This window comes from Phoxinus phoxinus, assembly GCF_949152265.1.
Source record: "Phoxinus phoxinus genome assembly, chromosome: 20".
Lineage (NCBI taxonomy): Eukaryota > Metazoa > Chordata > Actinopteri > Cypriniformes > Leuciscidae > Phoxinus > Phoxinus phoxinus.
Genome location: NC_136895.1, coordinates 11129181 through 11273359, shown reverse-complemented (window position 1 = coordinate 11273359; position 144179 = coordinate 11129181). Strand labels below are relative to the sequence as shown.

Sequence of the window (144179 nt, the reverse complement as noted above, 5' to 3'; positions counted from 1 at the left end):
AATGAGTCAGGCTTACTTCCGTCTGGCGCTGGTGCCAACTCACAGTGGTAGGTACTGCACGGGTGGGTATCGCAGGTAAGTAATTGAGTCAGGCTTACTTCCTTCTGGTGCTGGTGCCAACTCACAGTGGTAGGTACTGAACAGGTGGGTATCACAAGTGAGTGGGGGGTCAGACTTACTTCCTTCTGGCGCTGGTGCCAACTCGCTGAACAGGTGAGTATCACAGGTGAGTATCGCAGGTGAGTAGGTGGATCCGGGCTCACAGGAGTTGTAAAGGGCGGGCACTTCGCACCATACAGGTGGGTTTCAGGGCTACAGCAGACTCAAGTCGCAAGCGGAGCGGGGCTTTGGCTGGCCCAGACAGAATCAATACTTCAAATAGAGGTGAATAGCTCTCACATGGGTGGCAGGAGACAGAGTCAATAGCTGAACAGGGCTTTCACTGGGACAGACAGCATTCAAACTTCAAGCAGAGGTAAACAGTTCTCACGTGTGTTGCAGGGGACAAAGTCACAAGCTGAGCAGGGTTCTCACTGGGACAGACAGCATACAAACTTCAAGCAGAGGTAACCAGTTCTCACGTGTAGTGTGCACATGGGGGCTTTTCCTTCTGACATCCAACAGGTGACTGCAATCGATCTCGCTAGACTCTTATGATGGACGGTAGACCAGCATAACACATGGGGAGTGCACGGCGATAAAAGGTAAATCTTCCACACACACACGACAGTCCAATTCCAAACATGCAACGTGATGGGAAACGTCAATTTCAGCACTACAAATCCACTCTTCAAGTGCAAAGTAAGGCCAACACTCACCCAGAGGTCTCGATCTGAAGAGCCGATGATAGTCAGAGTTGGGACAGATGCGGTGAATAATTTCCTCACCACTACAAGCGGCTTCACTTCGCTGGTTTCAATGGCCGAGGGGGAGGCTAGAGATCGACAAGGAATCAGTCTATTTCACTCAGTGCGATGTATACAACGTGATCCAAGCACTTCAAACCAGTATCCAATTTAGTGTAGAAAACATGCGTTTAAGAGATTCAATTTGTCAATCACTCATCTCACTCTTTCCCAGTCCAGACGACGAATTCCACTCTTCACAACTGCCCTCGGATCCCACAAGCAACACTCCTCTTCTTTCACGATGGTCCTTCAGCTGCAACACTCCACAAACATTTCCCAACGGGAGAGAACCACACCAGATCGCCGGGGGAAGACAAAGAAACAACCACACAACGCGGAGAGAGAACACTCCAGATCAACGGAGAAGAAACAACAACACCAACCTTCTCTTCCCCTTGTGTTTTATCCTCTCAAAATGCTGGCGTGGCCTCAATCAGACACTCAAAGTGAAGTCCCCACACCTGTTGCCAATCTGCCGTTTAGTTGTCATGACAACAGACACACACACCGGCCCGGGGACAGTGTTACACTAAAAGTGTCCCGGCGGGAACACTTCTCTGATGGGATTAGTTCCGGGGATTATTTGTCACCCCGTGACACAATCTTTTCTGTTTTCATCTGAGGAAAAAAACAAGTTTTATATGACTATATATTACAATCATTAGACATTGATTACTTACATTAGCATTAATGGTGTCCAGGGTCAAACCACAATCTAGAGTGTTTGGAGTATCAAATAAGTGAGTAAATATATTACAGAGGGCCGAAGCTTTGGGGATTCCACCTGAAAAACATAAATGTTAAATGAAGAGATATTTAAAGTAGAGAGTATATTGTAAATACAGAAAGATAGACTGAAATACCATTTGATGTATGTGATGGACATCGCTCAACTGAGGAAGCAAACTGGCCTAAGACCGTTTTTGGAAAGGTGAATTGACTAGTTTGTGTGGGGCTTTGTGGGCAGAAATGTACTGTAAAAAAAAAAGACAAGACTGTCAGTAATCTTGAGAACTTAAGCAAGAGTATTCAGTCTACATCATGCAATAGGGGAGCGCGGGGCACAACCTAACGCGGGGCTAAATGTAACACAGACCTTTTCATTGTTACTCAGGGTCACGCGGGTTGTGTTTACGCTCTTTTTCTCTCGCTGCCAGAAGACAGTCTCCCGTGGATTTGTGAAAAGTTTTGGTAATATTTTGTGAAGATACGGGACAAAGAGTGTTTTGACACCATCTAAGTATTTTTTTTCATCATACATATTTTTCTGAGTTGTGTGTGTACGTCACCAAATCTAACTTTATATTGCCTTAATCACTGTCTTGTTGGCTAAAACATGGCACCATTTTGAAACATGTCAGCAACTCCTAGCAACTCCTAGCTAGGTTTAAAATATTTTTTACACAGCGGGGTTAGTTGTAGCACAGTGTTACAACTAAGCCGCCAAGTGTTCACAATATTGTAGGCTATGGGATTTGTTTACTATATTGATCACTTGTTTATTTATTAAAAATATTGCCTGTTTTCATGTAATAAACACTTTAAAATGTGATTTTAAGCTTGTTTTTATTATTATTACTGTTACTATTAATAATAATAATAAGCCCTTTTCAGCCCTTTTACTATATCTCTATCCATGATATTGATCCATAATAGAAGGATGATTGGATGAGGGATGGATGTATGGATATCTATCTATACAGATATACAAACAATATCAAACTATACAGATAAAATAGTACTGAATTATGTGTGTTACACATAGGTGTTACAACTAACCCCTCTGTCTGTTATAACTAACCCCGCATATGGGGTAAGTTGTAACATTTGCACTTCTGTCACTTTCAGTGCAACTGTACGAAAATGGAAGGTCCTAGAAAAAAACTTTAAGTGTTCATTTGTAGCAGAGATGTGTATGTTTCTTGTGTAAAAGAAAAATTAATCTAACCTAATTATTTTTTTAAATAATTGAGCCAAAACCAAAATGCGTTAGGTTGTGCCCCGCTCTCCCCTATTTTCAACTGGTTTTACAGATGTTGCAGGTAGTTCCAGTCCAATCGTCTGGGCAGAGGCAGATCCCGTTTTGTAAGGTATATGTGTTCCCTGTCTGAGGGAAACAAAACTAGCTTAAACCAGCCTAAAGGAATTTTAGTGCTGGTTTTATCTTGTTTAATCTGGTCTCCACTGGCCAAGGATTAGCTGGTCTCCAAGCCTGACAAATTAGTGTTTAGCTGGTCAGTCTAGCTGATATCCCACTCTGACCAGCTGAAAAGAGTCCAAAACCCCTCTAAAACCATAAAAACTTAACCAACCTGAAAGACATTAGACAGCTTAAACCAGGTAAGACCATATTTCTACTTTGAGCTGGTTTAAATTTTGTAGTAGGGTGTTCATGATTGCTGTCACCACAAGTACTTCGAAAAACTGCATAAACCAGGCCTAAGGTATCTCAGTTTGTGGAAACTGATTAGACTAGAAATGGATAATTTGGGACCATTTTCAGCTAGTCAGGTAGACTGACTAGCTTAACACCAGCTTGTCCATTCTGGGAGACCATCTAGATCAATTTAAACCACAAAAAAATGTAAACCACCATTTAAAACCAGCTTTGCAGAAACGCACACTCGCGTTTGCGTTAGACCAACTTAACCTGGCTGGTTAAAATGGTCGGTTTTGATTATTTACAGGGGTTTGGGATACAATTCAGATGGTCAGGGTGGGAGATAATATTAGACTGACCAATTAAACATCTGGTTGCCAGGCTGGGAAACCAGCTAAACCATCTTAGTCATTGCTGGCCCAAGTCCTAAACAAGGTTCTTTTCGTAAACGAAAACTGAAACTAAGACTAAAACTATTGGTCAAATAACATATTCGTAAAATTAAATAAAATAGAAATTTCAACAAAAATGAAATGAATTCCACTGCGCTACTTTATTTTTCAATGTATGACCGTTGCGTTGACACTGTATTGATCGTTTCACGCATGACACAACGTTCTAAAATCGGCACACTCAAGTTAAAATAAGTTCAACTTTTAAAAGACGTGTCTCGAGGCCTTGCGCTTTTTCCCCAATTCCACTGCCCGCGTCTTTTTTCCGTTTCTCAAAGCAAAACCGCTTTCTATGTGAACCAGCCCTAAGAAGCAGAAATGGCCAAATAAGTATTTCCATCATGACTAGACTTTATGCAAATACAGCTGTACCTTAATTCCACGTAAGATAACCATCTCATGTGAAACTAGCCTAAACAAGATACCTAGGCCTACCACACATATTAGGCAGGATACCACATTGAGCAGAAAACGGAAACAACAAATAGCATGTCTGGCCAAGAAATAGATATTTGAATATGAGTATACCTATGAGTATTTGATTTTAAACGATGCAATAGACAAAAAGCATACTGAAAATAAATACAAGAATAATGTTTGAAAGGATTAATCATATAAATAACCTTAAAGAATAATCATACGCATATATATTTTTTTCTTATACACCCCGGGGTGTTCAACAAGATTTCATTTTTAATATGATTGAGTATGAATGAATATTTTTGACTTTTTAGTTGCATTTGTTTGGTTCTTTGTTCATCCTCAAACAATTATTTTATTTGTATTATTAAGAGGTTTTCACAAGAGTTAACTGTAAACATTAAACTTCGCTGTTATGAAATGTCTTTAACTCTGCTAAACTATAATGACTAAAACTGAAACTAAATATATAAAAAATAAATAGAAATGTGTTCAAAAACTAAAACTAATTAAAACAAAACTGAAATATTAAATATTAATATTAAAATAAAAACTATAATAACCTTAGTACTCTTCCCCATCCCTAATATATATGAGTGTGTATAAGTATCAAAAGTATCAAATATCACACATACAATCGAGTCGTTCTCTGCCAAAGGCACATTTCAATAACAACTCAATTCCCAGTCAAACAACTCAAATATACTGCTGAAAAGACCTGCTAGACTAGTACTAACCAGCCTTTCAAGCAGAGACAAAATGGCTGTGCAAAACATCACGAAAAAAAAAACATATTTAACAATGCAGTGACTTAGCCTTTGTGACAATCCACTGTTGTGCAGCAACGGTGAATGTATCAAGTGAAGGTACGTGAAGGTTTCTGTGAGGACCAGGCGTCCTTATGACTGTCTCCTTATAATATCGTTGTGAAAAGGAAAAAAAAAAACATTTGAACAACTTCCCACACTTTCTCGCTACAGTGCGCCTACAAAGAGCCTTTGTTCTCCCACAAGACAATTGAAATTTCCAAAAGGATTCCCACGGATTCTAAATGCAGCTCTTGCGCTTGCCTTGGCATGAGAAAGTGCCAAAAGCATAGTGGCTCGCGGGCCTACACGCGTCCATTTAGTGAAGCAGCCACTCCAAAGCTTATCGACAACGCCTAACGTTTTAAGAAATGGAACATTAAGACGGTGTTGTGCATTAATGCTAACACAAAATGTGTGCGTTTCGCACAACAAAGCTGTAGGAAAAGAAAGAAAACCATGCACAGGAACAGAGAGGAAAAGAAAAATAGCTTTTTTTTCTATTAAGAGAGGTTAAATAAAGATACAACATTACGGTGTTGTTAGGTATGGTGAAGAGGGAAAAGAAAACACGTGAAAAGAAGAAATAAAAAGCAACCCGGCAAACTGGCTCACACCAAGTGACATCACATAGTACAAAGGCTTCTGGAGAAAATCCCGCAAAATTAGGTTAGGCAGGCCAACTAGAAATCCAACCACCAAGTAAGAGTCTGGCTTTTGAAGCCCACCCACATTAGAGAAGTGTACATGATGACCAAAATGCATCTGTATTTAGCAAGGAGAAACCCTTTTCCCACATTTTGTGTCCTCCTACGTGTGAGGGAGGTGGCGTGCAACACCGTGTCCTAACTAGGCACCAAATGCTTTAGCTCACTGCGCCCGGTTAGGACACTGTGCTTGAGATGAACAGTGTATTGAATTTATACATCAGCACAGACTTGTGAGTGCATGTGTCATTCCTGCATTGTGCCACTCACCGATGACCGTGGCGGAGAGCTTTTTCTTGGCAGAACCCAGACTGTTCTTCACCTCGCACATGAAAGTGGTGTTCACCGTTTCATCCACCTTTCTCACCAGCAGGCGTTTCTGATCAACCCATACCGAGGAAGGCAACTGACCCGAGGCACTGAGGAAGCAGCAACACACAAAACTGCATTTCTAGCTTTTGATAGCATGTTGGCTTATTTCAAAAACATAAAACTTATTTACTGAAAATACACCGTATATCTCAAAAAATCTGTTAAAACGCGTTTGAGACATTAACTTGTGACACATTTTTAAAATGTGTCTGTGTGCTGAAACAGCACATTTTTTTATGACACTTTAATGCACACTATTATATAATAAGGCCTACTACATTTGAAAATGTGCCAAAAAAAATCTGTAATTGTTGCATATTTCTCAACTAACTTGAAACTCTCCAATCAAACGGCTACATCTAAGTATCTCCCAATAAGTCTTGCAAATAAATGTTGTTTCTCGATCTGTATCGATTCAAGTTTTGGTGAGAAAATGAAGTTGAAGCAGTGAAGCATTAATAGGCTGTTGTTGTTTTTATACCGCAGGCAAAGATGCTTCCTCAATTCAGAGCCAATTAGCCTGTGGCTGTTGTTTGCAGCAAATCTGCCATATTTGACTTTGTTTCAGTCATATTGGAGATGGCAACAGCACATAACTAGAAATATGAAATATGGATTCTCTTCAGACTAAACAAATACTAATGTATTATACTCTCGTGCTGTTGTTGTTTTTCTTCTGTGGAAGAAGATATTTATCAGAATGTCCAAGCAGTTATTTTGTACACTACAGTTCAAAAGTTTGAAGTGGGTAAAAAAAAAAGGATTTAAAAGGTTTAAAAATGTATATATTAATACTTTTTTTCATCAAGAATGCATTAAATTGATCAAAAGTGACAATAAAGACATTTATAATGTTACAAAAGATTTCTATTTCAAAGTAATGATGCTGAAAATTACAAAAAAATACAATTTAATATATATCAAAATAGAGAACAGTTACTTATAATTATAATAATAATGCTTATAATTATAATAAACATTATTTCTGTTTTTATTGTATTTTTGATCAACTTGGTCTTGGTAAGCATAAGTCAAATGTAAATCTCCTTTTGTGTTCGACCAAAGAAAATCTTATGGGCTTGGAATGACATGCATAAATGATGACGACATTTTAAACGATTGCTTAAAGTTATAAAAGTACTCACGCTGTCCAGGTGACATTCGTGGGTTCTGGGTTGGCGTCAGCCTCGCAGATCAAAACGGCGTCAGTTCGACCCATATACCAGTTATTGTCATATCCCTCTATTGTCACAGTGGGTGGGTCTAGAAAGAATAATAATAATAATAATTCATTACATTTATATAGCGCCTTTCTGGACACTCAAAGCGCTTTACATAGAAGGGGGAATCTCCTCAACCACCACCAATGTGCAGCATCCACTTGGAAGAATGTGAGAAAGAGAGAAAGACATTCATCTGAAAATCCTGCATTGAAAAAGCAGTTCAAAAGGCTGGTTATCTGCCGTTCAGGGGTGGGAAGGGAAGATACAGGCTTCCTGAAGTTGGCACTGCCCGAGTCTTAAAGGGCTTTGACATGCTGGGGAAATGCAGAATGAAAGTGCAAGAGGTTAGGATGTTCCAACAGGGGCATTTATAAAAAGAAATGACGAAGTTGCAAATCTGTGACATCCTCAAACATTTCCGCTCAGCTATGCAAACACAGACACCTCAAACACTCTGTAAATAGCTTTCATGAAAAAAAAAAAAAAAAATGCGAACAATGTGTTGAGGCAGAAATATGAGGCAGAGGCGAAGATGCTTAAATGCATTTCTTGATGAAAAGTAGGCTGGGTGAGGGAGAAAAGGTGTTATGAGCGAATGATACGGGACGGATTATGAGTGCATGCGCGTGTCACTGAGAACGCACTTCTTTAAAGGATTAGTTCGGCCAGAAATGAAAATTCTGTCCTCGTTTACTAACTTTCGTGTCGTACCGAAACCATTCGACGAAGAGAAGTTTTGAATAATCTGTTGGTTGGCTTTTCTTTTCAGTTTCAATGAATGGGAACCGAAGCTTTCAAGCTTTAAAAAGGACACAAAGAAAACTTTTATGAAAGTCTTCTGAAGTCATACGACAGCTATGCGTGAGGAACAGACCACAATTTAAGTCTTGTATTTATTGATAATCCTTCCCCCTCCAGTTAGTCATTAACTGCTGTGACAGGAGTCAGTGAACTCAAGAACCGAATCAGTCTGATTCACAAATGAATCACTCAGACCAGGGCTGCATTCCCCAAAAGCCTCGCAAGCCTAAGGAGATTGTAGAAAATGGTGTTACAATATGTGACCCTGGATCACATGTCACACGGGTATATTTGTGGCAATAGCCAACAATACATTATATGGGTCAAAATTATAGATTTTTCTTTTATACCAAAAATCATTAGGATTTTAAGTAAAGATCATGTTCAATGAAGATATTTTGTAAATTTCCTACCGTAAATATATAAAAACAATTTTTTGGTGAGTGAATGCAGCACAATCTCAAACATAAATGGACAACTTTAAAGGCGATCTTCTCAATGTTTCGATTTTTTTGCACCCTCAGTTTACAGATTTTCAAATAGTTGTATCATATATTGCCCTATCATAACAAACCATAAAACCATACAAACTCAATTTAAAAAAAATAACCCATGTGACTGGTTTTGTGGTCCAGGGTCACATATATTGTATGGGTAAGCCTTGATTTGTAAACTGGGTCAGATTGTTTTTTAGAAAAGATCAGATTCATAAACTGAATGGTTCATTGTTACATATATTATGAAATTCTCTCAACTTAACCGCATCATTCATTTTAAAGAAATTGAGAAGACTGGTAGGAAATTCATCATAAAGTCACTTTGTGTTCCACAGAAGAAAGAAAGTCATATGGATATATATATATATATATATATATATATATATATATATATATATATAGTGAGCAAATAGAGAATTTTTATTTGGGTTGAACTACTTCTTGCAGTGTGTGAGTATGTATGAATCTTACACTCCACCACCAGCTTCAAGTGGAAGGTTTTCGGTTCGTTCTGCGTCCTGTGATTCACCAAGCAGGTGATCTCCTTTCCGTTTTCAGCAGGTGTCGGGATCATCCAATACTCGCTCCTCACGGTCACTGTGCCGTCCGTCTCGGGCACTGAATTGTGGTTATAGCTGCCGGCAATACCTGTATTCCAGGAGATTGTTGCCTCTGGTTTCCCTTGGGCTGCCTCACATCTTGCCACGGCAACCCCAGAAGAGCCGGCTTGCACTGGGATGGCAGTGGCTGAGTTTTTGGGTTTAGCTGATGGAGAGAAAAAAAGATTTTAAAAAAGAGGTTACAACATGAATTTGGTTTTCAATAGCCTTTTTTATTAATCAAGTGGCGCTTGAGCTAAACCAAACAAAAAATAAACAAACAGCAAAGCAACACAGTACTACTCAGACATGTCATTGACTCTTATTAATGGGATACTGTACAGTCAGCCGGTCATTTTCAAAAATAAATGTCAACAAGGCAGTGGCGTAGGTTTGATTTCGAAATTGGTGGGGACGGGGACATATATTTTAAGGTTTGATCGAAATTATTGCTAGGGATATATCAATGTCACTAGATATTGGTAGGGACACGTCCCTAGCGTCCCTACTAAATTCTACGCCCCTGCAACAAGGTGTTTCAAACATTCAGACCTTATTACACGGCTACTTACCAAATGAAAAAAACGGAAATATTGATTGATTACATGAGAAGAAAGAGCGCAGAGTGATACTAAAGACATGAAATTAGCACAGTTACGAAGGAAACTGGATGCCTGGGACAATCTAGGACGGTCAATTATAGAGGTCATTATACAAAAATATTTTAATCACAGAACTGAGTGGAATCAAGCAGAACTGTGTAATAATAGGGGTTTTTCATTCTGACATCAATGTACCTGATGGCCAAGGAGGAGCTCAAATATTACAGATAAATGGTGGCAACCAAATGTAAAACTGTTTGTTTGATTATTATTATCATTGTTTGATTATTTATTTATTCATCATCTAATGAAATCAAAGGACACGCTTGCTGAAATCAAATTATGCTAAAATTGAATTGTCTTAATTTACTAAAATTATTATCAAATATAATGAATCGAAATGATAAACTAAATTGCTGAAATAAAATAATTATGTGGCAATTTGCATGTTTTTAAAAAGTTTTAACTAAAAAGGATATGTATGCAAATATTGATTTTTATTATAAATTGTAACGTGTCTTGTGTATATAATATTAGCAACAAGACCATTTTTAGATTATTTATTTAACATTTAATGAAAGTATTTACTGCAATACAGCAACCTGTTTTACACAGTTTTTTCTTAATCCACTAAAATTTATATAAAATTTAATGAAACCAATTGGGACAAAAAAATAGCTGAAGTTAAATTAAATAATCACTCTGTGAAATTATACATGATTTTAAAAATGTCATCATTTTAAATACTGATCTTTATTATTTGTATCATTGCATATAAGATCATCTTACACACATACTGTATATAAATATATACACGCTGTACATGTATACTCACACACACACACACACGATGATGTAAGATGCTTATTTCAAATTAGCCAAGCACATTTTACAAGATGATGAACGCTGAGTTAGATGTGAGTTTATTTGTGACCAAAAGGTCACAAATAGTGACTGGAGAGTTTTATTAATTTTCATGGATCAGTTCTTATGAACCATACCAAATCATTGGTTGAAAACACTAATTCAATTCTACTATGTTTGTGTCATCATCATTTAGCATGGAACTTAATTTAAAAAAAAATGGTTCACTTGTTCTATTGAATCCGTCTTGTTTGCAGGAAAACTATAAATAAACACAAGTGAGTTACTGTCATGAATTTGCATGGAAGCAAAGGCGGTAGTTGGATAAATGCAAGCAGTAGACTTTAATCACTCAGAACAGGATAAACTCAGAACAAGGAACAGGAACACTCACATGGAACGTACATACAATCACTGACCAGGAACAAGAGAGAACACAGGGTTTAAATACACAGTGGGGAACAGCCCCACTGAGCACAGACACGTCCAAACGACGTCATTACAACGTCTTTGTCGAACGTTCAGAAGACGTCCACTGAGTAGCCAGAATGAAAGTTTTTGCAACGTCTTTTTTAGACGTCTCTTTGACGTTCAATGTTGACGTCCAAGTGACATAAAAAGTGAACGTTCAAAAGACGTCCAATGAAGAGTCAGCTTGAACGTCTTTTCTAGACGTCTTTTGAACGTTAACTATGGACGTCCAAGTGACATAAAAAGTGAACGTTCAGAAGACGTCCACTGATGAGCCAGAATGAAAGTTTTTGCAACGTCTTTTTTAGACGTCTTTTTGACGTTCACTGTTTACGTCCAAGTGACATAAAACGTAAACGTTCAAAAGACGTCCACTGAAGAGCCAGAACGAACGTCTTTTTTAGACGTCTTTTCAACGTTAACTATGGACGTCCAAATGACATAAAAAGTAAACGTTCAGAAGACGTCCACTGAGGAGCCAGAATGAACGTTTTTGCAACGTCTTTTTAACGTTCACTATTGACGTACACATTGAACTTTTTAAATTATCATTATTGACGTCCAACATCTTGACAGGGTTCTAAATAAAAAAGTCATTTCAATGTCACCTACAAATGTCTTGAGGGCATTCACACAATTGACACATTTCTTGATTTCAGATGTCACAAATCAACTGTATTATTTTAATTGTTAATGAGGCCTGTCTTATCCTCTACTCCTATTATCTTTATTAAACCATGTTTTGGTCATCAGACCTTCATCAGTTTACAAGGTTGGATGACCACATGGTATACAATAAAACTCACTCGAGTCATAGTGAAAGCAGTGTGCACTACTGCTTTAAAATTGTAAATAAATGACCTATCCCCGCCCCTGATATGCAAATACATTTTAGTATCCTTATTGGAAATAAATGACATCTGATCTATTAAAAAGGACAAAAATATAAATAAATAGTTTGAAATGCCAATATTTTATTTTTTTACATCTTTAATGATTAAAAAAAAAAATCTGAACAGGCTGATTACTAAAACAAATTTGAAACAATGAACAAAGCAAGTGAACAAAAATATATAGAATTTTCCCTTAACTACACAAAATTTCACCACCCCTGTATGCCCTCCCCCTCCCATTCTTCTCAGCGCTGAACAGGCTGATAAATAAATACAATTAATTTAATTATTTAAACGGCAAGTGAACAAAACAATTATAATAATATCCCCTAAATTATAGAATATTTAAACCCGTGTGCCCTCCCCCTCCCTGGCGCATGCTTTAGGTGGTCTGCGGCATGGAGCTTGATTGTAGCCTCAGTCGCATTTGCATCCCATTTCAAGACAGCCACTGCAAGAGTTGAACAAAAACAAAAAAATATATACATTTTTATATATATATAGAAAACCAGTGTTACATTGCAATGACTTCACATACAATATTTTTTATGTGAAAACAACCAGCTGAGAAGTTCCTTATTCCTCCTGTCAAATATCAACTAAGTGGCAATACTGCACAGACCCATGGTGACTGGTGTGGTATATGGCAGCATACACCTGACTGAAGATTGGTTCTGTAAACTCGCTTCGCTGTATGTTAGGAAGGTGTAAGACTGCAATATTTTTGCTAACACTGACACTAGAATATGTTGAGGTAGTGAAAACAAGTGAGTTAGTGTTAAACTTAAATGACGTGGGAAACTGATGTGTACCTTTAATTGCTTCAAATGTTTTGGTTGATTCTAGAGGCAGTTTTTGCTTCTTCCCCTTCCCCTTCATGTTAAAACTCGACATTAGCCGGTTGGTGAAGAGCCTGAGGAAACAAATTCACTATTTAGAAATGACACGTGTGTGGTAATCTACAGGAACTGTAGCATGGGTGAGTGCCAAGAGTAGACTAAAGAAATGTGGTTCTGTTTAATCGATTCCAGAAAACAACAGAGTTGACCATTTTATAGCTCCAATGACATACTTTCCTGTCCTTGCACTTGTGAAATCCCCTCCTCTTTATACCTTACACATCAAGTTTCTTTGAGGACTCATGATTGCATTTCAGATAATTAATAAGCATTTAATCTCCTCCATTGTCTCCAGCTGCACTATATGGGCGGATGACAGAGGCAACTTACATTTGTTTAACTTTTTTTTATGAAATATGAAAATGGCAGTCAATGCAGTTTTCTGGAGCTTTTTCTATTTTTCCACAGCTTTCTTGTTTCGGACAGTGGTCTAGTGAATAAAGTGTATAGTATAAGTTGGTTAAGATGCGTCACATCCTCCGTCGACCAGCAAACTGTGACAATAAATGTAACGCGTTTTGTGTTCTGCGTGTAACATGTTCCTATATGTAGGGATCTTGTTAAAAATACCTGTCTAAAATTTTATGTATTCCATCTCTCAGATCTCTCCCTCCAATTCTGCTGAGTTGAAGCACCTTTAAAGGAACACTCCGACTTTGTGGGACATTAGCCTATTCAACTTATCCCCCAGAGTTAGATAAGTCCATACATACCTTTTTCATCTCCGTGCGTGCTATAAGTCTGTTTGACGCACCCACCGCTAGCCTAGCTTGGCACAAAGACTGGATGTAAATGGTTGCAGCTAGCATACTAATCCAAATAAGTGACAAAATAACTCTTTCCTATTTACATGTTGTGATTTGAAAAACAAAGTCACATGAGACACAGACATATTTTAACCGTATAAATACTGGGAACTATATTCTCTGAAGGCGAAGCACTGCTACTTGGGCGGAGTGATAACCACAGCACCTGAGACGCGCCGCGGTGAGGAGCAGAGTTCGTTCAGAGCGCGTCTCAGGTGCGCTGCGGTTATCACTCCGCCCAAGTAGCAGTGCTTCGCCTTCAGAGAATATAGTTCCCAGTATTTATACGGTTAAAATATGTCTGTGTCTCATATGACTTTGTTTTTTGTACACTCTGTGACTATACAAATCACAACATGTAAATAGGAAAGAGTTATTTTGTCACTTATTTGGATTAGTATGCTAGCTGCAACCATTTACATCCAGTCTTTGTGCTAAGCTAGGCTAGCGGTGGGTGCGTCAAACAGACTTATAGCACGCACGGAGATGAAAAAGGTATGTATGGACTTATCTAACTCTGGGGGATAAGGTGAATAAGCTAAAGTCCCAAAAAGTCGGAGTGTTCCTTTAAAGAGAGGGTGTAACATTCCTGACATGTTAGAAAAATAATAACCTATAACAAGTTCTGACTTATATACCACAGAATAATATTTATAAATTAAATGGTGCATAAAATTATATCACTTCTAGATTGTGCATACCAGGGAGTCAAAGGCATCTTTATCTTTGAGGCGTTCCTCCTCTCTTTTAAACTCGTCCATCGTTTCTAGCTGCTCGATGTGGGCAGACGACAGGGGAGGCTCGCTTCTCCCCAGCCTTCTCACCTCGAGGTGGATGTCAACTAGCTTTGTCAAAACTTTTTTTTGAAATTCTGAAAACAAAAAGTACCACATATGTAAAAGTCTACATGTCGGTTTAAACTGCTGACAAGAAGCCAATTAGAAAATTATGCTAGTGTTATCCTTAAACAGATGTTCAAAGTTAGACCTGCTAATGCTGTATGTCCTGTTCAATTCATTTTTATAGTTTTTGATACCAGCTCTAACACTTCAGTACTTTCTTGCCATGAACATTGGAAATCGTAGGTCACTACAAGGCCCTGTACTGGCTTCATGTGCAGAGGATTGCTCTGAGAAAGACCTCCCAGAGGATCTTTGGATGGGCGTGTCATAATCTGAAAGACGAAATGTGTCTATTACATTATTGTTCGTAATATGAACATTGCTCTTGTAGCAAGTTGTGTGCCTCTGCTGTACTCAGCAGTCAGTGCAAAAAGACCAATATACTTTTAGCCATGATGATACTTGATAGAGAATAAATTAAGGTCAACCATGAAGCTAAGAATCTTAAAACCAGTTGTTAAAAATATGCACTATGACATGGCTGCTACTTTAGAACATTTACACTCTTGCCACGGTGAATTGCATTCGGAGGAATACCTTCTTTAGACAAATCGCTGTGCCTGGACTGCTTGTGTCCCATCTGGTGGCTCTGCCTGGACCCGTGGCTCTGATAATTGAATTTTAAACAATATTACTAACAGTCAATACATTTTAATGTGGTTTATAGTGAAAACGGTAATTGTCCCATCCCTATTCCGGAGTGTTAACAACTTAGGGTTAACTAATAATTGTTGCAAACTGGTACTACCAACAACATTAGTGTATTCCTGGAACTGGGCCTTAATGTATTTGAGATTCATAATAGTGGTTTCAATACTGACCAAAATAATTGTTATTGATTTTTTACATAATCGAGCAGCCCTAGTTTGTGCTCAAACCAAACTAGTTCCTAGTACAATTGATTTAGTTTGAGGAACAACATACGATAAAGGTTTTCTGCTTCAACATAAACTTACCTCTTTTTCTGTCTTTATTGCTTCAACCTAAAAAAGAGATAAAGAAGAATATTTCAAATTCTACAACTATTTTATATACAGAAATATACAGATCAGGGGCCGTATTAAAAAAAATATCTTATGACTAAAAATGTGCCAATTTAGGATAAACTCTTAAAATTAATGGGCATATCAGTCCAACATTTAAGACTTTTTCTAAGAGTATTTCAGCACATCTTAGCTAAGAGGACACAGTTAATTCTCATACTGTATTTTCAGAAACTTTGGGAATATTTATTCTCTCCCCAAATTCGTCACTAATAAAACACAATAAAAAAATAATTTAATGGGCAAGATTTTGTTTATAATATAAATGTTTTGCCATTTTATTAAAGTTTTCACATATAAGTCAAAAAAATTAAAATTTTAACAATAGTTCAAGCGTAATCTTTCTTTGTAAAAATATACGTTTTATCATCATACATATTTCAAAGGATTTGAATTGGAACAAACACTAACATCAGTTGATAATTCAACATAAAGTTACCTACTTTATTTTTGACAAAATACTATATATTTAGTCTAGTTTACAGTAAAAAATGTATGATCTATCCAAAACTATTTGTCTATTTTTGACAAATATGTTTAACGTTAGACAATTTTCGTTTACTAGTTTTGGATAGATTATAATTTTTTTTTTAGAGCATATAACGTTACATTTTAATTTGCAGTTATACGTTGCTTACAAATACATATAAAATCACGACATTTAAATATTTAAACACTAATTTTGCTGTTTTTCAGACATTATTTCATATAGCGATTAGAACAATTTAGCACATACATAAGAATAACTTACTATTCACAGCTGGATCCAATTCTCCTCGAAGTGAAAATAATCCACTTCTGAGGTCGATTTTTCCAAGATTAACATTCTTATATCGTCACAAGACGACATAAAGTACATAAATCTGATTAAATTTGATATGTTTTATCGAGCTGATGTGGACATTGACAGGTTTTCATGGATTGCCTCAGAACATTTGCTTGAAAAGCGCGTGCTCTTCACGTGTTCACATATTAACGTTAGGCCTACAATTAACGTTAGCAGATGAGAGAACGACAGACATCTCTCTTTTTATACAGATTACATAAACAGAAAATATTTATATTAGTTTTGAATTCGATCATTTAAAAATAGACACTTATATTATAAAGATATATGCCTCTGTTTGCTGAGTTTTGTTTAAGATTAGACACGTGCTCCAGAAAAAAAGTTAACGGAGGGTCAGAATTAAGTTTAAGCACAAAGTTTTGTTTCGATAAATTTGTAATTTTTTCTCACATTTCTTAAGTCTGTAACTTATGCAACGCCGGCGCGTTTGTCGACCCCGCGCAAAATGCCTACGTTTTAAGAAGTATTTCAAGGTATTAAGAGGCGTGACTTAATTCACTTCATCTGATGTCAACTGAATAACATATCAAATTAATGTTTTTTTTTGTACCTACCTGATTTTGTTCAATAAAAGCAGAGTCTCTGGATATCACCGTGTCTGCAGCCTCGCTTGATACCTTTCAGGTGACGTTGCGGTGTTGGCGTATATCGTGGCGATTCTTCTTCTTTGGTTTTTTCCTCTAACGGTTGTCGCAAAATGGTCGCAAACTATGGTCGCAAACTGTTTTAGTCAGTGCGCCACGCGGCGCCACGATGCCACCGTGCCACCCCCAGTTTATGAATGATCATGCTTATGCTATTGTTATTATTATGAAGAAAATAATAATTTTCATAATAATATTTTCTTAATATATTTATATATATACAGTTTTAAATATTTTACAGGTCAAAAGTTTTAGATCGATACATTTTTTTATGTTTTTAAAATAAGTCTTTTCTGCTCACCAAGACTGCATTTATTTTATAAAAAAAAAACAATAAATAAAAAAAGCATCAGTCACTTCAATGTCACATGATTCAGAAATCATTATAATATGCTGATGAATGCTCAAAAAACATTCATTATTATTTTAAATGTTGAAAACAGTTGTGTACAATTTTTTTTCCAAATTCTTTGATGAATAGAAAGTTCAAAAGAACAGCATTTATTTAAAATATTTTCTAACATTATAAATGTCTTTACTGTAACGTTTGATCAGTTTAACATCCTTGATGAATAAAGTATTGATTTATTTTATTTATTTCTCCCAAAAATAAAATTAAAATTCTTACTGACCCCAAACTTTTGAAGGGTAGTGTTTAATGTTACAAAAGCTTTCAATTTCAGATAAATGCTGTTCTTTTGAACTTTCTATCATGAAAAAAAAATAACTGTTTTCAACATTGATCATAAATGTTTCTTGAGCATCAAATCATCATATTATACTGATTTCTGAAGTATCATGTGACACTGAAGACTGCAAGTGCTAGCGCTTAATGCAAGTGTTGCAATATGCAAGTCTCTCATGCATGTCCTAAATTTTTCTCTTGACTACTGCTATGGTAAACGGTAAATGGACTGCATTTATATAGCGCTTTCACAGACCCAATGGCCTCCAAAGCGCTTTACATGTTGCCTCACATTCACCCATTCATTCATACACCGACGGCGGTGTCAGCCATACAAGGCGCCATCCAGCTCGTCGGGAGCAGCTGGGGTTAGGTGTCTTGCTCATGGACACCTCGACACTTGGTCAGGTGGAACCGGGGATTGAACCACCAACCTTCCGGTTTGTAGCATGAACCTGAGCCACTGCCGCCCGCTATCATATTTATTGCACAACACTGCTGATCAGGTGCAGAGTTTGCAGTGTGTCCTAACCAAAATCGTGATGGTTTCCTCTTTCTGCATACCCTACCCCTTCCTCTATTCCCTCTATTCTCATAACTTCTTTCTTATTATCGATTATAGCTTCCTACTTCCTGTAACTTTCTGTATAATTTTGTTGTATTTTGTGCTAGGGTTAACAACCCTAACCCTAAATTTTCCTCTTGATTCATAACAATGCTCTGTTGATCAGGTACCTGCAACTATTACATAAACCAGTATTCATGTTTCCTCTATTATATTGTTCCTGACACATTCTCATAACTTCTTTCATTATTATAGATTTAGCTTCTGATTTACCTACTTTGCGGTATATTTAAATATTTTTAAGTAGGATGGTTACCATAACCCTAACCCTATCTCACACATATTTGCTATATTTGTTCATCCGTAAAGGATTCTGTGTCCTCCAGGACATAACTGCAGTATATGTGCTAAATCAACATTGAATTAGGAGTTTTTACAAAAACAAAAATACACATATGATCCCACTCCAACATTTTCAATATAAATCTGTAATATTTTAGGCCCTTTGTGGGCTCAACCATATGTGCAAGGTTGTAATTCTACTGAATTGTTTTTAATGCTGGAAATGTGCATGCACTGAATGTGCAAGTTTGAGCACACATTCTTCCAAAATAAATATATTTCAGAAATTTCACAGTTTCCATTTCTTAATCCATATAAATTAAAGAAATTGTAAATAATTGATTCATTCCACAGACGTCCACAAGAGTACCTAGTCAGACGTTCAGATTTTGAACCTGTTTTGCACGTCCACAGACGTCCAAAAGAGTCCCTAGTCAGATGTTCAGATATTGAACCAGTTTTGCACGTCCACAGACGTCGAAAAGAGTCCCTAGTTAGACGTTCAGATATTGAACCAGTTTCGCACGTCCACAGACGTCCAAAAGAGTCCCTAGTCAGACGTTCAGATATTGAACCAGTTTTGCACGTCCACAGACGTCCATAGGGGGTCCTAGTTAGACGTTCAGATATTGAACCAGTTTCGCACGTCCACAGACGTCCAAAAGAGTCCCTAGTTAGACGTTCAGATATTGAACCAGTTTCGCACGTCCACAGACGTCCAAAAGAGTCCCTAGTTAGACGTTCAGATATTGAACCAGTTTCGCACGTCCACATACGTCCAAAAGAGTCCCTAGTTAGACGTTCAGATATTGAACCAGTTTTGCACGTCCACAGACGTCGAAAAGAGTCCCTAGTTAGACGTTCAGATATTGAACCAGTTTCGCACGTCCACAGACGTCCACAAGAGTCCCTAGTCAGATGTTCAGATTTTGAACCTGTTTTGCACGTCCACAGACGTCCAAAAGAGTCCCTAGTCAGACGTTCAGATATTGAACCAGTTTCGCACGTCCACAGACGTCCAAAAGAGTCCCTAGTCAGACGTTCAGATATTGAACCAGTTTCGCACGTCCACAGACGTCGAAAAGAGTCCCTAGTCAGACGTTCAGATATTGAACCAGTTTCGCACGTCCACAGACGTCCAAAAGAGTCCCTAGTCAGACGTTCAGATATTGAACTAGTTTTGCACGTCCACAGACGTCGAAAAGAGTCCCTAGTTAGACGTTCAGATATTGAACCAGTTTTGCACGTCCACAGACGTCCAAAAGTGTCCCTAGTCAGACGTTCAGATATTGAACCAGTTTCGCACGTCCACAGACGTCCAAAAGAGTCCCTAGTCAGATGTTCAGATATTGAACCAGTTTTGCACGTCCACAGACGTCCATAGGGGGGGTCCTAGTTAGACGTTCAGATATTGAACCAGTTTCGCACGTCCACAGACGTCCATAGGGGGTCCTAGTTAGACGTTCAGATATTGAACCAGTTTCGCACGTCCACAGACGTCCAAAAGAGTCCCTAGTCAGATGTTCAGATATTGAACCAGTTTTGCACGTCCACAGACGTCCATAGGGGGGTCCTAAATAGACGTTCAGATATTGAACCAGTTTCGCACGTCCACAGACGTCCAAAAGAGTCCCTAGTCAGATGTTCAGATATTGAACCAGTTTTGCACGTCCACAGACGTCCATAGGGGGTCCTAGTTAGACGTTCAGATATTGAACCAGTTTCGCACGTCCACAGACGTCCAAAAGAGTCCCTAGTCAGATGTTCAGATATTGAACCAGTTTTGCACGTCCACAGACGTCCATAGGGGGTCCTAGTCAGACGTTCAGATATTGAACCAGTTTCGCACGTCCACAGACGTCCAAAAGTGTCCCTAGTCAGACGTTCAGATATTGAACCAGTTTCGCACGTCCACAGACGTCCAAAAGTGTCCCTAGTCAGACGTTCAGATATTGAACCAGTTTTGCACGTCCACAGACGTCCAAAAGTGTCCCTAGTCAGACGTTCAGATATTGAACCAGTTTCGCACGTCCACAGACGTCCAAAAGAGTCCCTAGTCAGACGTTCAGATATTGAACCAGTTTTGCACGTCCACAGACGTCCATAGGGGGTCCTAGTTAGACGTTCAGATATTGAACCAGTTTCGCACGTCCACAGACGTCCAAAAGAGTCCCTAGTTAGACGTTCAGATATTGAACCAGTTTCGCACGTCCACAGACGTCCAAAAGAGTCCCTAGTTAGACGTTCAGATATTGAACCAGTTTCGCACGTCCACATACGTCCAAAAGAGTCCCTAGTTAGACGTTCAGATATTGAACCAGTTTTGCACGTCCACAGACGTCGAAAAGAGTCCCTAGTTAGACGTTCAGATATTGAACCAGTTTCGCACGTCCACAGACGTCCACAAGAGTCCCTAGTCAGATGTTCAGATTTTGAACCTGTTTTGCACGTCCACAGACGTCCAAAAGAGTCCCTAGTCAGACGTTCAGATATTGAACCAGTTTCGCACGTCCACAGACGTCCAAAAGAGTCCCTAGTCAGACGTTCAGATATTGAACCAGTTTCGCACGTCCACAGACGTCGAAAAGAGTCCCTAGTCAGACGTTCAGATATTGAACCAGTTTCGCACGTCCACAGACGTCCAAAAGAGTCCCTAGTCAGACGTTCAGATATTGAACTAGTTTTGCACGTCCACAGACGTCGAAAAGAGTCCCTAGTTAGACGTTCAGATATTGAACCAGTTTTGCACGTCCACAGACGTCCAAAAGTGTCCCTAGTCAGACGTTCAGATATTGAACCAGTTTCGCACGTCCACAGACGTCCAAAAGAGTCCCTAGTCAGATGTTCAGATATTGAACCAGTTTTGCACGTCCACAGACGTCCATAGGGGGGGTCCTAGTTAGACGTTCAGATATTGAACCAGTTTCGCACGTCCACAGACGTCCATAGGGGGTCCTAGTTAGACGTTCAGATATTGAACCAGTTTCGCACGTCCACAGACGTCCAAAAGAGTCCCTAGTCAGATGTTCAGATATTGAACCAGTTTTGCACGTCCACAGACGTCCATAGGGGGGTCCTAAATAGACGTTCAGATATTGAACCAGTTTCGCACGTCCACAGACGTCCAAAAGAGTCCCTAGTCAGATGTTCAGATATTGAACCAGTTTTGCACGTCCACAGACGTCCATAGGGGGTCCTAGTTAGACGTTCAGATATTGAACCAGTTTCGCACGTCCACAGACGTCCAAAAGAGTCCCTAGTCAGATGTTCAGATATTGAACCAGTTTTGCACGTCCACAGACGTCCATAGGGGGTCCTAGTCAGACGTTCAGATATTGAACCAGTTTCGCACGTCCACAGACGTCCAAAAGTGTCCCTAGTCAGACGTTCAGATATTGAACCAGTTTCGCACGTCCACAGACGTCCAAAAGTGTCCCTAGTCAGACGTTCAGATATTGAACCAGTTTTGCACGTCCACAGACGTCCAAAAGTGTCCCTAGTCAGACGTTCAGATATTGAACCAGTTTCGCACGTCCACAGACGTCCAAAAGAGTCCCTAGTCAGACGTTCAGATATTGAACCAGTTTCGCACGTCCACAGACGTCCAAAAGAGTCCCTAGTCAGACGTTCAGATATTGAACCAGTTTCGCACGTCCACAGACGTCCAAAAGAGTCCCTAGTCAGACGTTCAGATATTGAACCAGTTTCGCACGTCCACAGACGTCCATAGGGGGTCCTAAATAGACGTTCAGATATTGAACCAGTTTCGCACGTCCACAGATGTCCATAGGGGGTCCTAAATAGACGTTCAGATATTGAACCAGTTTCGCACGTCCACAGACGTCTATAGGGGGTCCTAGTCAGACGTTCAAATTTTGAACCTGTTTTGCACGTCCACAGGACGTACAAAAGTGGTTCTGAACTGACGGACGTTATACGGAGATGATCTGAACGTCAAACAGACGTCGCGTGTTTGCTGGGAGGGTACGAGACACAGCTGGGGCAAATTACATAAATGAGAGGGACCATTCAAACTAACAAGGCAACACACCTGAAACAAAGGAACTAATAATAAAGCAGGCTAGGGATAATTGAATACAACAAGCACACACAGAATCAAGGAAACAGAATGAAATAAAACAAAATCCAAACACACAGAAACATGTCAAAAACAGAACCTGGTCATCACAGTTACTTACCCAGCATGATAAGAGTGGTCGTTCCCTGCTCGTTTCCACTGGGGTAAATCGCGTACTCGCAGATGTACCTGCCAGCATCAGCCATACTCAGTTTGTCGATCCTAATGGATGGGTTCTCCAGGGAGCCTTGTGTGAACTTAACTCGACCTACAAAATCTTTATTAGGGAAACTGGCTCCATATACGGGGTGGAATACAGCAATGTTGTGCCTGTCACCCTCGACACGCTCAAACATCCACGAAACCTACGAACCAGAAAGAAATAGGGAATTAATCCTTGCATGGCATTGCTTTAACATACAGCATGCAGCCAGCCATCTGCTTGTTGTTTAAACTCAAGATTGACCATATGGATGGCGATAGCATGGGACAATTACTGGGCCTGTGCTGAACGATCACTATATCTTACATTTGTTCAACACGTACAGGTGTTTCACTGGTTGCCAATCATTAATATTCATGTATGCACTGAGTAACGTTGTTGTGAATTCTGCATATTTAAATATGCACCAATGTATTATTATCAAGCAGGCAGACATAGATTTTATCGAAAACTGTGATGATGACTTCTGATAACCTTGAAAGCATAAGTTTAGAATGATGCTATCATTTTTTTCTGTATAAAATGTAAAATCTTACAGCTAATTCTGGAAAATTAAAAGCCTAGTAAATTATTTGTGCCATTTTCTCAAGAAAACCTGCATCAAAATATACATATAAACACACACACAAATATTATATATATATAGTTATTATCAGCTACCAGTAATAATCAGCTAGTTATCAAACTTTTGAATGAACTTCTCTTATGCTCACCAAAGCTGTCTTTATTAGATTAAAAATACAGTGAAGCAATAATGTTAATGATTTAAACTTTTCTATTTGAATATAATTTATTCCTGCGATCAAAGCTGAATTTTCAGCATCATTACTCCAGTCTTCAGTGTCACATGATCCTTCAAAAATCATTCAAATATGCTGATTTGCTGTTCAAGAAACATTTCTTATGATTATCAGTGTTGTATCGGTCCCCATGAGAAAAATGTATACAAATAATACAAAATGATTTTTTAAAAATGCAAAAATGGAGAAAGTTTTCAGTGAGGGTTGTGTTTAGGCGTAGAAATGTATGGTTAGGGGACAGCAGCCTGTTCTCACGCAAATGCGTCTCTATAGCACGTAGTGTGTTTATCGTGCAATTTATACGCGAAAATGAGTTTTTACGTGGATATGATACGCAGTTTTGCGCGTGCATATGATACGCACTTAATTGCGTGATATACACACGCACCCCACACCACTAATCCTACCCAAGCGTATAATACACACGCACCCTACCCCACCCTAAACCCAACCATGTGCTATCCATGCGTATACTATGCATGTAAAAACTCATTTTCGCGTATATATTACACGATAAACACACTGCGTGCTATATAGACGCATTTGGTGAGATCGGGTTGGGGACAGAATATACAGTTTGTACAGTATAAAAGTGTGTGTGTGTGTGTGTGCGTGTGCGTGCGCGTGTGCGTGTGCGTGTGCGTGTGCGTGCGCGTGAGAGCGAGAGCCTCACCTGTGTGAGTTTGGTGCTGCCGGTGAACTCACAGCGCAGATTGACAGACCCATTTGGATTCGAAGTGACTTCATTTTCTACTCGAACATGCTGACTCCAGACCGCTGCAAAACAGGAAAGAGCGAAACATTACAACTTTCCAGTATCATAGCCTATATTAAAATGAAATGAAACCCAGACATCAGGCTAATACGAAACACACCAAAGTGACTGTTATATTCGTGGGCCTGAGCTTCCTCCGGGAAAAAGTGCAGTCTTAGACTGATTAGAGCTCAGTGGCTTCACATCTATCTACTGAATGCGCAGACTGTCTCAGCATGAGACTTATCCTGCTTTGATTGCCCATAATTAAAGAAAAAGAAAAACTTGAGCTATCTCATCATCACAGCATCAATCTACACGATCGCGAATATGGATCAGAGCTCGGTTGAACAAATGCATCTGGAGGAGAAAAATTATAAGTGTCAAGTGAAACGGTTTACTTCTATAATGCAATGCATTCCAGAGTGAAAAATAAATATTCAATCAAGAAAAAGTAGGGTTGCGCTTGATTTTATACATAAATAACATGATTGGATTCCATGGATGTTAACAGTTCTTCATGGAACCATTGAAGTCAATAAAGAACCTTGAAGTCAATAAAGACCCCATCAGCATTTTTTTTTTAAGTTGTCAGTCAGAACATAATCAAAAGAAAAAAACAGAGCCTCTGCTTTAAAAAAAAACATTTTATTCTAGCTTCATGCATTCTTTTTTTATCAACACTTGAATGTGGGTATGTTTCATAAAAAAAAAGCATTGTTGTCAAAGACTACGCCTGGATCAGTTTTAGATTATCAACACAGATGAAGTAGCTCACTTCCACAACAGTCCTATAGCCCGTCATGTGTCGACATTTCATTCGGTAATGTAAGGCAATTATGATTTATATGCCGTTTAATGTTTGATGATCGCGTTAGCTTACATGTGTGCAAGCAATGCTTCTATTGCTTGTTTCTGCTTTTCGCCTGTGTTTTGATCTGGAGGTTCTGTACTCTTTCAGAAGATGTGTATAGCGCCCATTGTATCACAAATAACGTAATATTTCGTCAATGGTGGAAAAGCGTTGTGTCAAAATAACGTAATATTCCGTCAATGGTGGAAAAGTGCTGTGTCATAAATAACGTAATATTCCGTCAATGGTGGAAAAGCGCTGTGTCATAAATAACGTAATATTCCGTCAATGGTGGAAAAACGCTGTGTCATAAATAACGTAATATTCCGTCAATGGTGGAAAAGCGCTGTGTCATAAATAACGTAATATTCCGTCAATGGTGGAAAAGTGCTGTGTCATAAATAACGTAATATTCCGTCAATGGTGGAAAAGCGCTGTGTCATAAATAACGTAATATTCCGTCAATGGTGGAAAAGCGCTGTGTCATAAATAAAGTAATATTCCGTCAATGGTGGAAAAGCGCTGTCATAAATTACAGAAAATTCCGTCAATGGTGGAAACTTGTGTCATGAATTACGTAATATTCTGTAAATTATGGAAAAGCATTTGTCATAAATTACAGAAAAATCTGCCAATGGCGGAGAAGCAGTATGTCTAAATGACAGAAAATTCTCAATGGCAGGGTAAGAGTTAATAAAGTAAAGGTCGTTTGATCCAGGTTCACTTTAAAGTTTTTACTTTATATATACACCCAATCTTTCAAAAAAATTTGGGGTGAGGGGGGGAAACAATTTAGACCTTAATTATACGTTCAAAAGGCCTCATATTAATATGAACAGAATTTTAATTGTTTTTTGCTTGTGCGCAATATAATTAGTCTTAACTTTCTCAGCATCACAGACTAACACATCTCTCAGCAAATAACAGATGGATTCTGCAAACTGAAAATTACATTACACACTTGACTTGTAAGTAATTAAGTGCGCAAATAATTAAAAATCATCATTAAAATTACGTTTATGCTGCTTTTAAAACAATTTTGCCCTTCAACATAACAGTCAAGTGATCAAAACTTTATAGTGGGAGGCTGAAGCCTATAAAAGAACATTATTGCACATTTATTAGTGCAATAAAAACAAACCTGTGATTCTATAACCCGATATGAGTTGTTCTGCAGTCTGCATCACACTGATGGTAAACCGACACTGCATTGCAGTTCCAGCCATAGCACTTTTAAAGTGCTTTCCTTCTGCATTTGAACATTTTGACCCGGTGGCCGTGATCCCAGACGGTGATCTTTGTGTCGGCACAGCATTCACTTATGGAAGATTGCAAAGTTCAACTTTTTCAAAACTCACTCGCTTTCTTTTTGCTTTCACGTTTTCTCACCCGGCCGTATACAAAGGCAGGTTAAAATAAACAACCCGTGTTTTGACTCCGGTAGTCCGCCGACTCCAGCGAGCTCCAGCGGAGACAGAAGCGAGAGACCTCCAGCTCAGAGCTCTAGGAGTCAAAGGCCAGCGAACAGCATGAGAGCTGCTCCATACTGATGGAATAAGGAATGGCTCAGTGCTCACAAACACACACACACACACATTCACATTTGACAATCTACAGAAACATCAGCACACTTTAAAAGACAGACCTCAAATTGCATGAAGGATTAAATAAATCTATACAGGGTTGCGGCCACATAAAATGATACACAAACAGAGCTTGATTCTGTTATGGAAACGCATACTTTCAAATGCAAAAGCAAAAGCTTTCTCCTCTTATGCTATAACCCCTTCGCCACATTGAAAGATCCAACTCGGTTTATGTTCCACAAAGGCATTAAATCGATATGACCTCAGGTTCGCAAACCTCCTATAAATCAGATCTGTTACCTAACACCGACTGAAAGGTATACGACACACTTACAGAAGATGCCAGATACTTGTACTGAACTGTAATGCGTCTGGATTAAACACCCTTAGGCTCGATGACTTGATTTCATCCATGATTGTGTCAAAACACAATTTATAATTGTAAATACGCCACAAGGGCATCCATTAGCAAAAACTGTCTTCGTCTATGGTCAGTTTTTCCTTTCAAGTCAAGTACTGCCATCGCAAATCTTGATGAACAGCTTTAAGTCAGTTACATTGCCATGTGTATCTAGCTGATTTACCTGATAGCATCGAATAAATGTGGTTTAATGGCATTCCATATACACACACACCATTAAGCAATCTAATGATGTTTATATCTGTCACAATAATGCAAGAACGCTTATTAGACCAGGTACAAACTTTACACAAAAGACAACCATGCAGAAAAAGAGCCATAAAGCAGTGTTTGTTAATGTGCACTACAGCACCCCTTGTGGAAAGGCTGAGAATGCAATGCAGTGTCACATTTGAAGAACGCACAATATCGAGCTAGTAGTTGCACGCATATACTTGTGTAGATTATGTTTCAGGCCATGGTACATACGACAATGCACTGCACATTTATATTGCTACAAATCATTTCTATTTCAAATAAATGTAAACTTTGTTCGTCAAAGAAAAATGTTCTTGTTTCTTGAGCAGAAAATCAGCATATTAGAATGATTTCTGGAGGATCATGTGACACTAAAGACTGGAATAATGAAAAAGATAATAGTTTCTATACTGGCATGGGTGGTCTATGAAGAACCTTTAGCATCCATGGAACCTTTCAATTGAACAAACAGTTCTTTAATGGTTCTTTTAAGAGCTGATGACTGAAAGATTCTTTAGGGAGGCAAACAAAAAAACTTTTGGAACCTTTATTTTAAGGATGTGTATTCTTTAATTGTAATAATATTTCAAAATATTACTATTTTTACTATATTTTTTAGCATAAGAGACTTTCTTTCAAAAACATTTAAAAAAATCATAGTGACCCCAAACTTCTGAACAGCTTTGGTAGTGTATGTAAATGTTTATAGTTGTTCAACACAATCTTGACAGTTTCTATATACAGACATTATAAAGATTTATATGGAATTTTTTGCAAAAATATTAGAACGTCATAGAAGCCAATTTCCCTTTTTCCTTTTTTATGTACTACTAATTTTATATATACATTAATTTTCATCTAAACTTTCCATACTCATTACAAGAACTGCTGCTGTATCGCTATTTGTATTTGACAAATAATCTTTGACCAATCTTGTTCTGTGTATTTACATTTAAGTTCCAATTAACATGCCATTCATACAAGGATATGCGAAGGCATGCACATATCACAGTGTGCTCAGAGCACGTCCGTATCCAGGGCTCTCATGTCAAGAAGTGTGTGTTTTCATTATACGAGGAGCTGCGCGTGACTCAATGTAGCAGAATTCCCCCTGAAAGTACACAATGGCCTGTCAGACCAGCTCTGTGGTATAAGAAACAGAAACACAAAGCATTTATTCACTCACCTCGCTCCCTTTACCTCTCTCTCGCTCTCGCACAGCTCCGCTCCTCTTTTGTTTCCTTCTATCTTTGGCTCATAACTCTATTTCCCTCTCTCCCTCTTCCTCCGTACACATCAACAAATGAGTCATCAGGGTGGAATGTAGTTGTACGATGTTTTAGTCATTCGTTTTTCATAGGGTCAATGAAAGAACGCCATGGGTTCAAAAAGAAGCGAAAAAAACGAGAACAATAAAGTAAAGAACCAAATATCTGTCTCATTTGCATGAGGTCGACCGATTCATCGGTTTTGCCGATTAAAGGACAAGTTCGGTATTTTACACTTAAAGCCCTGTTTACAGATCGTATCTGATGAAATAGAACGGTTAAGATTAAACTTTGGACAGATGCTGCTGTCGCGAGAATTTTAGGTTTATATCGCTTTCCCCCCTCACCCCCACAATGGTTGTCTATGGCCAGAGGAAGATTCCTTCCTAAAACACATTAAACTTTCGTTTACAAAGACGTGAAACTCACCGAGTGGTCAGGGGTGTTCACTGATACGGTCCCAAAAAAAATCGCTGAAAAAGATGCATTCCAACAGGTTTTATCGTAGTTTTTGTCCAACTCCATGACTTGTATTAAATGTGCTGAGTGAGGTGCGGTATTACTCCGCCGCTTGAGTGTCTATTATTCAAGCTCTCAACGGAAGAATCACGGGTGTGACACGTTTGGCAAAATAGGTCCTAAATAAACCTAAAATTCTCGCGACAGCAGCATGTGTCCAAATTTTAATCTTAACCGTTCTATTTCATCAGATACGATCTGTAAACAGGGCTTTAAGTGTAAAATACCGAACTTGTCCTTTAATCGGCACCGATAGTTGACTGGTGGAACTATCGTTATCGGCAAAAATATATACCGATAGTTTTTCCTGGTTCATTGCGTCCATTGCTGGAGCGGCTGAGAAGCGCACGCTGTCATTCATTACACAGAGCTGAGAAGGGTCTGCTGGCATGATGCAGTACAAGAGCGGCCTCTAGAGGTGTAATAAAAACTATCGCCTCGTGTTGTTTATTTCGACACGTGATTCTGCGTGCTGCACTGAGAGCACATGCTGCGTGGAGAGCGCTGACATCAGATGCGCGTTTAAAGCACCGACAGCTCAAATGTATGTATACAGTACATTTTGTCATATCATTATAAAGTGATTAATTTGTTGACTAAATGCTGCATTAGTAGAGAAAGAACAGCACAACAGTATGTTTGTTTGCCTTCGAGGCTGAGAGGACGCTAGTAACATTAGTAGTAGGGCAGAGTGGGGGTGGTTGCAACACTTTTTACATTTCCTTCAGTTTCTCAGCATCTGTTTGTATTAGAAAGACAAAAATATATATATATTAAACCCATAAATGTCACCTACCTGCCCATACTGTTGCAACATGTGTACATATGATAATATGAAAGTAATTTGTACTTAAATGGACCCTGAAAAATGTTGCAACTATCCCCATATATGGGGACAATTGCAAAAGTACCGAGGGGCAGTTGCAACAGTCATTTAGATGTAATAAAACTCATACTTCGGCATCATTTTTCAAATACTTTTTTAGTTTGTTGTTCATTGAGTTCATTGAGTTAACTTATTAAAGTAAAAAAACAAGTACACAACCATGTAACATCTTTGTCAAAATCCCACAAACTGATTTATGTAGGGGCAACTGTAGTAACAATTTCATAACACCAGCACAGAAGCTGTATTTCATAGCATCAAGTAGCCTATTCACAATTCCCCATCTGACTCACAGTTGTGGCAAATGTAAATGGAACCACCATCAGTGCAGGCTTCATGAGCCCATGCCTTGCACTGGAAACATTGAAGCCACACCTCTCCCGGTCTGGAGTAGCTCTCCAAACAGACAATGCAAAAATCTTCTTCTTTCTCAGAGTCACTGTCCTTCTCTGTATGCTTATGCTTTTTCTTCTCAGTTTTGGTTTGTTGGCTTGTTTCCAGTGTGTTTTTTGTCAGTTTTCTCTTAACTTTTGTTGGCTTTCTCTTAACTTTAGCTTTCTCCCTCTCCAAAGCCTCCTTTTCGGGGGTGTCTGTCAAGATGGCCGATTTGCATTTTTTTTCTACCATTTGCTTTCGTTATCTTCCGTGGTCCTGCTCTGGGGTGAGGTCTAACAGTCTCAGGTGAGAACTCAGCATGCACTGGAGGAACTGCACAAGAAGCAGAACTCCCAGCATGCACTGGAGGAACTGCACAAGAAGCAGAACTCCCAGTGTGCACTGGAGGAACTGCACAAGAAGCAGAACTCCCAGTGTGCACTGGAGGAACTGCACAAGAAGCAGAACTCCCAGCGTCCACTGGAGGAACTGCACAAGAAGAAGAACTCCCATCGTGCACTGAAGGAACTGCACAAGAAGCAGAACTCCCAGCGTGCACTTGAGAACCTGAAGGAGCAGATGTCCCAGCTTGCTCTGGAAGAACTGGTGGTGGCGGCCGGTCTGTCACCAAAGATGGTGCAAAGTCACTGTCTTTGAATTTATCCCGATTATAAGGCCAAATTCCAGTGCTGCTAAAGCCATTCTGCACATTGCCTGGTGTTCCAGCCAATGGGAGGGCCAACCTAACAATTCCAGGAATGTCGTAGATGGACATCGTCAGGCCTGGGTGACTTCTCATCCAGGTATCGCAAAATGTGTTGACATGACGTTTTAGGGGGCCATAAACGGTACGATCCAGTGGCTGTAATTTGTGGGAGCAATGGGGTGGAAACGATAGCATGACAATGCCATTTTCTCTGCAGAAATCTATTCCTCTTACAGAAAGATGGGAGGAATGATTATCAAGGATCAAGAGGACTTTGGCATCCAATGAGGCCCTCGTGTGGTGGTGGAAATGTTGAAGGAACTGAAGGAAATGGTCCTCCATCATCCACCCTGATTTATTGGCGGCTCCAATGCATCCAGGTGGGCCATCGCGGATGAAATGGTCCTTGAAGTTAACCCGCGGGAATATGAACATGGGTGGAATCATGTTCCCTAATGCATTGCCTGCACATGCAACTGTTACCAGTGTTCCTCTCTCTCCGGAGGTTACTGCCCCCACCTGTCTGACGCCGCGCCCGGCAACAACATTTTCTGGTTCTTGGACAGTTGTGACCCCGGTCTCATCCATATTCCAGATGTCCTTCCCTTCAAATTTGTTTTTTTCAAGCACATTGGCAAGATTGTCGTAAAACAAGGATACATTGTGACGGTTGAAGCTTGTGTTCCGTGTGAGACTGGTAGCTTGAGGGCACCGTATAGACAGACTGGGCTGTCTTTTCATGAACCCCATAAACCAATCCCGGCCAGCCAGGGAGCACTCATTCCAGGTTTCAGGGTAGGGGCACTTGTAGTAGACAGCCAGTTGAAAGGCCAATCGACGAATCTGCGGCATGGATGGTAAATGAAAATGGAGGTAGAATGGTAATTTCTCTTATCTTATTATTTCGCAGTCTCAATATTCTTATTTAATTCTCCCTACCAGCCCTCCCTTTAAGCCTACACTCTGCTTCAATACCTTCCTCATGCCTACCTCTTTAGTGCTGAGACCATAGAAAAGATCAGCTGCTCTTTTTAGGTATTCTGCCAGGCTACCTTCCTGTTGGACTGAGAAGACCCTCCTCGGGGTCCAGTAACCTGTCCTCATCTCCTCTCCTGGACCTAGCCTCTCTCTCTTTTTAATAAAGCGGTAGAGGGTTGTGTGGCAAATTGAATACTGTTTTGCCACAGACCTCACTGTCCTGCCGTCATTGCTCACTAAACCAGCTGCTAAGGACAGAATAGGTAGAGGGACACCCCTATCTGTTGTCCTTTTCCTGTCTCGTGGCATACTGAAAAAACAGAACAGAAAATGTTGGATACACTGCAGTCTAGTTTGAGTTTTAAAAAAGCAATACAAAGAGGAGACACCTGGCTATTAAAATATGTTATTTATCAAACCACTGAATTGCCTTTTATATAAATTTTATCTAATTGTCATTATTATTGTCATGAGGGACAGTTGCAACACCATGTGGGGACAGTTGCAACAATGCGTTGCAACTGTCCCACCCCTGGCAGCCATCTTAAAACTAGTGATGCTAGCCTAACACATTAGCTTGAACACATTGTACCTAATTCTGTTAAGAGCTAAGAAACTGCACATTCAAACTATAAAACTATAAAGATCAATACTTAAACAGTTTAGACAGTATGACAAAAAATCTAGTTGTAAAAAAAGTTACTTTTTTACCTTGAATTTCAGTTCTCCTATAAGGAAGTTTAACATGTGGCTGTTAACTTCTAGAAAGAAGGAGGGGCATACTGAGCATGTGCAGTAAGAGTGTCATGACTCCAGCTCATTCCTGATTGGAGAAATCAGCAATGTTGCAACTGCCACACGTTGCAACTGTCCCCACTCTCCCCTACCTCAAGCGGTTAAACACTGACAAACATAAACGTAAGTCCGACCCGAATGTTGAATGTCAGAATTGTTACCTCTATTTGCATTAGTTCATATCCAGCTGGTCACTTTTATGCATTAAATATGCAGAGAAGTTGCATATTTAAAGCTAGAGACGTAAGCAAACTGATATGTTCATACAGCCGACAGAAACATAAACGAATCAGGAAAGCATATTCGATTTCGGTTATTATTTTTTTTCATCTTCACTTTAATACAAATTTTGTTACTTTTTTATTAATTAAGTTGGCTTGAAAAGAACAGTTAAATAGTTACATTTTGAATGTAACTGGTTTTATTTGTTATTTAGAGTATTACTTTTTGTTTCAGTTTGAATGAATGTCTTTTATTGACTTAAATATTTATTCACATTTATATATTTATTTCATTTAGCATGTTTTCATTGTTCAATACAGTTTTTTTTTTTTTATATATATAATAAAGTTCAGCACTGTTTTACTTGGAGTGTTATGTTTGTTTTTATCCAGTATCAATTTTAAAAACTATCGGTTCATTAATCGGTTATCGGCAAGTATGGCCCAACCTAGCTATCGTTATCGGTAAAATCCACTATCGGTCGACCTCTATACCCAGCATGCTGCACCCCCTCCCTTTGTGTTCAAGTGTTTCTGTTCATATTCCTGTGCTGATCTACTATTTGCACTGGTTTTAATTCCTCTGAAACAGTCGGGGTGTCTGCACACTGCTGATACGCTTTACTTAAGGATGACAAATGAACCAAAGTAGGGCTGCAACAGGCTCTTCAATAAAACACAAACACATTTAAGGGGCAGAAGCAATTTACCAAAAGCACACAAGCTTGCTTTATGAACTCAATGCAAAGCTCATCGTTGCTTATGTTAAATAACGTGTGAAACTCACCTCAGAGTCATTAATATATTCATATATACGCACCGCAGGGATGACTGTGCCCTCGGGCGTTACCTATTTGCACACTAACTAGCATAAATGTTTAATTTTAGGTATATATTTAGGTGTAACTTTAAAGGATTAGTTCCCCCAGTAATTAAAATTCTGTCTTTCTGTCACTATTTACTCGCCCTCAAGCCGTTCCGTGCAACTTTCTTTCCTCAGCGGAGGATTTGATCAATTTAAATCGTAACTGCACCATAAAAAAGCAACCAATATGTCATTGAAACTTCAAAAAGCTCAAATAATCATTAAACTGTCCATACGACTCATGCATTGTATTTCAAGTTTTCTGAAGCCATGCAATAGCTTTAAAATAGTAGGACTGTTCATGAATTCACAAAAGAGGTAGCAATGTCCAATTTGACCAGAGCTGGCGCCAGTGAGGCACTGAAGAAACGAAAGGGGTCGGTAATGTAACGAAAAATTTCCCCAGCTAGAAAAGCATATGTGGCCCATTCACGTGTTTTCCATACCGTAAACAAACCTGTCACCAAAGCTACTGAGCAAATACAGATGGCAGACCATTGATTAATATCCTACATAAAAAGGAAAATTGCTTAGGCCAACATTTTCAAAAAAATCGACTCATCAATATTAATGCAGCGGGACGTTTGTGTGTCAAATGTGCCAATAAAACAGACTGGCCTTAAAGGAATAGCTCACCCAAATTTTTTTATTTCTGTCATCATTGACATTTACTCACCCTCAAGTTCCAAACCTGTATGAATTTCTATCTTCTACTGATCATAAAAGAAGATATTTTGAAGAATATGGGTAACCAAACAGTTGACGGGCCCCATTGACTTCCATATTATTCCATATTAAAACTAAAATAACGACATTATTGAAATGTGAATTTTCTTCCGTGTGGGCCTCTGACGTGAGTTCAGGAAAGCGCCACGACGCATGTGCGAGAACTGAGAAGAAGATGCTCACGATCATTTGATGGGAAAGGTCATTTTGCGGCATTGGTAAGGCACTTTTACGTTTTCTCGTTGGTTTCTCACGATTCGGACATCCAGGAAATGCACACTTTAGAACCATTTTAAACACTACATCGAGACCTCTCTGCGTTATCTTCTCATTTCTCGCGCATGCATCGTGGCGCTCTCGTGAACTCACGTCAGAAACGGAAGAAAATTAAAAGTTGAATAAAGTAATTATTTTTGTGTTTTTTGCGCACAAAAGTATTCTCGTCGCTTGATAAACTTAACACCGTGTCCTAACTACACGCGATAAAAGGTATGTTTTCCATGTTAATCAGAGTTTTTGTCCTAACCAGCCGCGACGGTTAGGTTTCCATTTTAGAAATTGTGTAGTGAATGTGACATACATAATTCACCTTTGTCATTAAGTGTAGTTCTGTACACTGTGTTTCTGCATAAATGTTCAGGGATCGCGGTCCCTTTAAAGGTTCGGTATGCGTGATGACGTATGACGCTGGTCAGCGCCATTGCTCAGTTGTTTTGTTTACTTTCTAAATAAACGACACACTTACTTGTGTGCTCAAAGTGAGAAGTTGTCTCTTGCAAATTACTGCAATTTCCACAATGATTTCTTTTTTTCTGCGACGTCGAGCTGGAGCAACAAACACAAAGTGTGGCAATGATAATCTCAGGTGTTTATATGTGCTCAGGGAACTACACTAACCTTTTCCACTGGTGGCACTTGCGCTACTAACTTTTTCAGTTACTGGCGCAAAACATGATTTGGTCGCACAAATTATTTCTAGTAAGCCGCTCTGGATAATAATGAACAATAATGGAACTGTATTGCATACAGATGTGCTTTTTATTTTACTTTCCATCTTTTAAACCACATGCCGCCTTGTTTTCTTTAACATTGGTTGGGATAGATTTACTGCAATAGAAAATACAGTACACAATAATGTGCAAAATGAATTTCTTTTAGATTTCAACATGCTATGGTTGGCACAGATGGGCAGACTCCTGAACTCTTAAAATAAAATAAAATAAATATAATCCATAAAATAATATAATAAAAGATTTTCAGTATTGACTATTCGGTATTAGAGATACAAAAAAAAAAAACAATGCATGTCCACTTCACAATTAAGTGAAATATAATAAGCCACAAATAAGGCTATATTATAAGCTACATTGAACTTAATTATCAATTCAGATTCCTCACTTGCTCTGTTTGCTTGACGCCGAAATGCAGTGCGGAGTGCTGCTGCGTCACGGGATATGTACCTGTCTATACAATCATGACCAGAGACGGATTAATATTACGTCTGCTGTTTAAAACAAATAAAGAACCAATAGAGAATAGTTATGCGCGAACAGCGGGAAACGTGTGACATAAACGCGGTCATCAACCCGATTACTTTATAAGTCGCGGGGCTGAAGCCAACTTTGTGTTGAATGCTCAGAGCACGTTATAAAACGTGTTCTTAAAATACACATTTCTGTTTTAATAAATGCTCATAGTAAATCATAGCATATTGCCTAAAACATAAGGTAGGTACAAAAATAATCAGTGATACATTTGCGACCCATTAAAAATTAGGGTCGCAATGGCATTTCAAAAGGTCGCATATGCGACCATTTTGGTCGCAGTGTTGTTCCCTGGTGCTTTATTTAATGTTAAAAGTGTGTAATGTGACTTTGAATATCATTTAGTGCTCCCAGCTTTGTAGCTGTAAAAGCAACAATGGATAATTCACCTCAGATCTTGAAATGAAACAAATGGAAACCAAAGCGTTCAAACTGTGAACAAACAAGTGCATTATTTGACAAAGATTGTTTTAGTAACTCAGTAGTCTATGTATTTGAATAATGTTTAAATGGTGCAATATTTGTGAATTTGATTATGTAGCCTACTTATCCATTTTCTTGCGATTGCCGTCAAGATTACTCTCTGGTGCCGTGCACTTGCCGCGAGAGCCCGCCCACAGGCTGTTCTGATTGGTTGTGGGTTTTGATTGCATCTCGCAGTCGTGTCGCATCTAGTGTGGACAGACAAATTATTTGTCGCTGGAATCTTATCGCATCGCGTCTGGTTAGGACACGGTGTAAGGTTGAGTCACTGTAGTCACTTGGACTATTTTAATGATGTCTAACTTTTCTGGGCCGGCAGAAGCAATTACCCAGCAGCCTATAAAGGAGTGAGCCAGCTCTCAGATTTCATCAAAAATATCTTAAATTGTGTTTCGAAGATGAACGAAAGTCTTATAGGGTTGGAACAATATTTTCATTTTTGGGTGAACTAACCCTTTAATGCTAGAAAGCTTATGTTACATGTGATTTTTTTTTTTTCTAAACAGTCTTTTCCATTTCATCATTAAAATCCATTTTCACATTCATCTTGACTGAGGGGGCAGGATAGTCAGGGTGTTGCTCCGGCCCCGTTTTTGACTCTGATTTTACAATAAATTGATTGATTCTGTTCAGAAAATCGCTGTGAATGCTATGAATCAGACGAATCACTAATTCAATCCAGTCACAGAGTTTAAAAGCTCACTGCATGGGAAGATTTGTCAGTGACTAATCAAATACATTTCTAATATCCGTCCCTCTCACAAAGTCATCACATGACTTTTGAACACTTGGGACATCAACCTTATTTTTCAACATGGAAGTAAGTAATTTCCTGTGAATGTGCGAGACTTCCGATTCATATTGCCACTATAGGTAAACAACTAAAAATTAAGTAAATGGTAAAGCTATAGTATTTACACTAAAAACCAGTGTGTTTATGATTAGTATAAAGAATTAAAATAATATGAAAACAACCAGTTTGCCAAACACAAACATTAAACAGCATAATGGACAATTTTGTACAGCTAAAATAACTGGAAGCAGCTGACACTGGAGGCCTACACATTCATGTAAAAAATAATGTGGATAATGTATGAGTAGCATTGGCTACTACTGTATATACTCAATGCTTTTATGGTGCTTTTGCATCCTTATCCATTAGAGTCTTCAAAACGTATCCTTCCCCAGAAGAAAGTCAAGTATTCCTTTGCTATTCCTTGCCATTTGAAAACACAAATGTAATGGAGGTTTGAGCCAACTAAACAATAATTGGATTGTCTTTTTCAGTATGCCGTATTTTTTACACCATATTTTGAGCAATACTTGCTTGAAAAAAAAAATGTCATTGACAACAGAATTAATTTAACTGACAAGGCCATAATACACATTCAAGAACTTGTCAGTTCAGCCTGTTTTCAAATACTTCTTTCATTATCAAAAAAAAAAAATTCTACTTGCACTAAGCCTCAATTTCTTTTCTCTCCCAGACGTCCTTGTCTTTCTAAAGTCACATGATGCACAAACTAACCACATTTAAGGGGGAAAAGGCATTTACCAAACCACATATGCTTGCTGTAGATACTTCGGAAAACCTCCAAAATGTTATTTGTTAAATAACATGATATTCATTATTATTAATAAGTTATGAATACATATACCTAAATGTTGTGATTTGTAACTTTCATATCAATAAAAATGTATCAAATTGCATGAACAATAATCATAAGAACAACAAAAATGAACAGATGTTATTTTATAAATAACAATACTCATTATTATTATGAATTATTATTATTATTAATATATACAGAAATTCTCACGTGTAACTTTCATATCAATAAAAAATTTAAATGCATAATGCACAAAATTGTTACATATATATATATGAGAGAGAGAGAGAGAGAGAGAGAGAGAGAGAGAGAGAGAGAGAGAGAGAGAGAGAGAGAGTCTCGACAACAACAAAATTATGCTAAATAACAAATTGCAAAATACAACAGGCTTATAATGCGCACTTCTTATACTGTGTTTATTCTTAGAGTGATTTTCTACAGGAAAACTAACGCTTCATCTTTTGTGTGATGTACAATAAACTTAATTGAACTCATCAGTATATTTTGGTCATCATTCAGACAGGGTCTACAGCAGGCTTGTATTAATAGTGGAGCAGATGGCATAGGCCTATACGTTATAAACGTAATTAAAATAAACATACCTGTTCTATCTCTATTCAGCATATATTCTCTAGCTCTGTGGGCATTATTGTCCGACTCGAAAACCTTTACTGTGAGTTTCTGTTTTGATATTATCATCTTTCTGTGAGATGAGATTGTCCTGGCTCTGAGTGCGAGCTGGTTAGGCTCCGCCCCCTGTGCTTGGAACCGCATCTCAATAACTTTTAAAGGAGACACTAAAACAGTGCGTTTTTCTCAGGCCCCAAAAAATGACAATTTAAACATGTTGTAAAACATTATCTGTGGGGTATTTTGAGCTAAAACTTCACATACACACTTATCATCAGAGACTTATTTTACACCTTGTGAAAAGGGGCATAATAGGTGCCCTTTAAAGATTTGAAAATAACACCAAATATTAGCAGAACTGTGTCTCAAACAAAACTTTAGTTAAAACATCAAAATTAAGTAAAAAAAAAAAAAACATTTTATATTACTTGAATACATTGGTCTATAGCAATAAAAGTAATTTATATGGGTCAGATCAGAAATAACTCAAGGTAACAACTGTGAATATTCACTTTTGGCACCGTAAATAAACACATCACACCCCCTTAATGTGATTTAGCGATATGTATTTGCATTAGTCTAAGTAGTAGGCTACTTCCCATTTCTATAAGTATTTATAGAAAATTAGGATGTGACATGCAGTGCACAAAACTATTATGCAAAACACCAATATGGAAATGAACCCAGAAAACAAATACACAATCTGGAATGCAAGTTGTGCAAAAAGGGTATAACAAAAGATGAGAAGTAATGTCTTGCTGCACATTCAGATAAAGCATCAAAATTAAATAATAATCCAATATTGTTTAAAATATACCCATTATTAATTAATTATAATGAAAATAGTGAATTCATTATTGTTTGTAATGGTATTCATTGTTAATAATAATAATAATAATAACATATGGTCAATAAAATATATGTATTAATTAACTATTATAATATTATATATATAAATTGAAATAGAAATAGAAAATAAAGTATGATAAATAAACGATTAACATAATTAACGTGTATTACAATTCTAACAACTTCAAAAGTGAACCTTACCTGCGGTAAAGATGAGGAGCAGAAAGTGGTCCATTACACACAACAAATATAAAACTAACTACTCATATGAACTCTTGCTACTGTCTGGTTTATAAAGCAGAGTCAGGGCGGGATCATTGCTGGAGAGGGAAAGTCATGGAAATAACCATCCATTTTCAATTAAACTTGCATCACAGACAGAGCTAAACGAGGCAGGAAAACAGCGCTAAACAATAACAGTATATTACATATTATTCTGTGTTATTCACACAGGCACATCACATATATCTTACCAATCTTTTTCAGGATATCTCCAAAACACGCATGCAAAGTTATGGAGGGATATTGTGTATTGAGACTGAAAGCTCAATAAGACTGAAAGCCCTTTGTCAATATGTTTGATGCTGAAACTCATGAATGATGTAGAGGAATTTAAAACAAATTAAACCGTTTTTATTTTCTAAAAGTATGAATGAATTTTAAGGTACTGATTAGCTTCCCTAACCTTACCTGTATCCCACCTCAAAATCAGCAAAAGTGTTTTGTGTAAAACATTAACACAATAAGGAAATTGTACATGTACATCACGTGTAGACATGTAATAAAATTGGGACCATATTTATACTAAAAATATATATGAACAGCCACATTTCCAATCAAACTAACATTACTGACCGGCACAAATTTGACTTTAAGAAGTAGGAAGACTTCCTATGAAAAGCTTCCTTTGTCCTTATCGCTAGATGTATAATATTTACTTTACCGAAACATTATGTTATGCATGAACATGCGACAAATATTACTATATACTGTAGTTATGTTTCGTTTCACCATAGCTGAGCCTTGAGCCTTGAATCAAATCATATATTAAAGGAAGGTCGTCAACAGCATTTATTAAGTTACATTAACCTTGCACTTGTTTTAAAGGTACAATATGTAAGAATTTTGTATCAAAATATCCAAAAAAAACACTTGCACAGTGTCATATATTTTTTTAAATTGTGTATTTACATTATCCTAAATGTTTCCAAGAATTTGTAAATTCAGAGAAATTCACAATTTTAAATAGTGCCCGTAACTCATTTACGGGTCAGTTACGTACCTCTTCAGGTTGGGATTTGCACAGCAGATGGTTTGAGAGAAGTAAACAAGCAGAGATGAGTGAGATGAAGCAAAATGTTTTACAAAGTCCTCCATATTAATGGAATATGCTCTCCTTGACTCAACACTGAGTATGCCCAGGTGACTTAATCTATCATCTGCCATTGTTGTCCTGAGGTGGGTTTTTATTTATTTAAGGGCAGAGAAACTTGTTTCGCAGGATGCAGTGCTAACTGCAATCACAACCGAAATTTTACTAAGCCTAAAAAGTTCATGGAAAACCTCTTTGTAAGGTTCCAAAAACCACACAAACTCAAGTAGAGAAGCTGGTCTCTCTCCACTTTTCTCCCTTCTTAAAAGAAGGCGTCTCGTTTGATGAAGCTCATGCTTAAGGTCTTCTAAATCTGACTCGAATGTTTTCCCCAAAGGGTTCCTCTTTTAAGAATGATGGGCTTTTGGGGTCAAGAGACTGCACTCCTTCCATTATCTCACAGTTCTTTTCGGAAAAACGCCTATCTATTTCTGCTGTAAGACATTGTTGTGGAAATTATCAATATTAAAACCTGGATGAAGGAGACAAAGTCGATTCTCAAAAGATTAAACAAAGTATTTTATTTCATGCATTTATTTCAACAATGTCTTGCACAACAATGTCATGCATGAAATAAGACGTTCCCACACAGACAGCGTCTGACATGAGAAGGCCCATGGCATTTTCACACTGACAGCGTCTGACATGAGAAGGCCCATGGCATTTTCACACACAGCGTCTGACATGAGAAGGCCCAAGGCATTCTCACACAGACAGCGTCTGACATGCCACGCCTGCTAAAAAAATCCCCGCTCTTCAACTGCTCTTTTTCACACATCTTGCCTATCTTTAGTTCGATCAAAGCTGCGCACATATTTTTCACACTTGGAGTACAAAAAGTATTTTGCTACTTAGTTTTTTCTATAACCCAGAACATATTGTTCCTGCAAGCTCGTTCTAACTTATGCATCTCTAAAAAGCTTAGTTTTATATCTTTAATAATGTGCTTTTGATTATATTCCTTTAAATGCTTACGAGTAAAAATTAATCTTCATTGTTAATAAAAGTTGTACACATATAAAAGTAAAAGAACACCTCTAAATGTAAAATTTCCATTACAAACCACCCCATGTTCATTCAAAGAACATACACACAATGGCCCTCATTTATCAATCTTGCGTCGAAACGGGCGTATATGTTGGCGTAAGATTATGCTTACACTCCTCTCACCACCTGATTTATGAAGCTGTGTGTACCTTTGAAATTCAGGTGTACGCAATACCTGCCTCTTGATAAATGCCGCGGCTGAAAACGATCGTCATTAGATTAACACTCCCCTATATATTCACGTCTCCGCCTCCCCCACTCCCTCATTTTACGCCATGGACACACGGAAGACGGCAAAGAGGAGAAACTTCTCCGGTGGAAATCCAGTTTAAATCGCTGGTTGGTTGAGCAAATTACCTATCACAATGCATTATTTTACCGCACGTGTTTTGAAACTATTAGCGTTGAATTTCGCATGACGTCACATGTAATGGGGTGTACAATAGTGATGAAGATGTGAATAATTGCATGACAATGTGTAATATTCTTATTAGCTATTAGTATTATGATTTTGATTATTAATGACGCTTATTGTTATTTAGAAAAAGAATGTCTTTGTTATTATTATTATTTGTATTATTATTATTTAAAAGAAGAAGAATGTCATTTTAATTATTTTGTCAGTCTGAATTATTTTTTGGTCATTGAAAGCCTTTCATTACTGAACCCAGTCCGTGCGCACCTGCCGGGCTTAACTCAGAAATTATAAACTTAAGTGTTTATTTTTGTATGTTGTTTTTTACAGTGGGTCATAATATATCATATCTTTAGTTTGTCAGTGCATTTTGTGGTGTTAGGAATTGTTTTTCTGCGCATTTCAGCACTAACTCAAAACGTGCGTACATGTACACCACCGCCTGAGCTGGCGTAGGATTTGAGCGTGCCGTACGCCAACGTCCATATTGATAAATCGCAAAGTCACCGTGGTTTTGGGCGTACGCCAGGTGTACGCTGGAAATTTGGTGTACGCACTTTTCATAAATGAGGGCCAATGTAAGGTAAATTTTTCCATGTGTGGTGAAGTGAGTGACTCGTTGCCACGTCATCCTCATTATGTATCTGGCCAATGGGGTACTGCCCTTAGCGTATATAGACTCTGTGTTTATGCCTCCTGGGATGCGTCATTGTCGAAAGCCCGCCCCCTTGTCTTCAGTCCAAGAGACCGTGGAGGTATGTGTGTCAGCTGTGCTGCTGGTTGTTTTGATTTTAGCATTAAGTGACGTTATATTGTTTCTTTATTTGTATCGTTTAGTGTGACACTTGGCCATTGAGGCTGTGCGCATTTTCGTGGTGACACACAGATTGTGGTAAGTTTAAATGTGGTACCGTCGTAACTTTTCAGGAAGTTTTGTTTGTTTGAATGATCTGCAATACGTTTTAGTGTGGCGTGACTTCGGGGCTCCCATCGGCGTGGCATCATCTAATAGCCGCGTCGGAGTACCAGCTGTTGTGTATTGACTCACTAACGGACCTATCATATGACTTCTGTGTGCCTGTGATTACCTGTGCCTGTGTGTGTGTGCGCGACGATATTAAATCAGGGTGAGTACGTTTTTTTTATCGCTTCTTTTTAATCTGCAATTGTTTTTAATTAGATGGTTAATAAATATTTGTGTTTAGGAAATCTCTTTGCTCGCTTTAAAGCAAGGTGGAGCAGCTACATTAAAGGGGTCATGACATGAGAAACCAAATTTGCCTTGATCTTTTGGTATATAAGAGGTCTTTGTACCATTAAAACGTCCTGCAAGTTTCATAGCTTAAGACGTCCTCCCCATTATAAACGAATCATTTATTTAATCAAGCTCTAAATACAGCTCGTTCTGGATCCATGGTAAGAAGTGACGTCACGGTACGAAGTGACGTACCAGCGTTTGCATATGACCGCCTCCAGCCCAAGACAGCTACGCTCATTTCGTATCATTGTCGCGCCCGCGCGCCGCGCGCCTCACAAGTGTTCAGTCGACGGAGAGCGAGTGGGTCTGTCTGTGTACAGGGAGATTACGACGCCGCAGATGTGCTGTTCCTGGCTGTGGACAAACTACATCTTTGAATACGCTGCGAAAGATCCAGTCGTCAGGGAAAAATGGATGCACTTTATTTTTTGCGGACGTCCCAGTCACGGCAGTGTTAGTTTAAGCGTTTGTTCTATACATTTTAAGGATGACTGTTTTGAGCTTTGCCAGAAAACTGTTGCTCAAAGATAAGTCCGTGCCGTCTATTCTGGGCTCAACAACGACGACGCAAACTGTAAGTAATGTATTTAAAACTTTAAACTAATTTTTAAATACGCTGAAAGATCCAGTCGTCAGGGAAAAATGGATGCACTTTATTTTTTGCGGACGTCCCAGTCACGGCAGTGTTCTATACATTTAAGGATGACTGTTTTGAGGAAAAAATCCCAATATGATGCTTGGCTTTGCCAGAAAACGGTTGCTCAAAGATAAGTCCGTGCCGACTATTCTGGGCTCGATAACGACGACGCAAACTTACTTTTTACCAAGGCTAATATAAACACATTTGTATAAGAGAATCTTGAAAATATGTCGCCTTTCTAGTAGGCCTACATGTGATAGAAAATTAAAAATGTTGCCTTTATCAATGCTGCATCTTCAAATATGGCCTGTGCATGCATTTTTGTCCGTGGTACACCCTATCATTTCATTGGAATTAGTTAAATAATGTTAAACTGTTAGCAAATGAAGCTATAGGATAATTATGCAACAATAATCCGTTTTCAAGTGTCTCGGGTTAATTTTTTTTTATTAATTCAAAATAGTTTCACTTTCCATGTGGACACGGGCTGATCCAGTCTTCGTTGTTGTGGTGATGGTTCATTTTCCTCTGATTCTGGCTCAAACATAATAAGGTTTTATCATTGCAAGAGCCATCGCTTCGCATGCATCAGCCGCTACTAAACAGTTACGCCGAATCCGCAAACGTTCTGGCTGGGGGCGTTAATAATTGATGCATAGGCACTGACGTTAGCCAATCATAACAGTGGGCGTTAACACTGAACTCTTAAAGGGGAAACACCCCCAAAACAGACTGTTTGAATCAGAGGATGAGAAACAGGGTAGGAAAAGGTCATAAATCACTACATTTTAAAAGTTTTTTGTAAAAAAAACTATAGTAATACTATAATTGCACCTAAGGGAACATAATAATAAAATAAAAAAAACCATGTCATGACCCCTTTAACAACTTGCTGTCTGCAGCCCTTGCTCTTTGAGCCACGTCTGCTGCTTTGGGGGAAACCCAACTTATTGCTGTGATCCAACTTATTTATTGCTGTGATCCAACTTAGTGCTGTGACCCGTCTGCTGCTCAGGCGATCTGTTTTAGGCTCGAGCGGGCCTGAATGTTTTTTGTTGTTGTTTCATGATTTTGTTTCTGTTTTTTTTTTTGTTTTTTTATGGATTTGGCTGGTTTTGTCACCAGTTCTTTAGCTGCATGATCGTCACTGTTATTTATTGCCTGGATTTATTGAAGCCAAATGGTTCCATCATCTGTGTAGTTTCTTTGACTGATTGTGTAACTTTGGTGACGTGACCGTGTTGTCTTACATGTATATTTCTTTTGTATATGTTGATGTTGTTGTTGTTGTTGTTTTTTCTTGGTTCAAGTGGATTGTTGATTTTTATTTCTTTGTATTGCGCAGGAGCTGGGTTTTCCTGGAAGCAGGCTGGTGGTGGTAGCTGCACGGCCTTCACCTTAATTAGGGGTTATTAGTGTTGTGTTATTTCTGATCACAATTTGTAGTGGAGTGTGACTTTTCAAATCGTGTTTTCCTTGCCGTGAATCTAAATCAAACATCCGATTGGCATAATGGTACTTCTTAACCATTCCGTCCACCCCTGCAGGCCCAAGAACCAATTATCTAGTAAAGATTACATTTCATCTGAAGTGGCTACGGCCATTTTCATGTGTTCTATTATGTCTGATACATTTTGATAGACGTCAGTCAAATTAAAACAACAAGAGGTCCCTAACATTTTGCATATTTTCGAATAAACCTCCGTTCCTACATCTAAAAGTCCTGGATAATAGCACCCCATCCATTTATTTGGAAGGGTGTGGAAAGTGGTTTGACCACAGACACATACTGTTCAAGCTGTTGTCTCTCGGAGGTCATCGTCGTCACCTGGACATGTGATATTTGTACCATTAGATGTTATACATTTGTTATTCATGATTATCGTGGTTTTACAGTGTGCTGTACCAGCCATTATTGCCCCTTGTTGGGTCCCTAATTTACATAGACATACGTCGCCTAATTGCGGTTTCACTGCCCATACATTGTCAAAGTCTCTAGTACTGTGTTCTGATGGGTTCTGACATTTGACTTTCTTTGGAGATATTGATTTGATTTCTACAGAATTTTTCACATTCAGTAATTTCCACATTGCACATGGAATTAACCCTATTAATTCTCCTAAATTTGCCGATCTTAATGGATGGACCCTCCAGGTCCTGCTGCTGAAATAGGATCACATATTATGCTTATCTTACTCCCTTTACCTTTTGTCATTTTCACCTCTATGCTATCATCTCGTGCTAGCTTACAGCCACACCAATTAAGAGGATAAGATTTAGTGACCTATTGCAACCTTACACATTACAACCTTGTCAGGCGAAAACATTTTCTTATGTGAATGATATCAGTCCCGTTCCTCTATGTATTTTTGGTCTCAGGGCAGGTCTAGTTGACATGATCAGACAGGTTATTCCAATGCCCACGCTGTTAAAGTTCCACAAAGTCCTTGATACAGTTCTGACCACTCCTAAAATTGCAGGATCGTCTCTTACTATTGATTCGTCTGCTCTCCAGTGACGGTGGTTTTCAAATTGGTAACCTACGGGATGACAGGCCTCTGGTTAGTCTGATCTCTGTTTGGCACTTGTTAGCTGTGAATGGGATTCTTCTTCCGTTGCAGCTACAGCAGGAGCTGGCACTTTTCGACAGTGCGTCCCATGGATCCACGGAAGCCCTCTCCTCGACTTTCACCGCATTGTGAGTTGTCAGCAAAACCTGGAATGGCCCCTGCCACCTTTTCGCCTTCCAATGACTGTCTCAGATCCTTTATCAACACGAAATCTCCTGTCCGGATGCTGTGCAGGGCCGTCTCAGCTGGCTCTGGAACTGCTGCCTGGACCTGTTTTGAGATATCACAGAACACCTTATCCAGTTCAACACAATATTGCAACATGTCATTTCTCACCCCGACTTGTGTCAGGCAATGTTCGAGGATTTCGTGCCTCCCAGCCCCTCTTTCTCATTCTCATGTTAGCTCCTCCCGATTGCGGATGTACCCAGGAATGCTTAAACTGCTGAAATTGCACTATTTACAAAATGTGAACCATTGTCACTTAATAATTTTTCAGGATTTCCCCATGGTGGGACAATTTCTTGTAGGAGCAGGTTTGCCACTCCTTTTGTATCTGCCTTTGCTGTTCGCATGGCTTCTACCTATTTTGAAAACATGTCTACTGCCACTATGCAGTATTTCTTTTTGTCAGATTGTGATAATTCAATATAATCAAACATTACAGGTGAGAATGGTTTTGGCGGCCTGGGGTGCCCGCCTGTCTCATTGCCTGACCCCTGCCCACATTGTTAGTCCCACAAATCAAACATCTGCTGCAAAAATCTGCTGCCACTGTGGAATAAACTTTGGTAAACCAGTTATTTTGCATAATAGTAAACATCTCCATTTTCGATGCGTGATCCAATCCATGCGTCAGTTTAGCATATACCTGAAAGAAATGAGAAGGTAAACATGGTTTATTATTGGGGCCCCACCACTGGTTATTTTCATATTTTCAGCCTGCCTTCCTCCATTTCTCTTTATCATAGGCAGAAGCATGTTGTTGCATCGCTTCTATGTCACCTAGTTCCTCATTCAGCCGTATTGCAATGGTTAGCTGAACAGGAAGTCGAGCTGCAGCCTTTGCAGCTACATCTGCTGATCTGTTTCCTTTAGAAACGTCATCACTACCCGAAGTATGAGCCTGGCACTTACAAACTGCCACTTCCTTTTTAGTGGATACTGCATTTTCTTTTGCCTATAGTCAGATTTAGGCTTTATTTGAATCGGCTCACAATCTGCAATCAGACCTGCATCATATTTATCTTTAGCCCATAAACATTTTGGAAACTCTCTCCAACCCGTCTGGTATGACAGGGAGTTGTGTTAAACTCAGTCTGTTTAGTTTCACTTCCTCATCCAACACTGTGACTGCTCTCAAACTTCTCAGTGTTTCATGACATGGCTGTTTGGTGCCTTCACTTTGGCAGATCAGTCTTTTTTGATCTGTTATGACCCAGTCGGTCAGTTCATGGCACCTGGCCATGAAGGGACCCGCTTCACGCCATTCAGTCTTCACTCGTTTGGCCAGCGACGTATGAGGCTGTGCATTTTCCATGTCATAAAACACTGTCTGTTTGTCAGTCAATTTCACATTCAAAACACACCATTGGTCAGTCCAATACACATAGTCAGTCGTCACAATTTCTATGTCAACATTAAATCATCGCTGCGCATAGTCATCATCAGGATCAGTGCTGACATTCGAAGTGCAATGTAAATCTGAATCTCTCATAAATTCAGAAGATGGCAACACTCTGTCTTGAGCCTTTGTGGTCAGACATGTGTCAGAAATTTGCCATTCATATACAAACAGAGGAATTTCCTCTGTGCTTTTAATTTCATGCGTCTTTTTCATGTCAGCAGTCAAGCCCCGATCATCACAGTGAACAAAAAAACACCCAACTTACAAAGTAAATCCCTTCGCATTAAATTCACTGGACATGACTTAGTAATTTAAAAACAATGCTCAATTTTTTTTTTTTTTTTTTTTTTTATTCAATTGAACACTCAAGTGTTTTCGAATATTGTTCTATGACCACATGACCAGTTGCACTTCTGGAAGAAGTCATCTTCCCAGATAGTGGAACTGGTTTTTCAAACTCAGTGGCTTTAATTACAAAATTGGAAGCTCCCGTGTCAAGCAGAAATAGTAAAGATACGTCATTAACAGTCATTTCTATCAAGGGTAAAGAAATATGAGCCTTATAGAAAACACTAGCAAGCAAGTATTCATTGCATAGAGCAGAATCAGAAAATAAAGGTAAATTATACTCATCTGCTGGAGAGACAGGAACCCCGTCGCTCACCCCCAGTTCCTCCTTTCAATCCGCTTGATTCCCGCCTTCGCCGTGTGGGCAATCATTATACCAATGTCCTTTAAGTCCACATTTGAAACATTTGTCTGGACCAAAGGGTCCTTCTTGGCGGTGTTTAAATTGTTGAAAGTTGCGTCCTCTCCCACGACCCCGTCCTCTGCCTCTTCCTCTCGCATTGTCGTTCTGGTGCTGTTGGTGATACCGGGAGTTGTTGTTGTTCATGTGCACACCTTGCATTGTCACTAGGGCTAACGCAAAGTCTTTATCTTGTTTGGCTGCTTTGGTTTTTCGCTGCGCTTTCATGACGTCTTCATGATGTTTTGCATGTCGTCGAATTTCTGCTGTGGAGGCCAGTTGCCATCCAACACAGCTCTTTTGAATTGCTTTTGAAATGTCACTGTCCAATCCATCTAAAAACAAAGTCTTTAGGTAGTCATCATACGGGTCTGACCCCAAAGCTCCTCCTGCCGGGTCTGCTGCTGGTGGTCTTTTGTCAATACCACCATAACGATCAAAGCACTCCTTCAGCTGTACGAAAAATGCTTCCGTATTTTCATCTTTTTCTTGGGTGCACTGACAAATTTTCTGTACATCTAGAGTTCGTGGAAACGCCTCAGAAAGTGCTGAAATTATTGAATTGACTTTACCCACATAATCAGCATTTTCCTCGTGGCTGTATTCGATGTTCTTTAGACGGGAATCTGTGGGCCATTTAGCTGACAGTTTCGCCATTTGGACTGGTCCGTATTTCAGAACCATCAATCTCCACAGTTCCCCCAGAGTCGGTCTAAACTCCTGGCAGAAAATGGCTAAATCAGCGCCCAGTTTTGCCCCACCTGCTTCTAAATTCGGCAGATGTTGAGACGCGCTTTTAAGTTCTTCTTGTGTCCATGGTCGCATGACCAGAATGGGTACAGCTGCACCCGCCACCTCAAGCATAGGTGCCTGAAGTTCAATTTCGTTGTCATCCTCTTCGCTTTCGCTCTTTACCTCTGTCTCAGAGTCTGCACAGTCTTTCTTTGACCTGTATGGTCGGCGCGTTCGTTGCAGACGCTCCCGTCTCTTCGTTGACACACTCAGTTTGCGTTTCACGGAAGTTCGTGGATGAATACTTAAGTCTCTCAAGTTTGATCTCACCATTTCTTCTATCTCGTCGAAATTGTCCCTTGGCCGCTTCGCGCCGTAGGTGGTCCCAGAACGTGTTGCTGATGTTGATGCTGCGTTGTTACTTTCATTTTCGCGAGGGCTGTAGAGCGGTGGTGGTTGTATGAGTGGAGCATTAGGAACTGCTTGTCCCCGTCCGTCTGCGGCAGCCGGAATCAGGTTAGGATTGCCAGGAGGTGGAAGATGAGCCGGATACGTCCCGTCCTCTCTCAGTCTCGCACAGCAGATGTCAAAAGGGGAGGAAGAAAAAGCAATGTCAGAGCAGTCATTTTTAAGATTAGATAACACTTTTCTTGATGCGCTTTTTCTGTCGTCGTCAGAGAATGATGGTGCGATGGCTCGGCAGACTTGTTTCTGTTGTCTGCGCGTCGCCTCTTCCATCCATCTTTCTATGACTATCCCACAGTATTTATAATGTCTTTCCCTCTTCCCCTTGACAACGTGAGTCGACCAATTCTCTTTTGTTTTTGTCAAATGTGACACGCTTAAACCCCCATTGAACCCATATTGCTCTTTTAAATACGGCACATATTCATGATACCAAATTCCTATTGCTTTGTCCATTATTTTGTATGAACCCTTCGAGAAATCAACCTGATCTTCATCCTTCCTTTTTGAATTTCCATTACCCATTTTTACTTTTACAATTTTGTTTGTTAAATTTCCCTATATTAATTCATTTTATTAATTTATATTTGCATATTTTATTTATTCTTTTATTACTTTATATTTACCTATAAATTTTTTCCTCACGCGGTCACTCACGTCCTATTTTCAACGTATTAACTTTCCCTTGCGTAGCCACCACGCCCTGCCTTCATCCGTCGATGCAGGTCTTTCAAACTTGCCTATATTCGTCAATATAGGTCTTTCCCAGACAAGTGCATCTCTCTGGTGTTTGAGAAATTTCTTTCAGCCTTAAGCCTTGTTTATACTCGACGCGTCCGCACGAGCGCGAGCCTCCGCTGACTGCGCGCGCACCTCTCCAAACGGTCGAGGCGTTTATACTTGACGCGCTGGCCGTTGTACTATTCTTTGAAACTACAGGGGGCTACTCGAGTAATTGTCCTCTCTAAACCATCAGGAATCGGTGAGAAGAAGAAATATAAACACGTGACAATGTTTATTTTAGTTACCACCACCAATACAAAAATAATCGTGTAAACCCTGAGAATATTACTTGTGACATTAGAACAAAATATATGTAGGCTAGCCTATATGGCAATACATGTACGTATACAAATAAGTTAACGATCTCTTAAATATTTTCTAATTTCACTAAACATTTCATTAACTTTCGTGTACATTTGTATTAACCATGGACCTTTATGTTCATTAAAAAGGCTTTTTATGCTATTGTATGCTCATTTTTTTAAATGTAAGTAACAACTTTAGGGGTGCTGGTGTGATGAGAAGTTCGTGCTCGGCCAGATTCGGCTCGAAGTCGTTCATCTTCGGATGCGGAGCCGCGTGCGATGTTACAAAATCTGCCGTGCACACCGCCAGGCGAAATGGGCCCTTGCGCACCCAACGCGCGCGACCGCCCACACCGCAATGACGTCATTTTTGTCGCGCGCACTTTGCGCTCTTGCGGACGCGTCGAGTATAAACAAGGCTTTATTCTCAAAACCCTGGCCTTTTAAGGACATTTTAATACGTTTTGTGGTTGGGAATTTACTTTATCCCAACCTGTTTGGAAATTTACTTTATCCCAAACGTTTGAAAAATTTACTTTATCCCAAACGTTTGGAAATTTACTTTATCCCAAACGTGACTCTTTAGGAAAAAAAATATTCAATACGCAAATACCAATCAATAAAACTTGTCTTATTTGCTACATAAGAGATTTTCTCTCACCGTCTTGTGAGTCTCACTTTCTGTGAGTTCTTTAATCTTGGGATTGCGTCCACCTAGGTCACCGTGAGGAGTTGAACAATTCTCTTTCCTCAAGCTTGAGGATTTTGAGCCGTAGAGTGTTCTCTCGGGATGATCAGTCAACTGTTCCCCTCACGACGATCATCGGTGTTGCAATCGCATCCTCGTCGCCATTTGTTGTGGAAATTATCAATATTAAAACCTGGATGAAGGAGACAAAGTCGATTCTCAAAAGATTAAACAAAGTATTTTATTTCATGCATGAAATAAGACGTTCCCACACAGACAGCGTCTGATATGAGAAGGCCCATGGCATTCTCACACAGACAGCGTCTGACATGAGAAGGTCAAGATCAGTCCCCTTTGCCAAGATTATATACCCCCAACATATCCTGAGTGGGCTGCATTTGTCAAAAGATTTGTCTCGTTTACCTTAAAAGGAAATGTCTGTGTTCAAGATCTCTTCTAACATAAATTATATCTGTACAGAACAATGCCACGCCTGCTAAAAAAATCCCCGCTCTTAGCTACTGCTCTTTTTCACACATCTTGCCTATCTTTAGTTCGATCAAAGCTGCGCACATATTTTTCACACTTGGAGTACAAAAAGTCTTTTGCTACTTAGTTTTTTCTATAACCCAGAACATATTGTTCCGGCAAGCTTGTTCTAACTTATGCATCTCTAAAAAGCTTAGTTTTATCTCTTTAATAATGTGCTTTTGATTATATTCCTTTAAATGCTTACAAGTAAAAATTAATATTCATCGTTAATAAAAGTTGTACACATATAAAAGTAAAAGAACACCTCTAAATGTAAAATTTCCATTACAACATTCAAGTACCTGATAGAAAATACTTTTATTGAACTCTTCATTGTTTGCAAACTCAGAGTGCCTCTGTCCAACAGTGCTCATTACAAGTGAATTCAGAAATTTCAAAACGATCTTTGGTCGTCTCTTGTTTTTTGCTTCTGTGCTAATGTTGCAGTGGTGCACAAGTTCTTTAATCTCCTTCCATAATTCACCAAATGTACAGTCACTTCTGTAGCTTTTTAATGTGTCAGTAAGGGAGCCAACTAGATCTATTGCTCTAACCAGGTCAAGACTTATGGATTGGAGCATGTCAGACAGGATTTTCACATCCCCAAACACTTTACAAAAAACTTATATTTTCCTATCTCCACTATTCTTCTCAAGTGAAATGTCTTGCAAGAGCCTCAAAACTGCTGGAAGCCTGTCTCTCATAGTCCTACATGCCATGTACCGGCAAGCCCACCTAACATCTAAAAGTCGCTGAAGTTCCCTAGGCTTTCCATGTGGGTACATTTCTTTTTGAACATCAAGCCACTTCATATGGACAGCAGAGCCAGACACAAACCTATAAATACTCTGCAGAAGAGCAAAAAACTCCTCAGCTTGGGGCACTGACTTCACCGCATCAACAAGAACAAGGTTCAGACAATGAGCACTACAATGCACATAAAATGCAAACCTGGCATTGCTTTTAATCCGTGCAGACACACCAGAATGTTTCCCGCTTATTACTGATGCACCGTCATAGCCTTGGCCAACAAGGTTGTTTCTGTAGTCAAGCCCATGCCTCTCCAAACATCCAATTATCATTTTGGTTAGACCTTCTGCATCCAAGCTTTCTGCTGACTGAAAGTGCAAGAAGCTTTCGTGTACAGCACCGCTGTAATAGTATCGCAGCACTAAAGACATTTGTTCTTTTTTTTGCAAGTCTTTTGTTTCATCTGCCAATACACTGAACACTTCGCTTTCTTTTACTTCTGCAACAATTTGCTTCTGCAACATATCTGCTAAAACCTGAAGCATCTCATTTTGGATTTGGTGGCTAGTGTACTTAGCATTGCCCTGTGCATCAAGTCTTTCATCAATAAAGGGGTCATGCTTTGCAACAAGATTCAAAATGGCTAAGGAATTGCCTTCATTCTCACTCACCACCCTCCCTGTGGCTCTCTGTGCAATGTTTTGAGTAGCAGTTAAGAGTAAGACCTCGGCAATTGTCTTGATGTACTTTTTATTTTTCTCAACTTGCTGTTTTCTATTCTCATTTAAGGCATCAAATATTGTTTTCTCACTTTCCCTGCTTCTTTATATTCTGCCCAAGCATACATTGAATTTGCATGTTGGTCTGATCTTGAGTGACGTTTAAAACCAGAATCTTTAAATAATGCCTTTTTCCAGTTGGAAACCCCAAATTCAGATGTAAAGGAAGATTCCGTGGAACATGGGAGGCAAAAGTTGCGGCAGGCAAAGCAGTAACCTGCATTTTGACTTACAGAGTACTCTAGCCATGGATTGTCCTTATACCAAAAGCTGTTGAATGACCTTGTAAATTTTCCAAATGGGGTTTGTGGAAACCTGGCGAGACATGGCTGAACAGGTTCTTCATCCTTCGATCTTGAGATGTCTTTAAGTAAAAATGAAATGAAATAAATACCACAGACACTTTTTATTATACTAGATCAAGAAGTGAACAATAGTCTAGATCATGGCTATTATACTTTTAATGTTTTTGTACATGGCTAATGTACCTACAGTACCACTTGGTCCTTTTGGTGCACATGTGATGCCTGAGCTGGTTGTGGGGAGTTCAGTGCATTGTTCTTCTTTTTCTATTAGGACTGGCTCACCGTCTTCCTCATCACTGGTAGAAATAAAAGTCTCACTCTGGTCTTCTTCTGAAATTGAATTAATTATAAAATTATCATTGGATTTTATACCATAATACTTTGCACAAAAATCATCACACAATCTGAATTTAAGACACAATTTACTGCCTCTGCTCACTGCTCTGACCTGCTGGTGATACACTGGGTTCTTGTGTGTCATCATCTTTCTCTTCTTGACTTCCCTGTCCACCACCTACATGGTTCACTACAACTGACACTGGGACTGGGATCTGTTTGGCCCTGATCTGCACCTGACTTTTGCTTCTTTAGAAAGAAGTTGGTGATATCGCTTTTTCTCTTCATTATGCTGTCCCTATTCAAAGGAAAGCTTGGTTACACACCTCATGAAGAAACCAAAATTTGGAACAATTTGTTTGTTATTATTTACCATGAATACACCGTTACTAATAATACAAATACTAAAGTAATACATTACGACAAAATCTGAGTATATTGAGGTCTAGCCTATTTGACAACACAAGGAAAATTGCTTAAAGACGTCTAGACATGTTATGTTAAGTGCTAATAAATTGTACGTCTACACAAACTTACTTCAGTACATCTCTACAGTCACATCTACTATCTCCACGGTGGTTTGATTAAGATGAGTTGAATATACTGCATTACACGTTCCAATATGAATAAGCCTACCTAATGTCTGTGATTGTTGCTGAACATTTGCTAACGACATGTTTTAAACATCTTCGCGCAGGCGTGACAGTATTAGTCAGTCAGTTTCACGAGATTAGTAATGCTCATTGAAGTCATTGTGGACCAGCAGAAAGTTTGTTCAATATTCAGTCGACTGTGTACCAAGAAGTCCACAGGTCCTGATGGTATCTCGGCATTATTGTTAAAATCTTGTGCTGAAGAACTAACTGTGGCATGGTGCCCAATTTTTCAGCAATCGGTGGATTCTCATATCATACCTGATTTATGGAAAAAATCTATTATTGTTCCATTACCAAAAAAAAACAGGTTCAACTGAAAATAAGGACTTCAGGCCAGTAGCCTTGACATCATGTGTGATGAAAAGTTTTGAGAAGTATATGGTGTCTATTTTAAAGACTGAAGTTAACTCTGTACTTGACCCATTACAATTCGCATACAGGCCGGGCCGCAGTACAGAAGATGCTGTTAACACTGTGACTTATTTTATTACTAAACATCTGGAAAATCCAAAAGCTTATGCACGTTTATTATTTGTTGATTTTAGTTCTGCTTTTTAATACAGTTCAGCCCCACCGTTTAATTCAGAAACTGAAGATGTTTAATGTTAATTCCTTTTTAATTAAGTGGCATCTTTCTTTTCTGACTAATCAGACCCAACAGGTTAGAGTCAATCATACTTTATCGGAGTTGAAACATATCAGTATAGGCGTTCCACAGGGATGTGTTAGTTCTCCCAGATATTATTTACATTGTATACTAACGAATGTTCAAGTTGTGATCATAACAATTATATAGTGAAGTTCTCAGATGATACAGCGATACTTAGTCTTTTGTATGAGAAGAATGATTTGTCAGTTTATTGCTCAGTGATATCAAGGTTTGCAGAGTGGTGTGATCTAAATCATCTTATTTTTAATATAGAAAAGACTGAGGAGATGATTTTTGATCTTAGATCAATAGGTGATCACACACCAGTGCTTTTACATGGAAAATCAATTAAGCAAGTATGTTCCTATAAGTACCTTGGTATCTACGTGGATAACACACTTAGTTGGGGGATTCACGTTGATTCAATTTGTTCTCGTGTGCAGCAAAGACTGTATTTTTTACGTAGACTCAGACTTTATGGAGTTGACCAGAAAATGATGTGGTTGTTTTATTCAGCAGTTATAGAGAGCATAGTTAGATATGGCATTACGGTTTAGTTTGGTAACCTTACAATTCAGGTAAAGTCGAAGCTTGCACGTTTAGTTAGAATAGCGATGAAGACCATTGGGAGAAAATAATTTTTGTCTCTTGAGTCATTATATGAACAATCGGTTCTGAGAGAAGCACATCAAATCGTGGTTGATCCATTGCATGTTCTGTACACTGAGTATGAATTGTTACCTTCTGGAAGACGATACAGATTTCCGATGTGTAGATACAACCGTTTTAAGAAGTCTTTTATCCCTTTTTCAATTAAATTGTTAAATGACGAATGATGTGTATATGTGTGTATGTATGTGTGTGTGTGTATAGGAATTGTTATTTATTATAATACTAGTGATTTTAATGTATGCATTTAAATTTTTCAATGTCAATGTAAACACTTTGAGTCCAACACAAATTTCCCCTTTGGGGACAATAAAGTGAATTTCATTCATTCAAGTATTAATGCTAAGCACTACAGTGCAACGTCTCCCTTACTTCCTGTTAAAACAGTACTTTGTTTAATTTAATACTAATAAAACCCCTACATACCAGCAAAACGCTCTTCATCGATCCTGTGTGTGCTGCCGCATTGTTTTGGAGCACGTCACGAAGGAGATGCGTGTCAGCTTAACCATAGACAGTATATAAGATGGACACAGCGACCCCATAGATTTCAACGGAGAAAAGTGAAGCCCATTTGAAGCACTCACTTCCTGATCGCCAGGCGTACTGCGCAGGTTCAAACTGAGCTTGGTGACGTGAGCAACGTGTCTGACAGCTGTAAGTCTTCTAGTAGCTGTGCCGTGAGAAATCTGAAATATTCACTTCCGAATCTCGCAGAGACGGAGAGCGTGAGCATTAGCTGTCCATGATCTAGCAGCAGGAGCAACTGTATCACTCTCAATGGGCTTCTCCCTTGACTTTATCGAACTTTATGCCTCCACGTCCCCCCGATTGCTTGCGAGCTTCTCCGCCAGTCTATACGGTAATTTCTCTACAGTGCGACAGAGAGTTGCGTGGTTATGACGCAATCGTTGGCCTATTTTTACAAAAACGGCTTCTATGGGGCCATAACGTAAGATACAAGGTAATGGAGCCTTTTATACATTGTCAAGTTTTTTTAGAAATAAATAATGGACAAATGGAGTCTTTAAACACCTCAGATGTAAAGTTATTCACTGTCAAAGTGACGCCCAAATGAATGGGAGTCAATGGAATGCTAACAGCAGGTGAAGTTCTGCTACAATGGCGGCTCCCGGGGAGGCTTCAGTTTCCGGCGGATAGATTTCCCCCTTGAGCTTAACCAATGAAAAGTGTAGCAGCAACAGCACGCTGCACGCTTGTGCGTGCTGCGTAAGGATGCATTCACCTCCGTGGCAATTGCCACCCCAACTAGCCCTCAGTCTGACCAGTCCAATGTATTGTTTATATTATTTTATGGTGCATTTTTCTAGACACCTTTAAACTTATTTAGATTTTTCTCAGGTTAGGTAAAGTACGTCAAATTGGTCCTAAATCTTAAGCATTTGAATTTTCATACTCACAATCCATAGGTCAGAAGACTTCTCTGTGGTCTGTTCAGGTCACTTTTGTAGAAATGAAAGACTTTTGGCAGGCAAGCTTTCTTAGTTTTAATTAAATAGAGTTTTATTATTTACAGGTTAGCTAATTTACATATAAAGTACTAATATATAAATAAATAAAAAGACAAAACAACATCAAAAGTAAATTGTTTACAAGCATTGTCTGTCAGATGCTTCAATGGCATGGCATTTGACACCGGAGAGGCCATTCCTAAGAATCAGTGTCTGCCTTCATCTTCTCCTTTCAACCTTTTATAGACCATCTGAATTCTTAATGTCGTCATCTTTGGAAATCCACTCATAAAGTGTTTATCCAATCCGAAGTCTTGAACTGTCATAAGTTCTGGACATTCCTTTCGGACCTGTCTATAAAGCCTTTGGCCTCTTCGTCCTCCTTCTTCTGACTTTTCTTCTTTGTTGCATCCTGAGCCTCGTCCGCAACACATCCGACGGTAATGCTTGCGCTTTTCTTCTTTCTTTAGCAAAGCTCTTTCTAATACATGTTTTGTTCATATGCTTTTTAATAAATGCTTAAAACATTAAGTGTGGTATGTTTTTCTTTATAAACCACTTTCTCATTAAACCATTTTACAATAACAATTGACCCTTCGCAGGGAGCTTGATTGACAGGTGATCTCACCAATCACACTTTGCCATCCGCCATTTTGTCCGACAAAGCAGTCAGGAGAGTTAGTAGATTAACATGGGAGGATTTGAACTTGAGAAACGGGGTGTACTGACGCCTTTCCACGGTTAAAACAACATTCCTTCTTATGTTCATTCATGTTGCTATAACTTAACTAAGAGATGATCGGTTCACGAGCAGCTTTAACTGATGCTCTACAGAGATCTGTCAGACACATTAAAGAGCCACAAAACGGTATTTATTGTTTAAATTTCTTTTAAAAATAACCAAATTTGAAAGGTGAGACTTTGTTTATTATGTTTAATATCAAAAGTAACCGAAAAGTAACCTGGTCTGTCCTGTCTGTCAGCGTGTTGTCAGTGTCCTCTCTGCTCCGCGATGTATTTTCCACTGCGTGAGAACATGGTGTGTGTGAGAGCGGCGTAGGTTGTTGTACATAGCGACAGTAACTAAGGGGGACGGGTCTTTGCGAACGGTCAATTGCAGTAATTTCTTTATTAACCATTTTCTTAATAAACAAGTTACAATGACTCTTGTGGAGTATTACTTCATAAACCACTTTCTTAATAAACAAGTTTCAAGTGTGGTTGATTACAATACAGAAGTGTTCTACAGACAAAAAGGCATACTTGTAACAGGACAATTGCATATTTTCCACAACAATATGAACAACACCCAAAGACTTGTACACGTTCACCCTCTCAATGTCCAGCCACTGGATGTTCCCTTTCTACGGGAGTCAATCACCAATTCTTTTGTCTCGGTAGCATTGATGTGAAGGTGATTCAATTCATTCCAATCAACAAAGTCCATGGTCACTTTCTTACTCCACTTACTCCAGGTTATTCCCATCCGTTACCCGTCCAACAATAGCTATGTCATATGACAACTTCTAGTGTTATAATTGAAGTGTGATGTTTACAGGGTAAACAGGACAGGAGAGAGCACTGTCCCCTGTGGAGCCCCTATGCTGCAGAACACCTTTTCAAACACAGCATTTTTTTCACCTTGACTCTCTGTAGTTCTCTTCTTCTCTGATCCTTAGTTATACAGAGGCTTGTAGAAGAGGTAAGGGTGGATAATGAGGAAGGTAGGTGAGGCATATATAGTTATCCCGACTTCACAGTGGGATGGAGAGGTGTAGACATACAGTATGAGGGTGGCACAGATGATGTCATGGGTGCTGTGGAGGTTGACCCAAACTTGGTCCCATAGTGACATTTTTGACCACACACGAAATGGATTCTTGTTGAAATGACTGGAATTTGCCAGTGAAAATTCACAGAAAAACTGATCATTTCACTGCACCTTAACCTCGGGTCGAAGCCTCTACTTCTACTTCCTCTATCTTGTTTCTAGACTCAACAACCATTTATGAGCACTGTTGATTCAAGTCACACATTTAAACTTTTCAAAAGCCAGTTCTGATGGGCTGGTGATAGCGATGATCCTGGATCAAATCTATTAAAAACATTTTGCTCACTCCTGATCTCCAAGTTCAGGATCCCTCCTACTATCACTATTATATCCAGATATTGTTTTTCACATCACATCACGTCTCATCACTTCACATAATCAGTTCAAATTAGAAAATATAGCATTTCAAATGTTGAAGATGTTATTTTCTGATAAATTGCATGACAGCAACTTCCCATTTGTTTAGCTTGTCTTGTCTCAATGCAAAATTGATCTGCGTCAGATATTATTTAAATGAAAGAAGAACAAAAACGTATATAAATAATAAATAGCCACTGTATGTGCTTAAACAATGCAAACTAGGATCAACCACAGTTTATGTAGCTTCTAGGCATCACAAAAGTATGTTCTTGTAAATGGCTCCCCCTGGTGGAAACACTATCCTGACTTGGCTTTAGGGGTCTGGGGCCGTATTACAGAAACTTCCTAACCGTCAGATCTGACGCTAATATGATCTCAACTAAAATTGCCATGGTTACTAAAGTAAAGAAATGCCTAAACTCATACATATGATCTCAATAAGATCATGAAAACATGAATTCAGACCCAACAGTCTGTGTGTCATTTCATCAATGTTTAATATATATCAACAGTGATTAGTAAAAAAGAAGTAATGAGCCAAACTTGGTGTGAAGATTGGTGTGTTTACAGTACATATATATTATTTTACATTAGAGCAGATCAAACGTAGCAACAACAAAAAAAGAACTGGCAGCTGACAATAAACTTGCAACTCCAAACATTAGTCATCAAGCTTTGTTCAGACATGATCTGAAAAAAATTGTTTCTTTAGTCACATCAGCAAATAAAGCCAATGAAATCAGGTGTTAACAAATCTATATCATGGTTTTCGAATGTTTTCTCCCTCATATCAGATTTCAAGCAGTTTATAATCATCATTTGGAATGTGGCACATTTTCGTGTGAATTATATGACATTCATATATAATACTTTTAGCATGTCAGATTTCATAACCTGACATTTCTTTCAACAGTAAGTCCTAAAGATTGAAATTTAAAACCAAATCAGTTTTGTGTACAGTGTGAACTAAAAAGCTCATAATGACATGTACATACAATAAAACATTGTAAATATATACACATTAAATATATCACACATACACATTAAATTCAGAAACATTTTTATGTATAAACACACAAATACACACAAAATTCACACATACACATAAAATTGCTAGTACGAACACTAAGACAAAATATCTGACTTAAGCTGATATTCCTCCTTGTATGAAATGAATTAAAAGAAGTCTCAACATAATCATCCTTTGGTTATTACCTTTGATGGTCATCAGGTCAATTCAAACTCCGTGGATTTGTAGCTTTCGTTGCTATCTGGTATCTTATTTTTCCATAAAGAGAAAGTATTCCTGTGAAAGCCTATGTTTGACGCACACAGACTGTCCAGAAATGCTGGGTTTGAGTTTAAAAACGGCCTCAGTGTGAATACAATTAATATTTGAACACCCTTTGGAAATGGAAAGAAAACAGAAGCATTGCTGATTTCATTTATAATCCATTATAAGATTGTGTGCATTTTTGTGCAATGTGCATTAACACACCTGTGTTGTGTTTAAGAGACAGAAAACCACACTCAGAATAAGTTTGAGATTTTTTTCATGGGTGATGATTAAAATGTAGCCGGTGACCCAGGACAGGCCGAGCATCAGTGCCAGAGAGAAACTACTCAAAATCTTCTTCTTTAGAGGAGTTGTCCGTGAACTGAACAGCAACAGTGTTATTGGTTAAATATATTCTCAGAAAAGCCTTTTGGTGGATAAATGATAGTGTTTTTCTGGTCCCAAAGTATGGTATGTTACCTGTTTAAGTTAGGGTTGGTCCTGCAGATGTTGTGAGAGAAGTACAGCAGTATTCCCGTGTTTGAGAGCATCATGAGCATTAATGGGAGCAAGAATCCCCAAAACATGGGTTTCCCCATATTGAACTTCTGTTTGTGGTCCAGTGAAGCCAGCCAGCAACTGCATCAAAGAAGAGTGACAACTGAACTACTAAAATCCAGAGAGAACAATGTAAAAACACACAAATAAAGTAAAAAAAACAAACATGTTTTACATTTAAAGGGTTAGTTCACCAAAAAATGAAAAATCTGTCATTTACTCAACCTCATATCGTTCCAAACCCATAAGACTTTAGTTCATCTTCAAAACACAAATTATGATATTTTATATCATCCCTGTCCCTCCCTTGACAGTTACCCAACTCACTTTTACGCTTCAAAAAGTTCATAAAGAAATCATGAAACTAATACAAATGAATTGAGCGGTTTAGTCCAAATTTCCTGAAATGACTCAATCGCTTTATAAGATGAACATATTGAATTCAAGCTTTTATTCATGTACAAACATTCATCAAAGCACGCATCAGTTATGGTATATGGAAGACCAAGCATGCTTACACGTGTCACAGTCATCGTCTCCACCACTCTGTCTTCGTCTGTACTACACTTCACAGAATCCCTCTTGTCTTCACACCTGAACTCACTTCCTCATTACCCACCTGTTCATTGTCTTGTTCATCTGTCTCACCTGTTTCTGTTCATCAGTGTTTGTATTTAGTTCCCTTCAGTTCAGTCAGTCTTTTTCCGTTCTTATCTTTGTTAAGTGGTTTTTGGTGTAATCCTGCCTCTACCTGTGGAATTATTTTACGAGTAAAAGTTTATGTTGGAATCTTCTGCCTTCATCTTTTTCATCATCTTACACCAAACCGTGACAACACGCAGCTAGTTTGAGCTTCAGCAAAAACCAACAAGGTTCATTCTCGTGTGTTACGCAGCATGTTTGAGCTTCCGCAAGAACCAGTGAGCTTCATTCTCGTGTATTATGCAGCATGCTTGAGCTTTAGCAAGGATTTTAGGTTACTAGTGTAACCCCATTCCCTGAAGGAGGGAACGGAGACATTACGCCAGGTATTGACAAATTGGGATGTCACCTGAAAACCCAATCACATTTGAATGTAAACAAAACAAGCCAATAGACATTGGCGAGTGAGATGTGTGGGGTGGAGAAAGGACATGGCTTGACACAGAGAGAGTCAACTACTGCTGCAACCACTGGAAGGACGCGGGCTCGCCGTCAGGGAAGCCATACCGTGGAAGATTACACATGTGGGATCACCTGTAGTGGAATCCCAACACATGGGCACATAGTCTAGCACACTGGCTGACCTTCTGGGCATACACACGGGCATAAGTAGACCTAGCGCCAGACTCCTCTTCCGTGTCGCTCAGCCAGCAGCTCTACATCTATCTACCAACAAGGCACCGTGTGCCAATGCTCAGGAGGATGCAACACTGAGTGGAGTGAGCTCTCACCCCAAGGAGGCATGGCCAGTGGTGGGCCTGATACGCCAAGACTAGGTATCCACAATCCAGTGAGCCAATCTTGCAGTGACATTCGTCGCTCATAGGGTCAGGTCCGTCGCTGTGCGCAGTTCCTGCATCAACCCTGGGTCAGAACTACCCTCGTGCAACTCTTTGAGTGCTTTGGCCTGATACACTTGCAGGAGGGCCATGGCATGCAGGGCAGAGACGCCTGTCCAGCATTGCTGTAAGCCTTGGCCGTAATCACGGACGAAAACTTACAGGTTTTTTATGGGAGATACGGATTACCTCACCAGACGGCAGTATTTTGAAGGTATAGCTGCATTGCAACGGCATACCCTTTGGCCACCCAACCATCGAAGGTGTGGAGAAGGTGCCAGAGTGGTTTTGGGCAGAAAAAGGTGCCTCCGTGACTTTGTGACCTCCTCATTAACCTCCAGGGAACAAAGGCACTGGATTGGGACGCTGCTGTTCAGCATGCCCCACCCCAAGATACCAATCATCCAGTCTTGAGTGTTTGGGACACAGTGGAGGATTTCACTCGAGTCTGACGCTCTCAACAACGCAAGCAAAGATGCTTGAGCTTCTGTTTATGTTCGCTGAAATTCAATCTGTTCATCATATAGTGATCAAATTTGGACTAAATTGCTCAAAGTGGTTGTTGCTTAGACTGTCAATGGAGGGATATACATATGTCAGATTTCATTAAAGTTATCTTTATTTGTGTTTTGAAGGCGAATGAAATCTTACAGGTTTGGTACGATGTGAAGGTGAGTAAATGATGACAGAATTTTTCTTTTTGGGTGAACTATCCTAAGGGCTGGTTTCACAGGCAGGGCTTAGATTAAGCCAGGGTTAGGTCTTAAATATAGGGCATTTAAGTAGCTGTTTTTAAAGGTGCCTTCAAAAAACATTAGAGTGCATCTTTAGACAAATGGCACTGACATAAAACAGCTCAAATATGCATTTTAGTCTGGGACTAGGCTTAAGCCTTGTCTGTGAGTCTGGGCATAAAAGTAATAAAGTTGAGAAAAATTGAAATATTTGATACTTACAACTCTTCTTGTCGATAACCTAAAGGGTCTTTCACACTGTAGGTGGAACCCAATGAGATGCCAACAATAACAGCAGGTAGAACTAAACAGAAAAACTTTTATTGACATTTAATGAAATTATATATTGCATATATTATTTCATATTTAGGGTTTAGTCTTATGTTTTATTTGACCCAGGATGCAGGGGTGGGTGAAATAAGAAAAAAACGATTTACCAATATTCATAAAAATGTTGGTTGACAATATACACCTTTCTTTCTTTCTTTCTTTCTTTCTTTCGTTGTTGGAAGAGTGATTAAAAATACTGAATAATATTTTTATTAAAATACAGTCATGTACACTGCAGTAAAGCTACTTGATCAATATAACTAAACAATTATTTGAAATACAGTTTTATAATATCTTCTCGTCGAGTCATTAGTGGGGGTTTTTCCAATACAAGCAAGACTTCTTATTCGTATTTAGTTTAAGCAAGATGGGTGATTTCCGAAGCCTCTTCAACTTTATAATCTTCAAGAACATACTGAAAACCTTTTGACGATTACATACAGGCCTATGTTTATACTCGAAACGCATGGTTACTCTAGATAATGCTTAAAGGAGTAGTTAAAAATTACCCCATGATTTACTCACCCTCAAAGCCATCCTACGTGTATAAGACCTTCTTCTTTCAGACGAATACAGTCGGAGTTAATAAACATTCTTCCGAGCTTTATAATGGTAGAGGATTGCAATCATCTGTTTGAAGCTCAAAAAAGTGCATCCATCCATCATAAAAGTGCTCCACACGGCTCCAGGGGGTTCATAAAGGCCTTCTGAAGCAAAGCGATGACTGTGTAAGAAAAAGCTTTATATTTAACATGTTACAAAGTAAAATACTAGCTTCCAGCCAAACAGTCTAAGTGCGTCTAAAGCGCAACTTATGACGACGGAAGTAGCGTAGTGCGTCATGGAGTAACGTAAAAATCAGCAGTATGTCGCATTACTCGCATAAAGTTGCGCTTTAGACTTAAGTCGAATCCGTATGTTCTTTGGCTGGAAGCTTTTTTTTAGCTTCAAACTGATGGTTGCAATTCACTGCCATTATAAAGCTCGGAAGCGTCAGGGTGTTTATTAATAGAACTCTGATTGTATTCTAAAAGAAGAAAGTCATATACACCTAGGATGGTTTGAGGGCGAGTAAATCATGGGGTCATTTTTATTTTAAAGTGAACTACTCCTTTAATAATAACTGAGGTACTTCCCTCACCGTTATCGCTTCTTCGTGTTGATAAGAAAACGTCACAGCGAGAGGGTCAATTCCACACAATCATACAGTACTTTAGATGATTAACGTTTCACAAACCTTAAAGAGATAGTTCACCCTAAAATTATTTTAAAAAGTCTTCATTTCATCTGGTGTTGTGCTAATGCTACATGCCCTTCTTTCTTCTTCAGACCATAAGGGGAGAATTTAAAAAAAAAATCCCATTTGTACTTATCCATATAATGGCAGTGAATAGCGACCAGCATCTAGCTTTTAAAAAATATCCAAAAGTATCACAGAATGATCCCATGCAACACGTGTCTTATATTCCATGTGTACTGGGGGTATATAAAACAAACAAACCAAACAAAAGCTGTATGTATTTTTTTATGAATATCTCTGGGAAGTCACAAACTCGCACATCGGCCAGTATTGCACGGAAGACCAATGGCTAAGGTCAGGATTTTTCTGCAAGTGTCTGGTATTTTTTTTTTTTTTTTTTTTTACCCTAGAGTATACTCCCAGAACACTTGGAATATATGGCATGAGTCGCATGGAGTCATTCTGTGATGCTTTTGCAAAAAAATGTAAAAAGCTTGATGCTGGTTTCTATTTCTATACTGCCATTGTATGGACGAGCACAAGCAGGACATTTTGTTTTTAATTCTCCTTTGGTGGTCACAAAAAGAATGAAGGGCATACGGCATTAGAACAACACCAGGGTGAGTAAATGATGAGAAATTATTCATTAAAGTTTGTGAGTAAAACTCAACAGAAAGCAATGCTTTCTTGACATAAAAAAGGATTTATTTTGCCATGGCGTTAATGATTAAGCAGCAGAAAAGTGGCACAGGTAACACTGGCATAACTGCAATAAAAATTTGATTATTTACAACAGTTGAAACATTTACGCATATATCGTTTTAACCCATACTGTAAACCAAGACGTTAGTCACAAACTACACAATACATTAGTGTTTTGTTCAATGTCCCCTACCCCATCCAATAGCCAAGGAGACCTTTGAAAACCATGGAGGTGTTCCAGAGACTTTGTTTTTGAAGAGGAGGAACACATTAATGCCGTACAGAGTGTTCCAAGTGAACGTGGCCAACAGGAAGTACTGAAGCAGAGCTGTAAATGCTGTACAGGGACCCTCATCTGGGTACTTGTGATGGTCTGTCTCAGGAACTATGTTCTGGCCAGACAACTTTGTCACATTCAGATGTTGGACAGGGTTGTTTATGCCGAAGATGAAGAGAAGGTAGAAAACCGTCATGCTCATGCAAATGTTCACAACTAGCAGAGTAGGACTGCTTCCTCTTGACTTCCTGTGGCAAAGTGCATGAATATAAGTTATAAAAAGTTTCATCACTCAAATAGCTGTGGCTATGCTTAACAGTGTAAACTATAAGCCTTTACCTGGTCATGATTTGGTACACAGCTGTGACTGACAGACCCAGTACAGACAGAGCGCAGCCGACAATGCTGATCCAATGCAAGGCTTCAGAATACTGATAGTTGATATCAAATGTCTGCAGAAAATGAAACTAAAATTCTAGTTGCAAAGGACTTTAATTCACAGCATCATAGACTTTACACTCTTAAAAAAATAAAGGTTCTTTTTTGGCATCTTTGGTTCATTGGCATTCCATGGAACATTTCCATTGCACAAAAGGTATGTTGAGAACGGTTCTTCTGATTACTAAAAATGGCATTTACAATAAGAAAAAAAATTGTTATTTTAAGAATTGTTCAGTTAAAGTTTATTTGGTGACGCAAATATGTATCTTCTGTGGCATTGCTCTGAAAACCACCTATATTTTTTAGAGTGCACTGACCCATTTAAGTCAAATATCAATGATATTTACATCCTTTTACAAATATATCTTACCATCAGAATGGCAAAGTTTGCCTTTCCAAATTTTTTCGGTTTACAGCTGCACACTACATGACCTGAGGGGTTCATTGTTTTGGAGCAGTCTTCTGGGCTCCAGTCATTTTTAGTGTAATTCCAAAACACACATGAAAAGTCATTGAGGGATAGTGTGGACCTAGTATCGACCTGAAAGTTCAACAAGGTATTAATTCATGAAAACCAAACCTGTGCCGACCTCTGTCAATATCACACTAAGAAAAAAAATGGTTTAGAACTATATACTGAAAGGTCCTTTAAGGGAACCAAAACCCCCTTTTGGAACCTTTATTTTAAGGGTTTCAATATTAATAAGCTACAGCAAGGCGTGTTGTGTTGTTGGACTAGCTGCTCACCGATGGTGTGAATGCAAACTCAATGTGGTCAATTTCAAGATTTTCTTGAAGGTTAGCAGATATTACTCTTCTCTTGGTATCCAGAGAAGGTTGAAAGCATTTTGACTGAAAGAACTGATCACTATCATAGAGGACAAACCCAACATCTTCATCAAAATCTACAGAAATAGGGACAAAGTTACTATTGTTAAAATATCACTTTCAACCGATAATTTCATGTGGAATAATCACAAAAAATACAACAAGGGGGAAAGTAGACCTTCACTAAACATGACATTAATTTGAAGGTCAATGTTATCTTTGGACATCTTAGCCTGTGTCGTTTCCAGTTTCATTCTGTCAGGTAAAAAGGTATCACTTTGCCCTGAAGAAATGAAGATAAACATGACTGTTAGAAGCCCGCTAACTGTCCAAACACTTACCAAAAAAAAAAGTATAATTACATTTTATTCAGTATAGATAAGTTAAGTTCAAGTATATTTTTACTTTCTGTATAAGTGTAATAATATCAATATACTAGTAGTAAACTTGTGTGTAAAATTTCAATACTATTTGGGACTAAATTGGCCCACTTTTTTAGTGCATAAGTGAACTTGTAGGTATACTGATAGTTTCCTTTCTGACTTTGTGTCAAATTACAGATACTAGGGGTCACTCTTGGGAGCCCCAAACACCTCTGATGTATTCAGAAAAGGTCAATGAAATTGGCATGTGGAACCAGAGCAAACATTAGTGGTCTCTCTCAGCATTTGCAGAGATAAGTGCAGGGTGTTCCCCTGGGTGCATCATCGGCATTCTGAAAGAGGCAATTTCCTTAATAAAAGACTGAATTCCTCGTAAGACTCAAACGGCCACGAGTGATATTTTTTACTGCATGGGCCGCACTCATGATGAAATGCCGTTCATGGATGGGTCATACACTCACTACGAGAGCATGCACATGGGAACGTTGCGGCCGCAACTCTCGTACTTCTTCAAGAGGCATAGAGTCTCCTCGGCTGCTTTCTCTCCTGGTCCTTCTACCTCTTGGTACGAGGCTTTGGCAGCAGGTGCTCAGGACAATCTGGAGGTTCCAATGGGAGAGTTTCTGCCAGGATAGTTCCTGTTCCTCAGCACACTCGTGTCCCCCAGTCGAGTTTATGGATGAGTTAGGCTGCTTGTCCACGGGTGAGCACAATTTCTTAATCTGGGCTCATGAGGAAGATTTGTTATCAATCACAGCATCGGAGGGCGGGCTTAAGCCTTCTGAGTTGAATGACTCGTCTGAACTTCCATCTTCGGGTGTCATAGTTCAGTCTTAGGCTGAGGCCGAGTTGGCCGCCATGACTTCCCGGGCCTCCGCAAGCATTGGGCTTGAGTGGTCTTCTCCACACCTCAAAGCACAGCTTAGGTCCCGTTCTTCCCGGAGAACTCAAAGTCGCGGAAGGCACATTTTTCAGCCAGAACAGCCATCTTTGAAAAACAGTCTCTATCAGTCGATCTAGGAACGCCGATCCAAATGCGCTGAACTGTATAGAATCTCATATGGTCCAGCGCATTTGGATCGGCGTTCCTAGATCGACTGATGGAGACTGTTTTTTAAAGATGGCTTCTGCCTGTATACGCGAAGTTGACTGTATGTATAAAATATCTTCTTATTAAACTGTCTGGACACTGTCAAAGTTCTCAATGCTTCGGTTTGAAGGTAGGGACCCTCATTATGCTACCGTGTTAGTGTGGGGCTATTTTGAGCCGTGTTAGTGGTATTAACAAGCGATTTTTATTTGTCATTACTCAATGCCCTATATACTAGCGTTATAGGCTAAACTGTTTTTAGAGATAAAACTATTTACATTCGATAATCATGAAAACAAATCTCAGATAACGGTTGACTAGGTAACAATGTGTAATTAGACCAAAGGTTCATTTTGCGCCGGAGTTCTCCTTTAATGCCAGAATCTGCAGTGGCCTGGTGGTACAAGTCGGAGCATTGTGGAGCTTTAATTGCGAGTTCTACAAGGTCATGAACACCTTTTTGGAATCTTGTCATTTTGACATGCCGTGAATACACCTTTTTTCTAGAGAGTTCTGTCATATATTTAAGCTTTAAACTTGCCTTTAAAAGAGGTTAATTGCACTTGTCGGATTGGAGTTTGCCCCTTATTCAGCGACTGTATTGCCATGTTCGGTTGCACCAGCAATGGATTTGACTTCTCACGCAGAGAGAGTTTCTGTAGAGTCTGTGTTAGTCTAAACAAACACAATTAAAAAGTCAGACAGCAGGTCAAAGAGAAAGTGCTCACGAATTTGGATGAGATGGTTCTGTATGTCAGTGTCAGTGCAGTAAGTGTGAATTGTTACTCATTTATTGCAGTTTGGTCAACAGAAAAGAACATCCCATGACTTGCGCTCAGGAGCTGACTGACTGTGGCGACTGCTGACACTGCAATATCCTGAACAATGAAGAAAAAAAGTTTCTCAAAACAACTCTGGTTTGTATAAACACTGACATTATGACCGGTCACAGGTGAAGCAAATACCGTTGATCATCTTCTAACAAGACCACATATTAAGGTCTGGGTAGATTAGATGGTAAACAAACAATAATCTTTGTAAATCAACATGTTGAATGCAGGAGAAATGGGCAGTAATAAAGATCTGATTGAATTTGATAAGGTCCAAATAGTTATGGCAATGCGTTTGGGTCAGAGTTTCTCTGAAATGGCAAAGCATGTGGGTTGCTCCCGGTCAGCAGTGGTGAGAATTTACCAACAGTGGTCCGAGAAGTGATAAACTACAAACCGGTGACAGGGTGTTGGGCACCCAAGGCTGGCTACAACACACAGTGCATCACACTCAGCTGCGTAGCTCAGACCAGAGTGTCTACGATGACCCCTGTCCACCGTGGAAATTGTTTACAATAGGGCACTCGAGCGTCGAAACTGGATCTTGGAGGAGTGGAAGAAGGTCGGCTAGTCCACTGAGTCCCGTTTTCTTTTACATCACGTGGACGGCTGTGCACGTGTGCGCCGTTTACCTGGGGAAGGGATGGCACCAGGATGCACTGTCGGACCACAACAAGACGGGGGAGGGAGTGTGATTCTCTGGCCAATGTTCTGCTGGGAAACAGCTGGGTTTGGCTACTCATGTGGACATCAATTTGATATGTGCCACCTGCCTTAACACTGTTGCAGACTAGGTCCACCCCTTCATGACAGTGGAGTTCCCTGGTGGAAGTGGCCTCTTTCGGCAGGATAATGCTCTCTGCCACACTGCACACATTGTTCAGGAATAGTTTGAGGAACATGATGAAAAGTACAAGGTGTGACCCTGGCCTCCAAATTCCTTAGATCTTAATCCATTTGAGCATGAGTGGGATGTTCTGGACCAACAAGTTCGATCCACGGCAGCTCCACTTTGCAAACTACAGGACTCGAATGATCTGCTGCTAATGTCTTGGTGCCAGATACCAAAAAACACCTTCAGGGGTCTCGTAGAGTCCATGCCTCCACAGCATGCGGAGGACCGACAGCAGATTAGGGAGGTGGTCATAATGTTTTTGCTCATCTGTATACAGTAGTATTATAAAAATGTTGCAGACATACTTCTGGTTATATGAGGGAGATGGGTGTGATTTATCTCACTATAAGTGCTGAGTAGAAAAACCTTAGCAACGGAGTGCAAAAAAATTGTGCTTGCATGGTTAATTATGTATAGTGTTCTGTGGTGTACCTGGAGTAGTCAAATTAGTATATCTGTCTAGTTCATGTGAAGTTTGGAAAATTAGGCACCGACATGCACACACTGCATATGGAAATAACAACATGCACATTATGAGAGACAAGTTGTGCAGAGTAAAGAGAGAAATAAAAAAGACATGAACATTAGCAAGTACAAATTGTTTTGCCATATTGTTACCTTAAAAATTAACATAAAAAAATGGACTCTTATAATAATAATAATATTAATACAATTAATATATGATTATTATAATTAATAATAATAACAATAAAAAAACATTAATATATGAATAAGAAGTTACAAGAAATATTTCTTGAGCATCATATCAGAATGATTTCTGAAGGATCATGTGACACTGAAGACTAGAGTAATGATGCTGAAAATTCAACTTTGATCACAGATTAATTTGTAATAATATAAAGAGTAAATAAAAGAGTGTAAGGGACTTCTTACAAAAATATAAAAAATGTAATGTTTCCAAATTTCCAAACAGGTACTGCGCACACACACACACACACACACACACACACACACACACACACACACACACACACACACACACACACACACACACACACACACAGTTTAAATTGAACATGCACATTATGAGAGACAAGTTGTGCAGAGTAAAGAGAGAAATAAAAAAGACATGAACATTAGCAAGTACAAATTGTTTTGCCATATTGTTACCTTAAAAATTAACATAAAAAAATGGACTCTTATAATAATAATAATATTAATACAATTAATATATGATTATTATAATTAATAATAATAACAATAAAAAAACATTAATATATGAATAAGAAGTTACAAGAAATGTTTCTTGAGCATCATATCAGAATGATTTCTGAAGGATCATGTGACACTGAAGACTAGAGGAATGATGATGCTGAAAATTCAACTTTGATCACAGATTAATTTGTAATAATATAAAGAGTAAATAAAAGAGTGTAAGGGACTTCTTACAAAAATATAAAAAATGTAATGTTTCCAAATTTCCAAACAGGTACTGCGCACACACACACACACACACACACACACACACACACACACACACACACACACACACACACACAGTTTAAATTGAGAAAATCTGGAAATGACAGGAGACTTAAAAAATGTTTATCTGTTTAAGGCTTAATAAGTACCGTGCTTTGTGCAGTTCCATCACGGGAGAGCAGGTTGTTAGTTATTTTAACAGCATTTGTGATGTTGTGGGCTGTTAGCCGTTCTGGTATGGATGTGAGGATCTGGGTACTGGAGGCTAATTTGAGGACATCGGCTTGAGTGGCTCCAGAAAGCTTAATTAAAAAATATATTTAAAAAAATAATTATGCAATCATGCAATCTTTTCTGTTTTCATCTGAGAAAAAAAAAAGTTTTATATGACTATTACAATCATTAGACATTGATTACTTACATTAGCATTAATGGTGTCCAGGGTCACAATCTAGAGTGTTTGGAGGATCAAATAAGTGAGTAGATATATTACAGAGGGCCGAAGCTTTGGGGATTCCATCTGAAAAACATAAATGTTAAATGAAGAGATATTTAAAGTAGAGAGTATATTGTAAATACAGAAAGATAGACTGAAATACCATTTGATGTATGTGATGGACATCGCTCAACTGAGGAAGCAAACTGGCCTAAAACCGTTTTTGGAAAGGTGAATTGACTAGTTTGTGTGGGGTTTTGTTCAGGGCAGAAATTTGCTGTAAAAAAAAAAAAGACAAGACTGTCAGTAATCTTGAGAACTTAAGCAAGAGTATTCAGTCTACATCATGCAATATTTTCAACTGGTTTTACAGATGTTGCAGGTAGTTCCAGTCCAATCGTCTGGGCAGAGGCAGATCCCGTTTTGTAAGGTACCGTTGTTTTCACACACCAGATTGGGTTCGGTCCTTGTTGTGTTCGGGAGGGCTGTAGTGGTGGATCTCTGGGTTGCAGTCTGGAGTGTTGAGGAGCTGAGTGTTGAGGAGCTGAGTGTTGAGGAGCTTAGTGTTGAGGAGCTTAGTGTTGAGGAGCCGAGTGTTGAGGAATTGAGTGTTGAGGAGCTGAGTGTTGAGGAATTGAGTGTTGAGGAGCTGAGTGTTGAGGAATTGAGTGTTGAGGAGCTGAGTGTTGAGGAATTGAGTGTTGAGGAGCTGAGTGTTGAGGAATTGAGTGTTGAGGAGCTGAGTGTTGAGGAATTGAGTGTTGAGGAGCCGAGTGTTGAGGAGCTGAGTGTTGAGGTGTAGAGTGTTGAGGAGCTGAGTGTTGAGGTGTCGAGTGTTGCGGAGCCGAGTGTTGAGGTGTCGAGTGTTGAGGAGCCGAGTGTTGAGGTGTCGAGTGTTGAGGAGCCGAGTGTTGAGGAGCCGAGTGTGGAGGTGTCGAGTGTTGAGGAGCCGAGTGTGGAGGTGTCGAGTGTTGAGGAGCCGAGTGTGGAGGTGTTGAGTGTTGAGGTGTCGAGTGTGGAGGTGTCGAGTGTGAAGGTGTCGAGTGTTGTGGTGTCGAGTGTGGAGGTGTCGAGTGTGGAGGTGTCGAGTGTGGAGGTGTCGAGTGTAAAGGTGTCGAGTGTTGAGGAGTCGAGTGTTGATGTGTCGAGTGTTGAGGAGCTGAGTGTTGAGGTGTCGAGTGTTGAGGAGCTGAGTGTTGAGGTGTCGAGTGTTGAGGAGCTGAGTGTTGAGGTGTCGAGTGTGGAGGTGTCGAGTGTTGAGGTGTCGAGTGTGGAGGTGTCGAGTGTGGAGGTGTCGAGTGTTGAGGAGCCGAGTGTGGAGGTGTCGAGTGTTGAGGAGCCGAGTGTGGAGGTGTCGAGTGTTGAGGAGCTGAGTGTTGAGGTGTCGAGTGTTGAGGAGCTGAGTGTGGAGGTGTCGAGTGTGAAGGTGTCGAGTGTTGAGGTGTCGAGTGTGGAGGTGTCGAGTGTGAAGGTGTCGAGTGTGGAGGTGTCGAGTGTGGAGGTGTCGAGTGTGGAGGTGTCGAGTGTGGAGGTGTCGAGTGTTGAGGAGTCGAGTGTTGAGGAGCTGAGTGTTGAGGTGTCGAGTGTTGAGGAGCTGAGTGTTGAGGTGTCGAGTGTTGAGGAGCTGAGTGTTGATGTGTCGAGTGTTGAGGAGCTGAGTGTTGAGGTGTCGAGTGTTGAGGAGCTGAGTGTTGAGGTGTCGAGTGTTGAGGAATTGAGTGTTGAGGAGCTGAGTGTTGAGGAATTGAGTGTTGAGGAGCTGAGTGTTGAGGAATTGAGTGTTGAGGAGCTGAGTGTTGAGGAATTGAGTGTTGAGGAGCTGAGTGTTGAGGAATTGAGTGTTGAGGAGCTGAGTGTTGAGAAATTGAGTGTTGAGGAGCTGAGTGTTGAGGTGTAGAGTGTTGAGGAGCTGAGTGTTGAAGTGTCGAGTGTGGAGGTGTCAAGTGTTGAGGTGTCGAGTGTGGAGGTGTCGAGTGTGGAGGTGTCGAGTGTTGAGGAGCCGAGTGTGGAGGTGTCGAGTGTGGAGGTGTCGAGTGTTGAGGTGTCGAGTGTTGAGGTGTCGAGTGTGGAGGTGTCGAGTGTTGAGGAGTTGAGTGTTGAGGTGTCGAGTGTTGAGGAGCCGAGTGTTGAGGAGCTGAGTGTTGAGGTGTCGAGTGTTGAGGAGCTGAGTGTTGAGGAGTTGAGTGTTGAGGAGTTGAGTGTTGAGGTGTCGAGTGTGGTGGTGTCGAGTGTTGAGGTGTCGTTTATAGAGAGGGTCGAATTTATTTGAAAAGATTCAGTCTGTTCAAATACAGCTGTTTACAGAGACAAACAATAGACAAAATGTATATGTCAGGTTGCAGGTTTGATCAGTCTCTTCTCCTTCAAGTGTTTTTGTTTTTCTTTTTCGCGTGTCGGCCGCACGCAGCTGATCGGGCTTTATAATAAATGCGGCCGTGCATGCTCTTACAGCTGTTTCTCATTCTTTTCTGATGCGTTCCTTTTTATACCCGTCAGTTTTTCTCTTTCATTGCCAGTGTGTGTGTTTTTTTCAGACCAGCTTTCCTATGCCAGTGATTCTCGCTACCTCTGGCTAGTGACTTGCTCCGATGGATTATTTCTATCTGTTCCTGTCTGCTTTTTAACATGCGTCAAGTGATCGTCTGCCTGGGTCTGAACCTCTGCCAGTTCTTATGGACTATAAACTGGCTGCCAGTTCAGATTTGGATTTTTCCCTGTTCCTGCTTTTGTGAACTGTCTTACCTGAGGGACTTGCTCATCTATTTGCCTCCTGACCTCTTTCTCTGTTATAGCTGTCTGTATGGACTTTGATCTTTTGCTGGGACATTGATTGACTGTTATAACTCAATACATTTTGAGTCACATTTCTGCATTTGAATCCTTTCCCTTGAGATCCCTGACAGTATCAACCTGTGATCAATTGCCTTTACGAGCCAAAGTCCCTATAAATCTGGTCCAACTTATTCCAAGAACCAGACATGAATCAATCTAACTAACCTGAAAAGCAACCAATCTCATTTTTTTTCTAAGTGTCATTTAGGCACTTTAGGCAGGTTGAAGACCCTAATTTAAATAACATCAAATATTAGCAGAACTGTCTAGTCTCAAACAAAACTTTAGTTAAAACATCAAAATTAAGTCAAAAAACGATTTGATATGACTTGAATACATTGGACTATAGCAATAAAAGTAATTTATATGAGTCAGATCAGAAATAGCTCAAGGTAACAACTATGAATTGTAACTTTTTGCACCGTATACACAAATACATCACACAGACCCCCTTAATGTGATTGATTTGTAGCGATATGTATCGTGCCTTAGTCAAATTAGTAGGCTACTTCTATCACACAAGTATTTGAAAAAATTATGATGTGACATGCAGTGGTTATACTGTACATATACAGTATAAATAAATAAACTATTAACTATATAATTAACTTGTATAACAATTCTAACTATTTCAAAAGTGAACCTTACCTGTGGTAAAGATTAAGAGCAGAAAGTGGTCCATTACACACGACAAATAAAACTAACTACTATGAACTCTTGCTACTGTCTGGTTTATAAAGGGCTGGATCTTTGCTGAAGTGGGTAGTCCATCAGTCAAGGAAATAACCATCCATTTCCAATAATACTTACATTGCAGACAGAGCTAAACAAGGCAGGAAAACAGCGCTAAACAATAACAGTATATTACATATTATTCGGTGTTATTCACACAGACACATCACATATATCTTAATCTTTTTTCAGGATCTCCATAACGCGCATGCAAAGTTATGGAGGGATATTGTGTCTTGAGACTAAAAGCTCAATAATACATTAATTCATCCTATAGCCTATACCCTTTGTCAAAATGTTTGATGCTGAAACTCATTAAAAATAATGTGGAAGCAATTTAAAAATGTAACTAAAAGTTTCTAAAAAATTATGAATTAATTTTTAGGTAATGATTAGCTTCCCTAACCTTACCTTTATCCCACCTCAATAACAAGATAAAACACAATGAGGACATTGTACCAAACATTTCCTTATGCAAGTAGTTAAAGATATGTAGGCATGTAATAAAAGTGGGACCATATTTGTAAAAAAAAAAGATATATATATGAACAGCCATATTTTCCAATCAAACTTACATTACTGAAAGAATATCTAAACTGAGGCACTAACTTGACTTTACGAAGTAGGAAGACTTCCTATGAATAGCTTCCTTTGTCCTTATCGCTAGATGTATACTTTTTACTTTGCTGAATCAGTATTATAAGCATCAACATTTGACAAATCACTATAAACTGTAGTTATATTTTGTTTCACCATCGCTGAGCCTTGAGAGCAATAAAGAATAAATAAAACAAACCACATGTTTTCAAATAAACTTTTTTTAATAAACAGTAAGAAAATTGAAATCCATAATTTGTCCTAAAGCAAGTCTAATATAAATCAAAGACTAAAGTAACGTTTTTTAAAAGACTGTTCGCATATATTATATATATATTATAATATCTAAAGTTTACTATACACTGTAAAAAAAAAAATGTGATCAATAAGTAATGACAACATATGTTTTTACATTCCTTAACTTATTAAAATAAGTTATGTAATTTTCAACTTTTTTGTTATACAAGGCTTAAATTAATTTAATGTAATTTAGGTTGAAATGATTCACATTTATAATCAACTTGTACAGTACCTAATGAGAGTATATGAGACGATGTATTAAATAATATTAAACTGAACTAAAATAAATGTCAGCAGACAAAGGGAATCTTCTACAATCTTGTCTTGTCCTTGGCTTTTTGTGTCCATTTTCCATCTTTTAAGGCTCTCCCCTTGATTCAGTCTCAGAATTCAGATTATATCGAGCTCTCGTCTTTAGAAAAGACTTCAGTGTAAATAAAAAGAAAATCTGAACACCCTTTGAAAGACATAAAATTAGGTTGTCAGTCACCCCAAACAATGCAAGACAGCTTGAATAAATCCAATAAAATGTACTGTACCTAGTGTTAATAATGTATCAAAAATATTATTAACAGAGTGTACACACCTGTGTTGTATTGCAGAGACAGAAGACCACACTGAGAATGATGTAGAGTGTTTTGTCATGGGTGATGAGCACAAAGTAACCAATGACCCAGGACAAACCGAGCACCACAGCCAGAGAGAAACTACTCAAAATCTTCTTCTTTAAATTAGTGCTTCGTGAGCTAAAGAACCAAAAAATATAAACTTGTATTGTACTGCTAATATGTTGCCATTAAACATCAAAGCTCTGAGAATTACCCCAGACAGCTAGTACTACTGTTGTTAGGCCTACATGAAATAGTTTATCTTCAATAAATAATACATTTGATGTCAATCCAAATCAAATCATATGTTAAAGGACAGTCTTCATAAACTTTGACTTGATTTAAACCCAGAACATTCGTTTACGGGTCAGTTACGTACCTCTTCAGGTTGGGATTTGCACAGCAGATGGTTTGAGAGAAGTAAACAAGCAGAGCTGTGTTAAAACACAACATGGCCGCTAGAGGGAGCAAGAAACCCCACAACATCGGCCGCTTCGGATCAAACGTTCCCGCCTTGTCCAGAGACGCTAACCAACAGCTAAACCAGGAGGACAAAGAGAGAACGAGAAATAGCTACTGATAGGTGTAAGAAATGTTAGATCACTAGATCCTAGATCACTTGTAATTTTCCACAGCTCTTTTTTTTTGTCAACTGATATTTTTTGCAGCGTTTCATCAGCAGAACAGAACAAAACACATTAAATAACAGTAGGCTACAACCCACTGAAAAGATGTAACGTTATATCTATCTATCTCTCACAGCCTCGCTTTCATTCCTGATCAATCAAATGGCGCTTTTGTAAATTTAATGTGCAAGGCCTCCGGTGTCTCCGCTTACACTAATTTTGGCTGTAGCCTACACTACAAAAAAAAGTCTGTTATACTGCTTGATGTTGGAAAATGTTCTTTATCATATAATTTAAAATTGTAATCATAAACACACTTTGTAGCAAAACTAGTTTTACTATTTCGTTTTTTCTGCACTTTGTTAATCTTTTAGTTAGGCTAGTTTAGCGGCTAAACTACAGTGATCAATGAATTGGAAGTCTCGCACAGTCAGCCACAGGAAATAGTTTGGATAAAGAAAAAAAAAATTTCACTTAACTTACAACTCTTCTTGTCGATAACCTGAAGGGTCCTTAAAGCTGTAGGTGGTGGCCAGCGAAATGCCGACAATAACAGCAGGCAGACCTAAGACATTATAATTGATCAAAATTATTAAATGTTAGCCTATATGATTATCCTCAAGCTCATTTCTAAATTTAGATCGGGTTACTCGCTTAAAGTTAATCTTAACTAATCTTAAATAAAAGTAAAAATTTAATAACAGTTATTTAGTAAAGCTCAAAATGAATATCCACTTTTCATCCTGTAAATTAAAATGATGTGATGCCTAAACTGTTATAGTAGTACACTACCAAAATAGAATATAGTTTTAATATGCCCATTTATTGGTTATTGGCAATAACATTAAATCATCAGCCAGGATTTAAAAATAGGCTAAATATATAACATATTTAATACCATATCTTTGTTTACAGTTATGCAGACAGAATCAAAGTGTCATGTCTTTTAATATCAGTGTGTTTTATTAAATGTACCCCAGCCGGCTGTCATGGCGATGGTGCGGAAACCTCGAGGTGGACCGCTGAGGGCGTTTCTGATGAGGAAAAACACGTGAGCCGCGTACATGATGTTCCAGGCAAACGTGGCCAGCAGGAAGTACTGCAGCAGAGCTGTGATTGCCGTACAAGGACCCTGATCGACCTTCGGTTGCACATCTGAAGGAGGAATAGCGTTCTGCTCTGAAACAGAGGCCTTTGAGCTCTGGACGGGGTTGTTGATTCCAAAAATGAACAGCAGGTAATAGGTGGTCATGCACAAACAGATGTTCACTAAGAGCATAGTGGAGTTGGCTCCTCTCAGTTTCCTGTAGAGTTGTAAAGAATTAAGTTTATTTGATATGGGAGGGAGTTAAGAGGACACTCTTAATATTTTGCCTGTTTCACAAACCAGAACCATGGAAATACCTTTAGCTGGCTAGACATGATAGAATGGAAATGCACTGAGAGAAAAAAACTGGTCTTGCTTTCCAGTAAAAATACTGTTGATGCACCAATATTAAATTTTGGCTGATACTAGTGAGCTGATAATTATGGTTACGATTAGGGTTGATAACTAATAAATGCCTGATATTAAAATCTATACTATTTTGTCCAGATAATAATAAAATGAAACACCTAAAAATCTAAAATTAATAGTTTTAAATGCTACAAGTGCATTCACTGTGAGATATTACATTTAGCAGTGTTATCAAATTTGTGTTTTTAAAAATGTACTTTAAGTGATTGGTAAATGCCAAGGTGCTGTAATCTAATATGGTCCCTATATATAATATGGATATGAACAAAAAACAAAAACAAAAAAAAGTAACATGAAGCAAACCTATGCAATATAATATAACTAGAATGTATTTTAATTTCATTTTAATAAATGTTTGTATAATTTTTTTCTCATCTTATTGGTAAACTGTTGTTCACTAAAATGAGCTAGATTTAAGCTTTAAAAAAATAAATGCATAATTGCCAAATAAGCTAAATATTTGATTCAAGATATACTCTCTCAAAAACAAGATAGCAATTTGTTTCAAAATAAATCTTTCTTGTTTTAATATGATTAGATTTATTTATTTTTTTATTACTGAAAAACAAGACAAAATACCAAGGTCTTTTGGACATGTAAGTAGGCCTACATTTGATTATGTGAATATTACAGTAGGCTATATGAATATGGTGATTATATAGTAGCTTGGTAATAAAGTACAATAGTATTACTCTATTACTAATATGCTTTAAATGTATCCAGTGCTTTGGTACATACCTGGTCTTAATTTGATAAACTGTAGTGAGGATCAAACCCACAATAGAAAGACTGCATCCCACAATACTGATCCAGTTTAAAGCCTCAGAATAATTATAGTCTGCTCTAAAGCTCTACAAAGAGGAGAGAGAAATCTTGATAGTTAATATAGTTCATTTATATTCACCAAATATTCAAGTGTATTGTTTATTTTTACTACCACATTAGAGGTAAGTTAACATAACAAATTGTGTTAGCTTAGCATCATGCTAACGACAAATTCTCTAGACATCAAATATGAGTCTTGTCTGTGTCCTTTACTTGAGCATTTTTTCCTACGTTTATAAAGTTTCCACAGAAAGCGATGTTGCACTTTAGTTCCTTAGCCTATATCTAGGGAGATCACTATAGGTTTTAGAGCAAAGAGTTTCTTTAACACATGTATGTTAAACTAACCATTAGAACTGCAAAGTTGGTGGTGTGGTTGCATTTACAGTGGACACCATTGGCATCTTGTATTTTGACGCAGCCCTCTGTTCTCCAGTCTCTATGAGCGTAGTCCCAAAACACACATGCAAAATCGCCAAGTGTCAAGCTGGATATATTCTGAAAACAAACATATTTAAAAAGATTCTGTGTGTGCACTACCATCAGAAGCTTGGAATAATTAAGAGTTTTTCATGTTTTTGGAACAAGTCTCTTCTCTTTTATTTTATTTAATGAAACATACAGTAATATTCTAAAGTATTATTACAATTTAAAAGAAATGTTTTCTATTTTAATATATTTTATTATGCAATTCATCATAATATGAATTGAAATATGTGTAACAAGGACACAGTAAAATAAAGAAAAGTGTTACTCATATATTCTTTCTTACCCCAAACGTTTGAATGGCAGTGTTCTCACAAAAATATTAAGGAGCACAAGCGTTTTCAACATTGATAATAATCAGAAATGTTTCTTGAGCAGCAAATCATAAATTAGAATGATTTCTGAAAGATTATGTGACACTGCAGACTGGAGTAATGATGCTGAAAATTCAGATTTGCAGGAATACATTACATTAAGATATACAGTACTTAACTAGAACATTGTAATAATATTTCACACAAAAAAAATATGTCTTTTTCATTAAATAAATTCAGGTGACTAAAAGAGACTTCTTCCCAAACAGTGTCTACCTTTTACTAATTCCAGTGGAATAATCCATAGTTCATGTTAATTGATTAATTTTTTGGGGCAAGTCTAAGCAAAATGAGCAGGATAGTATGCAAACCGGTCATTCCTGATCCTCGTAACCGTGACAGGGTTTATGTTGTGATAACGAAAGGCTAACTGTACAGTTATTCCATGTGTAGGTGTTTTATTGACTGGTAACACGAGTGATTCAGAGAAGCCGCTATATGTTATGTAATCATTATGAGTTTACGCGCACTTACCTCGGGCCTAATGGTGATCTCCACGTTATCAAGCAAGCTTTTGTCTGTGAGGCTAGCAGAGATCACCCTTCTCTTCATATCTAGTTGGCTTTTAAACTGTTTTGAGTTGAAAAAACGGTCGTTGTCATAAAACACCACTCCAATACTTAGATTTCTGTTCCCTACAGGGAAGGAGAAGGAGAGAAATGTATTCAAAACGTTGAGTTTAATTATCCTCCTCAAACCAAGAGCAACAACAACAGAGACATAAACGGTACCCCAATCTTTCTGGGAATTGTTTTGGAGTTTGATAGTTAGCATGAGATCAATGGGATGTCCTGAAGGGGACGTCATGTTAGCAGCGTCTCCACCCAGACCTATTCCTTCAGGAGTAAACTCTGACAGTCCTAGTGAAATGCAGCTTAGTTTAGGAAGTAGAAATGTCTTTCTAATATCAACAAAGATATAACAATTACACGTGAAGCTTTATTTGCTCTTAATGTTTCTGCTCTGACCTGTTTGAGCGTGGAATTGCACTTCAGGGGTCCAATTTGACAACTTGATGTGTTGCACCGCTAGGTTTGGCTGCACCAGTGCACTAGAGTTCATGCTACTAATGTTCAAAGAAAAATCCTCCAAAGTCTTAGTGAGTCTACAGATATAATACACATGAAAAAGTTACACACATCCATCCTAATGAAAAATAAAAATCAATGTCTGCTTTTTTAAGTGTCTTTAGTTTTAAAAAAAAGTCGAGATTATCTTTTTTTTCTACAATCTAAAAATAGATTGAGATTAAATTTCATTTCATTTTAAAATAAGAAAATGTTTCATGTTATTAATGTCCGCAAAACGAACATTTGGTTGACCAGGTAAAACATCAAAATGTATTCGATATAGTGTAAATACCTCTCAAGGGCATCATAAGTGTCTTCAGAGTGTTGGTTTTTATCAGTTTGCATGAGCTGACTGATGGTGGCCATTGCTGACACTGCAACTGTCTGTACAATAAAAAACATTTTATATTACATCTATACATAACGATTTTGCTGCAGTCAAAAAATAGTCAGACAAACGTACTAACATGTTTTAAAGTTCCTCTATTATGCTTTTTTCGAATATTACCTTTCATGCAATGTGTAATATAGCTGCTTGTGAATGTAAAAGTTCTGCAAAATTTAAAATGCACAATGAATGAAGTTGTGGTCTCCTAAAATAATCGATTCTGAAACGAGTTATCAGTAAACCATCTGACCAATCAGAGCAGAGCAGACGAATCACAACAGACTGGGCCATCTGACCAATCGGAGCAGAGCATTCCAATCACAACAGACTGGGTCATCTGATCAATCAGATCACAGACCAATCACAACAGACCTGACTGTCTGACCAATCAATCAGAGCATATTAGACCAATCACAACAGACTGGACAATCTGACCAATCGGAGCAGAGTAGACCAATCACAACAGACTGGGCCGTCTGACCAATCGGAGCAGAGCATTCCAATCACAACAGACTGGACCGTCTGACCAATCAGAGCAGAGCATTCCAATCACAACAGACTGGACTGTCTGACCAATCGGAGCAGAGTAGACCAATCACAACAGACTGGGCCGTCTGACCAATCGGAGCAGAGCATTCCAATCACAACAGACTGGACCGTCTGACCAATCAGAGCAGAGCAGACCAATCACAACAGACTGGACCGTCTGACCGATCGGAGAAGAGTAAACCAATCACAACAGACCTGACTGTCTGACCAATCAGAGCATATTAGACCAATCACAACAGACTGGACCGTCTGACCGATCGGAGCAGAGTAGACCAATCACAACAGACTGGGCCATCTGACCAATCGGAGCAGAGCAGACCAATCACAACAGACTGGGCCGTCTGACCAATCAGAGCAGAGCATTCCAATCACAACAGACTGGACCGTCTGACCAATCAGAGCAGAGCAGACCAATCACAACAGACTGGACCGTCTGACCGATCGGAGCAGAGTAGACCAATCACAACAGACCTGACTGTCTGACCAATCAGAGCATATTAGACCAATCACAACAGACTGGGCCGTCTGACCAATCAGATCACAGTAGACCAATCACAACAGACTGGGTCATCTGACCAATCAGATCACAGTAGACCAATCACAACAGACCTGACTGTCTGACCAATCAGAGCATATTAGACCAATCACAACAGACTGGGCCATCTGATCAATCAGATCACAGTAGACCAATCACAACAGACTGGGTCATCTGATCAATCAGATCATAGTAGACCAATCACAACTACCTGACTGTCTGACCAATCAGAGCATATTAGACCAATCACAACAGACTGGACTGTCTGACCAATCAGAGCAGAGCAGACCAATCACAACAGATTTGACCAATCAGAGCAGAGTAGTGTCACAGTGTCTGGTTTGTGTTTCCCCGGGTATCCACTAGAGGTCCTCGTCCCCCACGGTGTCTGTCACATTATGAACTGCATTCCCCACAATCCTTGTTTGCACTAATCACTGATCATTGTTCCCAGCTGTTCCCTGTTTCATTGTTAGTTCTATGTGTATATATACCCTGTCTGTTTTAGTGTCTGTCACAGAGTCCTTGCTATGTATCACGCCACTTCCGAGTCCTGTTTTCTGGTTTGTTCCTGTTTTGTTTCTTGTTTTATGTTTGGATTGCTTCTTTGGTTTTGACCCCTGCCTGGACTGTTTACGTCTACGAGATACGGATTACCCTCAATAAATAAATTCTTACTGCATATTGGATCTTTCCTCTTCTCCTTCACTGTAAAAAAAATTGCTGCGATTATTTAGCACAACTTAAAATCCAACATTGTTTCAACTTTAAAAAGTATGTGTTCAAGCTTGACTTAAAATATTAAGTTTAGTTAACTTAAGTTTAGTTTGGTTAAGTTGGATATTTAAGTTATCTCAACAAATTTTAACTAATCGCAGCCACATTTTTTACAGTGTTGAGTGTGGATCGTGACAAGTAGACCAATCACAACAGACTGGACCGTCTGACCAATCAGAGCAGAGTAGACCAACCACAACAGACTGGACCGTCTGACCAATCAGAGTAGACCAATCACAACAGACTGGACTGTCTGACCAATCAGAGCAGAGTAGACCAACCACAACAGACTGGACCGTCTGACCAATCAGAGCAGAGCAGGCTCATGGAAAGAAGGGGTTTAGAGAGACTGAATCTTTGAATGACCATTTACGGACTCTTAGAAAAGTGGTGATGTGCAATTTTGAGAACATCAAAGTGATTTTTTAACTTTGATGCTTGTAAACCTCCAAAACAAAATTGGGACCCTGTAAAATTGCATAATAGGTGCACTTTAATGTTTCTACATGTGCTAAAAGTAATCTAGGATTCTTGCCTCATTTAACACGGTGGAGGACAGCAGACTATTGGCAATCGTAGCAGCAGAGGTGATGTTCTGGGACGTCAGCTGCTCAGGTTTGGATGTGAGCATCTGGACACTTGAGGCAACATGCATATTCTCTTCCAGAGTTACCTAAAAAAAAACAATCAAAACCACTGTGTCAATCTGTTGTCTAATCAAAAGCACATTAAAATGCACTTAAAATGGCAGAGTTCAAACTATTGATTATCATGACTACAGTAAAGCAGCGGCAGTTTATTTACAGTGTCCATGTTACATGTAGTTACTGTAGTAACTATTAATTATGCATAATTACACACAACTAACCCTATAGTAAGTACACATAGCCAATTATTATTACGTAGTAACTTATGTATAATTATTTTATGTATAATTACCTTAAAATAAAGTGTGAAAGTGTTAAACCATTATACTGCCATTAAATATGAATATATTAATTATATAATAATAATTGTATTTTATGTATATATATAAAGAGGGCAATTTTGACATGAAAATGTTATATAATATTTAACAAAGTGCTACAATCTGTCCCACATATCTAAAATTAAAACTGGCAGTATCAACTTTTGTCATTCCAAATTAATGTGAATTTGTTCAAACTTTTCAAAGATGTAAATACAGACGTTGACTTCGCTTTCGAACAGCTCCAGGGTCAAGTCACAGTTCAGAAGTTTAAGTCCACCAAATGCGTGGAAGAGTGTGAAGTTCAAACACTGAGCCGAAGCCATAGGAATACCAGCTAAAGGACACAGACAAGACATACAACACAGGTTAAACAGGTTAACTTAAGAACACAAACAAAACATGACATACCTAAACTTAAATAGTTGCAGTTTAGCATATTTTGTACTTCTGACACAAATTAAGTTAAATCACTGATGTTATACGATTTCTATTGCAAAAAAAAAAAAAAAAGTACAATAGATGCAGCTTAAGTTTTAGACATTTCTAATAATGTAGTTTGTCAACACTATATTAAAATGTGTGATATAAGCCACACACACATACACACATATGCTTTGCATAATCAACCATTTTTTAGTTTGGAGGAAGATTATTACCGAAAATACAGTAGTAATATTGTGAAATATTATAATCATTTTTAATAAGTTTTTTCTATTTTAAAATGTAATTTATTCCTGTGATGCAGTTACTCCAGTCTTAAGTGTCACATGATCCTTCAGAAATCATGATGATTTGATGCTCAAGAAAAATGTATTATTATTATAAATTTTGAAAACAGTTAATATTATTTTGTGGACATCGTGATACTTTTTTTTAGGATTCTTTGATGGACAGAATGTTAGAAGAACAGCCTTTTCTTGAAAATGTAATATTTTGTAACATTATAAATGTATTACTACTTATTTTGAGTTTTGCAATTTAATACATCCTAGCTGAATAAAAGTATTATTATTTTTTTGATCCCACACTTTGGAACAGTAGTGTAAAACATATTGGGTTTTCTTATGTATTATACACCATGCTTATTTACTTTACTTTACAATATAACATACCACTGGTTGTTCCTGGAGGGCAAAGCTGTGTTGAATAATTAATCTGGCTGATCACAGTGAGTGGAAAGGTCAAACCATTGAGTGTTTCCTCTGGACAGGTAGTACCTGCAACAAAATAATTTTGGGAACTGTTATGTCAACAAGTCAACGTCATCCTGGACCAAAACTTGAAATGGGGTGCATCTCAATCAGCTCCCTAGTTCAGCGGTCAGGACACTGGTCAGGGAGTCGGTCATTATAAGGGCCTTCTCAGTCGCGACTCCTTCCAGTGCACTGGAACGTTTTCTCCCTATAACAAATCCCACAATGTACACCGCAAAAACCAGGGAGCATTGATGCTCACTATGCTCCCTTACCAGAAATGACGTCACATTCCTGAAGCGCGAAACATAAAACGCAAGAGCCAACTCAATATACTGATTTATAAGATAAAAAAAAAAAAAAAAAAAAAACGTTATGTCAGCATACCCACACGTTGCTAGACAGGTAGTGAACACATCAAGTTAACATTTATAATTAATATTCAGCTGAAATGTTGTAAGGATATGTAACTGAACAATGTGTTTACACAGCATAACAAATAATATTATAAAGATATCGGTCCTGCCTGTTGTTGATTAGCGGTAACGTTCTACAACTTTGTACGTTGTTGACGTCGCCGGACATCGAGTAGTCATTGTCCCATTGTGTAGTGACTATAGGATCCTTACCAGTGCCCAAATTTCTGTACATGATTTACTGATTCACAACTCAGGAGCTGATTGAGTCTTACCGGCCTGGGTTTGAGACAGGAATGTCAAACTCAGTTCCTGGAGCGTTCCTATCCAGTTTAGCTCCAACCTTAATTAAACACACCTGAACCAGCTAATCAAAGACTTCGGGATTACTAGAAACTTCCAGGCAGGTGTTTTGGAGCTGGTCGGAGCTATACACTTTGCAGGACAGGGACGATCCAGGAGCTGAGTTTGACATGGGGTTTCAGAGAACTCTGCAATGCGTACCTGTAGGTTTAGGAGTGGTTAAGAGCAGGTCAGGGATGATAACTGTAGGTTTAGGAGTGGTTAAGAGCAGGTCAGGGATGATAACTGTAGGTTTAGGAGTGGTTAAGAGCAGGTCAGAGATGATAAATGTAGGTTTAAGAGTGGTTAAGAGTAGTTTAGGGATCATAAGTGATGTTGACAAAGTGGTTGAAATGGCAGTTGTGGTTGATTTGGTAGCTCTTAATGAGGTGGTAGTGGTAGTAGATGTAGTAGGAGTGGAAGTAGTAATGGTAGTAGATGTAGTAGATGTGATAGTAGATGTAGTAGGAGTGGTAGTAGTTGTAGTAGGAGTGGTAGTAGATGTAGTAGGAGTGGTAGTAGGAGTGGAAGTAGTGGTAGTAGATGTAGTAGGAGTGGTAGTAGATGCAGTAGGAGTGGTAGTAGATGCAGTAGGAGTGGTAGTAGATGCAGTAGGAGTGGTAGTAGATGCAGTAGGAGTGGTAGTAGATGCAGTAGGAGTGGTAGTAGATGTAGTAGGAGTGGTAGTAGATGCAGTAGGAGTGGTAGTAGATGCAGTAGGAGTGGTAGTAGATGCAGTAGGAGTGGTAGTAGATGTAGTAGGAGTGGTAGTAGATGCAGTAGGAGTGGTAGTAGATGCAGTAGGAGTGGTAGTAGATGTAGTAGGAGTGGTAGTAGATGCAGTAGGAGTGGTAGTAGATGCAGTAGGAGTGGTAGTAGATGCAGTAGGAGTGGTAGTAGATGTAGTAGGAGTGGTAGTAGATGCAGTAGGAGTGGTAGTAGATGGAGTAGGAGGGGTAGTAGATGGAGTAGGAGTGGTAGTAGATGTAGTAGATGTAGTAGGAGTGGTAGTAGACGTAGTAGGAGTGGTAGTAGACGTAGTTGGAGTGGTAGTAGACGTAGTTGGAGTGGTAGTAGACGTAGTTGGAGTGGTAGTAGATGAAGTAGGAGTGGTAGTAGATGCAGTAGGAGTGGTAGTAGATGGAGTAGGAGGGGTAGTAGATGTAGTAGGAGTGGAAGTAGTGGTAGTAGTTGTAGTAGGAGTGGTAGTAGTTGTAGTAGGAGTGGTAGTAGGAGTGGTAGTAGATGTAGTAGGAGTGGTAGTAGATGTAGTAGGAGTGGAAGTAGTGGTAGTAGGAGTGGTAGTAGTTGTAGTAGGAGTGGTAGTAGATGTAGTAGGAGTGGTAGTAGGAGTGGAAGTAGTGGTAGTAGGAGTGGTAGTAGATGTAGTAGGAGTGGAAGGAGTGGTAGTAGGAGTGGTAGTAGATGTAGTAGGAGTGGTAGTAGATGTAGTAGGAGTGGTAGTAGATGCAGTAGGAGTGGTAGTAGATGGAGTAGGAGGGGTAGTAGATGTAGTAGGAGTGGAAGTAGTGGTAGTAGTTGTAGTAGGAGTGGAAGTAGTGGAAGTAGATGTAGTAGGAGTGGTAGTAGGAGTAGAAGGAGTGGTAGTAGATGTAGTAGGAGTGGTAGTAGACGTAGTAGGAGTGGTAGTAGACGTAGTTGGAGTGGTAGTAGACGTAGTTGGAGTGGTAGTAGACGTAGGAGTGGTAGTGGTGATTGTAGTTGTTGGCGGGATGGTTGTAGTAGCAGATGTTGTGGTGTTTGGAGAAGTGACGGTAGTGGTAGTAAGAGGTGTAGTATTTGCGTAGGAACTGGCCGTTGTTCCATTTTCAGCCATCATTGTTACATTCTGTTGTGACCCCTCATTTGTAAATGCTGTTCAAAAAAAAAAAAAAAATTTGATTAGGATCAGTACAACATTTTTGGTGCAATGTGATTTATAGGCCTATTGTGTTGTAAACACATTTAAATAATGAAAGCTCTATCCTATTGACAGTTTATTTGCCGTTTATGTAATGCACCCACAGGTCCAGACAATATTTATTTATGGCTGGGCCGCTTTTTTCCTGGCCCAAAAAGTACAGTATACTATAGAGATAGCCCACACCTGACAGCTCTGCACCTTGAGGTCATTTACAAGTGAAATTCCTGCACATAATTCTTTAAATGACCGTGACATATGCAAATCAGCCTAACCTGGACAATCCACATTAGGATGCCAGCCAATAAAATGTAATACTGACAAGTTCAATGGGATATTGCATAAAATTATAATGGCTATTATTTCAAAACTTTAAATGTATGTACATGTCTCACCTAAACCTTTATCAAATAAATATGAATATAATTATAAAATAACAACAAACAAGGTAATTTAGTCAAATCAAGATGGTTCTGCTGTTACATGAACATGTTTTTTGTTAATTGATTCAATATCATTTGAGTAATTTTCAATTCTGGAATATCTGCCATGATCTTGAATCAATAGCACACTATGATAATATATAACATACTGCCATTCAAAAGTTTGGGATCGTTAAGATTTTTTTTTTCATGTTTTTAAAAGAAGTCTCGTATGCTCACCAAGGCTGCATTTGTTTGATTAAAAATATATATAAACAGTAATATTGTGACATATTATTATCATTTAAAATAACATTTCTATTCGAATGTATCTTAAAATGTAATTTATTCCTGCTATCAAAGCTGAATTTTCAGCATCATTACTCCAGTCTTCAGTCACATGATCCTTCAGAAATCATTCTAATATGCTGATTTGATGCTCAAGAAACATTTATTATCATCAATGATTTTCAGGATTATTTGAAGAATAGAAAGTTTAAAAAAACAGCATTTATCTGAACCAGAAAGCTTATACAAGTGAGATCAGTAAGATTTAAAAAATAATAATACTTTTATTCAGCAAGGATGCATTAAATTGATCAAAATTGACAGTAAATAACTGTATAATGTTGCAAAATATTATATTTTAGATAAATGCTGTTCTTTTGAACTTCCTATTCATCAAAGAATCCTGAAAAAAAAATCTACACAACTGTTTTCAACATAAGACATGTTTCTTGAGCATCAAATCATCATATTAGAATGATTTCTGAAGGATCCGGTGACACTGAAAACTAATGATGCTGAAAATTCATCTTTGATCGCAGGAATAAAATAAATTTTTAGATATATTCAAATAGAAAACAGTTTTTTTAAATTGTAATATTTCACAATATCACAGTTTTTATATATATATATATATATATATATAGGCTATATAAAACAAATGCAGCCCTGTTGGGGATACGAGACTTCTTTTAAAAACATGAAAAAATCGTACCGATCCCTAACTTTTGAATTGCAGTGTATACATTTATAAAACAGGATTGTTTCCCCTTTTTGTTCTTAATGAGAGCTATATGTATATATATAGAGAGAGGTCCCTCAACCTGTATAGATAAAAAATCCCTGCACTACATCTATTTTTCTGAAAGTTAATCAGTAATGTTACAATAACTTACCTGAAAGAAATATGAGCAGCAGAATGGAGCGATCCATCATCTCCCCATTAATGATCTGGTTCTCGAGCATGCCTGGTTATGACTTATGTAGGAGGATCTCAGATGTTGAGTTTGACATGATATATTTGCATTTCTAAGGGGGAAAAAGCTATGGCCACGGTAATGGACAATGTTTTGCAAAAACCAAAAATGACAAGAAACGTGGGTCAGGCAGGTGGTATCATTACTTGGCTTTAAGTATACAGAATGACAGAATTATTTAAATCATTACGTGCCAATAAACCTGACAGTGAAAACATTTGACATAACTGCATTGTAGCCTACTGTTGAACTAAAATAATGAGAGAACAAGAAGCCCTAAACAGGCATTAGTAACTAGTTTGGATAAAAGTGTCACGTATGCCTAACTATTATAACCAAAATGAAATTTATCTTATTCACTCATACTCATGCCATCCCAGATATAAAGTAGGCCTACTTTTTTTTAATTATCCAGGATGAGGGTCAGTAGCCTAAATGATTCTTATTTTTGGGTGGACTATACCTTTAAGGATTTTAAATTAACATGTCAAATGTGCCTAGAAGGGCCAACTATTATGTGAATAACTTAATATTTGTATACACGTCAGTATAATTCTTTACATAAGAATGAATCTGTGTAGAACATGAAGAGATTCAAAGCAGGCGCACGGATTACAATCACAGTCACGATATTCGACGCGAACAAACAAACGGAATTCACGTCCAAATAAACACTGCATTGTGTAAAAGATTGACGTATGTCACACATTTAAAGATGAATTACTTTTTTGCTCAACTTCATTTTTGTTAATCAAAGTGAGCCTTGTTTTAGATGCAAATTATTGTCAGCATTCACGCATTTCAGATACGCCATTGAACAACAGGCAAATTACCGGTAACAATCTCTCTATACTGCAAAAAGAAAAAAAGGCCGAAAACTATGATGATGTAGAAACGTTTCTGCCTTTATAGTACAGAAATAATTAGTAGTATAAATGCAGCTGTGCACGTGCTGGACACCTGTATGATAACGTGAACAATCAGACGAGACGAGTATTTTCCTGTCAGTGGTTTTCCTCGACATCACGAACAACTCCACTTCACAAACGAGGCCTACATTTGCTGGGCCAGTGACCAGTTATCCTTATATTTAACGTTTTTCATTTTAAATAATACAAATAAAATAGAATAGGAGCAGTTTGAGCACAATATTTTTTATTCAATGGCACGGCAGTCTTTTACAATCATAAAATACTCACACACAAAAAAAGAAACATAATAGTAAAAGTTTTAGGACGCGACAGCAGAAGCCAATGGGAATGTGTGGAAAGAAAACTGCACTAGGGTAAAAATATATTATTATTTTTAATTACCCAAAGTAAGTATGTTGAAAACGTACTTTGAGATTATGACAGTGTATTTGGAATGATGACCGAAACGTCCATAGGAAAGGAATAAGACTGAGGTGCAAAGGTTAAACAGTTAATCTGTGTAAGCTAATAAAGCTCAGAACCTGTGCATCCATGAGAGTGATGGAGGATATGCACTTACCTAGAAGCCTTCACATCAACTCAGCTGTTATCCACTCACGTCCTGGCTACAAAAGGGCTTTAAAAGGAGACCTATAGTCTGTCGTGTACAGCAAAAGCCAGTCTCATGCATCAACTTGAAACTATAATACAGTTCAAATATCTCAAAGTGGAAATATGTTATGTTCGTTATCAGTTTAAAGAGTTTGTGGAAATTGGTACGTCTGATGGACTAATTTATTATAGGCTAGTTTGATTCAAATTAACTTTTTGGATTACATTATTGACACCACTGCAGTCACAAATTATGGATTCTTATACAAGAAAAGTTACAAATCTCAAGCAAATATATAAACCCAATGTCAACCCGCACTACCTCACAAACATTAGTTAATTATCTGCTGACCATTTCTAGAAAACAATACCCTTAGGTTGTACAGTGGAAAGTTTTTTTTTTTTTTATCATATATAGAGAAAAAAAAGGAGGGCCTAAAAATTAAATAACTAGCCAATATCAAATTCTGTAAGATCAAGTGTAGACTAAATATTGAAAAAAATGACAACAATTTACATTTTGTAATATTTTAATTGTAAGATGATTCGTGGAAAAGAGCAGACTATCTTACATACATCACTGCAGTAAATGGATTACTTTGCAGTGGGTTTTATAAGTGAAGATATATTTCCCAGGATCGTCTGGATCCCACTGGCTCCCTTGTGGATAGGTACAGGATCTGTTAAACAGCGTGTGGAAAACGTGGTGGAAACAGACAGAGATTACAAAGGCAGCGGTTCAAACCTAATCAGAATCTGGGCCGAGAGCCAGTGGATGAGAAGAACAGAAGATCCTGGTTTAACAAATCTGATCTCTTCTTAGGCTCAAATGAGTTAGTCAGTTAATCATAAAAACGTATGTGATCATAGAGCCCTCAGGAGACGGCAACATAGACACAAACAGCTGACAGACATTTACTCTCCAGCAGTCTCTTATTTCTTCTTTTTCTCTTGTGTGTTGGTGAACCAGGCGTCCAGCAGCTTTTTGCTGTAGTAGATCTGCCAGCCATGAACTTGAACCGAAATAATCAAGACTAAGTACATTATAGACACGGCAGAGAAGCCAAAGATGAACCTGTAAGCTTTGCCGTGGCGATAAAGCTGCTGAGCCACCGGAAACATCTCCATCCCTCCATAAAGAATAGGAGCGACACAAAAAAGCCCGGCGCTGATCATTGAGATGACCAGGTAACTGATGTTGTTTTTCGGCAAAGCCATGAAGCTGAAGACCGTAGGTATGATGCTCAGAAGATACGTGTACTCCCACTGGTACGGAGCGGCCACCACTTTATGAGACACCAGGTTCAGCTGGCTGACCACCACCTGTGCTGCTACAAGAAACCAGACCACTGCATGAGCGATGTTCAGCTTCTTGATCTCAGACTTCAGGGCCACACTGGGGGGATTGCAAGGGGTCAGTTCAACAGGATCAGGGGAGCTTTGTAACTTCAGAGATTAATCCTGTAATGGATTAGGTTTTTTTTTTAAGTAGTTTTAAGTCTTTCCCCATGTATTCATCATCATGTCTTAATTTATTGGATAACACGTTAATAATCATACATGTTTATTACCTTTTTATTATCATATCACAGTTTTGTGAACATAGGGATGAATTTTAAATAATTGAAGGTCTAGGACTACAAGTGGATTATCCCAAATTCCAGTGAAACGCGCTCAATGGAGGACTGTAGCGTACAACACATAGCTAGTCCTGAGCGGATGTTCACAAAGAATGTATTGGTGGCAGTGGAATGGGAAATAACACAAGGTTATGAGACAAGTTATGAGACGCAACTTCTTTTAACTTGAGCGCAGTGTTTTTAGAATGCAGTTTCATGTGCGAGACGCGCAAAAAAAACTGTAAAGCACTACTACTGTAAGTTTGAGATTTCATGTTTGCGTGGTGGTTACAGGCTAGAAGGAGCTGTTATTATCTACAACCCCACACACACACTTCATTATTTAATCACACTGGCTTCACACAGCAGTTTTTTTTTTATTAGATTAACTTTTTTTTATGTACCAGTGGTCACACTGTTATATTTACAGCTGGAAACTAGGCATGTTTCACAAAGATTTCATCTTTAATATTAATGAGTTTTTTAATTTTTACTTTTAAAATTTGATTTGGTTCTTTGTTCAATCTCAAACCATTTTTTATTTGTATTACTAAGATGTCAAACTAAATAGAAATGTGTTCATAAAATAAAAAACTAACAAAGCTATTATTGAATTAATAAGCTATTAAGCTATTATTAACTAAACTGAAATTTATAGCAAAACTGGAAAATAAAAACTTATTTCAAGATTCAAAACTAATGTTCCAAGGTAGGCTACTAAGCACTTTTTAAAAGGAAAAACTGACAATTTACTAAGAAATAACGTACAACGCAGATATTAGTAAAATGACAAATAGATTTTCTTCAAAAAAAAGTACTGTACAACAGGAATAACCATACGCGGAAGATTAAAATTTTACTACGAAATATATTGTTTACATTCACACCAATTCACAACATGTACGTACCTCATCTGATAATGTGCCGCCACGCGCTCGCGGTGCTGAAAGTCGCTGCCGTCTGTTCCTGTGGCGCGCGGCCCTGCTCGTGATGCCATGGCAACCCAACACCGTCGACGACAACCTGAGGTAAAGGTAAACTCGGACTTTACCTCACTCACTTCTTCTGTGTGAAAGACATGAGGCAAAAAGCTCACTCGCGTTGCAGTTTGTCAAGCGCACACGTTGCAAGTATACAAAGTTAACCAACGTGTGTACATTATAAACCACGGAAAAGCAGAAAAGTTACCTGAGGAACACTAACAGAGGCTGGAGGTTCACAGACTCGTGACACTTTTCCTTATTTTCTATCATATGCAAGTAAATGGTGACCGTGACTCATTCTGCCTAACATATTTCCACGTATAAAATTATATATATATATATATATATATATATATATATATATATATATATATATATATAAGTAGCCTAACTTACATGAAAAAAATAGAATATCACCGTGGAATAAACTTCAAATTCTGTCCCGCGATAACTGTACACTTTGTCACTTTTGACTAAATAATTATTTCACAAAGAATGGCACTATGAATGCAATGTAACGTAACTTACGCTTCCGTAAATACTTCACTTTACCCTTTTGTCTCATATATTGACTTTAACCAAACTATAGCTTGTTATGAAAAAACTACAAATGCTCTATTTCCGAAAGCGAAATATCCTACTGAGAATCCTGCTTTAGTGAAGTACTAATTTCCTTTTAAAAGTTTACACGTCTCTGTAGTTTTTGTTTGTTCATGACTTCACGACCTTGTACTGATCTGTAAAAAAGCTTAAGTTGATCCTAAATGAATCCACGCATAGTACGATGTATTATTGAATATTACTGATTGTCAAGGTATTTCTGATTCTAAAACAAAGATCACAACTATCTGTCACTCAAGCCAACTTCTAAAGCTTTTGCTGACGCTTCCTACAGATACAGTAAGTTACTTGATTTCATACAGAACCCATACATGTTCATTCACAGTCATAATCGGCTTTACAAACAAGCAGACGCGCACTAATATATATCAAACTTATGAACACACGTAGTATAAAATGCCTACCTTATTTTGAACCAGCAAACAACTTCATATACTCAAGACACAGTAGAAACGTGATTAAAGTAGCTCTTCTTCTACGTGTGCGTTCGTGTGGACATACTTCAATATCGCCCTCAATGGTGCGGAGTGGGAACAACTAATGATTATGAAAATAGTTTCGAGATTTGCATCTAGAGGATTGATACAAATGAAAAGGATACACACACTTGGTTATTAAATGATGCATTGCATTGGTTAAAACAATTGGGAAAATATGTAAAACTTTTGTGTCATTCAAAGCTCTTTGTTGGTCTGTCTGAGGTCTATTTAACCCTCATCCTTCCCTCACGTCCTGGAACAAATGCTTTAAAGTTTTTTGTTTTGTTTTGTTTTTTGTCCAGAAAGCTTATTTCCCTTCATTTTGATAAAAAAAAAAAAATCTTTTTTTAATTAAGTTTTTTAGGATGTTTTTAGTTTTTTGTTATTTGATTGATCTTTAAATTACTAGATTTAGTAATATAAGCACATTCACATTCTTTCAACTTAAATTCAAAATAACTCACAATGTCATGCCTAAACCTTTTCATTCAGCTCAAAATATCTTACATTGGGTGTCTTTGTCGACCTCTTGTAGAAAATATATATATATAACATGATATTTCATAACTCTTGCCACTAGCTGGCCTTTTAGCTATATTTGGCTATATCCTAAAGTCAGTTCCCTTTAGTATGCATTCATTCAGGTACACATGTAGCCTATACATTATAAAAAAAAAATTTGGTTAAGTTTTAGCATTTTTAGTTTGAATTTTGAGGATTTTTAGGTTTTTCTATGTGTACTGAAGCATTCCTTACGGAAGCCCTGAACCGCAAGGTGAAAAAAACCCTAAAAAAACATATCTCGTTAATTTGACATAATAAGTCGTTATTTCTATATAATATATCGTTATTTCGACATAATATCTCGCTATTTCGACATAATAAGTTGTTATTTCGACATAAGTCGTTATTTCGACATAATATATCTGCAGATATCTCGTTGTTTCGTCAATATAAGTTGTAATTTTGACATACTATCTCGTTATTTCGACATAATATCTCGTTATTTCGACATAATATCTTGTTATTTCGACATAATAACTTGTTATTTCGACATAATAACTTGTTATTTCGACATAATAAGGCATTCTAATATGCATTAAGCCACATTTTGCGTTCTTATAGGCCTAATGGTTTTCTGTTTTTTTTTGTAGTATACTTTATTATGATATTAGTATCATAATGATTAATAAATGCACGCACAATGAACTTGATCAATGTTGCAGATATTTTTTACTATCCACAAACAAATTGCTTTCAGCTTATGTGTGCACAATTCAGAATTCTGGCTAAGTGTGTCCTCTGACACAAAATTCCATAAATGATGGTCAGCATCAAGATTGAAAACAGGGATTCTTTATTTTTTTGTGGAATTCCCTAATTACAAATTCAGAAAATTTCTGTTAATTCATTTTGTTTAAAAAAACAACAACAACGACAATGACATTAAAGATTACTCAATGTTTGTTTCAAAAATGAAAACAAATAATATTTTTTATTTATTTATTTATTTTTATTAATAACACCATCTCTTTGCACATATACAAATTTAGTCATTCAGTAGTAAAAATAAAAATAAAATATAGCTGCAAGCAGCGATTACGGGCCCAAGCCGGTGGCACCGCCACCCTGGTGCCTTTAGTTACACTAAAGGCACCGGGCTGGCGCTGCCACCGGCTTGGGCCCTCCATCGCTGCTTGCAGCTATATTTATTTATATATATATATATATATATATATATATATATATATATATATATATATATATATATATATATATAAAAAGCCGCCACCCCGTTGTCTTTCGGGTTCCTGTGCACGACGGGCAATAACGTAACCCCGCTTTGACTGTCGAGAAGAAGTCTGCTTTAGAGCTTGCATCAGTGTGAGTTAGAGGATGGATACCCGACCCGAGCCCGACGAGACCCGCCGGTACCCGACGGGCCGGGCCGGGTTCGGACAGATATTTAGAAATGATGTTCGGGTTCGGGTCGGGCTCGGTCACATCAGCACGATAAGGCATTGAACATTTTAAATTTAAAACAGCTTATTATGTAGGTAGCCGATGTGCCTGATGCTTTCACTTGATGCAAACGTTCGTTTTTGTGATTAAAATACATGTAAAATATTACCATAACATCCGTCTTCCTGTGTGCGGACATTTGTTTATGTAGCCGTGACAACGAAACGCGTGCATAATGTGCGCGCGCCAGGTGTTAAGAGCGCTTGTTGCTCCGCGCGCTGATGCGCTTGTCCTGTTGACATTTCCGATTGCCTTCCTACAGTTGCTTAATAAAAGCGGGCTTTCCACACAAAAAAACTTACAATTGTCATTAGTATGAGAAAAAAATGGGATTTTAACTGTCGGGCTCGGGTCGGGCTCGAACATAAATATCTTTATGCCTGTCGGGCTCGGGTCGGGTTCGGTTACTGCTCTGTCGGACGCGGGCCGGGCTCGGACTGAAAAATTTGGCCCGATCCGCACTCTAGTGTGAGTCTTTCTGCTCCCCTCCAAACACACACAGAAAAGGGGGGGGCTGTCTGTGTGTGTGCCCTCCCTCCCTCCCCACACACACACACACACACACACACACACAGACAGAGAATGGCAGGGGGAACTCTGTCAGAGAGAGACAAAACCACATTCAAACCAAAATATCTGACTTCCTGTTGGTCGGAGCTAATGACTGTAAATGAGAAAGTTGTCCGGATCGATAAGCACAATATACAGACCGAGTTTTGTGACTGTAGGTAAAAATAACCCACCCACTTTAGTCAAAAGTATCTTAAAAGTAACACACTTCCTGCTGCCAGTTGGTGGCGCTATAACTTTGACTCACAATAGTCACATCCATGTGATCGCCCTCTTACAACAAACGCACTGCTGAAGTTTCATCAAGATCAATAAATGTATGAAGACGTTATAACACATTGTGTTTTTCTTTTCTCGCCATAACTTCGTTTCCTCGCCACGGCCAAACCGTTCGAGATATCAAAAATCCGTCCGCAATTTAGCGTCCTCAATGTCTTGACTTCATGCTGACCGAGTTTGGTGGCGATAGGATAATTTTTCTTGGAGGAGTATATCAAATTCCAGGGGCTTGCATTTTCATACAGCCCATAATAGCCGACTTCCTGTTGGACTGGCGTAAAACTTAGAGCACGAAAGTTGTTCGGCCCGATTAAATCTATATGTGTACCGAGTTTCATATTATTACATGCAAACGTGTTTGATATATGGACCAAGTTTTTCGGACCACGTTCAAGGGGGCGCTGTTGAGCTCCCCTGCCACGCCCGGGTACCAGCTTCAGCCCAGCCCTGATGGCCGCAGGTTCTGACCTGTGTGCAAAGTTTCAAGAGTTTTCGAGCACGTTAAGGGCCCCAAAAGTGCCCGAGAAGTCCCACACAGCAGAGAAAGGGTTAAAATAAAGCCCCCCCTCCTCTCTCACACACACAGACACTGAGAGAGACTGGCAAAATTCCCATCAAATCACATTCAAACCAAAATATCTGACTTCCTGTTGGTCGGAGCTAATGACTGTCAATTAGAAAGTTGTCCGGCTCGGGGAGATAAATATAAATACCGATTTTTTTTACTGTAGGTAAAACTAATACCCCATTTTTGACTAAAGGTGGCGCTACTGAGCCCCTCCACCGCGCCCGTTTCTGAAACTTCACACATGCCTAGTACCTAATAAATCTGATATGCATGTTGAGTTTCATGCAATTTGAAGCATGTTAAGAGCCTCAAATGCACCCAAAAAGAATATTAAAGTTTGATGCGTTGCCATGGCAACAGTATTTAAGATATCAATAATCCTTTCACAGGTCTACATCTGCCGTGTGTTTACATTATACAGATGAAGTTTGAAGCAAATCGGGTAAAAATAAGAGGGTGATTTCAAAGCATTTTGAAAGTGACACACTTCCTGCTGCCAGTTGGTGGCGCTATAACTTTGACTCACAATAGTCACATCCATGTGATCGGCCTCTTACAACAAACACACTGCTGAAGTTTCATCAAGATCAGTTAATGTATGAGGATGTTATAACACACTTCCTGTTTCCAATATTCGCCATAAATTTGTTTCCTCGCCACGGCCAAACCGTTCGAGATATCAAAAATCCCCTCGCAATTTAGCATCCTCCATGTCTTGACTTCATGCACACCGAGTTTCGTGGTCATCCGATGAATTCTCTAGGACAAGTGTTTCAAATGCCAGAACATGCGTTTCCATACAGCCCATAATAGCCGACTTCCTGTTGGACTGGCGTAAAACTTAGAGCACGAAAGTTGTTTGGCCCGATGAGATCTATATGTGTATCGAGTTTCATATTATTACATGCAAGCGTGTTTGAGATATGGACATGTTTTTGAATCCCATTCCAGGGGGCGCTGGCGAGCCCCCCTGCCACGCCCGGGTCCCAGCTTCAGTCGGGCCCTGATGGCCGCAGGTTCTGACATTTGTGCAAAGTTTCAAGAGTTTTTGAGCACGTTAAGGCCCCCAAAAGTGCCCAAAAGGTAGTAAAATAATAATAATAATAATAAAGAAGAATAATAATCCGAAGAAAAACAATAGGGCCTTCGCCCTTTCAGGGCTTGGGCCCTAATTACAGAGAGGTTCATAAGACCTGTTTAGTGTTTCTGTTTATGTGGCCATATCCAGTGTTGGGTGTAACTCATTACTAAGTAATTCATTACTGCAATTTAATTACTTTTCCCTTGAAAAGTTAAAGTAAGGGATGACTTTTTAATTTACTCTTTAAAAAATGTAATTAGTTACTTCTGATGTAATACTGTATAGAGTTGAACAATTCTATATAAAACAATGGTTGATTTAACATCAAAATGTAACGTCTAATGATAAAATTTATGCTTTTTATGTAACCTTTTCCTTTCAATAATTCAAGAATCATTTATACAATTTTATATTATTTATTTGAAAGAATTAAAAGAGCAGCTTTGTCTATCCTTGTATTGTTCAACTGGTCAATGTTGTAACTGTATGGGATTTAGAAAGTATTTAGTAAAAAAGTAATGCAATACTTTTTAGAGAGAGTAATTAGTATAGTAATAATTGCACGGTTGAAGATATAATTAACAGGCTAATTAATTACTTTGTTAGAGTAACTAACCCAACTCTGGCCTTATCGACTTTTAAATATTGATAAACTGTGCTCATTAATAATCAATACCCTTGAGTTTTATTTTGATAAACAATGATCTGATATACTCAAATCAATTGGGTCACATCTTATCAACCTAAACCCTTATGTGCTCACATACTCTCTTGAAGTTAATTGAGATGGCACAATGAGAAACTAATAAGACAGCAGAAAAATAGTGCATATCCAACAATCTGAAAAGTCTTCATTATGACAGTCCCAATATCATTTTACACTGATATGTAGTCAATGTGACCCCATCTATATACAATCAATATACTGTCAAACAATAGGAAATATGCAAATAAATAATGTGACAAAAGTTCTAACAAAGTACTAACCGTATGGATGAATGAATACCTTAAGATGTTGAAAGACTGTTTATATTATGTAATTATGTGTATGCTTAAAACATGTTTTTAACATTTTCTTGTATATTATAAATGAAGTTCTATTGCCACTGTAGCACAACCTGCTATAAAACATACCTGACTGAATCTCTATGACTCAACAAATTCTTACATTTTCTTCAGATATAAAAAGTGGCTCTGTACTGGTGGCACATAACACAATTTACTTAAGAAAAATGTAGCCTTGATTTTATATGGGTGACTTTTTTTCACATATTCACATGGGATATAACAAATACCCAGAGAATGATGAGTGGACGTATGGACCAGCATAAAGTCCTGCAGCTTGGTCTGATGGTAACTTAATATGAACAGTGTCTCCAACTTGTAAGGGCAGCACTGCACTCCCTGATGCCTGATCCAGGTAACCTTTTTTGTATTCATCATATGTATACATTACTGGCTCATTGTTCCTGTATAAGGCCACCCATACATTGTTTCCTTTGCAATTAACATGGTAGGCAAAGTAGTAAATTCCAGGTATTTTGCAAGTGAAGATGCCAGTTTGAGGGTTGTAATTCTGGTTGCCATTATGCAGAATCTTGTTGAAAACAACAGGTTGCCCAACTGGAGGAAATGGGGTGTTCAGCAGAGCTGTAAATGCTGGCATCTCTAGGCCACTCCTACCAATAATGGCTCCTCCAGGCTTGTCTTTCTTGTAACCACCTTTTGCCCCATCTAGCCCAGGACCACTCTCAGGAAGGATTTGCCCGATAAACGGAGCTTGAGCGGGAGGTCCAGGTAGGCCAGGTGGGCCAGGAGGACCAGGTCTTCCAGGTTGACCTGTGGGCCCACCCATTCCAGGTATACCAGCAGGACCTATTGGGCCTGGAAGCCCTGGTTTTCCCTCACCTGGCATTCCAGGTTTTCCTGGTGGTCCATATTGCCCTTTTTGGCCTGGTAGACCAGGTGGGCCTATTGGTCCTGCTGGACCCATTAATCCTGGGATTCCCATAGGCCCTGGATGACCTTTCTCTCCTGGAAATCCACCTTCTCCTTTTACACCAGGCTTTCCATGGGCTCCAGGTATGCCAGGTAGGCCTTTATGTCCATTTTCACCTTTAGGTCCTAAGGAACCAGGTAAGCCTCTCGGTCCTAGTTGCCCCAATTCTCCTGGGAATCCTGGCTTGCCTGGATGTCCTGAGGGCCCTGGTTCACCTTTTGGACCCAGTTGTCCCTTAGGTCCTACTGCACCACCCTCTCCTTTTAGACCAGGGAAACCAATGCCTCCAGGGGGTCCCATAAGACCTGGAGGACCTTGGAGGCCACTTGGCCCTGGCGGTCCCATCATTCCAGTAAGGCCACCATTACCATTTTCACCTTTAGGGCCTTGAGGGCCAGGCAAACCACCATGCCCCTTATCACCTTTAGGGCCAGGATATCCAGGCTTGCCAAACCCAGGCAAGCCTGGGCCCCCAGGTAAACCAGAAAGACCTGGTTCGCCCCTTCCACCTGGGAGACCTGGTTTCCCTGGTGAGCCATCCACACCAGGTTTGCCAAAGCCTGGTAGTCCCGGTGGTCCTATTTGTCCTCTCTCCCCTGGGACTCCTGCCAATCCTGGTTCTCCATGTGAACCAGGTTTACCTTGCCCTCCAGGACCCCCAGGTAGTCCATTCAGTCCTGGCTTGCCAACTCCCGGTAGTCCAACTTGTCCTGGTGGTCCTGGAAGTCCAGAAGATCCCTTTATACCTGGCAGTCCTGGGAGACCAATCCCATTCTCACCCTTTGGCCCTAAGAGACCAGGGATCCCAGGGAATCCCTTTTGTCCAGGTTCTCCACGAGGACCAGGTTGTCCTGGAAGTCCTTGTCCACCTGGTTTCGCCACACCTGGTAGGCCATGTGGCCCTGGAAGACCTGGAGGTCCTGGCATTCCTATAGGCCCTTTACCACCAAATGGCCCCAACTCACCCTTCGGTCCTGGTAAACCTATACCTCCAGGTTTTCCTGGCAAACCTGGCATTCCTGGCTTTCCAATTCCAGGAAGTCCTGGTGGACCTTGTGGACCAGGTTTGCCTGAAGGTCCTGGGATGACATGACCAGGAAGTCCGGGAGGTCCCTGGGGCCCTGGAGGCCCCTTTAGACCAGTCTCACCAGGGGGACCTTTCTCTCCTCTTGGAAAAGTTTCACCTGAAAAGAGTAACCAGTCAGCACTTCAGAAACACTCGCACAGATTATTTGCATGTCTGGATGTTAAAACAAATGGGTAAACAAGTAAATTAATGTATTTCTATGTTCTTGGATCAAATTATATTCAGGATATATCAATTGTCAACCTAATGAATGAATACAGTAGAGCTAAAATGAGAGTAAACAGAAATTTACTATGAATAAATTGTGCTAAAGAGACACGCCCACCTTTCCAGAAAAAAAATCTGATGAAAGGTGTTTTCAAGAGGTAAAGAAAATCTGGGAAGACCCATCACATGGTGAAATTTGACCTATTACAGGGTTTGATACCATATTAAAGCTGATTTCAAGCCCAAAATGTATAGTTATCTGAAGTCGGCTGATCGCTATGATTTTCAGGAAAGGAATTTTGAGAATAACCGGTTTAATTAACTGTCAGGTCCTGCTAGCGGGACGATTGGCACTCTTTTTATTGCCTTTTTTATATATCACATATTTTAGTAATCATCATAGATTAGGTATCATTCGAAAGCTTACAAACTCAAAATGCATCCAGTGAAAACCGTTTTGAAATTAGACGATTGAGAGGTGAGCAAAATCTGTTAAGCAAGCAGCTACTTCAGACTCCATTGTTCTCTTGTGCTCCGCATCTCACAATATCGTTGGATTAAAAAAAAAAAAACTTGCGTGCCATTGTAGTTTACACAGGACTGGCGGGAAATGCGCCATGATATTTTTTTATTATAGATGTTATGTGGTTTATTTCGATAGGTGAACTGTCTTTTTAGAGCTATGGGCAATTTTTTTTTTTTGCACCTCCCCCGTGCGTGTTGCCACTATATAAATCGCTATTTTTCTGCACTAAACTAGTGAATTCAGCCAAGATATATTCAGAGATGATAGACAAGATGTTTTAGAATAATAATTGAATGAAAATTCAATTTTGACAAAAAACTGACATTCAACCTATTTTTAGACCTTCCTGAAACCGTACCAGCGCGACATCCGACGGGTTTTCCCAGTTCGCATCACATTTGTCAACATAACCTTCACAGTTCATTGAAATTAGTTTTTAAAAGTAACAACATTCCATCTAATCTATAAATTAATATGATATCATGAAAGCTGCAAACAAAATTATTATTAATTTGCAAAAATACCAACCTTTTCCTACAATGGGTTTACCCTTGTTCATGGGTATCTGTGGACGCTCGTGTCCATACTGAGGAAGCAAAGGCATCTCATTTCCATATGGCATGTGTGGCATTTCCTTTCCATGGTAATGGTGTTGGGGTATCCCTTCATTGCCATGTGACAGGAGAGGTAACTGAGGCAGAGGCTGGTGCTGTTGAGGCAGTGGCTTGTGTCCATAAAATGCACCTGCATGGATATGATGTAGCAGACACAAGTGCTCCACCAGTACAAACAAGCGGGCAGAGAGGAGAGGCCCAGCCATGTCCTGTGGAATGGAGAATAGGAGAGAAGGTTAGTAGTCTTGGGAAAACACACAAAAAGCTAGCAGTAAAGGGTCCACACCAAAGTGTAGAAAAGCACTTCTATGCCTTACTCAAGCATTGGTACTAACTGTATGGCTGTTCTCATTGCTGAATGATGTTATTGAGTCTACAGTGGTTACAATACGCTCTGAAATATCACCATCAATTTATTGTGGTCATGAAGTTAGTCATATTGTAGTCATGGAGTGTTTAATATGTATTTATATGTACATCTCCGTGTTGATAGGGGGCAGCAGAGCAAAATAAAAGCAACAGGCTACTTATTAGTTTATCATCATTAGTATGATTAGGGAAAATTAAATGATACGACAGAATGGCTAAGCATCCCAATACGCTGTATAATTACTGTGGGATAACCACTGGCTCGCCTTAATGGTTTAAAATGTCAATATTTTCAATATTGTGACGTGACATTTTTCTTTATTACCAGTTGCTTGCAAAATTATGGACAATGATTAAAATTTCGTGTGCGTCATTTCCCGAGATAAAATTAAGTAAATCATTAAATAAATGAGTAAATAAACAAGTAGGTAAATTAACAAATAACAAGCAAACTTAAACATGTTTCCTTAAAATTTTGGCAAATAATTTGCCAGTGCAGGTACAAAGAGACTTGATTTGTTTTTCTTGCCCTCCCAACCTGAGACTTAAAGGAGAACTTTTAACATTGAGCTAAATTTTTAGTAAATTTGGAGTGCTGTCAATACAGAGAACAATGACAAAAATCGGTGTTGCCTACACCGTGTTATCCTCTTTTTAAAATTTGCACCCTATTGACTTGAATGGGGCAAATTTTTAACCTGCTTTTATTTCTCTTATCATCCTTGATGTGTCATTACAAGTGCCCAGCCATGTTGAGTGATTCCTTCAGAGTGAACACGGTGAATCTGACTGCAGTAGATGTGAAAAATATTCATAAAAATGATGTTAATTCAACAAGACCTGTATTTAGTTCCTGTTTTCGGTCGAAGTCCACAGTAGTCGATTGTCGAGTTCACGAGCGTGATCATAGGTAACTAAACCTATGCGCGTGAACTCGACAATCGACTACTTTGGACTTCGACCGAAAACAGGAAGTAAATACAGATATTTGCGCTGGCTGAAATAACATCATTTTTATTCATATCTTTCACATCTACTGCAGTCAGATTCACTCGTGTTCACTCTGAAGGAATCACTCAACATGGCTGGGCACTTGTAATGACACATCAAGGATGATAAGAGAAATAAAAGCAGGTTTAAAATTTGCCCCATTCAGGTCAATAGGGTGCAAATTTTAAAAAGAGGATAACACGGTGTAGGCAACACCGATTTTTGTCATTGTTCTCTGTATTGACAGCACTCCAAATTTACTAAAAATTGACCGGAGTTCTCCTTTAAATGTTGCCCATGCATATACATATGTGCGTTTACATGCAACTTCTTAAGCCAATTATGCTTCTTAAAGGGTTAGTTCACCCAAAAATTCTGTCAGTAATAACTCACTTTCATGTTGTTCCAACCCCGTAAGACTTTCGTTCATCTTCGGAACACAAATTGAGATATTTTTGATTAAATCTGAGAGCTGTCTCACTTCTTCGTAGCCTGCAAGGTAATTGATATCTGCCAGCCCAGAAAAGCTAGTAAAGACATCGTTAAAATAGTCCAAGTTACTACAGTGGCTCAACCTTAAGTTTATCAAGCGACGAGAAATACTTTATGTGCACAAAAAAAAAAAAAGACTTTATTCCCTATTCACTCACTATTGGCCAGCATCACACACATGACCAGCGTCGGCCAATAGTGAGCCTACGTTCTGACGTACAACACAGAAGCGCTGTGCTGTTACACAACGTGAACTCAGTCAGAGGCCCACACAGGAGAAAATTAACATTTTGTGTGTTTTTTGCGCACAAAAAGTATTCTCGTCGCTTGATAGACTTAAGGTTGAGCCACTGTAGTCACTTGGACTATTTTAACGATGTTTTTAATAACTTTCTGGGCCGGCAAGTTTCAATTACATTAGAAGCCTATGGAGGAGTGAGATAGCTCTCAGATTTAATTAAAAATATCTTAATTCGTGTTCCGAAGATGAACAAAAGTCTTACGGGGTACAACATGAGGGTGAGTAATTACTGACAGAATTTTCATTTTTGGGTGAACTAACCCTATAAGAAGACAACGTGTGTGGTCATATAAACCTGTTCAACCATTTTCATTTATCGCCAAAAGGTCAGAAACGGCTTAAGAATAAACAGAGCTAGATTTTTTACCCCTATTTCGCCCGGCATGTAAACACCTTAACCTGCATTCTGTCAGCATATTGAAGTGCACATGTGTGACATGACAGGAAAGCCTACTTAGGGCTGGTTCACACAGAATGCGATTTTGCTGTTAAAAACAGCTGGTCAGTGGAACGGGAAAAGCGTAAGGTCTAGAGGCGCGTTTTTAAAAAAAGTTGAACTTATTTTACCTTGAGCCTAAAAATAATACTTTTTGTGCGCAAAAAAACACACAAAATGTTAATTTTCTCCTATGTGGGCCTCTGACTGAGTTCACGTTGTGTAACAGCACAGCGCTTCTGTGTTCTACGTCAGAACGTAGGCCTACCATTTGATAATGCCGTGTCATGCACGAGACGCGAGTGCAACGGTTAAAGACGTCGGCTCTGCTGAGCACGTGTTAAACATTGAAAAACAATGGAAACGAAGCGTAGTAAAATGGAAAATCGTGTCCTGTGTCAACGGCCCTTTATTCGGCTGATTTAAGTACATTCAGCCATAGCGAGTGTTTCATGGTATGGGCAGGAGAAATATATTGCAAACTCCGAATTTTCTTGACCCAAGAAATATAGAAAATGTCCAAAATTACATTTTCAAAATGTCCAAAATTACATTCTGGGGTTTTAATGCTTTATTTAACATCACAACTCACATAATTAATAGAATAGGACTCTGAGTGAAAAATGCATGGATGCTTATACGTGTTTATGTCACCACCGGAGAATAACCTTTTTTTTTTTTTTTACGGTCTTGTAAACCAAGTTTCCTTGCATTGGCAGGTCATTGATTTGCATGCAAACTACTAGCCTAAATCAGGTTATTTCAATCAACTGATTTTTTGTAGTTATCAGTATGGTGTTCATGTAAACGTGCTCATTATTTGCAACAAAATCAACCACAAATTATGAATGTTAGATAATTATTTTATATTGTCAGTATATCTTCAAAATCATATGTAGAGCGGCAGGTGCTACACACAGCAAGGAACAGTGCAACGTTTAGTGAACTTGCGTATAGGCTACTTTTGTTTAGTATTAATCGCATGCATCTATACTACTTCTAGCCACTATTGACTGGGCAGCAAAAGTTTCCAAACATCTATTAGGTTTTCTTAACATGTAAAATTGGACAGTGATATATTCATCTTTCTCATGTCAAGTTATTGAAGCTATTTTGCAGCTGTGTTTCAATAAATGGTTGAGGTTGCCTTAACATTTAAAATATTCCATTTGTTTTTATAGCAAATAAAATTTCATAATCCTTTTTTTTTTTTTAAACAGCAAAGAAAATGTGATTCTTCATGACATGTTCCCATTTATAATTATTGAATATTTTTCAATCTAGTTCAATGCCATCTGCCCTTTATACAAAGTTGCCTATTCAAAGAGTGTATTTAGTCCATTTAATTTACATACAGAACAAGGAAAAGTCTATTTTTTTTATATACCAATAAATAATAAATAATATTAAAGTAAAATCAACAATATCAATAACCACCATTACCATGAAAAAATAAAACGGTTTTCTTAAATTGAATGGGCTTGTCAAATGTTTATTTGTATAGTTTGATGGAAGGAATGACCCTCCAAATTCAAATCAGCCTCACATCAGCCACATTAAAACTGATTGTACATTATATAATTATATAATCTATGCCAAACTATAGGCTTTATTATTAATCAATAGAAAAACATATAGAAGTTTCTTAAACGAATTATTCATTAAAAAGAGTGATTTTTGTTTGCTGTGGCAGACCCACAACAAAGGTAATACATTTGTTATGCTTAAACATGACCACTAGAGGCCAGTAACTGCCCACAAAACCTATATAAACCCTGTTTCTTATGTCACTATTCACTTTGTATTCAGTGTTGTTTAGAAAAAAAACATACATCTTAAAAAAATATCACACAAATACCAATAAAGCATAAAAAAATTTAGACTGCCATAATGTGATGCCTATTTTACAACACAAAGCTACACAAATTCAGAAAAAGGCCCACATATCGTCAAGCCTCATTTTCAGAACACTATGGCACAAACAACCGGATTTATTTCTTACTTTTTCGTTCATTCTGCCTGTTGTTTGAGAGCCAAGTCCTTTCAGATCTGTTCTGAAACTCTGATGAATGGGAAACCCAGCCACTCAGTTACAGAGCGTTGGCGTTTTAGCACCCAGCCGACAGCTACGCTAAAATCCAAACCGTGAGCCTAAACCTAAGCCGACCCCAGAGTGGAGGGGGCATCTTGCTTTGATTGAGAGTGGGAAAAAAACCTGGAATGCTTTTTACGGAATCAGTTTTTGATTCTAATACATACAGACGTATTGGGATCAGTGGGTGGGTGGGATGCCAGAGCTTTGATTCTCTTTTGTGAGCTACTGTAATCAGAGATCTTGATTGATCTAGCATGAATAGAATGAAAAGACTAAGCAACACATAAACCATTTTTCTTGGGATGCTGCCAGCCAGGTTGATTGCGACTCCAAAGATACTTTCCACCTCTTCCACATATTTAAAGCATCTACAGTATCATCTGTTCAATATTCAGTTTCTCTCAGGGAGATTGCACACCTTTTTAAGGCACGTGATTTGTAACCTTTATTTAACCATGTTAAAAACTCATTAATATATGCATTAACACCAATAATGAATTTAAAAAATCCACTCTTCTGAACTGTCACATTGCCGAAAATAGCAAAATAAGTATTTTAAATATTTAACAAATGCTGAAAAGAAATATGTGGTGGAGTCGTAAACGTAAATTACAGGAGTGACACTTAAAAATAAATGGAAGGAATCAATTATCAATATACAGTTTTCAAGAGCGATCACTTTTATAAAATGTTTTACAAATAAATTATTTTTTCAAAATTCTTTGCACTTTATGAAAAATTCCTTTAAATTGTATGTATTGCATTCTTTTATTGCAACATTTTAAACAGATTAACTTCACAGTTGATTTAAATTAATAAATCATTTATCTAATTATTTATTCAAAAGATAATTGATCCCTTAATCTTATTTTTAGGTGACATTCCTATTTATCACAACCTTTGACATTCACATTTGCTCATTCAATCATAAGGCACCAAACCCAACCCAGACACTTCATTCCTCAGGAATGATTTTCCAATTTTCCAGAGATATGTTTTCAGAGGATTCTGTGTCATTCTTAGTGCTGACTACGTTCAGCCTAGAACTGTAACTTTGGAAAAACAACTCTTTCTCTGTATTCGAAAAAACTGGCATGTCAAAGTGAACAACTGGTCAATGTTCTCTATATCTCTATATTCTCTATAAAAACACATTCCATCAGAACATTTCTAAATTACTGCTGGCCGTGTCTGAAAAGTGACACAGAATGTTATAATCAATAGCTCTCATTTGCATAGATGATACCCACCAGCATTAATCACAAATGAGAACAATCTCGGGTCATGGAGGGAAAAAACATGGCTCATAAAAGCTTCTGTTCATTCTGAACTCAACAACTCTGTTCACAACCGCCCCCAGTCGAATCTCCATGATTATTTATCAAATTCACAAGGCTAAAACAAGCATCTCACGTCGTTCCCCCTGGCCTACATTGGATGTTCAATGATGCCAGAAAAATCTGTAGTACAGATTTCGGTGCTGAAGCCAAAGGTCAAACGAGAAATATGTTGACAAGCGAGGGTCAAAACCACAAGGACTAGCATGACGGAACAACAGCAACCCTACACGTCCACTGCAGAGAGCAGGAATCAATGTTCTTCTTGGCCAAAATGTACAACCGCAGCATTTGTCTGCTTGGTTTCATGCCACAGCTCTGTTATCGCCCTGCCCCGATTCTAATATAATCAAATTTCCATTCCTCCTTTTCTGACTGCTTCCAGATGTGCCGCCAATTCACAATAAACAAATAAAGAAGAGCATGCTGGGTGTCAACCATATAGTTGATGCTGACATAATACGATGATTATATGCTCAGCCTTACATTATTTTTGGCCTATTCAGCTCTGAAGCCTTTGCTTTTGATTTATGGCTACAGTATCCAATTTACAGCAAAACACGTTAGTTTGAAATTGTTTTAAGAAATAAAATGATGGTTCGATTAATTTATAAAAGTAGAGTGAAATTCTGACATTTTTAAGTGTAACTTAAAGTTTGTTTCCAAAAGTTAGTCCACATGTTTTGTGGGCCTCTGTACATAAACTGGGGGCTCGTCCGGGATCTGAGCCCAGTGCTTTTTTGCATTGAGACTCTTTCGTGGTTCCCATGTTCAAGTAAAACCTGTGAATTTCAGAATGTTAAAATATCACTGCCTGGTAAATTCATGGAAATTAACTGTTTCCCCACCATTGACAGGATTTTCCGTAATTTATGACAAAACGCTTCCATACCAGAATTGTCCATGTTTTCACAGTTATACGGTAGGGGGTGCTATTACGCAACTTCTGAAAGAGTACTGAATCTCTGGATCAAAACATGCAAAAAAGGAGCAGAGTCAAGCAATAAAAGCATTGCTTATGCACGTCATAATCTTTGAAAAAGAATTATCAGCTTTTTGTTAAACAATATAACTTTTTTATTACATGTACCCACATTCAAGTTTTGATCAAAAAGAAGCTAAGTTAGAATAAAAAAAATTTGTTTAAAAGCAGAGGCTGTTTTTTCTTTTGATATATTGCATGTTCCTATATTCATACAACAAAATATTCAAAATATAATGGAAGATTTTCAAAAAATTATGGTGATGGCTAGCAACTTCTTAAAAAAATCAGGAAAGAGTTAATAAAAGAGTTAATAAAACCAAAATATTTAGTAAATATTTTCATACTGAGTATACATTCTTCTACTTATGCTCTGCTCAGTTAATTACAAATTAATGTAAAGGCCATTGAAAAGTAATGGAAATTCATGAGCCAAAAAGGGAACCCTGCACTTTTTCCCCAGGTTGCTCAGGAACGATAGTCAATGTAATAAAATGACCAAAAAGACACTTTGGATAAAAAGCATCCGTAGCATTGCCAACTAAACCAAATGAGATGGAACAGATGCAAATGAGTCTCTATTTTTTTTTGTATAGTGATTATAATTTTGTACAGTTGCATTCCTGTAGCTCAAACAGTAGAGGATGGCGCAAGCAAAACAAAAGTCTTAGGTTCAATTGCCAGGGAATGCATGAACTAATAAAATCACTGATTGCAATGTAAGTTGCTTTGGATACAAGTGTCCGCAAAATGCATAAATGTAAAGTTTTTTTGTTTGTTTTCTTAAGAGAGGTTCAGTGTTGGGTGTTGTTCTCCATGCTGATCAAATGAATTCATGATGCAGTGTTTTGTAGATTCTCTTACGGATCTGGCTACTGAATTTGAACAACCTTATGATGCTTTACAGTCAGCATGACCGTGATAATGAGGTGCCGACAGTAAACAGCAGAAGATGCCAAAACACACACTCACCCACCCACACACCGCTCCGTGTTCCCACCCTACCAATTAATACAGGTCTTGCTTTTTCTGGAAATGGGAAGAGTGAGAGAGAGAGAGTTTCAAGACATTTCTCCAATGAAACAGACATAACCAGAGTTCTCACACACACACACACACACACACACACACACACACACACACACACACACATTTACCTACTCTTAAAAATAAAAGTTATTTACTGGCTCCATGAGGAACATTTCCATAGAATCCATGGAACCTTTCAAATGCACACAAGGTTCTTCATAGTAGAAAAAGGTTCTTTAGATTATTAAAATGTTCTTTACATTAATGGTTCTTTAAGAACTGTTCACTGAAAGGTTCTTAATGGAACAAAAATTATTCTTCTATGGTATCACTATATATAAAGCTAGTTAAAAATACAACTTACTAACCCCAAATATAACCCTATACTCATATACACCAAAAAGAAACCTTGCATTTTTGTAATGAAGTAACTCATAATGAGTTACACAATATTAACTGGGCATCGTACTGGTATTCAGTACCGTGTCGTTCTTGCTCGTGTGATGTTGAGCTGCAGTTCTTCCTCAGGACAGAGGAATGCAGAATCAGCTGACAGAACGGCCCGTCCGCCAGAACCGCTGCCTGCTGTAAAACACATTCTCTCGCTCACTCAGTAACTCACACTCCTCTCTCAGGTAGAAGGGAGGGTTTTCATGTAACCATATGTTTTAGTCTATGGGGAATAGGAGATTTTTGGCAGTATATAAACCATTATGAGGTAGCAGAAAGCCACTCTGTTTCTGGATATGAAAAGGGGATTAGTGCAATTAGCCATTGAAAATGTCCAATTCATTTGGAAAGGCCTTTCAAAAAAAAATTGTTTTTTTTTTTATCTCAGGCACTTGGTACCAAAACTTGTTTTCTTCCAGACAAGACTCTTTTCTCTTTCAAAGCATGTTTGTTGCCTGAGCATTCATATCTGCAACATTCAAAATGTTGTGGAGTTGATTGTACTGTATATCAATAAGCCAAATATGAGGCCGAAGGTTTTAAGTGTGACAATCAGCGGCTGGAGTGCCCGCGTGAGCCACTGGGGGGCACTCCTTCTCTGTTTCACTCATTTTTATGTTTTACTCTGGACTGATTAATGTTGATTTTATGCACCTGTGTTTTATTATCTTGTTTAGCGCACCTGTCTTAAGCCTGAGTGGCCCGTTGCACCAGTGCTCAGTATTGTTTGTGTCTTACTGCATTACCCAGCGTTTTCCGAGTTCCTTTGTATTTTCTAGTTTCACGGTTCCTGGATTCTTTGCCTGTATCTGGTTTTCCCGTTTGCCTTCTCCCTGCATTGTACTTCTGATATTGGACTGCTTACCTGGTTTTGACCCCTGCCTGTTTCCTTGTACCTGTCTCTGGATTCTCCTCTCATTAAAGCCTGCATTTGGATCACCACTGTCTGCGTCCTCGAGCAGTTCATGACAGAATACTGAGCCACTACTGATCCAGCGGCTGAGAGAGACACGGACCTCGTCATGGATCCCACAGCGCAGATCGTAAGCCTCCGTCAAGGGGAACGTCCTCTCAAGGTTTTTGTGACCGATTTTTTGAAGCTCTCTCGTCAGTCCTATTTAGATGATTTCTGTTTAATGATGTTCTTTCGGGGAGGACTGTCTGAACCGCTCGGCTCTGCTATACCGTTTCCAAGTTCAAGCTGGACTCTAACCCAATATATTGACCTGGCCCTTTCCATGGGCGGTTCGCTTTTTACTGTGGATTTTTTGGAACTTTTGCTTCACAGAAAGCCCGACGATTCGCCATTGTACACTGAATCCACGCATCAATTGTCTCCCGGTGAAGCAGCGCTTCGTAAGGGGTCCGCCGTATCCACGCAACATGTGAATCCCGACGTTCGGACACTTCACGTGAGCTCAGTTGTATTCCTGCCTCAAGGGTTTTCTACTGAGTCTGAGCGCGTGCCAACCGAACCCACGCTTCACGTCAGCCCAGCCGAGACCGCGCTCGATGAACCAGAGCTTCACGTCAGCCTCGACGAACCGAGTGAGCCGAGTGAATCGAGTGAGCCGAGTGAGCCGAGTGAATCAAGTGCATCCTGTGAGTCAACTGAGTCAAGTGCATCCTGTGAGTCAACTGAGTCAAGTGCATCCTGTGAGTCAACTGAGTCAAGTGCATCCTGTGAGTCAACTGAGTCAAGTGCATCCTGTGAGTCAACTGAGTCAAGTGCATCCTGTGAGTCAACTGAGTCAAGTGCATCCTGTGAGTCAACTGAGTCAAGTGCATCCTGTGAGTCAACTGAGTCAAGTGCATCCTGTGAGTCAACTGAGTCAAGTGCATCCTGTGAGTCAACTGAGTCAAGTGCATCCTGTGAGTCAACTGAGTCAAGTGCATCCTGTGAGTCAACTGAGTCAAGTGCATCCTGTGAGTCAACTGAGTCAAGTGCATCCTGTGAGTCAACTGAGTCAAGTGCATCCTGTGAGTCAACTGAGTCAAGTGCATCCTGTGAGTCAACTGAGTCAAGTGCATCCTGTGAGTCAACTGAGTCAAGTGCATCCTGTGAGTCAACTGAGTCAAGTGCATCCTGTGAGTCAACTGAGTCAAGTGCATCCTGTGAGTCAACTGAGTCAAGTGCATCCTGTGAGTCAACTGAGTCAAGTGCATCCTGTGAGTCAACTGAGTCAAGTGCATCCTGTAATGAATCAAGCCCAGTGAAGCGCCGTCGCAGAAGGAGGAGGACTCGTTGGGCTCGTCAGGCTCCGGAGGGCGTTCCCAGACGCCTCGCCCTGCCGGCCCCGCCTCTGCGCCTCGCCCTGCCGGCCCCGCCTCTGCGCCTCGCCCTGCCGGCCCCGCCTCTGCGCCTCGCCCTGCCGGCCCCGCCTCTGCGCCTCGCCCTGCCGGCCCCGCCTCTGCGCCACGCCCTGCCGGCTCCGCCTCTTCGCCTCGTTTTACCTGCGCCTCTTCCTGTGGCGGTTTCCAGCCTGGAGGCTTTAGCCTTAGACTTCCCCAAGTATTTTTTGGGGGGGGGCCGTAGGTACCCTGTGAGGGCCATGGAGGCGGCGCCTACATGGACCTCTGCACGTCGACCTTCGGCTGAGCTCTTGTCACTGGTCCTGTCCAGCCCTGTGCTCCCTACGTCTTGGTCCTGTGTTAAGTGTGCTCCGCCCTGGTCCCCTGTTAAGTGTACTCTGCCCTGGTCCTGTGTTAAGTGTGCTCCACCCTGTCTCCCTTCTGAGTGTGCTCCGCCCTGGCCGTCGGCACGCCCTGCTCCGCCCTGGTCGCCCACGCTCCACGGCCCAGGCCCGGTCTGCCTGTGTCCTGGTCCCGTTCCCCTGCACGGGCCTGGCCCTCCATCCCATCCCCCGTTGACCTCCCCCCGGAGCTCTTTGGAGCGTCTGGAAGCCGCTCCTTAGAGGGGGGGTTATGTGACAATCAGCGGCTGGAGTGCCCGCGTGAGCCACTGGGGGGCACTCCTTCTCTGTTTCACTCATTTTTATGTTTTACTCTGGACTGATTAATGTTGATTTTATGCACCTGTGTTTTATTATCTTGTTTAGCGCACCTGTCTTAAGCCTGAGTGGCCCGTTGCACCAGTGCTCAGTATTGTTTGTGTCTTACTGCATTACCCAGCGTTTTCCGAGTTCCTTTGTATTTTCTAGTTTCACGGTTCCTGGATTCTTTGCCTGTATCTGGTTTTCCCGTTTGCCTTCTCCCTGCATTGTACTTCTGATATTGGACTGCTTACCTGGTTTTGACCCCTGCCTGTTTCCTTGTACCTGTCTCTGGATTCTCCTCTCATTAAAGCCTGCATTTGGATCACCACTGTCTGCGTCCTCGAGCAGTTCATGACATTAAGGGGGTAAAACACAAAGGACATATTTTATTTTGGAATTATTTTAATATTCTTATATTTTTTATTAATATTTTGAATTAGCTTTTATTTTTTCATTTTCCATTTTCATTGTATGTTCAGTTAAAGTTTCAATGATTTAGCTGTTTTTGTCATTTTTATAATTTCTTAACACGCCCTTATAGTTTTTCATTACATTTTATTAATTAATTTTAGTACTTCATCCTAAACTAAACGACAATTACAAATGTTGCCTCGCAACTTACTGAAATCAACTTTTTTTTAGATGTTATTTTATTTCAGTTAATATTTCTTTTATTTCAAGTAACAAAATGTATGGTTTTAGTTTTAGTTTTCGTTAACGAAAATAAATATAGGAGTTTCGGGGGGGGGGGGGATTACAAGCATTTAAGTGAAAGCATATAAAGGCAAAAATAACATGTAATTTGATTTTACTTAAATGAGTATTTTAATATAACGGTAATTAGTTGCTATTTTCGTGGCTTTTTTATTTATTTATTTTTTGGGGTAAAGACATTAACTAACTAAACTAAACATTTGACCAAAATTGAAATAAAATATTTGTTTGCACCTTCTGCAGAGTAAAAGCTCTAACAGGGTAAGCTAAATATCAGCCAATGACACGTGCAGTCCAATCAATTTCCTAATCTCTATAATAACTGTCTGAACACTTTATCAGCAATGGCCTCAGATGACTCTCACTGTTCACACAGACACTGATGCTGGTGATTTAAATCAGTGCAAACACAGGATCAGAGCAGTTGTGTGTGTTTACGTGTCAGATTCCAAGCCCACGTCCCCTAGTTTCTGCACACGCTCAGAAGCGACCAAAAAAGAGACCCGGCTGAAATTAAAAGTCTAAAATCCACAAAAATCTCACTCATATAAGGTGTTACTGCAAATTGTGCGCTGGTTGAGATGTCATAAAACATTTAAATATGCTAAGCTTATGAATATTTCAACAGCTCATTAAGTATATATATATATATATATAAAATGTATTGAGCAGTTTAATTCCTCTCATTAGCCTAATGTTTTTATAATAGTGTGGACATGATGCCAGTAACTGTTAAGAAATCTCTATACCAAGATCAGACTGCTTCCTGTGACACAGATTTCTGGACTTTTCCAATTATTCCAAGAAAAGTACAGTACTTATAACAAATGCATGAATGTATGATTAGACCCGAGCCTTGCAAATATCTGGCGTCTTAGAAACCAAATCGAAGCACAGAGCCAAACCTCTCTTTAAACAGGGAACTGTTGGTCCGCCACATTTTGGTGTTCGTGTTTCAGCGCAAAGCTGATTTGACATGAGAAACTTTTGCCAGGGAAGACCTGTAATTCTATAGTCCACGATGGAGAAGATTTGTACGGTACACAGCTTTTGGCCTTCGGAGAGAGGTCAGCACAATAGCTGCATTCATGATCCAAACTACAGTCCGGTAGTAAAAACAGTTGTTTGATTTTCTCCAAATAATACGCGTCACAAAATAATTATATGGAACCCAATCCACCCTCAACCCTACAAGATCTCGAGCAAGACTTGCCGTCCTTCTATTTCCTTTGTTTCCTATTTGTGTAAAAGGTGCATGGCTTTCATTCAGATCAAAAACAAAGTTATAAAACATCAATCTGTTAATAGCCGGAGGGAAGTGAGGGAGGAACATTCACAGGTCAGGCTACGTCTGTGACTGTTTAATGAATCAAGCTGCTCAAGAAAGTTCCACATAATGGAAGAAAGAGAGACCGCAGGGTTGCGAGGTTCAGAGGGTCGTTGCGTGGAGATTAAAGATGCTCCGCGGCTAAACTCTGAGAACAGAGAACTAGTTCTTATTCGGGAACTGGTTCCGTTTGGTTGCAAAAAAAACAAAAACAAATCAAAAACACCAGAACCGAATGATTGGATCTAATGATTCAGAATCGCTTCGAAGGGTTCTTCACTGAACTCGAAACGTATTTTTAAAAAACTCACTGTCTTATGTTATTTAACTCTTTCCCCGCCTTTAATGGAATTTTCCGGCTTTCCGTGTTTTCACTGTTATACGGTATGCGTCCCCAACATTCTATTACACATCTCCTGAAAGAGTCCTGAATCTCCTGATCGAAACACAGGAAAAAATGGAGATTAAACAAGCGATAAAAGGATTGCTTATGCACGTCTTTGACAAAAATGTGATTTTATAGCTTTTTGTTCGAAATGTTGCTTTTTTTTTTATTCAACTTTCCCAAATTCAAGCGTTGATAAAAAAAAGCAGTTGTTTTTGTTGTTGTTGTTAAAAAAGCAGTGGATTTGTTCTTTCTTTTGATATATTGCATGTTCAGATATTCATACAACAAAATATATTTAAAAAATCAAATTTTTGTGAAAATATTTAAAAAATGCTGGTGCTGGCCGGCAACGACAAAAAAAAAAGCTCTGACGGGATAAGAGTTTAGGTTTGTTAGACTTATACAAACTGGTTGTTTACATGAAAATATTGTAAATATACACATTCAGAACAGTTTTCTTCTATTAAATGGTACTTTAATTCTGAATAAGATATTTAATATTTAACAAAAATTTTATTGTTTTTGTTTAGTATATTTGTTAATGGTGCTGTCAAACAATTAATTGCAATTAATCGCATCTAACATAAAAGTTTTTATAAATACAGTATACACACATGTGTATATACAAACTTTTATGCTAGATTTGTCAGTACTATTTATTTATAAGTATATAGTTTGGACAAATTGTTGTTCAAGTTCTACAAAATTAGTATTGGAATAATTAAGGAACTGGATTTGCAATATGGAATCATTACATTTATTGATATTATTCAAGGGATAGTTCACCCAAAAAAGAAAATTCTGTCATCATGTACTCACCCTCAAGTTGTTTCAAACCTGTATGAGTTTCTTTCTTCTACTGAACACAAAAGAAGATGTTTTAAACAATGTGGGTAATCAAACGGTTGCTGATCACCATTGAATTCCATAATATGAAGAAGAAAAATATGTAAGTCTCAGGAGACCAGAAACATTCTTCTTTTGTGTTCAACAGAACTAATTCAGGGTGCCTAAATTATGACAGAATTTAATTATTTTTTTTAGTTTTGGTGAACTATCCCTTTAAGTGTATAGTTTGCAATAAAAAAAAAACAGTAAATAGAATCTAATATTGAAATTATCTTCAAAATAGAGAAATATCAATACATGGCTTCATTGAAAGTACTGTGGAAAAAAAACGTATTCACTAAGGATTATTGCAAACACAAACTCTACAGATACCAAAACATCTTCTGGATTAAGACGTCCCTGGTCGAATTGCATTGACAGTTTATCTATTTAGTGATCAATGTCAAGACCAGAGTGGAAAAAAATTAATTTTTTGCAATCCTGTTGGACTAGAGAAAAGGATCAAGAGGGAAAGGGAAGGAAGAAAGATTGCCAAGCACCAGAGCCTCAGTGTCCAGAGCTGTTCGTGTGCCCACGGGAATGGATCTTCTGAACCCTGGAGACATAACACCCAGCACTGATCGCTGTAGGAAGCTGGGACAATCACACACAGACGCCCTCCGGCTCGCAGCCATGCCCAGTGCCAGGAAAATCAAAGTGAAACTAAAGTGAATGTGGCTCTATAAATATACAAACCCTTGAGCGGAGCTGGATAAAGACTCTTGCACAACAGCAGGTGTGGTATGCAGCAGGATATGAGCTAGATTGAATCGGGTGTAGGAATCCACACTTATATTCAATCCAAAATACAAATCAAAAATGTTAAAAGGATCGGTCAGCCACTTGGGTTTCTGATTAGTCGAGATTAAAATTAATTAAAAATATATATATTTGTAAAAAAAAAAAAAAAATTACAGAAAAATCTGAAGACCGTTTATAATGCTATATATAAAATACAAAAAGAGTTTCTTAAATAAAATAACTATAAACAATTATCTGGGTTCCCAACCCTTGTGACCAATGACTTTCAGTGAATTTTTCAAGACTTTTCTACTCATTTGTGACTGGAAAATCATTTTTGTGTACTCACAAAGCACTTGCCAATGAAATATTTCACACCCAGGGATGACTAAAAATAATAATATTTCAGTCATTTTTCATATTTGTATTAAATACTATAATTTCTTTCATGCCTTTTTTCCTATTAATATTTACAGGGTTTCCCAGACAATGGACACCCCTACTGTACACAATTTACACAAATATAAATTTCCCCACCCCCCAAAAAATAAACAAGCTGCATCATCAAGGAACATCTCTCTCTAACTGATTTTACTTTCCTTTGCATGTACAATCCCATTCAGATCAATATCAATACTTAAAGTAATATTTCAAGTCACATGCATTACATATGTACAGCACTCACCTCTCTCTCGCTCTCTCTCGGCCTCTCTCTGTCTTTGCTTTCTGTTTATCTCTCTCTGAGTGAGAAGTGAAGGACGAAGGAGATCCAGAAGTCAGAAGGAGAAATGTAGTTGAGGCTTCAGGCAGCATGGTTTCCACTTTTATGGGCAGGTAGGAGGGGCAAGGCAACTCCTCAAAGGAGGTGGGCAGAGGGGGGGAGAAAAAGAGAGAAAAACGTTCACGTAGGCCTCCACCCAGGGCGTTGATGCAGTAGCTATTTGGTTCAGTTATGACATTTACCCACAGTAGCCTAATACATGTACTTATTTAAGCCATTTAATTGCTTTAATCCATTTAAAGTTTATCAGCATGACTGTGATGAGGCCACAAGAAGATACACTTTATTTAAAGTGTGATATTGATACCGTTTAGTTTCATTAATATTGAGTAACTTAATTTTTAGACACAATATTGTCAGTATTGCCTGTGAATAATGAAAATATTTTCCAGTTCATCTCGGAGCAAGTGTTTCGTTCCTGAATGAATGAGTACACTTAAGCGTTTTGAAGCGTTTTGAAGCGTTTGAGTAAATGATTCAATGACTCACTCATGGGCTTCATCCGAAAACTAAAAAATGCTGCCTTCGTAGGACACGTTCTCAAGGTAGGATCCGAACCCAATGTTCGCTTCACTTCTCCTGAGATCCCTTCATCTGATTTTGATATCCCACAATCCTGTGCTTTCCATTCTGTGACAGTTGAGCTAAAAAATAAAGATCTGAAAGTAGCGTTTTTGACCAATGTTTTCCACTTCTGATGACATTTCTTGTGAGAAATTACTATTGAGGTAATTCAATATTTGCTAAGTTATCACCAAAGCTTGCTCTGTTTTGCTGTAGATCATTAAACCATAATGCTGCCTCAAAAGTCTGTCTGAAATCAGTTTCGTGAGGAACCTTCCGGCACAAACGCTGCCTACGAAGTCATTGCCTGATAGGCCAGCGTGGCAACAAGTCAGCAGCCGAAGATTTCGGACACAGCCATAATCACTTGTTGCCATGTGGTCTATGGCAGAAATAGAAAAACTGGTATGCCAACCCGATCTCACGGCAATTCGTACAAATTTTAGGAGGTGGCTAATTCGTACCAATTCATACGACCTCACTCGTACGAATTTGTAAAATTTTTGCTAAATCGTACATATTTTACGAGTTGCCAAATTCGTATGAATTCTTACAAATGACCTACCCCTGACCCCGCCCCTAAACCTACCCATCACGCGGGTTTAGACAAATCGTATGAATTCGTACGAATTAGCCACCTTTTAATCACTCTGGACACAAATTGGTCGTGAGATAACTCACTCATAAAGATAGTCCCTTGTCGCCACCAACTGGTGTAATGACGTAATCTACAGAAAGCATTACTGAAAAATCCCTACATCGCATTTATCTAAACATTATTTAGTGCTTCCTTCCTTGTTAGTCTGTTTGCTACGCAGGTCTTGTATTCATTCTGCTTTGATCTAAAGCCATATTTTTCATGTCTGAGATCCATAACTTATACAGTTATTCAGGCCCGGCTCCGGCTTTGAGATGTAAGGTGGGCCAAGTGACATTCCTGGTGGGCCGGAGATTTAACATTATTTTTAAAAAATTATCCGAAGCATATTTTGTAACTTTATTCTATGACTTAAAAGAGACTTATATATAAACACAGAGTTTACTGGTTATTTGCCCTGCCAAACTTTTCACTTTTGCTCATTCCAACAAATGAACAAATTACAAGCAATAGCACTAATAAAAACAACAGAACAAAGATACAAATCAATGAAACAGATTTCAGGTACGAAATACTATCATGTATAAATTAAATATATAGTAGATAGTGCTGTTAAATTGATTAATCACGATTAATTGCATCTAGCATGAAAGTTTTTGTTTACACAATATATGTGTGTGTGTGTGTGTGTGTGTGTGTGTGTGTGTGTGTGTCTGTGTGTGTGTGTGTGTGTGTGTGTGTGTGTGTGTATATATATATATAACAAAAACTTTTATGTTAGATGCGATTAATTGTGATTATTCGATTTGACAGCACTAATATGAATTGTATTAAAGCTATAAAGAAGAAGTTATTCAGTAAAGAGCAGATTTGAGCAGAGTTTTTTATGTTCTCATTTAATTAATATTAAAAACAGACAACAGGTATATTAAGCCACTGTCACTTTAAGACCAAATCCGCAGATTTGACAAACATCAGACTGTTTACGTTCATTAAGACCTTCTTTTTTTTTACTCAGTTAAGTCCTTACAAGGATACTCTCCAAAATGGGTGCCAAAATTAAGTTTCTTTCGAGTCTTGTGCTTAAATGGTTTAAAATCGTGTGAATGACTATAAAGGGGCGTTCTAATACCGCTTTCTAGTTTCTAAATAACAAGCGGATCTTTGATTCCAAGTGGCCGAAAAGCACGATCTCCGTCAAATTCTGGAGCTGAATTGTACATCGCACCAATTTTGCAATCGGTTGTTATTTGGCGTGGGGCCAGATGTTCGGTTTCATGGATGGATTATTAACGTTCTGTTTCCTGCTGTGCGATGAAACGACTTTAATCTGTGCGATTGGCAGTTGAATCCTGTGACTCACGCTAACAGGTGGATGTAAACCTCCGGTTCTGTTCTTGAGCTGTTGGACAGTGTCAACTGAAGGCGTCTGGATTATTTCTTCCACAGCGGAAAAAGCTAACTTTAAAGAGGTGAGATTTCTTGACATTTGTTCAAAAACAACTAAAATATATTTGACCTGAAATTGAGTTTGTTTATCATATTAGGAGAGTGAATGAGACTTAGACTGCTGTTGATTCGATCAATTTCCCCCTCCATTTCAGAGACAAGAGAACACTGTGTCAAACACCATGTGTTTTCCAAAGCGTGGCAAAAATCTTCCTTTTGGCAAAACCAAGTGCCAGATTTTCAAGCAGCAACATTCCTTTTAAGCGGATTATGCTATTGTGTTTTGGAATGTCGCCTTGTATGGCGGGATATTATTTGCTGTTGCCGCACACTGCCATACACAGCCAAACACCCGCCGTGTTTAATCATGTTGTTTGGATTCACAATGGCGTAAATGGCGCAATCTTGCCCAGTGCTCATATTAATACTCAACTGAACAAGTTAAGAATCATTCTTATGTGGTGAAACTATTTTATACTGACTCACAGTGAGGGTGTAGTTCACATTCTCCAAATTCATTTTTAGATAGAATTGGCAATGCAACAAGAAAATTTACAAGAAAATACTGTTTCAGTCTTTCTACTTCAAAAGTTCATATTTAATTCAACTGAAATTTACTGGCAGTTTCAGAGTGAAATCGTTTCTACGCTTTTATTTTCAGTGATAGGGCAACAATGCCGTAAACTCTTTTTCCCATGTTTTCATGGGTCTAAACAGATGTTGACATGCAACAGTCAATATAAGGAGTTATTATAGGCAGGTGTTCAGGCAAGTACCATTGCAATCTCACTTGTTTGTTTCCTTTCCATCTGTTTATGGATGATTCTTCAGCTAGGTGCACTTTTGACTTAAAATATAAAAAAAAAATACTGTTTCGAACTGTTATCACATGATCTAGAATATGAATGATCATGCTGGCATTGATTAACCCTTTCATGCATGAATTATGACAACCTCAGTCAGGATTTGTTTTTTTTTCTTATGTGTTTCTTTTGCTCTTAGGGCATGAAAAACTAGATTTGAACTTTTATAAATAAAAAAAATACACATTTGTCAGACATTTTCAGATGTCCACTTGACCAGTAGCCTATGTGTTTTTTGTTTTAACTGAAGATATACTGTAATAAACCGTAAAAACACAGCAATACTGTGTGTATTTAACAAACCAATACAATTATATAAAATCATGTAAAAAAATAAATAAATACAAAAAATATAATAAAGATTAAATTATTGCAAATGCAATTGAGTTTGTTCCTGTTCGACCAGGATGTGATGTTAATGATTCCCTACAGTCTATGTTGATTCACACTTGTTAGATGATCATTTTGTTTATGCACAAAATGGACATATTTCTACCGTAACTCTCTCTCCTCTCTGAGACAAACCAGACTCAGACTGAAATCTACATGGATATAAAATTTTCACACTGTGGAAAAACTAGCGATCAGGTGTTTTTAAATCTCATCTGAAATGTGTTTGGAGTAACGCACTACAAGTAACATGCATAATGTAATCAGATTACTTTTTGATGGAACGAGTAAAGTAACGAATTACAAGTACCGTGCATTATATAATCAGATAATTTTTTAATGTAATGAGTAAAGCATTACAAGTAACATGCATTACATGAAGAGCAAAGTAAAGCACTACAAGTCATGTACATTGCGTAATCACATTACTTTTTTGATGTAACTGTGAATTACATTCCAATGACACAAATGCATTTATTTACAGCCAAGACGTTACTGCAGGTGAAATATTTTCAAGAACAATATTCACGGTAATAGTATGAATAGTAGCTGAAATATACTGTAGCTAGTGAAACATTATGTCCAAAAAATTATGATTAATCAGGATTTCTTCCAAATCTAAAATCAATACTTGGAAAATTTGACAATGATATGACTCCTTAGATGTTACTTGACGCTATACAACGTTTACCTGCAAGAGTCTCCTTGGATAGAAGTAATGGATGGATATTTTGGAGCAACTTGGCATTTCTGACTGGCTGTCGGCCATCTTGGTTTGAAGAAAAAACTCCACATTCAACGGCTTGCGACTTGTTGGCAGTGTATATGATGATGCACTAATGTCCACTGTACAGGTTGATGTGAAACTATGCATCAAAACCCATGCAAGAAAACGCTTTTTGAAATGCTGTCCACCGTAGTGACCTCTCTATGCGTGCCGTGAACGGGTTAACCTACAAGTGGATTTCATATTCGTCAATGCAAACTGGTTTGGTAATTACATTGGATTCATAAAAGAAATACAATAATCTACATTTTAAAACAAGAATCATTTAAAAACATGTATTCTTTATAGGTAACAGAAAAGTTTCTTCCAATTGAAGAACGGCCCATCTAGAGCCCCCTGCTGTCAACAAACAATATTTGGCTGAACTGTATAGACATTCAGTTTGACTTTGAGGACTTTCTATAAATTAAATTTGATCTTTGACCCTGAATAGAGGTGTATATTAGTCATATATCCCAAACACAATCTCTATCAGATCAAAGGTCTCGGGATCAGAAGGGGGTGATGTCCCACTGCAATAATCATAATTCAACAAATACACAAAATGAAGGGTTGAGAAAACTTGTTTCAAACAATGTCAGTTATATTTGATGAATAACGTTTGTACAGTAGTAGTTTGCAATAGACATTAAGTTCATAATAATTCTCACTCCATGTTTTACAATTTATCGGCATTATGAAAAGAAATGCACATGTTGTTTTCTGTACAGAGCCTCATTTCTGTTGACCGTAGTCGGTGTGAAAGCACAATGTGAGCCTGCTGTTGTAGTTACTTACGCTGCAGGCCTTACTTTGGATACACTGTGCAGCTGTGGAAATATTTGAGATCATTTCCTAGTCCTAATTCTCGCAATTCTTGCTTTCTCAGCGCAAACACAGCACCTGAAGAAAGTCCATAAAACAGGCTCAGATAAAAACATCATGACACACTCAAGTGGGGTTTCTGAAATATTAAGGCATATGTCTGAGACGGCGGTGGACTTTTTCCAAGTCTGCAAGGTATCTGAATCTTCAAATAGCCTTTGAGAGTCACTTGTTCAAGACTTGGAGACGTAAACAGACAGCTCTGAGTGAATGTGCGTAGCAGAAGAACCGCTGCAACAGCACATTCTTACTCTAAACATTTCTTCCCCCTGCAAAAGGTAGGCTAACGAAAGAGACTAGCAAATCTTATTGCTTCAAATCATTAGCTACAGAACTGAAAAACAAAAGGCACGTAGCTCTAGACTACACCTAAACATCAAGTTTTGGCTAGCATGATTCAGTTAGCTTCTGCTGGATTAGCATTAGCATCCTCACTGAAGTGAACTAGCATAGCATGGGAAGATCAGATTTAGCCTATATTTGAAGAGACACATTTAAATTGACACAATTGAACAGATATCTGACCAAAGAAGTGTAAATACGTCTTTTTTTTAATGCTATGTGGCATTTAAAGTAAGTTTGAGTTCATATTTGGTGGTCTAGTTACCAAATAAAATAACATGCTAATACTGTTAACACAGGTGAGCAATGTTTGTTTTTTATCAGTATAAAGGTAAACTCTATATTTTTTTATTTATCTTTATTTATTATGTTTCAGCACACTCAGGCTAGCATGCTAATATTTTGCTGTGACTTGCAATGTGAAGCCAGATATGTCACTGCGTTGTAAATCCGCACTCACATACACATTTTAATCCAATATACCTATATTTATTTAATAATTAACAGCATAATGTTTTTAAAACAGGTTATACTACCAAAACTAAAGAGAATGACAAATGGTAGCATTACATGACAAAGTGAGCAAAACATGTAAAACAGCTCTCGCTTTGTGAATGTGAAAAACACATTAAGGCTAAATGTGACAAAGAGAAGCTTTCATGCAGGTTTCCCTAAATAGCCCGAGTCTGCAATTCTCTGAAGGCTTGTATTCGTTTTGTGGTGTTTGCTATCACGGTCAGCCTCTGGTTTATGTCCCGGCTGAGGAGAAATCATGTGGAACGTATTTGGAGGGTAAATTCAGTTTGAAAGGATGTGCCTGTCATCACCCTCTTACACGCGGCTCACGCTATACGCTTATGATGTCACTGCAATGATTGACGGCTCTAAGTATCAGACTGTGAACTACTGAACAAACATGATAGCATCAGTTCGTGATTTGGGAAAATAAATCAAATGCAACATTTGATAGCAATTGCATTTGAAAGACAAATGTTTATGTGTGTTATTTTTTTCCGTTGGCTTTTGCGCAAAAGTCCAAGCCTTCTGAAGCAGTGCGGCAGCCAAGTCTGATGAAAAGTCTGAACATTGCTTCATAACTTAAATTTAGTATATATTAAATAATATATATCATATATATATACACACACACATTAAAATATAAATAAAATGAGTGCTGAGTCAATTAATTGCGATTAATCACATCTAACAAAATTTGTAAATATATGTGTGTGTATTTACAGGTGAAACTCAAAAAATTTGAATATCGTGCAAAAGTTCATTTATTTCACTAATTCAACTTAAACGGTGAAACTAATATTTGTTATATTGTTACCTTTATTTGTTCTAATTTTGAATTTGGGGTTTTCATAACCTGTAAGTTATAACAAATACATGCTTGAAATATCTCACTTTGCATGTAATGAGTCTATATAATATATTAGTTTCACCTTTTAAGTTGATTTACTGAAATAAATGTACTTTTGCATGACATTAAACATTTTCGAGTTTCACCTTTATAAACACACACACACACATATATATATATATAAATATATATACACAAACACACACACACATATACAGTATACAGTATATATCCATATATATCCAAACTTTTATGTTAGATGCGATTAGTCGTGATTAATCGATTTCACAGAACTAATTAAAATACAACTAAATAACAACTAACTAAATATGACAACAAAAAAATGGCTAATATTAAAAATCGGTTTTGGTAACTGAAATAATGCTGAAATAAAATATTAGATGGAAAAACTGAATAGAAAATTAGAAATCATGCTTTGGCAACTCAATAAACTTAAGTTAAAGTACTATAATTGCTGAAACTGAAATAAAAATTAATTAAAGCTAAATAGAAATATTATGGGTCCATGCATGTACCTTCTAGTCATTTGATTTTCTACGTAAAATTAAATAAAGAGAAAAGAGAACCGGTTTGTTTTTTGTTTTCATTTTGTTTAAGAAACATGTTGTTTCCGTTTTTTTTATTTTTATGGATAAACATATGTTTATGGCTTTATTGTTTGATACACATGCGTGTATATTTAAAAAACAGACAACATTTTCATTTGTATTCCTATTTTATTTTATTTTCATCTTGAGGAACAAAATTCTTAGTCCAAGCGATGCCAACGACCATGAATAATCACATACGTATGGCAGACGGTTTAGTTTATTATTATTTGTTCGTTTATTCGGGGTCCAAAAAGCTCCTCCAAGACGAGCAATGTTGTAGGTGAATGATTTATGCAAAACTCGCATGAACACAAAACATGATGAGCAAAGTTATTCTTCTGCTCCTCTCTGGGAAGTGATTCATCACACAGGGAGTTTAGACAGAGCAGCAGTCTTTCATCAAACCAAACACTGAACCTCCCTTGATGTCTAGAAAGAAGAAGTTTCCACACGTCCAGCTTGTAAGCATTCTTGCAGTGAACCACTAGGAGAGTTTTGGATAAGACTATCTATTATGGACCAGCACCAGGGTCAGTTTGGGTTCGTCTACGTTGGTCTGCACCTGACCGAACTTTCTTTCCGAAAACGTTTTACGAAACTTTTTTTTTTTCCTCTTTGCAGTAGAACACACGAATTAAGCTGCAGCGGTTCACTATTGAAATTAATTATAGGATTCCACAGTCATGGAAAGGATTTTTAAAATTGTGATTTTCAGGTCTGGGAAGTCGTTTAATAAAATCATAAAAGTCATGGAAATTTCTATGATAAATATAAAGATGTTTAATGTTCCAGTGATTGATTTTAATGTCCTAGTGACTGATTCGTTTGGTGTTTGTTTCAGGAGTTTAAAAACAGCTTGCCAAAGTGAACTTTCCGTAAACTTTTGCTGCGGCTGGTAAACACCTTCAAACTCCCATTGGATGGCGGTGATGATGTAATAGGTGGGTGTGGCTCTGAGGCTCCGCCTTCTTTGACGTGTAAATCTTCTCCGGTTCATTTCTTCTGTTCAGTCCGTCGAGGACAGAAGCAGCGAGTAAAAACATGAACACACTGGAGAACCGCTTTATAGTAAAAATTTAAGTTAGGTTTATTTTATTTTTCATGTTTAATACTGTAACTTGCTTTTAATTAAGCAATCTATTGTAATGCCTCGACACCTTGAGAAAGGCTTGTTGCCGAAACGTTGGTGAAATAAAGTATTTGCAAGTGAGTGTGCGGTCATATCTCCTTCATACAAACAGTATATCACTGGTCACGTATTTCACAACTTCTTTTTACCTCTAAGCGGAGAACGAAAAAAACTTCACCGTGAGTATATCGGGGTATTTAAAGGTACACTGCGTAGGAATTTCTCCCATCTAGCACTGAAATTGTATTTTGCATTCAAACAAATAGTGCTCTCTAGCGCCTCGCTTTTTCAAATGCGTGTTGCAACTACGGTAGCCGTTATGTATCAAGAAGCTTTGACAACATGTCTTTCAATAGCACTTCATCGAGTTTTCTTTCGGGTGATGAGGTTTGTTATTTCAAACAAACTGCAACTGTCACACAACGAACAAACGAATGTCACAGTGAATCACAGACTGTAAAGCATCTCCTGTGGCTCGGCATAAGTTATGATCCTGCATTATGAAATACCGTGCAGCGCAGCCTTTCAAATTTGCCGGGACAGTGACAAGCGCCTCTCACTGATCTCCTTGTCCTGGTTTCAGTCGCGTGACGCTGGCTCTGAACGAAAATGCGTTGTGGAAATGCGTTGAGGTAAGCTAGTGCTTTTTGTCCCTCTCTGCTATTATAGTTTTTCAAGATGGCGGAACGACATGGAAGCCTCCTTGGACTTATCCGTCCAAAGTAAATAAAGATAAGAAATTATTCGCTTACGAGGATAAGTCAGATCATTGGCAGAGGTCAATTTACACTAATGAAGACATATTTATGAATAAAGACATTGATTTTAGCGAATAAAATACTTAAACTACACAGTGTACCTTTAAAGTGGTAATTCACCGCTGGCAAGAAGAGCTTTTAATAAAACTCAGCTGTTAAAATAGAGAAAATGGGCTGTGATACTCCCTTTTGAAAAGGTAGGAAAACATCAACACCCATAATGCACTAGGCTCGATTCAACCCAAGGCTCTTTTCTAGAACGATGAAGCGACAGCTTTGGAAGACGCGAGAATTATGTTCAGTCATCATCATGCTGCAGAAATGTAATACTTTCACACAACCACCCAGTATGAAATTGCTGTTTGGAATACGTCTCTTCAGTGATCGAGGACCTGTCTGAGCACAGACCTGACGCCGCAGAAACTATAATTTACAGGTCAAATAAATCAAAGAGGCATTCACACATTCTGAACTTCTATAAAGGTTTCCCTTCCAGACGTCCACAACAAACATTATCGTGTCGGCGACAGGCCACGTTTTTGTGAAAATGAGCCTATACGGTAACTGCTCTCACAACATCCTTGTTTGTTCTCCGTCGACCTGTCCGGCCTGAGTCAGTCAGAGTAATAAAAGTCGTCACCACAGACCATTTATGCTGAACTCATGAGCCAGCGCACGTGATGATAGACACGAAGGGTTTAAAAGCATTACGAGATCACTGTGTTCAATTCATTAGGATGTGGAACGCCCTCGCTGCGGTGGATGAGGTCAGGAACTGCCTGCAGAAAGGGTAAAATGTCACTTAAATCAAAGGAAACAGGCCATTATCTCGCCATCAGTGGCACACCGCAAATATGTGGGGCTCCGCCCTCTTGTGCATACTTTGAGACAGGCCCCGCCCACAAGTAGCAATATTAAAGGGATAGTTCACCCAAAAAATAATTTACTTACCCTCATGTCTTTCTAAACCAGCATGGCTTTCTTCTGCGTATTGCTAAGATTATATTTTTGGTTCATACAATGACAAAACAACGTTGGAACCCATTGACTATTATTATATGGGCAAAAAAAACGAAATCTTTTTTGTATATAAATATTTGCACATATTGGATTTTTTGGTCCACTCCTTAAAGGGGTTGTTCACCCAAAATGTTGTAATTTCCTCAATGTCCGGTGTTCTTGTATTACACTGATTTGTAATATTTGTATTTTTGTCTTTTCTACTTTCTGTGGTTGTTGTTGTTGTACAGTATGTTGTTTATTTTATGTATTGTCTTGTTTTTGTATTTGGACCTTGAGTCTGTGTAATAAAGTTTGATGATGATGAATGTCATGTTGTTCCAAACTTGTATGACTTTTCTGCTGAACATAAGAGAAGATATTTTGAGTTTGGTTACCAACATTTCTCAAAATATATGTGTGTTCCGCAAAGGAAAGAAATTCATAACGGACTGGAACGACACGAGGGTGAGTAAATGATTATGTAATTTTCATTTTTGGGTGAACCCTCCCTGTAATGTCGAAGTTTTTGCAAAGACGTAAATTTCCATATTTGCTGGAGATATTTTTAATGTTGAAGTTAATTGACAGATTGACCAGTTAAACAGGCATGGCTCTGTAAAATTAATGTTTGTGCAGTAATTTGCGAAAGAAAATAAGCGTTAAAAAAATAAACGCTCGCACAGTTCCTTTCTAGCCGTGTAAACATGCTGCAGATTTCGGTAAGTGCTTCTGGAGTCATTTAATTTTTAACTGTGTTATAGGCCTACATATATCACTATCACTTACTGTGGTTTTTGGACATGTACCATTCCAAATACTGGGTATACTGTATGAAAGCAGTAATCATTCTGTGTCATTGTGTGTGTGTGTCATGTGTATATACATATATATTTATATGAAGTACCGCCTGATACCATCACTGTACCATGATACTGCCAAAGTACTTTTTGTAAGCAATAGCCAGATTATACATATACAGGCATAATATTACATTAACGTACATGGTCTGTGTCTTGTTCTGGGTAATGGGAGGTGTAAAATCCAGCTTGTTTACAGAGGGAGAGTATTAAACCTTAAAGAATATATATCACTGAGTGACTTTAAACTTTGCCAATTTTCTTGTCAGACACGCTTGAATGGCTTTTGTCAGGACCAAATTTTGGCCCGTTCCCCTCTGCTGTCGTCCACTGCATAGTGCTCTGTTTGTAGTTCATAACAAGAAAACCTTTGGAAAACTACCGGTGACACATAATGGAATTTTAGAGAAGGTTCTCAATGGGCCATTATAAAGGTGAGTTGTAGCTTGCTTAGCATGAAGCCGCATGGAGGAAACGTGAGTAATGTTTACAGTGGCTCTGTTCCGAAAACCCATGAGCTACCGACATAGGGTGCCTTCTAAGGCAGCAACCTAAATAAAATGTAACCTTGTTAGTACCTTATGCATATCGTCTCAGACTCAACTCACAATAGATTTGCCGTTAGCATGTTGCTAAGCTAACAACATGACACTTCACATAGCTAAGCACACACAGAATTATTCTTAATCTTTAATATAAAGTGTTCAATTATATTACAAAGTTTTGTAACAATTTTAATTGATATAATATGAATTGAGTACATTTAAAAACAAACTTTTTTGTTATTATATGAATTGAGCAAACTTAAAATCAACCTTTAGCTTAGTCAGGCATCTTAGATTGATTTTTTCACTGAGCTCAGCATAATGCTCAACAAATTTGTCTTTATTGCAAGTAATACATGCAACACTGCCTTAGAATGTGGATAAAAAAGGAATCTTAGAAGTTAACTTAAAATAATCCCTATGTAGGCAGCTCACTAGGTTTTGTACCGAAGCCTATTTATGAAAGTGTATATTTCTCTTCATATATATAATCAGCATATTTTCAGAGACTGGTATCTTTATGAGGTCACAGAATCATTATAACAGGTCAGTTTATCTCCAAATTCACCCACCAGAGCGTAGCTTTCCATGTCGTCTGTGTCTGCTCCAAAACATGACTTGTAGTAGAATAAATATCACATCCTGGTAGTTTATTTCATCAAGGATTGGAAGTTTGTGAAACAGTAGACAGTTTCACTCAAGAAGAAACATTTGCGGTTTCATCGTAGCACCTGCGGGCCCTTTAAGTCATTAAGTCAATGATAAAAGCAGACAAGGGCAGCAGGAGTGCACGGTACTGTCAGCCATATATGATGAAGGTGAGAAGAAATTAAAAATTTGTTGGAAGATGCTGTGCTGCATCCAACCGAAGAAATACAACCAAAGCCGCAACTTGCCTGTCTCCCAGTGAATGTATGGCGGTTGTGACGAGTCTATTACCGAAATGTTCTTCCCTTAGGGCCTTTATTTTTGAGGTGGAGAGGCAGTTTGATGGCGGAAAGTCAGCACAGATGTGTTACAAGAGCTGAGGGGAGCATCACTCAGGTCAGCTGACAGGAGAAGACGAGAAAGGAAGATATACAAGGACAAAGATGCAGTCATGGGGTCAGGCTGTCGGTTTCGAGGCTCTTCATAAGAGCTTAGTTATTGGATTTGAGGGTTAAACTATTGATCATCAGTGTCCGATGTAAAAATAACGGCATCAGTTAGGATGCTCAGAAACTCTCTTAGACATGAAGAAACTTTTTAGAGGGAGAGTTCACTCAAAAATGTCAACATTTTGTCATCACAAAACACACATAAAAAACAAAGCGAAACAAAGCAAAATGAAACAAAACAAAGCAAAACGAAAAAAGCACAACACAAAACAAAGCAAAGCAAAATGAAGCAAAGCAAAACAAAACGAAAAAAGCACAACACAAAACAAAGCAAAACAAAATAAAGCAAAGCAAAACAAAACGAAAAAAGCACAACACAAAACAAAGCAAAACAAAATGAAGCAAAGCAAAACAAAACGAAAAAGCACAACACAACACAAAACAAAGCAAAACAAAACGAAAAAGCACAACACAACACAAAACAAAGCAAAACAAAATGAAGCAAAGCAAAACACAAACCAGAAAAAAAATACAAAATAAAACAAAGCAAAACAAAACGAAAAAAGCACAACACAAAACAAAGCAAAACAAAGCGAAGCAAGGCTAAAGAAAACTAAACAAAAAGCAAAACACAAAACAAAGCAAAACACACATGAAATGAAACAAATCAAAGCAAAACACTAAATGAAACAAAACGAAGGAAAGCAAAACACAAAACGAAGCAAAATAAAAAATGAAACAAAGCGAAACGAAGCAAAGATAAACACAACTAAACAAAAAGCAAAACACAAAAAAAGCAAAACACAAAATGAAGCAAAGCTAAAGAAAACTAAACAAAAAGCAAAACACAAAACAAAGCAAAAAAACACATAACAAAGCAAATCACAGCAAAACAAAACAAAGCAGAGCAAAACAAAGTAAAATGAAACAAACAAAGCAAAGCACAACAAAACACAAAACAAATAAAACACAAAGCAAAGCAAAACACAAAGCAAAGCAAAAAATAAATAAAACTAAAAAAAAAGCAACAAAAAAAGCAAAGAAATGTAAAACAAACAAATAAAAAAATAGAACAAATAAAAAATAATATATACGACAGGCATGTTTAAACATCTAGGCCTGCATGCCTGTCTACTGTCCAGTTATACTGATACAGTAATATTCTTGGCACATCCCAGTAAATACTATCAAAGTAATTAATACAATTTGACACCTAATTTATATAAATCACAAGGATGAAATACGTTCAAGCTGGGAATGATGCAAAAGCCTGAAAGTTATATCTATATTTGAAAGTACTGCCTTAACAACACACTAAAATAATTCAGTTCCTCTGATTTGTGTGCTTAGGAAATAATTCATGGCAAATATCATGGGAACACTGCCTTCATGTGATAATTACAGTATTTATGCCAGACTACCATGGTATCCGTCAAGACTTTTCTCTATTAAATGCCACTTATTTGTTTGGCTAGCACATGTAGCCAGTATCTTATTTCGCTGTGGTCTGGAAGCTGCGGCGGCGCAGGGTTATTTTGACTGGAGCCTCTTGTTCGTTTAAATCAAATGAATATTTGTAGGTGTTTGGTCCAGAACCCCGTGAGGTCAACAGGCTCTGAGACACTGTCTGGTCGTTTGGTGGCTGTCTGGCTAAATCCCCCGAAATCATTTTGACCAACAGATTCAGACAGACAGTCACATTTAAAGTGGGAAGAATTATCATCTCTGATTTCCAGTTCTGCTCTTTTCGCCCAAGTAGGTCTATGGTAATGCACAAGCAACTCTAGGATATTATGTGCAGGTTCTGAACCAGAAGGACTCCAGACAAAATCTTTCAAGAGAACAAGTGTTGTACTCAAATGTTTGCTGGATAAGCTTCTACAATCTATTACCAGTTCACTTACTTATTGTGGACTGTTTCAAAAGAGTTTAACTTGGATATTCTAGTCTTTTCACTTTTATTTTGCCTATGTCCCCACTTTTTTGGAGTGTGTTGCTTATGGCGCAACTCTTTATTACTCTACAATTAAGTTTTGTACAACACAGATTCTTGATTTTATTCTATTTTACAAAATGTCCCAGCTTTTCTTGATTTGAGGTTATAAAATCTTTTGTATTATATTAATTATATTATATTGTATTATATTCTGTCAAATCGATTAGTCATGATTAATTGCATTTATCATATATATATATATATATATATATACACACACACACACACACACACACACATATATATATATATATATACATATATATATATATATATATATATATATATATATATATTAGGGCTGTCAAAAGATTAATCGTGATTAATTACATCCAAAATAAAAGTTTGTGTTTGCATTATATATGTGTGTGTACTGTGTATAATTATTATGTATAAATAGACACACATTCATGTATATATTTAAGAAACATTTGCATTTATATACTGTATATACATTTATATAATTTATATTATATATAAATATTTTATATATAAATATAACCAATTTTTCTTAAAAATATACATGATTGTGTGTGTTTTTATATATATAAATAATTATACACAGTACACACACATATATTATGTAAACACAAACTTTTATTTTGGTTGCGATTAATCGCAATTCATTTTTTGACAGCCCTAATATATATATACACACACACACACACACACACACAAACACACACACCTATGTATGCATTTATATGCGATTAATCGATTTGACAGCATCAATTACATTATATTATATTATATTATATAAAAAAGTTTGGGGTCGATAAAATTATTTTTTTAAAGAAATGTATATTTTTATTCAGCAAGAACACATTAAATTGATCAAAATTGATAGTAAAGAATTTAAAATTTTTACAAATAAAATAGTATTTATTTTGAACTTTCTATTCATCAAAGAATCCTGAAAATCATTAGTTCCCAAAATAATAATACATATAAAAATATCATAAATAAATTAAATAAAATAGCTGGCACTAGAAATGAGACACTTTATCTTTAAGAATCTAAGAATTGAAGCATTACCTCATCAATAAACCATCAGCAAGATGGTGTTTTACGGAGCTGTTATTATAGCCACAGCTCTTTAATCAGCCTTTAGCTTGCAAATGACCCTTTAAGCACACCTAAAACATCAGGCCCATCTGGAAACTTTCAACAGACCAAATCAACCAAACCTACAATATCACCGGTCAAAATATCTATGACGCCATGGATCTGTAAACCTCTGCGATGCATGCTGTTTTGTGAAAAGAATTTATCGTGGGTGGAAATGACAATAAACTGCATCTGGATGAAGAATGTACTGCAGGAGACTTTAGAACAGAGACTTTTAATAGAGAAGAGTATTATTGAGACTTTAGGGTAGACTCTTTTGACGTTGAGTGGTACGCAACTACCTACTGTATTTATCAATGCCACTGGCAAACACTCAAAACACTGAATTAAAATTTCCGTGAGAACTATACCTTTAAATTGCACTGTTCTCTGCAATATGAGCACTCCATCATGTTCCCGTTGGCCTTGGCTCAACTCATTTGCTCATAATCACAGGAACTGGCTGTTTAAAGTAGTTTAGCAAAGGCTGGGACTTTTAACAAGAGGTTTTGCTCAAATTGATGGTGAATTTTTAACTGGCAACGACTTCACAGAGATCGATAAGTGTTTTCTTACTTCATCTGAATATCGCCGAGATGAGAAGCGCTTATTTCTTTTCAGGTTCGGCGTGTTTACGAACCACGGGCAGGATCCTCATTCTCACGACATTCACAGACAATTTCAAATATAAACACATGCCTAACATTTCCCCCGCAAAAAAAACACCACCAACCGCATTGCCGCCGCAGCTGACTAATAAAACTTGAGAAACTGCTAGGAATTATTCCGCTTGTATCGATAACGCAAACAAGCCCTGTTTGAATTGGACAGATACTGATGCCGGACAGGGTTGCGTGTCAAACAAAATGCTGCACTGTTTTTATACACGTCAGTTTGTAAACCTCTGTTAAGTATTAGCCTTTTCAAGTAAATGCGAGTGTTTAATGGTCCTAACAGATGTGTCTTTGATACCGGACCAAAGTCCTGTCATATTCCCATGTAGCGTCCAGTTCTGAAATCCGGCCCAAAACTTCAAGCGCTTTCAGTTCAGTATCACTGCCCGACTCCATCTGAACAAATACGACTTGTCTCAGCCTCGGTTTGATGATGTGTGTTTACAGAAAATATGGAAATTAAAACACTAACGCACATTTCATGGCCGAGTAAGTGTGAGTGTGTTTATATAGGAGAGAAAAAGAGAGATGGGTGGTGAGCAGAGATTGCTGAAGCAAGACATGAACACACACACACACACACACACACACACACACTTATCTGGCACTATTTGGATACTTCAAAATCTGTGGCCTGTTGAGGAGAGGTGTGCTGTTACTTTTCAAAGCAATCAAGTGTGCAATTTTTGCCTGCAGACATACATCAACCCAAGCCATATCTAGAGATTAAAGTCTGTTGGTCTTCTTTTGTGGTCTTAAATTTGGGATTCTTAAACATCTCTGATTGGCCATTGTGTTTATGCGCTAAACACAATGGCCAATCAGAGACATATATGTTAAGGGAGTCAACACAATGGCCAATCAGAGACATATATGTTGAGGGAGTCAACACATTGGCCAATCAGAGACATATATGTTGAGGGCGTCAACACAATGGCCAATCAGAGACATATATGCTGAGGGAGTCAACACAATGGCCAATCAGAGACATATATGTTGAGGGAGTCAACACATTGGCCAATCAGAGACATATATGTTGAGGGCGTCAACACAATGGCCAATCAGAGACATATATGCTGAGGGAGTCAACACAATGGCCAATCAGAGACATATATGCTGAGGGAATCAACACAATGGCCAATCAGAGACATATATGTTGAGGGCGTCAACACATTGGCCAATCAGAGACATATATGCTGAGGGCGTCAACACAATGGCCAATCAGAGACATATATGTTAAGGGAGTCAACACAGTGGCCAATCAGAGACAAATATGTTGAGGGAGTCAACACAATGGCCAATCAGAGACATATATGTTGAGGGCGTCAACACAATGGCCAATCAGAGACATATATGCTGAGGGAGTCAACACAATGGCCAATCAGAGACATATATGTTGAGGGAATCAACACAATGGCCAATCAGAGACGTATATGTTGAGGGCGTCAACACATTGGCCAATCAGAGACATATATGTTGAGGGCGTCAACACAATGGTCAATCAGAGACCTATATGTTGAGGGGGTCAACACAATGGCCAATCAGAGACAAATATGTTGAGGGCGTCAACACAATGGCCAATCAGAGACATATATGTTGAGGGAGTCAACACAATGGCCAATCAGAGACATATATGTTGAGGGTGTCAACACAATGGCCAATCAGAGACATATATGTTGAGGGAATCAACACAATGGCCAATCAGAGACATATATGTTGAGGGAATCAACACAATGGCCAATCAGAGACATATATGTTGAGGGCATCAACACATTGGCCAATCAGAGACATATATGTTGAGGGCGTCAACACAATGGCCAATCAGAGACATATATGTTGAGGGCGTCAACACATTGGCCAATCAGAGACATATGTTGAGGGCGTCAACACAATGGCCAATCAGAGACATATATGTTGAGGGGGTCAACACAATGGCCAATCAGAGACATATATGTTGAGGGCGTCAACACAATGGCCTATCAGAGACATATATGTTGAGGGCGTCAACACAATGGCCAATCAGAGACATATATGTTGAGGGGGTCAACACAATGGCCAGTCAGAGACATATATGTTGAGGGCGTCAACACAATGGCCAATCAGAGACATATATGTTGAGGGTGTCAACACAATGGCCAATCAGAGACATATATGTTGAGCGCGTCAACACAATGGCCAATCAGAGACATATATGCTGAGGGCGTCAACACAATGGCCAATCAGAGAAATATGTTGAGGGCGTCAACACAATGGCCAATCAGAGACATATATGTTGAGGGCATCAACACATTGGCCAATCAGAGACATATATGTTGAGGGCGTCAACACAATGGCCAATCAATAGGTGTTTATGAATCCATATAACAGCGCTCAAAATGCTAGAGGGAAATGCTGGTATCGTCACATTTAAAAAAAAATTAAACAACACACTTTTGTTTTGTTTTCCCTCCATGACTTCTCAATGCAACACGTTTTTCCTGGCATTGTGAGCAAGACATTGTGTGTGTGCGTGTGTCAGTCAACCTCGAGATCACACACAGTCACACACTGTAAGCGAAAGCAGACACTCTGACAGACAATGTCAAATGCATTTTATTTTGAGTTCCCCTTTAAGACTTTGCGGAATGGAATAACACAGATTATTCCAAAATAGTTAATGGTCGCTCTCTCAATCAAACTGTGAACAATGTAAACACTGTTATCAGCCAAATGTGTCAAACGAGGAATTACGGCAAGTTTCCGATCCGAATCTGAGTTGCTTTGGGTTGTTAAGGCTAAAATGTTGGACCTCAAGACGACCGCTGGAACATCAAGGGTCAAGATCCGGACAAATCAAACCTCCAGCCACATCAGTCAACACACTTGAAAGTACTCGCAAGAGTTTTTGGTGGGAGTTCCAGACATGTCGTAGTCTGTCGCAGATGCAAATATTCCCTCGCCCCTATCAGCTCAAGAGGCCGATTCACTCTGTCGCTTTCTACCGTCCTACCGTTTATTTTTGAATACCGAGGCCATGAGCTTCTCAGACAGCTCCACAAATATTCCAAACACATATTGGACACATGCTCATACAGCCCCGTGCCAGTGTACACACCATGCGGCTCCTCACTATCTGTCAACCCTGGCAGGAGCGCTACGACTGCAGGCTGGGAGATTTACGATAATCGAAGCTCATCTGGGATGGGGAGGGCTACTGATGATGGAAGAGGAGTCCCTAGGGTGTCATACGGCTTCCTAGGCAGAAGCTAACATCATCCGTTTCCCTTCACAATATCTCAACTGCCTTCAGAGGGTGAATATGGATTTATTTTGTGGCAGTGATAATATGTTAAGTGTTTGATTCCAAGTTTGATGGATTCCAAAAATGCTACGCCCCGTGACGTTTTGTGGGAACAACTTCCGTTAAACTGTAAACAACCAGTGAACGGCTCGCTTTATGAACGCAATAAGCTTTAAAAAAAAAAAAAAAGTAAAAAAAAAAAAAAAGTGGGCACAATGCAGAGACATTATTCTACTCACCCTTTAACTATTGAATATTAAAAGAAAACTTAAAAGTGTAAAAGCATTAACAAGTAACTTTCAACAGACCTTAAAAATTACCCCAAAAGCTAAATTCTTTCCGTAGCAATGGCATGTTTAATATCACCCCAGAAAGCATCATAGTGTCGGCCCAGATCTGGCCCACATCTGGTACACGTGGATTCCACACGAACCAGATGTGGGCCGGATCTGGGCCGACACTATGATGCTTTCTGGAACTGTATAATATGTGTGTAACATATGTTGTCTTAATAAAAAAATGTTTTTATTAACTTTAA

At 38.5% G+C, this 144179-nt stretch overlaps 4 protein-coding genes and 1 long non-coding RNA gene across 14 annotated transcripts in view; all 5 read right to left on the bottom strand.

The window, feature by feature from the left end:
* Nucleotides 1-41831, bottom strand: part of LOC306987796 (adhesion G-protein coupled receptor G7-like) — an 83414-nt gene extending 41583 nt beyond the window's left edge. For 3 of the 6 annotated variants that reach the window (XR_013795247.1, XM_079592367.1, XM_079592366.1), the window contains exons 1-8: nt 40337-40422; nt 24503-24606; nt 22928-23171; nt 9038-9331; nt 7191-7308; nt 5944-6092; nt 1772-1882; nt 1589-1692 (exon numbers count right to left, since the gene is read on the bottom strand). Coding sequence is in view for 5 of the 6 variants with exons in the window: in XM_079592367.1 (XP_079448493.1) it covers nt 1589-1692; nt 1772-1882; nt 5944-6092; nt 7191-7308; nt 9038-9331; nt 22928-23171; nt 24503-24606; nt 40337-40370 (1158 nt within the window). In the remaining variant the exon portion in view is untranslated. Of the gene's footprint in view, nt 1-1588; nt 1693-1771; nt 1883-5943; nt 6093-7190; nt 7309-9037; nt 9332-22927; nt 23172-24502; nt 24607-28866; nt 28886-39258; nt 39358-40336; nt 40423-41417 lie in introns of those variants that run through there. The other 3 variants (XM_079592369.1, XM_079592368.1, XM_079592370.1) reach the window with 3 other exon arrangements.
* On the bottom strand, nt 12058-17177 carry LOC306987824. 3 transcript variants are annotated; one of them, XR_013795251.1, is made up of 6 exons: nt 17047-17177; nt 15559-15585; nt 15140-15209; nt 14402-14571; nt 12808-12908; nt 12058-12446 (listed from the first exon to the last, which is right to left on the bottom strand). It is a non-coding gene; the product is annotated as an uncharacterized lncRNA (long non-coding RNA). The 3 variants fall into 3 exon arrangements; XR_013795252.1 differs by lacking the exons at nt 12058-12446; nt 12808-12908 and adding an exon at nt 14765-14874 and having other exon boundaries at nt 14434-14571; XR_013795253.1 differs by lacking the exons at nt 12058-12446; nt 12808-12908; nt 14402-14571 and adding an exon at nt 14739-14874.
* Nucleotides 41832-61602: 19771 nt separating the features above from the next.
* LOC306988209 (uncharacterized protein) lies at nt 61603-87691 on the bottom strand. The gene is made up of 20 exons (XM_079593013.1): nt 87531-87691; nt 86878-87015; nt 84386-84477; nt 83992-84128; nt 83498-83883; nt 82512-82661; nt 82077-82189; nt 80798-81126; nt 80306-80387; nt 79576-79734; nt 79175-79334; nt 74638-76407; nt 69993-70155; nt 68970-69127; nt 68121-68233; nt 67698-68029; nt 65455-65536; nt 62880-63038; nt 62622-62781; nt 61603-62527 (listed from the first exon to the last, which is right to left on the bottom strand). The coding sequence occupies exons 1-20, from the start codon at nt 87666-87668 to the stop codon at nt 62351-62353; spliced, it is 4998 nt and encodes a 1665-aa protein (XP_079449139.1). The 5' UTR covers nt 87669-87691; the 3' UTR covers nt 61603-62350.
* Nucleotides 87692-94903: 7212 nt separating this feature from the next.
* Nucleotides 94904-98136, bottom strand: jagn1b (jagunal homolog 1b). Of its 3 annotated transcripts, none has more exons than XM_079592273.1 (3): nt 98019-98136; nt 96919-97075; nt 94904-95787 (listed from the first exon to the last, which is right to left on the bottom strand). In XM_079592273.1, exons 2-3 carry the CDS (start codon nt 97005-97007, stop codon nt 95325-95327), a joined length of 552 nt encoding a protein of 183 aa, XP_079448399.1. In that variant the 5' UTR covers nt 97008-97075; nt 98019-98136; the 3' UTR covers nt 94904-95324. The 3 variants fall into 3 exon arrangements, with proteins under 3 accessions (XP_079448399.1, XP_079448400.1, XP_079448401.1); XM_079592274.1 differs by having other exon boundaries at nt 96919-97072; XM_079592275.1 differs by having other exon boundaries at nt 96919-97033.
* A 1299-nt stretch (nt 98137-99435) lies between these two features.
* Nucleotides 99436-123409, bottom strand: col8a1b (collagen, type VIII, alpha 1b). Its single transcript, XM_079592117.1, has 4 exons — nt 123267-123409; nt 106961-107255; nt 102709-105796; nt 99436-99679 (listed from the first exon to the last, which is right to left on the bottom strand). Exons 2-3 carry the CDS (start codon nt 107250-107252, stop codon nt 103887-103889), a joined length of 2202 nt encoding a protein of 733 aa, XP_079448243.1. The 5' UTR covers nt 107253-107255; nt 123267-123409; the 3' UTR covers nt 99436-99679; nt 102709-103886.
* Nucleotides 123410-144179: the final 20770 nt, after the last annotated feature.

What these genes read in the sequence shown, in the direction of transcription:
- LOC306988209 (XM_079593013.1), bottom strand. Translation starts at nt 87,668, where the DNA reads ATGTCTTGTCTGTGTCCTTTAGCTGGTATTCCTATGGCTTCGGCTCAG. An exon ending in CCTCCACCGTGTTAAATGAG is followed by an intron (nt 84,478 to 86,877) that starts GCAAGAATCCTA and finishes TTTATTGTACAG; the next exon opens with ACAGTTGCAGTGTCAGCAAT. An exon ending in GGTTATCGACAAGAAGAGTT is followed by an intron (nt 79,735 to 80,305) that starts GTAAGTTAAGTG and finishes CTCCTGGTTTAG; the next exon opens with CTGTTGGTTAGCGTCTCTGG.
- jagn1b (XM_079592273.1), bottom strand. Translation starts at nt 97,007, where the DNA reads ATGGCATCACGAGCAGGGCCGCGCGCCACAGGAACAGACGGCAGCGAC. An exon ending in GCGGCACATTATCAGATGAG is followed by an intron (nt 95,788 to 96,918) that starts GTACGTACATGT and finishes CAATCCCCCCAG; the next exon opens with TGTGGCCCTGAAGTCTGAGA.
- col8a1b (XM_079592117.1), bottom strand. Translation starts at nt 107,252, where the DNA reads ATGGCTGGGCCTCTCCTCTCTGCCCGCTTGTTTGTACTGGTGGAGCAC. An exon ending in TAAACCCATTGTAGGAAAAG is followed by an intron (nt 105,797 to 106,960) that starts GTTGGTATTTTT and finishes TACTCTTTTCAG; the next exon opens with GTGAAACTTTTCCAAGAGGA.